The 143893-nt window shown below is 37.7% G+C and overlaps 1 protein-coding gene across 3 annotated transcripts; it reads right to left on the reverse strand.

The window, feature by feature from the left end:
• Positions 1 to 32553: 32553 nt before the first annotated feature.
• Positions 32554 to 88039, reverse strand: BMP5 (bone morphogenetic protein 5). Of its 3 annotated transcripts, XM_048299629.1 has the most exons (8): positions 87822 to 88039; positions 86844 to 87211; positions 62908 to 63100; positions 56981 to 57129; positions 46447 to 46644; positions 38451 to 38527; positions 36477 to 36587; positions 32554 to 32796 (listed from the first exon to the last, which is right to left on the reverse strand). In XM_048299629.1, exons 2-8 carry the CDS (start codon positions 87091 to 87093, stop codon positions 32647 to 32649), a joined length of 1128 nt encoding a protein of 375 aa, XP_048155586.1. In that variant the 5' UTR covers positions 87094 to 87211; positions 87822 to 88039; the 3' UTR covers positions 32554 to 32646. The 3 variants fall into 3 exon arrangements, with proteins under 3 accessions (XP_048155586.1, XP_048155584.1, XP_048155585.1); XM_048299627.1 differs by having other exon boundaries at positions 86844 to 88039; XM_048299628.1 differs by lacking the exon at positions 46447 to 46644 and having other exon boundaries at positions 86844 to 88039.
• Positions 88040 to 143893: the final 55854 nt, after the last annotated feature.

The following is a 143893-nucleotide window of genomic DNA, read 5'->3' on the forward strand; positions in this document are numbered from 1 at the left end:
CCAGAGAACTGTGGTTTTTAATGTGGGAAAAGTACTGCTTGTAAAGCAAAGCATTGGTGTCCTTAACTTTCAGAAAACTACTGAAGGGTCTGATAACTTCAAATAAATATGCACATGCCTCTTACCAACTTTTGATTCGGAGGTAGGCTCTTGACTTGAAATGTGTCAGACCGAATAGTTCAATTTCAGCAACTGGAAATTAGATTTTGTGGTGGAAACTGCCAGGCAACTTTAAATAAACAGAGCTGCCAGCCCTGCCGATAATAAAAAATTGCACATACACAAGTGCACACACATGCACTTCCTCAGAAACCTCATTTGTGCCCATGTGTCTGCTCCTGGATAGACTCAGCAGAGCCAGCCAGAGGAAGATGGGAAGAGAGTTACAAGAGCAGGAATAAACAATCTGGAGTCAGACAGAAAATGAGGCTCCCACCTCTGCAGATGTTGCTCATAGGTTGTGGTTGTGCAGCATGTGTGAGTGATAAACTTGAGAGCTATGAGTATTTAGAACGTCTTCCAGGTCATATGTGTGCAGACGTGGCCAAAGGGCAACAGCACAAGCTGGATGTCAGTTCTGCCTAATAATGAGGGTGGCACCATTCCTTTCTCATCAGCACTAAATAAACCCCTCTGTAATATTCCCTGACTGAATAAATAGCTGTCAAACAGGACAAGGTCCTCAAGAAGACAGGAGTAAAGAGACACACAGAGTATTTCATTGCACCCCTTGACATCATTCCCATTAGGCTAGCTGCCATCAGGAGTGGAGAGAAATGTGAACTGTACTTCTTGAAGGGTGGGTGGCCTATTTAATGCCTAGACTAGTGTGTGGTTATTAATGTAACCTCTCAAAACAGAGGAAAACCACTAAAGCTGCATGTTGAGGGAGTTTAGGGGAACTCCCATGGACTGACAGCTTCAGGGAATGCTCTCTAATAAACACAGGTCCCTAAGAAACAAACCAAATGGCAATGTATTATGAAAATTAAACCCACATTATTAAAAGAAGGACTTTATGAAAGTACTTGGACTATTTTTCAGGTTTCTTGGCTCACACTTTCCTCCCTGCTGTTCCAGACTTTCCCACAAGCATTGTCACAGCTATAGGATTCGACAGCCCTTTGTCTACTCTTGAGGTTCTTGCAACTTTTTTCACCCACTAAAAACTGCACATAGAGCTCTTTACTAGTGCCAGTTTTGTTTTCTTTTAATTTAAAAAAGTAGCTTATAATGGGAAAACTTCTTTCTTGAAATGAGCAGTAATAGTAAAAAAAAGCTTACATAGAAAGAGAAAATACCAAAAATATTCTTCTGTTTCTATTTTGCATGCTTTTTTTTCCTGGCTTGTATTTCTATTGCTTATTGCATTTCTCTTTTTACAGTGGTAGCCTCAACTTTCTCTCCATGATGGCTTTCAATCCCATCACTGATAGCTATGAGGGGGGAAAAAAAGAAAAAAAGGAAAATCAAATTTGAACAGTAGTCAGATCCATGGCTCAGAAAACAATTGTTCTCTGCATTGGGCAATGGGGGATTAAGAAGTAGATAAGTACTTGTTTGGGCTGGCAGAGGAATGTATGGGTTCTATATGTTGGAACCAATCATCCATTTACTAATACTTAACTTTTACTGTATCACATTTAATCTCCAAATACCTAAGCAACAAAGCGTGTGGGGATATAATTTTAAACTTGTTCTTATCATTTGTAAAGAGTGCAAGAGACTGTTCTAATACTGTTGTACTTTGATAAATAGGCAAAGAAAGGAAAAAGATTGTCATGTTATAAACAGTTAAGTCTGTTGCAATTGGTACTGCATTTAATACCAGAGGGCAGAGTCAAAAAGAGGTATTTGTATACGTTGTGTGTGCTCTAATTATAAAACAGGATATCCTTTTTTCTGGTTGTTTTTAATCTTCTAGGATCATGACACAGTTAACTTTTTTGTCCCTTTGTAAAATAAACTGTAGACAAGCAATGTTCCCTGGTCTCCTGATGACATTTAGAACATCATCAAACCTCTAAACAATACTTAGGACATTGTTCTCATAAGAGTAACAGCTGTTGTCAGGTCATATCTTTCCAGAAAAGAGTGAAAACATTATATTCACCGAGATCATGTCCAAACATGAAGTATAACTTTGTATACCTAAATGTGTTAACACTTTAACATAATTAAAAGTGCTAGAAGAACATCTTAGCAGTAGTTTACAGCGGTAAGAAGGCACATTTTTTTTCCCTTGAAAAATTCAGTTTCAGTCACCTAAAACTAAATATAAATCCTGATGAATCTATACAATAGCTTTGTTTGGTTTGCTTCGAGCCAAATTTTGCACAAAATATCTGGTGTGAAGAACCTTTCTCTGTTCTTTTTCAGTAGTTCAGGGGTTAAAGCACTAATCTAGGCAGTAGCTAATGAATTTTCTGGGTTAAAGGATTTTAACACTTATCTTTAAAGAAGGGCTTGAAAATTAGAAACCTTCTGGGAGCAGGTGGGTAGACTCAGCTTCTTCTGTTGAAGCATTGCTGTTTTATACACTAGATCAGGGACTGAAATCCAAGCAATGAACAGTTGTGTGAGTAACTCAACTAGAACCAGAATTTATATTACTGAGTCAGGAACATAAACCAGCCCTGTCCTATGCAGTACTGGGTGTGACTTCTTAGTCTCCTCCCTCTCGCAGACCAGTCGCAAGACCAATATTGATACTGTCCTGCAGAAACGAAGCTCATTAGTTGGGACTTGATTGCTCATTCACATTTGTTGTGATCATGCCTTGTCTCCCAATTTGGAAACCACTGGTCTAAGGTTTACAGCAGTCATCTGGAGGAGGATGACCAAAACTTAAAACTTCCCTGGTGGTAGAAGACAAGATAGCACGCTTCTTGAAGTTTAACACTATTCATTCATTCTTCCCAGATAAATCACATTTTCAAGACCTCTGCTCTCCTTTCTTATTTGAAATGCATCTTTTTTCCTGAAGTGTGAGGAATAAAACTGGGCACAGCAAGACTTGATCAGAATAGGATTATTTAATGAGCCCTTCAGTCTGTTAATCTCACATTAGAAAAGACCTTTATTTTAAATTCAGAGACTCCTGAAAAACTCTTGCTCTGTACATGAGTTGAGTACATCTTATAGAGGCTTCAGAGCCTTCTTTCTACTCCTGCTACAGCTCCCAGCAAACACTGAGGGGGTTAACGATTAATTAAACCCAGGTGGCTTTTCCCTACATCCGATAATTCATCCTATCTCAGCAACCATAGAATTAAAACGAAATAAAACAGTCATTAAGAACCTGGGTTTTCCTATGTACTGCTCACTAAGAAGTAAGCAGTCTTTAGGCCAGTAATTAATCCAGCCAGTTTTTAGACCTTCTCCTACCCAAAACACAGCATCGAATTTCTGTATTATGGAAATGTATCCAGGAAATCATCACCCAAATATTTAGGGTGTGAGTAGCAGGCTGTGCAAATAATTCCTTTTTCTATATGACCACAGAACCAGAATATACAATGCAATTCTTATTTCTTCTCTCACTAATCAAAGTAACATTAAATAATTGTTTCTTAGATATTTTAGGAGTTTAAACAGGAGTTCACCAAGAGTGCCAGTGAGAACTGTCACACTGCATTCAACTGGAAGAAGCTGGAAACACTTCAAAAGTGAAGATAGAGGGCTTGAGTAGGACATCTTTTAAGCAAATATCCAAGCTACCATGTTGCATCTTACCTATGGGTGCACTGACAGTGGCAAGAGAGTTATGAAGGGCACCTTAGACTTGCTATGAACAAAACCATAGGATTTAAAGCCTTTGGAAATTTCTCATTACCGAAATTTGTCTTTATTTTTCACTTGGCAGGAACAATTAAAAAAATGCAAGTCAAATTTGCAACTTTTTTATAAATGCCCTCAAATTGTATTTTAGAAAAGGAAATGAGGGGGTAAAGGTAATTGTTATGGGAAGAAGAAAAATCATCCAGCTTCAGTAGTTAGCATAAGCAGAATGCACATCTGAGCCTCTATTCAAAGCAAAACACTGGGAAAAAAGCCTACGAATTTATCATGACAGTATAATAAAAATTTAGACAATATAAACCACTTTAAACTGCTATAAATAGTAACTTAAACTCACATGCGGATGAATTTTTCTTAAAATGGAGGGCAAGAGATTAAAGATGTTCTGCCAAAAAAACAGGATTAAAAGATAGAGTTCAAATGTATATTTAGGGCTGGGAAAGATGAGGGATGGTAGTGATTATTTTAGAACTCCACCAAGCACCTTTGTCCAATTATCCAAATGCTTTCTTTTTCAGAATTATTTGGAGGAGTCCAGGGTTGCTGGCTGGCCTATGGAGCAGATGTAAGTACTGTTGCTGGAGATTGTTAATCTTATTGTCTTTAGATTTGGTATTCTGTAGAGTGAGAGAAAAATACTTCCACTTATTCCGAAAGGTTGAGTGCAGGTACAAGAGCTGCATAAACACAACAAGACTTTGCTTCATAAGAATTTTGAAAATGTATTCTTTCACTTCACATTTTTTCTTTCTGTCACCTAGACCCCAAGCTTGAGATTCCTCTTTCAGAAAAAAAGATTGGGCTGTCTCCCTAAGGGGCCCATTTCTCTGATTGTTTCAACATTCTCACCCTGATGTCTATTTTTCTTGAATTCCATAAAACCCTGCATGTGACAGTTTAAATGAACTAAAATATTTTGATTAATGTATGGGAATCTTAATAATGATTATTTCAGCAAATACTTTTAATAAAGCAAATCATCTTCAAATCAAAAATATTAGATGTGTAAGAAAACTCCATCTGAACATTGCTGATAACATCAGAAGGTTCTTATGGAAAAGATTTAAATTATTACTAAGACTGAAAAACAGTAATAACAATAATAGGGTTTCCCTCTCCTTTTCAGTAAAAACTACCAGAATAAAATGTGGGTAGGTCATGCTCTAACTTTCTCATTGCTAGAAGATGGTGGTTATTTGCATATCCAAGAACCTTCAGATAGCTCCAGAATCTTGCTGCATTTTTTTAATTACAGCAGCTTCAAAGTACAAAACCCACCCCAGGGGATTTCTCTTAAGCACTAGAATAATTAACACTGTGGTAGCTGTACCACTAGAGGAGTTATTATTGACATAATGAGTCAGCCCACTGCTTTTTTTGTTTGTTTGTTTGCTTTAACAAACAAAAGGGTTGGGTCAATACAAAATGATTAGCTAGGCTCTTTTATTTAACTCTTTTCACTTAGTTCAATCTTTAAATTAAAATCTTTTCAAATGCAGAAATAAGCTTTAGCTTTAAAAGTTCCAAAGCAAAAAGATTTTCCACTTTTGTCTCTATGCTCTGAATTCATTGACATTTGCTAGTGGTTTCAGTCCTCATGAAACTCCTGCTCTGGATGAGTTTACAAGGTCAAAACGTTTCAGCAGATGTACTTAAACACAGTGAGCAAGTCACCACTTTGTCTTCTTTTTGATAACCTAAGCAGATTGAGGGGGTTTAGACATTTTCTCCAGCTCTCAAATCATGTTGCAGCCCCTCCAGTTTCTCAACATCCTACGCAAAATGCAAACACCATAGATGTCTATGATGTTTTTTTAGTATCCATCTCATGGATGAAGTTGGAAGTTAAAAGTCTGCTCCCTAGTGTGTCAGGAGAACAGGATAGGAAAATAATATTGGGGAAAATTCAAAATATCAAGAGACACTGTAAACATAGTGGAACTACTCTTCCCTTTCAGCTGAGGATGAGTATAGATGGTAGGAAGATTACGGCTGTGTCTGTGGGCAGTGAAGCAAGTTTTCTGTGAACGAGTTCAGCACATCCTGCACATCTCTTTGGAAGAAGTATGAAGACTTGTACCTTTTAAACATCACTAGCACAGCACTGATTTCAGAAAGGTGCTGCCTCAGTTTCAGAAGCAAACTGATACTGAATGAGGAAGAAGCAGTTTCTCCAAGGATTGTGGTCTCCCTGAAGAATGAAGGTAAAGATACAGAAATGTGAAACTGCCCATTCTATTTGATCAAACATATCTACTTCAATCTCTACATCCCTGTGGATTTGACTGAACACAAAGCATGTGCTGCCTTGAGGGCTCAGTGTATGCTTACTGGTATTTAAGTAATGGAAATGAAGGAGATGGCCTGGAAATCAGCACATTCTGAAGCTACTTGCAGAGGAAGGGGGAAGGGTTTAGTCTTCAGGTACACACTCTTTTGACAAGCCTGCCGTTAGACCCATCTCCTGTGGCTCCTTTGGAGAACAGCTGTGTCACAGCCGTAAAAGAGAAAGCAAAGTCTACCACGAGAAACAGCCCAGCATTAACATTCCAAATTTTATGTCCCTGTAGCACCACTACATTGATCTTGCAGACAAACACCTTCCTTCTGCACAGGCAAGTGGACAAGATTCCTACCACTGTTGTCAGCCTTATCTTGATGATGATGACTATTCTTATTATTAGTAGTGGGCGTGGTTTCCTGCTAACTTTATTTCTACACCCTTTTCTTTTTGTTTTGCAGCATCCTCTTCCATTACAACTGCCCAGAACATCCCATTAAGTACACTGGAAAAGTCAACTTCCCGGCATGCCCTGGCAGATGTAAAAAAGGCTGTTAGAGGAATAAAAATGCAAATATAATTACAAATATATAGTTTCTTTATCATCACTCTTTTGGAGTCATATTGGAAATTGCACATTTGTTAAGAGTGGGGTCTTTAAATTCTCGGATCATGATCCCACTATGGTGTCAACTGCCCGTGTCAAAGCCAGTTAAATCACCCAAATTCCTGGCACTCCTGTTCACTGCAGCAGACCATCTGCGCCAGAAATGTCCACCAGAACACTTCCATTCCAGGAGGGGTAAAACATCTCAGGCAGGAATAAAAGGAGCAAATCAAAGAGCAGTGGCCACTAGCGTGGAAACCTAAACCCGTTAAAGCCCAAGAAGTATAGTGGGGCCAGGATTTCACCCCAGCCTCTTTTTTCCTGCTTTAAGTGTGTGATTTGGCAGGGAAAAAGTTCAATTGAAGGCACACAGTCAGGCTATACATACAACAGAAAGGCGGGGGGGGGCGGGGTGGAACAACACAAAGGATTACTTTAAAGTTAGACCTCAGCTCCTTTAGCTTTACACAATGAAGGAAAGCACATAGGTTTCAACAGGATAAAAGCAGACTTTATTTTGTAAAGAGATCTCAGGATGAAACAAAGGACTGTAATTGTACCTCCTATCTGCAAATCTGAGGTGGTGAAGGAAAAGAAGGTGGGTGGATGGTTAACAAGAATAGCTTGAAACCATGCTTTGTTAACAGAGTAAAATTAGCTTGCTGAGAACCTATATTTTCCACATAACTTTTAACAGGACCATTATTTAATATATGTCTGTGGTAGAGACCCCATTTACAAATTTGCAACAAGAACTCCACTGAACACTGAACTTCAGCTAATTTTTCTCTGTTTTCTGTTTCATCTGCTTAATTAATGACAATACTTCTGAGTTGGTTTCCTAGCACATCTATAGCTGAAAGTTTGTCAGCATTTCCATTCTGGGCATCTCAGGCTTTCACACTGGCTTAATTTCACCCTGTGAAATCAAATCTGGAAAAGGTTTAGAGGTAAAAGTATTGTTCATTTAAAAAAACCCCATCATTCATATAGCTCGGTTTGAAATGTTGCATGAACCAACTAAAATTAAAACAGCGGAGGAGTCAATTGGTATGTCCTTTTTGTTTGCTCATTTTTTAAAATATGAAAAGCCACAGATAGGTCAGACCAGATATTTGTCCAAGCTCAGCATCTGCCTGCTTAGAGAAAAGTGATCCCTCTGCCCCCTCCTGCCATGCCTCCCAGCTACTGTCATAGCATTGTCCCACATGTACACCATAGAAATGAGCTGAGATCTGTAATTTCTCTTTTTCTTCCTTTACAGTTGCATTTTAGCAGATGTATACTGTACTTGGCATCATAAAAGTACAGTTTTTTACCTGCTTCTAAGTACAGTTATATTACTGTCAATTCATTCTGCCATGTCTACAAAACATCTGTGGTGGGGCGTGTGGGAAAATACTTTTACTCTTGAACATTTCTGTTTGCCTGGTGCTTAACACCAAGGAAGTGGTGAGACCTGTCAGTGCTGCCATCCAAAACCAGAACTCACCGTCCTGTTTTAAAAATCTGGCAACTTGTCTCTTTTTCTTTTCTAACCCTTTCCACAATCTTGCAAATGCAAGATGCAGGCTATCCCTGTCATCCATTTCAAAACCTGATCGGTTTTTGGCTGGAAGTCCCCTCTACAACTCCACTTTCAAATTCAGAAATAGAGATTTTCCACTCATTTTTTAGGACTTTTCTACTTTGTGAAGTGAATTTCATTATGACTTATGTCATGGCAGGTGTTCATCTCCCCTCACCTTCTTAATGCAGGAAGCATATGGGGCATTACCCACAATAATAACCCCACTGAATGTGTCTACCAGTAATGATGACTGGAAAGCCAACTGGCCAGTCTGGAGTTCCCTTTCGTAAGGGAAATTCTGTGGGAGTTATGGGGCTTGCATAATAAAAGCCTTATTCTAGAATATTTTCCTATATGAACTTCATGTTCGGGTTATGGACTTGGGGAAATGTTTTTTTAAAGAAAGAAGTAAATGTTTCTGAATAGCAATTCAAGAACACATCAATTCAGATTTAATTTCAAATTGTCATGTTCTGAGGATTATAGATTCAGACTCTTGATCTTATCAGACTGTATTTTTCACACGTTTCATTCTTCTTTTAAGTGTTTTATTTCATTTAAATTTATTTAGCAGATCCCTCTTTGGAGGAGGAAATCCCAACATTATTAAATTTAAGGACTCAAAGAAAGGAAGGTAGAAAAAATATGTTACTTGGAAAAATCTGTTGATTAATACAGAAGGGCTCTCAAACCAATTTAAAATTAAGATTAATCTGAATCCATATAATATATGGAAAGTCATTCTAAAAGTGCAACTTGAGAAACTGTATTTTAATCTTGAAAAGTTTTATTTCTTCTGCTACACCAAAGCGAATGTGTATTTGCACTCTGAATTATACATGATTCATCCTCCAAATAATTTTTTGGAGTATTCATTAACTGTACAGTAATATTTTCCAAACATTTTGTACAAGCATTTTTTTGCAGTACAAGAGTTGCAATTTAAAAATGCAATACAAACCATATAATATAGATAAATTTTAGGGGGGTTACAGTGCTTCATTATTTCTTGAAATATTTCCAAAGAATTTTTTCCTTTCTAATTTCCCTTTCTAATTTAACACATCAGTCAATCTTTCTTTTCTTCTTCTGTGGTTTTAGCCGAACTGTGCTGCCCAGTTCAGAGTTGTTTATACTCTGCTCTCAGACTGGGACAAGGCAATCTGTTTCCCTGGTAGTGGGAAATACAGAATTTCCACTGCTCAGTGGAAGTGCTATTCTAAAGCAAGTTTCTTGCTGGGACAGACAATGCCTCTACACTACACAGCACAGGTTGAAAATTGACCCAAATGCATAGATTTCACAATGTTTCCATAAAATTTTGTGGCACACCCTGTCTACATATTCTCCTACACTCCTTCTAGCCAAGAAATATTGGCCAAGCAACCACTGAGATAATATGTGAAAAACAGATAATGAAAACCATTACTTGTTTTCTCTTTTCTCAAGCACAAAAAAAGATAAAAGTACAAAAAGGACAGAAAATAAAGGTGCATAAGAAGTAAATTATTAAATTTAAAATAAATATTATAGCTACTCAAAGATATTTATTAACACAGCTGAGGGAGACTGTGAGTTGGGGTAAATATGACTTCCTACTGCTACTATGCTCCTGTAACAGGGAATGGTGCACCACCAGACAATGCTCTGCTATGGGATTGAATTTATAGCAATAAACTTGTGCAGAGATTTACTTATATAATGCTGCATAAAAATCTTTCTAGTGCTAAATCCTGTGTTTTCAATCATGTATACTTTTCCAGTATATGTGCTCAGGTATTGTAAGAAAGATTTAAGTGCTATATTGGAGGAGGATTGAAAATACTTTTATTTTCTTAAATCTTTGGAAAATTCTCTTAAACCTCTGTAACATATACTGATCATTTGGAGACAAAACCCTTTAAAAATGGGACGTTTAAGGACCCTTGTATATGGGGAGGAAGAAGTTGAAAAAATGCAAGATAGGACCACTAACTGTGCTTCTGTATAATCCATACTCTGCCTAAGGCTGCAGGTAAGTAATGCCCTGATCTGGAGCAGAGCTTGGTTCTTTTGCCTTTTCCCGTTATGAAGAGTTCCCAACAACAATACTACAAGACCAGGACAGGAGAAGACTCTCAGTGCTAAATTTGAGTGTAGTGAATAGTTATAGCCACAAAGACCGAATGGTGCCTTGATGCTAAAACTTAGGCTTTTCTCAGATTTCAAATTTCACTTCTACAAATGGTTTAGCTGTTGTTTCATTATAAGAGTTCAGTAACACATGTAAAGTATTTTCAGAGAAAATGGAATAGAATTTTTTTTCATCTACTTTAAACACCAAATGGGTATAGATGCCATAAAGTAGTAACATTAGAGTGAACAGTAGATTTCAGAAAGCAGCATGAAAGCGTAACTATAAGGATTCCTCCTGACTGGCTCTGCTCTCACACAGATCAATACCTCTGTATGAATTGTCACTACATTGCATTTTAAATTAAGAGATCTTTATCCCCTGAACTTTGCTGGATCTAATTAATGCAACGTGAAGCAGAATATAAGTTCACCACGTGATTTCCACTATTTTTAACATTTGGTGGTCTTATTTCAGGCATGCAGAACAGACAAATCAGGTTATCATCAGGACAAAAGGTTTTGATACAATAAGGAGAAAAACCGAGATTGTTCACAGAAGCTAGAAACTAAGATGGTTTGCTAGTTAAACACCATAGCATTAAAACTAGTGTTAGGTCTCAAAAATGGTGGCATATGTACTTGATGGGAAGTGGTCACAGCACCAAGCATGTCAGAGCTCCAGGAGCATCTGGATGAGGTTCGTAGTCATACGGTTTAATTCTAGGTAGTCCTGCAAGGAGTCAGGAGATGGACTTGTTGATCCTTACAGGTCCCTTCTAACTTGAGATATTCTGTGACAATACCAATTTATTTTTGATGCAGACTGCTGCAGAAGTTTTTGGTAAGGCCCAAATTGTATTGTAAGCAGCTGTCAAATTATCACACTGTCAGTCACCTGACAAGATTGGTCCAACCACTGTTTCTAATCCAATTACAAATACTGGTGAAATAAATATGCAATGTCAGAAGATGGTCCTGCAAGTCACAGAATGACAGAATGGGTAAGGTTGGAAAGGAACACGAGTCCAACTTCCCTGCTCAAGAAGAGCCATCCTAGAGCACATTGCATAGAATTGCATCCAGATGGTTCTTGAGTATCTCCAATGAGGGAGACTCCTCAACATCTCTGGTCAATCTCTTCCCATATGTGATCACTTTTGGTAACTTTCTCAGATTCAGGTGGAATTTCCCATGCATCAGTTTCTGCCTGTTCCCTCTTGTCCTTTTGCTTGGCACCACCAAGAAGAGCCTGGAAACACCCTCTTGATACCCTCCCTTCAGATACTCATAGACATTGATGAGGTTCTACCTCAGATGTCTCTTCTTGAGGTGAACAGGCCCAGCTCCCTCAGGCTTTTTTCATAAGAATTGGTCCAGTCTCTCAATCATCTTCATAGCCCCCACTGGACACAATCCAGGAGCTCCATGTCTCTCTTGTACTGAGGATCCTGGAACTGGACACAGCACTCCAGATGTGGCCTCACCAGGGCTGAGCAAAAGGGCAGGATCAGCTCCCTCAACCTGCTGGCAGTGCTCTACATAATAGAGCACATTTGCTTTCTTAGCAACAAGGGCAAGCTCTGGCTCATGGACAGCTTGTAGTCCAACAGGATCCCAAGCTTATTTCCTGAAATATGTGATGTTTTATGTCCCCTAACATTCTCATCTGGATATTTGGGCTTTACTACTCTAATTCTTGAGGGTTAGAAATATACTGGTAGATATCCAGCCTCCCTCAGATCCAGTCTCAACGAAGTCTTGCAGCAATGAATTGCACCAGCTAACCATGACTGGTATGAAGAAACATTCCGATATGTCACTTTTCTTTGCAATTGCTGGCAGGAAATCACTGTTTTTCCTTCTTTATTTCAGCCAGTTGATCTTTCTACTGAACAAGGTGATCCACCCAGACCTAGCAGCTGTGACTGGCTGTGATTCACACGGAGAGGAATGTGGTGAAACATGGGATTTTGTACCGAGGCAGAAGCAGATCCATGGGTTTGGAGGCCTGATCTACAACATGCACCATGGCTTTCTTTGCAGACAGATTCTGTAATAACCTGTAGAACTAGTTTGTGGTTTGAAAGTAGATGAGTTAAGCGTCATTGAGGTATTTTTTTAAGTGCCACAGGTATTTTTAAAGTAATTGTCTGTATTCCTTTGAACTTTGCCTGAAGACTAACAAGTGTAAACATTCCTGCATAATAAGAGGCCTCATTAGCAGATCATCAGCGATTGTCTTGGAAAGAAAAAAAAATGTAAAATCTGCATGGCTTGAAGGAAGCAGTCTTTTTTTCTTTTGTTTTGTTTTTCTTTTTAAAATTTTTTTCTGGTGCACTGAATCTGATGATGTTTTGGTTGCTTTTTCAGTTTAAAACAGTATGTGTTTAACACACTTTCCCCAGTGACATTATGAAACAACTATGTTTTTGTGATACTAGGAAGCTATGCGGTTTGCAAGGCAAAATTTGGATGCTTATAATGACATATTTTTATTTTTTTTAAGATCAAATTGTCCTCTAAGGAGTTTATTCACATTCTACATATTTGTTGAAAGTTGTTGTGAAATCTGGCTTAGTCAGTAGCATGACCTGTTTCAGATGCTTTCCCCAACTTTCTGGCCAACTAACGGTATTAGTCTTTATTAAGTGACAAACAGTGTTATATTAACTTTTATGAGTTTCTACCACAAGATATGTAACATAGGTAAAATCATAGCGAATAGATTCATCCTGGAAAACACAACATACATGGAAAATGTTCACCCTGTACTTGAGAGGTTAATTATGCATACATTTATTCCACATGCTTTTTTTTTGCGTGTGTATAAAGTGTCCATTATGCGATCTCTTGAGAGCTGAAGGGTAGCAAATTTTTTCCAAAATATTTTTGAAGGTTTTGCCCTTTTGTCGTTATGGAACATTTGAAGGAGACAAGTGTGGAGTCTTTTTTTTTCTTCCGTGGAATAGACAGTGATACAAAACAATTTTTCTTCAGTCTTACTCAGGGAAATTTTAAAAATAGTGTTAACTGAGTAATAAGTGCAAAATCAAACAAATACATTAAAAAGACATACATGAAAACATTCTGAAAATTAAAAAGAAATACTTTAAAAAAGAACAGGAAGTTACAGAAAATACAAGACTTTTTAATAGGTTTTAAAAAATTAATAGTTGGTAGTTATGTAGACAAAACTTCTTCTATATCTCCTAATCAGTGGGAGCATGGATAACCTTTTCCCAAATTTTATTACGTTTATAATAGTTTTGGCATCGTACCACAACTGCTGTCAGCAAAGGCAGAAAGCACACATAGCTGTTTCACTCCCAGAGATACCACGGCAGCTACTCCACCTGATATGACCTGGCTTTGCTTGACAGGAATGATCTTTGCATGCCCACAAACTCTGCTATTGTTTTCACCACTCTCCTTTCCCAGTAATTTGACACTATGGATTGCTGGCACCATTGAAATCTTTCAACATGGAAGCACTTCATCACCAAGGTAAATAAGGAAGCCACAGTTTCAGTTGCTGAATTTTGTGGCATGTCAGCTTTAAATTACCTCAGTCCTGTACCGGCTGCTAATCTCCTCACCTTGAGCCTTACTGTACCTGCTGGTTTCTGCTCGGTGTATTTGAAAAAAGCCCAGTGTGGAGTCTCCTCTTCCAAGCCATACTGTTGCTGACTTTCCATTGTGGACCCATTGATCCACCCCTTCTTAATGGTTTAAATGCACAGAAATGCTGCATTTATCCACATTCTTGACATGCTAAAATATATGTTATATTTAGGACTTATATGGTAAACTAAGAGTAATCCATAGGAAGACTTGGTAGCTTGTCTTTCATTGGTTGGAGCCGGTTTTCCCTCAATGAATTCAAAGTTCATTTGCTATTTTAATGGAGCCCAGTAAGATTTTATTCTGTGGGAGGGCAGTACAGTGGGGAAACAGTGAAGTTTGGCTTGCAGCCAGAATTAGCTGGAGAATTTCTGGATTTTGGCTGCACTTGTTGTAATAGCAGATTAGTCTATGCTGAGAGACTTATCAGGGTCTGCACAAAATTAGAAAACCAAATCTGCTCATGGTGAAAACTTCTCTACCATGTCAAAGCCCGCTTAGGTATTCTCGGTGCAATCCACCACTACTTGTCTCCCTCAGACATCTGATGACTGAATAATAGCAAAGCCATCTGAGAAGTCATTTATTTTGATCCCTTGGATGAGCTTCTTGATTATATTCAAATGAAAACAAAGACAGAGAAAGAACAGAAAAAGTCTAGAACTTCATTCTCTTCACTGTTTCTCCATAGCCTAGCAATTATTCAAGAGATAAATGACTGAATTTTAATATACATGGCAAAACATGTTTTCATTAATATTTGTGAATGAGCTACAATTATGAAACTGTTTTGCTGTCTCTGATTCTTTTGCCAAGCCTCTTCCAGGCGGACTATTTTTTGTCATGGGAATTGGCCATAAACATTTTATGCTTAAGCATAAATTTAAGCTAATTTATGCTGGGTTTATATCAGTATATCTCATTTTAGTTCATGGCATTTTTCCTTATTTAAAACAGTACAAATCTCAGCAGTGTATAACTTAGTAAAGAGACGTATGGAGGTTCTATGAATAGTGAAAGTAATTTTTTTTCAAACGAAAAAGCTCTATGCCTATGTCAATACTATTGAAAAATGTTTTGTGTCACAATAGTTAGTGCATAAATATTCATTAAATCTTGGTTTGCTGTAAGGGATTTCAATCATTTCTGCAGCTTTTTTTTCCACTTTGCTCACACAATTTGTATATTTGTATTTTATTCTGAGTTACTTCTAGAAGAGTAAAGGTATTTGCATATATAAGTCAAATTTAGAAATTAGAAACATGAGAAAGCCATTTCATAGAAACAGCATCAGGAAATTGTGGAGAAATAAAAATTCTATCTCATCTCTGACCATGAGGTCATACTACACCCAGTTATGAAAAGTCATTTATATTTATAAGCTCCTACCTCTGTGGTTTTGAAGGAGGGGGAGGGTATTCTTAGTTTGCACGCTGCAAATCACAAAACCAAGGGATTTGCTCTTATGGGAAGAAATTTGTGAGTTATATCAGTCTAAAACTGGATACTGCTCTTAAAACCAGGGTTACATTATTAAAATACATAAATAAATAAATACATAAATAAACAGAAAGCCTCACAGGGACAGAAGGAACAAGTTATTTGCACTGCAGCAAGAAATCCTCAGATCAAGTAGCCTCTTTTCAAAGTGTGATTGTGGAATGTAGCAGCTGCTCAAGATTCTGCTAACTGTGGAAGATTCATGACCAGTAGATTAATTTACTTTTCACCAATTATAATTTATCTTACATCAGACTGTTTACAATTTCTCTGCCATCTACATGCATTAGCACCAGGTTAACATGCAAACCATGTACTAAATTATGTACTGGATAAATCTCTCCTGCTAAATACCACAGTCCTTGTCCCTACTTCCCAAGAATAACCTTTGATCTTCACATCAACAAAAAAAGTATAATTACTATCTTTGCCCAACCCAGGATAAGTAATTTCACTCCTAAATAACTGCACAGCTGGAGACAGATGTGTTCTTCTCTCTGGGCAGACCCTACAGGGTCTTCCAGAAGGCTTTATATCATACTTGTCATTCGTTTATCAGTATCCAAATGTTGTACACTGAAAATGTGTGTAAAACATTCTCAGAATTTCAAACAATAACAAATCAGAATGGGGGAGGGGGAGAAAAGGCTGCAGGAAAAAATAGAAATCTCCCAGCTGTGCAAACTTAAGTGGCTGGATTAGCAGAAAATGCACTCCAAAAGTTACATTTTTGCCATCTTCAGCAGAAGTTGATTAAAGGAATGCATTATTAAATTTTAAATCCAGTCCCAAACTAATGAAAAAAATTTTCAAATCTTCCTTTAGCATGCACAAAGACATCCAGACTATAGTATTCTGTTCAGAGAACTCTTGGAACTTTTTTTCCCCCAATGACCTGGTATTTTCTGATTAAGACAAAGAATTCTTAATATCTTCCATTTTTTCAGTTAAGGAAGATTTTTCTTTGACGCATATGTGTTAATGTTTGGTTCTGATTTTCTCTTCTATCATCATGTCTGTTTTAGGCACTCTGGGTACAATATTTTTATTGTAGAATATTGAAGAATTTAAAGGAGAACAAAAATAGAAAATATAAAGAAATATTTTTAACATTAACTTGTGAAATTCAGTATTACAATCAATATGATTATTACAATATATATATACTGTAATATTGTAGTATTGATATATATACTGATATATAATTTAGTAAAGATTAATGAAAATAGTTGTATATCCTAAGAGGAATATAAAATCCTTCTAAGCCAATTTAATGAGCCAGCTGATATTAAACAAAAATTTAAACAATGTTCTGAGATCAAATGTCATATGAATTCGATCCAATATGACATGTGCAACTCAAAATGAAAAAGAAACATGAAGTTAAGCAGTCTGGATAATTAGTATTTTAAATATTTTTTTTTCTTTTAATTCAGAAATCATTAGGATTCAATCAGAAAATGTCAATCATGTCTAAATGAGGGAAGAGTTGCCCAATTTCATTAATTTTTTTTCCTGTTCTTTTTAACTATCTACTTTGTTCTTCCCTGGTCTCTGCAGGAAGCATGGAGAGTCCTGGATTGCTGCTCCTTTGTTCATTATAACCTTTTCCACCTGACAGTGACACCTCTCCCAGCTCTCTTAAAACATCAGGGTGAAATCAAGTGGGAAAACAATCTGGAGGGAAAAAAGTGAAATGGCCTGTTATCAAATGGCCATGTTCAATTGGCTACTCTTTCTATACTCTGCTATTTGAGAAGTCTGGACATATCAGTCTTCTCTGTCTGAAAAAAAGGTCTCACCCTTGCTGAATGTTGTTTTTCATCCTGGAAGTGGGCTGTTGCCCTCTGTAGATCCATACTAATGAATAAAATCACTGAGGGCTCAAAGGACAAATGGTTTGGCAGGGTGATGTCCATAGAGACAAGTCCACTGTGTACTCGTCTCCTATGCAGGATGGCCTCATACATCCTGCCTGTTGGCAGCAGTCCTCTAGCACATACCATCCCTGAACTGAGCCTATGAGACAAGCCTAGCTAGTATGAGCCAAAACTGTGTCCAGAGAAAAACCTGCAATTATTAACCAGCATTTTGGAGATGGACAACAGAAGAACACAGAAACAAGCTGATCCCATGCCCCATCCGTGTTAACCTAGTGCAGACATAGTTACAGTGACTAAAATTGCCATTCTGCTTCATATTTCAAGATGAGGAAAATGGACAAAACTTTTGTGAGCATTTTCAGATCTAATGTTCATGGTCTTACACTTTTTTAGTTATAGGCAATTCTCAAACACCACAGTCACAAGGAAAACACAATTTTTACTGGCAACCACAGAATAGAACTAAAGCTAACAATGCAAAACAAGAAGAAAAAGCTCCCATACTTTTAAACTGCTTGCTGAAATACAGTCATGGAAGCAATTCCTTTATTTTCTGCAGTGAAATCTCCTAAAATAGGGAGCTGAACCTGATGAAAATTAGATCAGCTACTATGTGAGGGTCTCACATTACACTTGCCAGAGAAATGCAATAAGCTTTCTTGGTCTACATCTCTCTAACGTGTCTGTGAATGGGAGGCTTCACAGTGACCACAGGGTTCAGAGTCCAGATTACATATCCTGAAGCAACCAGGGAGTATCACATTCTGTATAAAACATTTTTCAGCTAATATGGCAGGCAATGATACTTTCAAAAGCTTCTAAGGGACTTAGAAGTTGTAAGCTCCCTTTCCAGCCAGGACCCCGGTCTCTATATAGGATATACTCACCAAAAAGCTAAGCGCCATAACCCCAAGGGTTTGCGTATCTCACTATCCCCAAGAGTAATCAGCAAGACTGAAGTTGCTGTCTCTGAGCAGAAACTGAGTGGAGAACTGACTAAGCTAATGAACAGGTACTGCTAAAGAAAGTTTTGAAGATTTGCCAGAAAAGAAGGCCCTGTGTAACTGGAATTCCTGCCATCAATTCCTTTGTGAACTAATATTTTTGCAGTCTTAGGCAAAAAAAAGTGTGGTATTGGTGGTAAAAAGTAGTCATGCCAGTGTTCGTTTTTATCCAAAACACAGTGTTAGAGAGCAAGATGCAGTAACGTGGGGTTCAGAGCAGCCTGAGGAGGTTACAGCCCACACATCCCATGTGAGTTCTTCAGCCATGAAGGCAATGACCTTCATAATCATAAACATATTTTCTCTGCTACACAAAGATTTAAGTATGCTACTGAAAGAAGAACAATTCTGTCAGACAATACGGAGACCATTTTATCCCAAAATATCCTTCAGAACAGAGAGTCAACTTGCAATACCTAGTTAAGGCCCATGTGGCTGAGAATGGCAAGAAGTGTGGCACATACCTGGGAAAGCAGAGAGGGCATGGAGGAGCTGCAGGAATAGTCCGTGGTTGGAAGATGACACTGGCTGCCCAGATTCCACAGGGTGGAGTAAGCTGGGCTGGATGCTCAGCTAGGTTCCATGAAGGTCTGGCAGTGTCTGCTTCAGTTCTCGAGTCACCTGCTACCACAGAAAAAATTTGGGATGCACAGTAGCTCATGTGACAGGGTCAGGTGATTTGGCCTCCAAATGAGAGCCTAACTTATACTGCTCATGAGCAAATAAAGACAGATGGAAAAATGAATGTGCAAATCTTCCATGGTTTAAGTGACTGGAAACAACCTTCACAACCACCAGGGTGAAGAAAACATCTTCATTCCTGCTTTTTCCATATGGTCTAATCCAGCATTTGCTGATGTTGGGTTCCCACAGCAGGCTGAGCCAGATGGTTCTGCCCACCCTTTGCTTCTACCCTTTCTACTACACTCACCTGAGCATTTGGTTGGTGTTGTGTTGATCCTGGTCAGCATGCTGAGGCAAGAAGTGCCTTTTTTCACATCCAACATTTTCTGTTGCATTTGCATGCTGAAATGATTCAGCACAGACAAGGCCAAACAAACTCTGAAAGGGAGAGGTTAGGACCCTGGCAAAGGGTGTGATCTTGGAAAAGCTAAGGCAGGTTATGCTTGCACACCAGCCCATTGAACCAGCAAGGAAACAGGTAGGGAATGCCTGCTGTAAGCATTGAGGCGTCAGGCTACTAAGCAAGTGTAGCCAGTACTAAAGCTCTCAAGGGGAGGTATTTAAGCATTTTATGGAACTTTGACAGAAGAAATTAGAGTTCAGGCAACTTAAGGGTTTAGTGATGCCTACACGAATGTTTATCTGAACTTATGTTTGGACGATGGTTTTTGCAGCATTTAAATAGCATTTGGTTTCCTATATCAGTCTGAGGTTTCTGACTCATGATATCAAAGGTACTTTTGAAAATGTTATGGAAGTCCTTAATTAGCCTGAGTATTTTTGAGAATTTTAGCCATTCTATTTCCAAGCCATTCAAGGCTAATTATAAAGGCTGTAATAATTTCTGTGTTGTACAAGAGACTCCTGATTCCAAGTGCCATATGTTACTAAGCACTATTTTATCTAATACTCAGCTAGAGCCTTTTTGAAAGACAGATTGTAATTGAGGGTGATAAGTTCTGTTTTCTGATAGCTATTATTACTACAGTGCCAGAATAAGTGGTTGAAAAATACATTTATATGAATCAATTTTGATTGTATAACTTACAGTGCTTACTTTATTAACTTAGTCTCATACAATCTTGTTTCCCAATTCTTAAGAAAGACATTTTAAAAAACACAACCCCTAATTTCCTATTCTTCATTAGGCACATTTATCCAAACCTTGATTAGATTTCTCTCACTTTCTGAGTGATGCTGCCCTATGGAGCATCCAGCAAGGCCAACAGTCTGCCATTCCCATACTTTTACTTATTCTTCAGACCTTCATGAAGAAATTTGAAATGCAATTATAGCAGTCATAGCAAAAAATATGTTAGCCAAAAGGACAATGGAGGATCATATCTTTATGCATTTTCATGCATTTTATTATTAATAATATCTTCCTGTGGATGTCTGATCTCTGAGAAGTGAGAAAAAAATCTGAATATCACGTACAAAAAAAATATAAGAGGAAGGCTAAATTCTCAAATTCTATTTCAAATTAAAACAGAAAAATTCATGGGAACCAAGAGGAAAAAGAGTCTATACTAGCATTCTATTCAGATTTCCATCACCTATTAAAATTGTTAACTTACAACATATGTAGCTTTTCATCAAAACAACAAGAGTAAGATTAGAAATAATCAAAATTAAAGAATTTTCAATTGCCAGTACAACCCATGGAATTAAAATCTGGGCTTTTTATATCTTTCCATTATTTGTCATTGAGATAAATGCTTGCTGTTGGATAAACTATGAACCCAGGTTTTCTTTCTGTGCACACAGCACTATATGACATAGGAAAGCTTCATTTTTCACTGCTGCAATGAAATGACAGTGTAAAATCTCTAGGGGATGCCAGTCAAACATAGTAGCACTGCTCCAAAATGTCCCAGCTGCAGATCTAGCCCAAGGACCAAAGCTTCGAGTCTTATGCATAATTAGCAAAGTAATAGAAAGTGGTAACAAAATAGAAGCCCAAGCACTACTGTTTTCTTGCAAAGGCGTTGATGCCTTTTGACAATGTGAATTTGAGCTGATACCTGTGGTCAACAGTCCCAAAATAACGGCAAAACTTGTTCAAAGGAGGACAGGGGAGCCCTAAAGCATGGGTTACATGCGCAGTCCTTCAGGGAGAAGTCTTGTTCTACTCTTGAACACACAGTGCTGCATACACTGTCTGGAGAACCCACAAATCAGCCAAGCACAGATCCATCACGCAGAGAGACATGGATTTTTCCATGTGATTTTTACCTATATTCCAGGGAATTCAGAAAGATGAAAGCAAAATGTAGAGCTTGGGATCTTCACATTGTGTTCTGACCTTTCCAGCAGTATACTGAGTCCATAAACTGATTCGTTTTGCTCAGTGGTTCTCTGGTTTTTTGAAATGGATGTAGTGAAAAAGGCTCCATCTATTTTTACATCCTTTCCAAAGACCAATCTGTATCCCAACAACAGATGTTTTCTTTATTTATACATGCAAATAAAGTACAGTAAAAATAAATATCACATGGAATGACACAGATATACAAGTGCTGAGAACATATGTTAACAAATAGACATCTAAAACCATTTTTCAATGATAATGTGTGAAGAGGAAAAGTGCTTAGATATCAAAGGGATGTGCATGGTAGAGTCAATAATGTATTGAATACGAATTCAATATGCATTACAGTTCACCAGTGTAAACAGGGTTAGAGCCATGAAAGTTAAGAAAAAAATTAAGAGAAATATGTTTTTTGGGGCATCTGTATTCTTCGCTATGGGCTTTTGGTCCCTAGGGGTGTTCTGACCCTACTTTTTGTTGTGCAGAAGATGAAACAAATATGTATAGCTAGAAACCAACATAAAAACTAAATCCATCTGGGGTATCATCTCACTAATATGTTAATTGAATACACAGTCTTCTTGCTCCAAGCTAAGATAGTTCTTTTTTTCTTGACCTTTTAGATGAGGTCTACAGTTACTTCTACATTTCTTTTTGTTCTGAAGATGCAAGAAATGGTAGCAGTGAGTATTCTGATCCAGCAAGTTCACCATGACTTTGGAGATAGGCTTCTGAAGTGAACAACTGTAGATGGCCCTGAGTGTGCACAAGCCCCAGACTATTTCATTTTTAGTGACACTCAATATCCTGATGGAGCTATACAGTAAAGGATATTACTATAACCAATGACATATATTTCCTTTTCATTTATTTACTTTTAGGTCATGAGGGGAATAAAGATCAACACAACTACAGTGTCTATTGAGGCATTTATTTCAGTTCTCTCTGCCCTGTACCTTGCATTAACGTGTGAGCCTCTGTGAAGACTGCTACAGTGCAATGAATCATCCCACTAAGTCACTAATTAGAGAAAACTCCTCTCAGATTCAGTGAGTCATCAGCTTTGCATATTATGTTTTTCAGACTTTTTCACAATATCTAGGATATTCTGAGAACAGGAAGAGTAACATTTCATAGACTGGAGAAAGTCACTTGAAGGGAATGAACAACAAAAATAGGTTGAGCAGATAATTTTTTCTGTTAATGACTAAAGGAGCTCTTTAGGATTAAAAAAAGTAATACCTTGAATTGAAGTGAGCAAATTAGAAAAAATAAACAATTTTCTAATGAAGGAATATTCCTCTAATTAAGATATCTATCAGATGGCATGTGTTTACGCACTTGCATTTGTATATGCAAATAACAAATATGCACAAACAGGACTATCTGTTACCTGAGCCCCTCGTTAATATTAAGGTATTTATGCTCTCAATTCTTCTTTGATACTTGCCGCTGTTGTGGCGGTCATGACACGCATGGACAGTGCCTTGGATTAAGTGCCAAAAGCCATTTATTTAACAAAGCAGCCTCTTTCATAAACATTCTGTATGTTGTCATTCGTGTTACAGATTCATTGGCTGCTAAACTACTACAATACTCCTACTGGCTGCTGTTAACTAAAACATACAGTCATTGGCTACCTATGGCATAAGCGTCCAAGCATTCAGAAAAATAACAGGTGCAGATATGTTGCTGTTTTCCTCCTGTTGTTTAACTTTTATGCTTCTGTTGATACTATATTCTCATGGATAAAAACTAACTGCTTTTCTTCTCATGGGCTTTTCTCATGAATAGAGGTTAACCATGTCCAAATTAAGGTCTGTGAAGACTTCAGACCTGCTGTCGGCCTCAACAGATACTGGTAAATGTTTTATTATTGTATTAAAAATGAGAACTGAAAGAGTCAAATATATCCTTGAAAATTTTGGTTTATCACAAAAAGAAGTGTATGGCAGATAAGAATTCAGAAAAAAACCAACAGCATCTAATGCCACAAATAGCACTATTTTTGCTCTGCTTAATGGATCTGAATGTCAAAATGTCTCACAAAGCCTAATTAATTTCACTTGCCCTTTATAAATGTGTGACAAATCCATGCAGATATGGAATATTTGTTTTCCAAAGTTTCATTGTGAATCAATGATTGAAGCACGGAAGCAATCCAGAACTTTTAAGGCTATCTCATTTTCTTGCACCAATTAAGCTTCTGACTCTGCTTTTATGCCCTTTAAACTGTATCTGAAGTTTTAATAATTTTTATGAAGTCAACTGGATAAGTGACTTCAAATATCAAAAATTAATTGACTAAATTGCTTTTATAGTCAGCTGACAGTCACTTCTGTCATTTCTTTACTGTCCAGATAGAAATGGGAAGAAAAGACCCATATGTATTAGAACATAGCCAAGAGTTAAAGTGAGTCTGATATGAAAATGATACTGTTTCCTCTTGGAAAATCTATCCAACAATTTCTAGTAATTTGAAGATCTACATCTTTGTGCATAAGCAAAGGTTAAATAAGGTTGAAACTTTACTAGCTGGGCTGTATTTATACTGTAGTAGACTCTTCAAAATATCCAGCATACAGTCTTGACCTTGGAAGAGACTGAAAATGCAAGTGCTGTCAGTGGTACTGACAGTAAAGTACTTATACAAAACTGAGTCAGCATCAAAAATGTCAGCAGAACATTTTCTGTTTTAAATTAATTCTCTCAACATTTTCATTGGAAATGTGTGTACATTTCAACATTAGGCTGCCAAAGTTAAGGAATTCTCAGCTCTGCACAGATGATTGTACTGTGTGGTTAACCACTTCACTGCATCTCTGGAGCACTGCATAAAGCAGGAGAGCAGTCACCTTCTTCACAGAAGTAGGACTCTCAGAGTTCCAATGAACCAAAGATAAAAATACTCAGAAGTACTCCTGACAGGATGTTAGTCAGAAGATGGTGCTATTATAACAGAACTTCTAAGGCAGCTGAGTGTCTACAGGAAAATGCAAAAGTAAACCCCAAGTGTAAATTAAAAGCTGATTTCACTGTGAGCTGATGCTCTGCCTGTCACTGAATACACCTCACAGAAATGCACTCACTAGGACACCCTTTAAGTCTACACCTTGGCTTGCTTGCATCAAAGGGGAAATGCACCAGAGAACACACTTTAAATTGCCATTCACAAACTTTTCCACACCCACTTGGATCTTAGCCCATTTTAGTGACCCTCAAATGATCAACAACATTTTTATGTATTTCTGTACCACATAGTGTATTTCCATGTCAATATATAGGTTCTGACTGAATTGCTGCTGGTATTGCAAACAACCTGGAAACAGGCAGTAATACAATTTTATGGCTTCTGGAGCATTATTAGCTCAAATATCTACATAGAACCACTGCTTTGTGTCATATAGAAATAGCTTTGAAAACACTTCCTTTTGTCTTCATAAGGGGAAAAAATGGAGGTTGCCCAAATCTTCATAAACAGAATACAAAATTTTCTGAAATGTGAAAAGATTGCATTTTGACTGTGAAGGAGAAAAAGCTGATGTTGGTGGGAAAATGAGGAAACAAACATATAATTACTAAAACATCTGGATGCAAGTAAATGAGCATGGTAATTACCTACACAACAAATGGGTGATTAGAAATGCATGAAATTAGACCAGCGCACAGGAAAGCTAATTATCATAATTGATATGATGAGTGATATGGATTCTGTAGTCTTTGGCCAATTGTGAAAACTAGATTATAGAGAAAAAGGCAGAACCACTAAGTAGAAAAGACCACAGATGCATTTTACTGTCTGACAGAGATCTCTTCCTTGCTAGAAAATTCATAGTGCTGTTCTTAATATCTAGAATATAATGAATGTACATGTACATAAAGAAGAACAAACTGGGGACAGGTGTTCTCATCATGATGCAAATATGTTAATGAAAGAGGTTACCACTCCTGGCTGCACTCTAGTGCCCCTCTGAAGAATGTCACTCTATTGACTAAGCTTTTAGTGGAACAATCTGTTAAAAAAATTGCAAAAATCATATCTGTGAGATGAAACAGCTTGATAGCCTGGTATTCCTTCAAAGTTCAAGCAGACTGCTCTCCTGGAAGGCTGATAGGCCTTAGTGTTCAGGGCAGTGCCATGAAACTAATGACTGCAAGGAGAATGATATAAAAGCTGTATATCATGTTTAGTTACATAATTAAAACAATTTAAATATGTACATTTCACCTGATTTCTGCCTTAACAATTATTATTTGGCTCATTTCTTACAGCTTTTTTCAACAGCAAAGGTCAGCTAAGGGAAAAGATTCAGAGGAATAAGCAGGAAACCTTGTAGGAAATATTTTGCAATTCGCTATTCTTAGCTATTATTAGTTACTTAGCTATTCTAGAGTAAATCCAGAGGAACACTGCTGCTTCTACTGCCGTGTGTGTTTACATCATGGGAAAAACTAAGGGAATGGGAAAAGAGACAGTCAGTGGAAATGGGGTGTAACGTGATTGAAGAGAAGGGTCAAATTCTTTCCTGCCAAAAATGAGCAAACCTCTGTGAAAATGTCAGTGAAGCTTCACTCAGAAATGCCAGGAGATATTTTAGCCAGAGTGGGAATTTCACAATGAATACGTTTCTGGTTTTGAAATAGAGCCATACTTTTAAGCACTTTTATGATTAAATGCAAGAATTTTCAGTGGGCTCTACTGTGCACCATTCTACGAGACACTTCTGTCTCCTCGCCGGACAGCCCCTGTGTCTGCACTGGGTTGGAGAAAGGAACCCTGCAGCTTCCCGGCTCCTTTCCATGAATGTGGGCTGCTGGCTCCTCACTGAGTATGTCAGTGCCCTGCAGCCACAGCCTCTGCCAGGCTGATGGGGCTCCTGCCAGGTGTCAACACAGTCCTGGCTTCTCTGCGTCAATGGCCACTTCTACGGCACTGGTGCGAGCTGTGCAGAACTCCAATAATCTTTTAAAAAACTTATTAATAACTGCTTTCATTATTGTTTTTAAAACTTCTAAATAAAGTTTGGGAACTTCCACATTCAGTTCAATTCTGAAGCGAGAAATTAATTTCCCATAATTTTAAGTTACTTTCAGCTGTATTTTGTTGTTGATAAGTGAGAAGAAAGAGTAAAAACATAAGGCCTTATTTATAAGGAGAGGAAATCTGAGTATTAAGGAGTTAATTGTATTCTGGCATGAATAACATTCTCATTACTTCACTGTCCAATATGGGTAAACAGAAAGAATAAGAAATACGTTTACGAATATTTCAAGGGCACTGTTAATTTTGATAGGTTTTGTATATACACCAATATATCCGAAAATATTGTTCTGGTCCTTGGATACATGTCCTGAGGTGCACAACGTAGGTCCTGCTAACGAGAAACTCTTACATTTTGATTAAATTTCAAAGCATGAAATATAATCAGGCTCAGTAGTGTGTTAAAAACTATTTGCTAAAAACTGTTTGCTTTACAGGGAATAGAAGTAGCTATATTAATTCCATTTCCAAAGAGGAAACTAAATAGGGAGCTTTTTTCTTGCTAAATGCACAAATCCTTTTCACAGACAGGCTTTGTGGAACCCTATGCACTTACCTACATATTTCTATCCACAAGAATTCATACCAAGACACCAAACCAAGAAAAATCCAAATGCATGCAAAAATGAAAGAAAAAGTAAGCAAAAAGTTTTCTCAAAGATTCACATCCCAGTTAAACAAGTAACTGACTTGGCAGGTCTTGTCTTTGTTCTGTCCCTGCAGCACAGTCTAGGAAAGAGCACTCCCAGTGGGAGCTGTTAGTCTTGAATAATAAAACAGATAATGTGTAGAGAAGGCTGAAAAGAGCCATTGCAGAGGTTAAGGGAGAAACACTAATTTTGGAAAGGAATCCCAGTGGTGGATGTAAAATTGGCCCGAATAAAAGGGAACACGTTCTTGTGGCAGAACAGCTCAGCAACCAAGAAAATAACCAGGCATGAAAAGCTTTATTTTCCAATTAGATCAGTTTAGGGAGTTTGATATATGCACTGTGTTTCTCTACCATGTCTTGTCCAACCTTTGGTGTCTCTGCAGTTGAGTAGCTCCAGGTTCAAGTCTGGACTTCTCCTTTGTCAAAGAATTTATGGGGGCAGAGATGCCAGAAAGATCCCCCACAAAGTTTCCTCCTTACAATGTAGTCAAAGACCTTTTTCATTTTCACAAGTGTTTCTGCTCATAAGTCAGCTGGAAACCCAGAAGAGACCAGGACAAGTTTTACAGAGATCTGCTCCCATATCTCTGCTTCAATATTATTCTCTGAGAGCTGTTCCCTAAAAAATATGTTGCTCTCACATCTCCAGCCAACATCTGGCCCGAGAACCCCTGCTACACAGATATGAATACAGTCCCAGTCTTAACACATTGCTGAACTTCCCACTGAGGAGGCGGAAAATGTAAGAAAAGAGAGGGATGTAACACCGCCTTCAAGTCTACTGGTACAGATTTATGACCCTGCTGAAAAGGTGCTCCAAGATCTGCTGCAAGATAATCTCTGTTGGCTCCCTAAAAGTAGCTTTTAAGTATAACCACTCCCACTTTGGAAAGGTGTGGTCTACATTCTGCAGAAAAATAACAATGGAAATAGAAAAATACTTTGTAAATGCAAAGTATAGGTCCAGGTAACCCCTAAGACCGCCTATCTTTCCTTAAGGTTATGAGCTGCATGGACAGAAGTGCCAGGTGTATGCATCACTGACCAAGAGTGTGCAACAGGGTTTAGAGCACTGGGACACTGCAGGTCTGGTTGTCTTCCCTATACTGCCTCTCATCTGCTCTTCTCTTTGCCAAGCCTGTCCACTTTTCTGTACACATAATGCTTAGCAATACTAATAACACATACTTCTTTAATAAAGCATTAACATCTGCTAAAGCAATGAAAATATTCATTCATATTAATAAGAATAATCAGTGGTGCCTATTGGAAGCAAAAATGGGAAAAGAACAGAAAGTATTTAGCTGGAAATATAGCAGTTGGGAGAAGTGTCTCTGTCATGTATTATAAATGTGGAAAACAGAATACAAAAGGCCCATTTAATTCACATGAGATTCATGACCCCTCATATACCATGTTTGGTGCTGATTTATTTGAATTAAGATGGCCAGAAAACCTCCTCTAACTGTTTTTTGTTGAATTATTTAGTTCAGTTTTCTTTTGTTTTTAATCAAGCTCTTGCTCAAGCCCTGTGAGTAAGAATTCAGTAACACATTGTAAATCACATTTTGCAAGTTCTGTGACTTCAGATGAGATAGTAAAAGATAATGCTGTATAATTCACATGTGGCTGGTTTGTCATTCAGGCACCACATGTCAGATTCTCTCTATACACAGCTGAATGTGTGAGCAAAAAAGCTGAGGAGACTGCAAATAACATAGTTTTAAGGTCCTGGTAAATAGAATGCTTTTGTTATTGCTGAAACAATTCAGAGTCTTATGAGTACAAGCCTAAACCATTTTTTTTTAACAATCCTTGACTCAAATTCAATTTATCGTGAAACTTTTCCAAAAGAGGAATTGACAAAAAAGCCCAAAAACCAACAACTAACCAAAACAAAACACAAGAAAAACACAGTCAGCAATTCAACCTTTCCCAAGTAAATGGTAGAGAAAATTATATTCCAAAACAGAAGTGTGACATCCCATCATGATAACAAAAGATTTCTCAAAGCTTCACATACAAAATAAACGTCTGAGTAAAACTTTTTCAACAATGTAATGTTATTTTTAAGGTGTCAGGGATTGTCACTGACTGCAGTTGCTCAAACAAGGTCTAAGCAGAGTCACTGTCCTAAAACTACTCTCTAGTCTTTGGAGAGAAATAGGTGAATTGCAATCCAAAAAAGCAACTTCTCTATATTGTCCCTAAAGAAAGTCTCAGTTAAGGTGTCTACAGCATAGATGTAACTCACACCACTCATGGATCTACCATTTACCAAAATGAGGCCCCAAATGGTCTGACAATTGATTCACGTAATCTAAAGACTAAGTACTCTTCTATAGTGTTATACGTCCCAGTATGCAAACCAAACAGCTGCGCTGTCATGTGCAGCTAAAAAGGACTGGTGTCTTACTCCTAGAGATACCCAGACTCCTCGTGTGGCTCCATTTTCACTCCCTACCTAATCTCTCACACAAATACATATTTACCTACACAGACCACTGCAGAAGGACGAGTCATGGCACTGTTAAGGGCGTATCAGTCCAAACAACCTTTCAGATAGATGCACCATGGAATGAAGTATGATCATCACTTTGTTTGAAGACATCCACACCAACGACTCTCCAAGATGTCTCTAGCTGGGCTTTGCACTAATCTGATACATTGCTATGTTGTCAGCTACCAGACAGCTTTGAAACACTGATTCTGTACTGGACTTCTACTGGGTGTTTTTGGCTTTCAGCCATTGAGGTTCCCACTGTTAAGGATGCCAAAAGCTTAAACAGCTTGAAAAAAAATAAAGCTCGTGTCCTAAATGATAACGGAATAGTCTTTATGACTAGAGGAATAGATGTATCTACAGATAAGGGTATATTTTCATATAATTATGTACCCATTGCATTAAATCCAAGTGTATATATATTGTGCATAAATATATATAAAATAACAGATATTTGATAGGACCAAGCAAAAGAACAAAAGGTCTTCTATTAGTAGGTGCTACTGAAGAATATCTTACCTGAACAAGTTTACAAGAAAACATGTATATATTTACTTCTCCAGAGCCTGCAGAATGTTTGCTGCCCCTATCCTTCATTTCAACCAGAGGAATGACCAGTTATGGATTTATAGGGAATTTTAAAAAACATTTCTCCTCTCTAGTGTATTTTGAGGAGAGTACTAGCACTTGGAGGTATGATTTGAAGGCATGATTTTTATTAGTAGTGTAGATGGTTCACCATCTGCTGTTTAAGAAACAACAAAATAAGAGTAATTTTGCAAAATGTTTGTACTAAAAATGAACTATAAAAAAAGCTGTCCATAACCATTGGTTATCTGCTTTTCCTTTTAAAAGGATACATCAAGTCAGTGTCATTTTGTCAAGTGTCTAAAAAGCAAAGCCACAGCAGAGGAAAATGTTATTACAGGTTTATTATGTCTCAAAATATAGAAATATATTCCGACAGCATATTTTAAAGAATAATATAACAATAATCTTCAGCTTCTTAGTCTCAAAATGGTACACCATTATTTAAAAATATATTACTTAATGTACCCAAAATTTAGGATCCATCAAATTCCATTTAGAATAAATTGAATTCAAAAAAAGCATAACCACCTACCCAATTTATACAAAAAAACAGTAATTTTTTTTTTAAAAAACAGAGGACTTTAACTTTTCTAAGAAGGTAATTCAGATGGAGACCTATTTTCCTATACACTCTTGTGCATGAACTGCAACTAAATGTAGATATGTAGGTAATGTCAGTATAAAATACAGATGGGAGTGTAAAATGGTACTGTTCTATTAAGGGGAAAGAGTTCCCAAGGCTGAAATCAGAACTGATAAATTTTTTTTAATTGAGTGTATGCATAGAAAGGATTTATGTTTTACTCCAATAGCAAGATAAAATAAATTAGTTTCTGCAAAAATGACAGCTGCCTATTCACATGCATACGCAGTCACACACACATGCTGATTTTATCAGTCTGTAATCATCTGAGTTTTCTGAGATATGTTTTAAATAACCAGAGAAGTCAGAGTTTACATGAATATACTAAGAAGAAACTTACAAATTCTATCCATTTTCAGCAACTATTTGAGAATTGTTTAAAGGAAGCATTTTTAATGAAGGCAATTCATGATAAAAGCATATGTTATAATTAGCCATGTAATAGAGAGAAAAACATTTCTATTTTCCCATTTTCATAACACTAAAATAAAGGGGTACCCAAAGACATTAAATGTAATTAACTCAAAATAAACATATGTGTAGTGGTGGTGGGAATGGTAATCTGAAATTGGTTGTGTAATTCACAGCCAAAGGATTTAACTTCGGGCCAAAATTTGGTGGGATTAAAAAGTTATTTATATGGATTTAAGAACTATCAAAGTTGCAATAATTAATGCTAAATAAAAGGAAAAAAATCCCATATTAAGTCTCATTATTTAAACCAATCCCCACCTGATAGAAAAGCAGATGGGACTGAAAGTAGGCTGCACCTTCTTATGAAAGATGTTTTTTATCTTTTCCTGAAAACAGCCACCACTGGGGATAAGATTTTTGATTAAACAAGTGACAGCTGCTGCACCCCATGTACCTTCCCTTGCACACTCATAAAACACATCCAGAAGTGGGAGCTAAATAAAGCAAAGCACTTCCATACCCTGTATTCTGTATACTTTGTGTGTATAGTAACTTGTGTATGTAATGGGAAGGCTTTTGTTTGATTTTGGCTTGGTTTACACTATTATAAAGATACCTGCCAGAGCAGTGTAGTAGATAACAAACTGATATGATTTGAGGTAAGAATGTTGTAGTTCAATTTTTAGCATTAACTTGGAAAGTCATAGATAGAGGCAAGTCTGTCTACACGGGATTTCTGAAGCCTGGAGCCATTTACAAACTCTTCATCACACAGGCCAAAAAGTAACATACTCCTCCAATTACACTCATCTTGTTAAAGAAAATAGTTATAACAATTATGTGCAATTTTTTCACTTCTATTTTTTACCTGCTATTTATTTACTTAAGCATGGTTCAACATTTCACTTTTTCTAATGGAGCAGAACTTCTAAAAGAAAAAATATGTTCAGCCAAGAAGTTTTGTTTAGTTTTTTTCCTCCTGTGTCTTTTTCTAAAGAAATATCTTGCCACAGTTTTCATTGGCACAATATGACCAAATGCATTTTAGTTCCTCTAACAATACAAAGCAGTTACAGGAGTTCTGGAGTTTCTAGTTTAAAAAAATTCTATACAAAAAGGCTTTACTTTACAATATTGGAATGGGATAAAGCAGATTTCAGCATGGTCAATTGAAAAATTAATTTGTGAACTTCTATTGCATAGTGAGGTGACCCATTAAATAAATGGTTCTGAAATTTTGCTCATACAAAAGAAACTATATACTTTTAAATAAATAAAAGCTACTATATACATTATACTGTACAATTAAATGAGAGATGACATGAAATGGAATAAATTTAGGCCTGCCTTTTCATCAGCAAGGCTCATATCTTGACTTTATTACAATTTTGAATAAAACCCTCTGCTTTAGATTATTTTTTTATTTTAGTGGCAGCCACATGAACGCACCACCATATTCCTGTATTTTTTTAAAATAACATTGGAACTGTCATCAAAGTAGAGCACGGAGATTGCGTTCAGTTTTGTTGGTGCACAGCATGGCTTTGGTACGTGATCAGGGAACATCAAGTGAACCTGAAAGACAGATGAATACATAGCTCATATATCAAACAGAGTGGTACAAGGACAATGTCAGTGCAAAACATGTCTTTGCAATTCAGCGAGGGCTGTGGTCACAAATTTTCCTCGGTTAGCAACTTTAAAGCACGGCTTACCTCCAGCACATTTCTCTGATTTCAATTGCGCGGGCAGAGTTATACAATAAAAGCAGATGCAGAGATAAATGAGGAGAAGCAGCCAAGACAGAAAGTTGGTTTTCAGATGAAATTTAGAGAAGAATTGGAGTTAGGCGGCTGCTCAGGAAAACATTTAAACATATTGTCTGTACCATCTTTGCTGAGGGCAGGGCATAATATGAAGCAAAGCTCAAGCCCCAGGTCTCACCAGGACCCCAGCATGTGCTAAAATGCTTTCCTGTCTTGGGGGCTGCGTGTGGAGGAAAATCTATTGCAGACAGCAAAGGCTGTGCAGGCAAAGCCTCATAAAGACACTGTTTTCAGCCTATGAAATGGTAAGATGTGGGGTCTCAGACAGTATGAGTGCATTTTAAGGTCTTAATCTAGGTACCAGTGGATCCAATTCTACTTCCACTGGATTAAAAATCGGTTTATAAGGTGGGTGCCAGCTGGACAGAATGTTTGGGGAGGGGCTGAAGCGGAGAAGTCTTCATGTTCACCAGGCTGAAATATATCAATGAAAGGTTAAAGAGAAAGAAAAGAGTTTTGAAAAGTGTCCCAGAACAAACAAGATCTAGTGGAAATAAAATGGGGAAAATACAAGTTCTTTGTACTTGAAAGAAGGTTGGATGTAATATTCTACACATGCTGTATTCTACACATTGGAAACTGGAGAGGCCAGAGAAGAGGGAGTTGTAATAGAGAGGGCAAGAGATTATTAAGGCATGGATGAAGACTTCAGCAGTAATAGGTTTCATTTGTATGTTAAGTCTTTGTAAATCTGTTAGAGCCATCTGTCTTGCAGTGATATAAAGCCAGAGCCTTTGCCAGACAACAGAGAACAGTCTATCAGGAAACGATAGACTGTTTTACATAACAGTTACCGTGAGAAGGTCTTTTGAAATGTGTAATAATAAATCCTGAAGCAGCAGTTTTGTAACAGTTTAGGCACACATTTAAAAACTATTTAACAAATGAATAGCAAAGCACTGGAGAAAAAAATGATTGTGCTTCACCTAGGCAGATGTTTGTCCTGCCACAAATCCTGGTCCCACCAGCCCCTGCCACCCCTGATGGAAGATCCGTGGCCCCACAATACCCCCATGGAAGTGATGTCCACAGCATTTTCAAGAGTTTACCCCAAATTCAGTGCAAGTCGACCTGATGATCCACTGCCTTGCATGACCAGGAAGTCAATGCTACCCCTGTGCCTGTTCTGAGGGTAATGGAAAGCAGGAGAGGAGAAGACAGTTTATAGAGCTCATTAAATGCACCCTATCTTTCATTTATATACATCTGTATTCTCTGTTTGCCTGAGTTCACTTGCAGAAAAACAAGAGAGAGAGAGTGAGGTACTGGCCCAGTTTCTCCTATTTTTTGTTACAAAAGAAAATAAAAAAGAAGCAGTAAAGTTTGGAGGGGTACCAAGGAACAATCACTTCCCAGCCCAAAGAGTAGGCTTTTTCAGAATGGTGTAATCAGTATGGCTGGGAGATGACTGCATTTGGATTAGGGTGGAGCGTATGAATAATTGCTTCCCAAGCCATCCCCATATGCACACCTTGTGTAAATCTGAATTTTGTATAATTTAAACCAGAAAGTATTCAACTACTGTTATCTCATCTAATTTATGTACAGCTAAAATTTAATTAGCCTCATGATTTTTTGGCTGCACAACTGAATGCATGTACAGTACATGCAGAGGGATACACACAATTCCAAAATGGCCATAAAAAGGGGGAAAATTAAGTATCCAATTTAAAAAATAGGACAAACTACACACATTTCTTAACAATGGGAAAATAACCACTTTTGGACAGGAAAGACACACGAGAAAGTAGCACTGGGCCAACTCTCATTTAACAGTCTGTAATTGCAAGAGGGAGCTCTAACCTGGGGATCTCAGCGATATTGGCAACTTTTCTGAACAATGTTTGCATAATGCTAAACTATCGCTTTGCTGACCTGCGTCTTTTCAGCTCAGGATTGCAGATATTCTGTTCTTCATTGACTTCTAAGCATATTGCTATATTCCTTGCCAGCTGGCATTTTCTGTTCCCTTTCACCTGAACCCCTTAACACACTTCTACGTATTTTCAGCCTCTGACATTTTCCCCTCTTTTTGTAAATCTTGCTGAGTTGAATTCTAGTATAGAGGAATAATGTTGCATTGGTAACTGGCCTTGGAGAAGGTAAATGAAAAGTTGAATGGAAGGGAAAAGGTCTCAGCACATGCTGAGTTTTTAAAAATGTCCCTCTCATGTAGAAATTCTTGGCAAATTTCACAAACAGAATTTGTTTTCGATCAGAAAGAAATCAAACTTCATTTTTGTTTGTTTGCTTGTTTGTTTTTGGGTTGGTTTTTGATGTGAGGTTTAAATTTGAGGGGGATGTTGGGGCCAGTATCCCAGGTAGTAACTCCACTCATTTCTCAAGGGGGAAAGGTTTTTCAGGTCCAGATTTTTAATGTGTAAATAAAAGAAAAAGATCACTATCCATGGACAGACTCATCAGCATAATCTGATGGTCAGGATACCTTACCATTATCAGTTTAAATCAAAGGGAACCTTAAATTCATGGTTCTCTAATCGAAGTTGAATGCCTTGGTCTTTCCAGAAACTAACTGGGGATGGCAACCCTTTCCTGTTCTCATTTCATGCTGTTGCTCCCTCCTTGTGTATAATCTCTCATTCCTCTACTTCTTAAAATCATTCTGCTAATACCAGTGCTATTCAGAGTCAGTTCTTCAGCTGGCACAGGGGAAAAATCAGTTTTTGACCAGACTGACCAGACTTTGACCTCACAACATTACATTTAGTCATAGTCTAAAGATCATGATTTCTGTAGCTGAATGCTGCTGGGGTAGAGGAGGCCTAGCCAGCTGCCTCAACTAAGATCATCTTTTTGGCTGCTCCAGCTGAGGCACAGGACTAACATAAGAATTAGCAGAGGCAGAAAGCTGGCTGCAAATCCCCTTTTACATGTACCAGGCAGAGCAACAGATCCAAACACACTTATTTTTAAATTGCATTTGTAAGCCAGGCATGACTGAACACAATTTCTTACATGCAAATGCATCTGTTTGCAAAGCTTCACATTAAATTACAGTGTAAGAATCTCTGCCAGCAGTTGACAACAGAGGTCCACAAAGTGGCCAAGTGTCATCATTTCTGGAAGGTATAACATGTAGATGTTAACACTGAGCTTCAATAAGCTGCAAAAACTCTTGGAAGTCAGACCAGGGGGCCCCTTTGCTTCCTGTCTACACAATTCTCCAGTAATATAACACAGTCTTCTCATGTGCTATTGCATGCATGAAATGGAGGTGAAGCCTACCACACAGGCCACTCTGAGCAGCTCATCCTCTCTCCAACAAAATCACTAAAGCAGGTTTTCAAAATGAGCTATGATTTACCCAGAAATAATCAAAATTCAGTAGTGGTAAACAGAAGAGTCAGACTCTAAGCAAAGACACAAACAACTGAAGCATAGGCAACTATAACACAGTCAGAGGCGTACCAGAGTCTGAACAATGGCATGGTTTGTTGCATTCATGTGGGCATTGAGGGGGAAAGAACACTCTCCATCACAGTAAAACGCAGCATAGCCCTCCGGTGCAATAATCCAATCCTAAAACAAGAACAAATAAATCCACTCATTATATTTTCTTGCTCAGGGAATTTATAACTATATCAAACTAAGACTTGCTCAATGAGAAAATGAACTTCAGAAGGTGGCATGTGAAATGAATGGGTTAATTAATCTTTTGAACAAACAATTTTTTTTTTAAAAAAAATACTTGCTTTGTTCATGAAAATTGAGATGAAAACTAAATTGAACTTAAAAATCTGTACCGAATACCAACTAATGAGGCTATAAGGGAGATTAAAAATGAAAAAATATTTGCAGAATACTTTCCCTTCCAGGCTAAAAATCTTGAGCACTTCTTGGTGCAACAAAAGTCATTAAAATGCATTCTCCTCCTTCCGCTTACTCAATACTGTTAACTGTATTATTGCGTGAGACTGAGGGTTGCTAGTGATTACCCGTTGGCATGTCAATGAATCATACATTTTCAGTATTTCAAGCAACACAGCATGGGCAAAAGACCACAAGAGGGAAAATATTTAAAAATGTTAATGAAAGCTCTGTGTTTAGTTTTCTGAATTCCTCCTTTGCCAGGTAATGGAGGTGCTGCAGGAAGGCCAGAGAGGATCAAGTAGCTACTTCTTGGGATTTGTATCTTTTTTTTTTTGTATCTTATTTCACTCCGGGTTTCACTGATCAGATATTGTACAGTGTAGCTCTGGCTTTCTAGCAGAAACTTTTAACTCTTCTGGTAGTTTTTGTGTTAAAAATAGATTTTCTTTTTTCTATGGCTACCTTGGGCACTATGGCCACTGATCTGAGAGCCTGGCACATCTTGGAGCATACCAGAATTTATTGTTTAAAAAAAAATTTAAAACTTTTGATAGCTGAAAAAAACCCCTGTAATCTAGAGACAATGGCTCACTTGTTCAGTGGCCTGAGTTCAATACCACAAGCCTGCTCTGTGGCCCTGGACAGAGTAATTATGCTTTGCAGGCTTGGGAAAACATCCTCTGCCTACTTCTTCAGGCTGCTGTGGGGATAAATATACTACAAAATATCAGACAGGATAATGAGGCCATATGAGAATCTGAGCTGGATACATAAAGGATGAGCTGTCACTAGGGAGGTAGCATACTTTTTCTCCTCATAGACTTGTTCTGCTCCTGGAGAGTTGTTTTAAAATAATTCAGAGAAATGTGAAATGCATAGACAGCCATCCCAGAGTTCTTACCTACATATGCAATACTTATAGGTTGCTGATGGCCTTCTTGTTGTTTCTTTACAGAGAGTTCCTTGCTTTCTGGAAAAAAACTCTAGATTGATCTCTATTTTCTTTTCCCATAATGCACTGCCTTTGACTTCATGACCTTTTACTGTAAGCACATTTTTTTTTTTGTTACTGTATGGCAGGATGAGTTTTCCTCAGAAATTATATAAAATTAGCTATGGTGTTGCAAAGATCACTGAGCAGTGATCCAAGATTTATTTCCCCAAGGACCCTACCCCAGCGAAGTCTCTATGGCCTGCAGTAGACAGCACTGAACCAGGGAGGTTTAAATCTGAACTAATGAAAATTTAAAACGTTTCATTACTTGTTGTGGGGATTTTGGTTTCATTTGGTTTCATTTGGTCTCTTGAGCAGTAGTTCAAATTTATCTTTATGTAAATGAATCCAAATTATAAAGCCGCTAATGTATGCAATATCTTTGAGAGAACAACTAAACAGGTAAAGTTATATTGATAGCAATGCTGATAAGGATTTGTTACAAAATGCATTTAAAGTATTTGTCTCTCATTATTGAAATACGAATTTCCATAAAGAAAACAGAGTGTAAATAATGGGAGACTTCAAAATAGATTGTCCCAGTTTGAACTGATGGGAAAGAGCATTTATCATCTTACCTGCCATCCTAAGTCTCGGAAACTCACATAAAGTTCATGTTTCTTACATGCTTGCTTTTGCTCGCTTGTGTTATAATCTACAGGAAGTAAATAACATTAATAAATTATTTGGAAGCATTGATAGAACTGACAAGTTTTATCTATTTTTGAGATCCTGACCAAGCTATATAAAGGAAAGGAAAACCATACTGTCATTTATATTCCTAGGGTTAGTTGTAAAGGCAACGTAAACCTGGAAATCCAGAATCAGCATAGTCAGACTGATACAATTTCTGTACACTGGCATACATTCTGTACAATGCATACAACATTAGGGGAAAGAGGTTTACAAGATGTCTATTTGCTGGCTAGCTGGGGAACACCTCTGATAATATCCACACAAGTAATCAAAGAGGACAAGTGAGAGCCTGATCCAAAATACGGGGAAGTCATCTGTAGGTTGGCATGTTTTTTATAGCCAGGTAAAGAAAGCAGCTCAATCCAAAAGATGAATTAACAACAATAAAAAATGTCCTGAAACAAGGGAATTTCCAAAAGTCTCTTAGTTAAACACGTAGTAGCACATTTTATACTTCTTAATTTTTACCATATTTTGTGGAAATATTCACCACTTGTTGATCTTCGGCTGGTAATACTAATGTAAACAACTAGACTAACAGGTGCTATTTAAAGGAGTGAAAGCTCACTGTCAGAGATGTGTCAGGACAGGAGGACACAGAGAACCTTTCATACATGCTTCTGCACAACAACCTTACTCCTGGAGAAATTCTAGCACTTGCTCCTTTCTGCTCCTAAGTAACAGGAAAGGAAGGGAACAGGGTCATGCCTTCCTCACATTAGTCCCCAAACTTGGTTTATAGAGCTATTCATGTGATGCCATATGTGAGGCATGTGACAGGGCAGGGAGTACAGGCTGTCTCCTCTGTTTCCAATTCAAGAATTCTTAAGGTACTTTTTTGAACCAAAATAACCATTCTGGGAAAAAAATTCACAAAACAATTCACAAAAACAACAACAAGAAAGAGCAAACAAACGAGCAAAACTCCACAAAACCCAAACAAGGAAGACATGGAAAAAGAAACAAATCCTTCAGTTTCAGGAAAAGAATTTTTTAAGGAACATTTCTTTTTAACATTGTAAGACTTGAGGCTGAAATGGGAAGGTCTCTGAAAAATTTCAGGATAATTAAGAGAGAAACTCCTTTTTCACATAAAATGAAAGGAACTTCTGCAGTATATGAACTAATCTGTGTAGTTCATCACTATTCTTACAGAAAACTCTTCTAAATATATGGTCTAGAGGAGTTTTTCTGCAAATTTTCCAAGTGCTTCTTGTCAGCCATCCTGACCTCTGCTACCATTGCTTCTCTGGGTTCTCTTCAGCTTCTCTGTGTCTTTCCGAAGACATGATGGTCACAACCAAACACAGTGTGAAATAAAGTAAAATAGTTGTTTCATATTATTTCAGGCTTATTTTCTAGTAGTATAACCCAGAATAGGAGTTTTGCAGCAAACCCACACTGTCAAGTGATCCGCTTCCAAACTTTTTTTTATATATTCCTGCCTTGTCAGCCTTAGGAGTCTTTTGTAGTTATATAAATCAATTAATAAAGAACAGATTGGGGATGAGGATGCTGATGAGAACTGTAGCATGATGAGGCTGCAGCAACCATGGTAGAGTTATGGTTCTGAGGGATGACGTCAACAACAGCGCTGCAACCCATTGCAAGTCTAGCAAGTATGGCACAAATCCCCTGTGGCTGACTAGGAAAATCTTGACTGAACTCAAATTCAAAAAGGAAGCAAAAGTAATGTGTAATTGGGACGAACTACACAGAAATAATATAAAAAAATTGCCTGGGTATGCAGGGATGGATGTTAGGAAAGTTGAAGCTGGACTTGAAACATGAGGGATGTGAAAGTCAACAAGAAGCACTTCTATAGGTACATTCACAGTAAAAAGAAAACATAAGAAAAATACAGCTTTGTTGTTCTGTAGAGCAAAGGACATAGTTACAAGGACTCAGAACAGGTTAACGTAGTCAATGACTTCTTTGTCTTGTTTTTTACTGGCAAGATTTGCCCTCAGGACTCCCAAGTCCCTGTTCCTAGTGGCTGAAGCTCTACCCACAGTAATAGAGCTAGGAATCAGTTAAGCAACTTGAAGATACATGAGTCCATGTGAGCAGAACGGATGAATTTCAGGGTGGGGATTGAGCTGACCAACACTGCAAAGTCACTTCCTGCCATTTTTGAGCATTCATACACTGAAAGACATTTCTGATGATTCAAAATGGAAAATATCACACCCATCTTCAAGGCGGCCAGTCAGCTTAACTTCAGTTTCTGAGAAGCCTTTGGAACAAATTCTCATGGAAACTGTCCAGGCACACAAAGAACAAAAAGGTGTTTTGGGAACAGTCAGCATGAATTTACTAGTTCAAACTGGGCCTAACCAATCTGACTGTTTTCTGTGATGATCCGACTAGCTTTGTGGGCTTTTGAAAAGCTCTGGGTGTTGTTCCTATTACTTTTAGGAAGGTTTTGGATATGGTCTCCCCTAGTATTCCTTGAGTCAAATTGATCAAACCAATGAATAACTTTGATAGGTAAGAATATAATGGATGGAAACTTAGCAAGACTGCTGGGCCCAAATAGCTGGGATCAGTGGTACAAAGTCCAGATGGCAGCTGGTGACTAGGGGGGTCCCTAAAGGATCAGTACTGGTATTAACATCTTTGTTAGTAACTTGGACAATAGAACAGAATGTGTTCTCTGGAAGTTCACAGAGGGTATGAGATCTGAGAGGAGTGCTCAGTCATCCAAGTTACCAATAAAAGGTCGGACTGAACCAGATGCAGAAGAGACTCAACAAGATGTCATTCAAAATACACAGACAAATTTTTATCTTATTGTTAACATGCTCTTTGAATTGGCTTTTTCTTTATTTTTTAAACAGGGTATGTACCTACTTTCTATTGAATACACATGAGCCCAATATGACTCTCAAAACTGTGGCAAAAGCTGTCCTCAAGTCAAGATATGTCCATTTGCAATACTAAATAAGCATCAGGGATGTTAAGTTAGGCTTTCTAAGCTATAACACCTCAAATCCTCATAATTTTAAAGACAAACACTACATTCTTTCCTGTGGTATTTTCCTAGCCCTTCAATGACAGTCATTAAAGGATCTCCACATATAGCTGGTTATGTGTTGCCATCTCAGATACTCTCAGTTGTCCCAGGGCATGCAGAGTCGAAATATACACCCACATCCCATGGGAGTTCTGTGTCTTTTTGGAGTAGCAACTGGAAGTGAGGCAGGATGCCCTAAGATATCACAAGTTTTCAAAAATCTATATGCCTTTATTACAACCAAAATCCCTAAGTCATACCTTGTGCTGAGTTGTCTGTAATAATCTAATGGGTTCTGAACACACTCTAGAAGTACAGTGAGGGTAGTTGAAAGTAAAGGAAATTAAAAAAATGGAACTGAGACTACTGGTCACTCTTCACAAGGATCTATACATTCATTTTCACTGACATCAGTGCTCATACGAGGTCAATATTGAGCTTTTCTGTCTCAGCTATTAGCAGGAATTTAAAACTCATACATATAGAATACAAGTCACTTTGCAAAAAAACTGTAACTGAAAAATGTGGAAAAGATGAACATGAGAAAGTCAGGAAAGTCACAATATGGTTTTAGATAGCACACAAGCAGGCAAACAAATGAAAGCTGAAGATTGTGGTTTTGCCAGTTTTCTCTGCAGTGCCATTTTTATATTCAAGAACATGTACAGAAGTTTTACTGCCAGGATGTAGCAGAAGTCCATACAGTTAAAGGAGAAAATCTGAATAATACGTATGTAAGTCATCGCACAGATGTCGCCATTGTTGTGATATTCTGAGCCATTTGAATATAGGTTCAAATGATGTGTGGTCACACCAGAACACCTGATAAAATGGCCTGTGTGTACAGAATGTAAGCCATCTAATCCATTCACCTACAAAGAAAGTGAGACTCAGGAAGGTCTCTATTCCTTCCTTGAACTCTATCTTTCATGAAAGACAAATGTTGTGTGTAATATAACATTTCATGTAAGTATCAAATGTGACATTTATAATAAGATCTGGTGCCAAGGATTCAATTTCACATACTGTAGCTTCAAGTCCCATATGCTTATTCTGTCAAGAATCAAAACCATAGGCTATTGTGATTGAGAAAGCATTGTTCCTCAGCTATTCAGGGACTGCAGTTGGAATCTAAACCCCTACATAGGAGAAATAGCTGTGGAAGGAGGGCAATAAAATATATGTATAAGAAATTTAATGAGATTTTTTTTTCCAGGGGAAATAAAGACATAAAAACATGCTTATACATACTATTACAATTATATATTATTATATACATACTATTTTGAATTAGTTAGTGTGACACCAATCAATAACATACACAAAATGCAGCCTTAAGTATTGTCTTCTGGTTTTATTTCACTCCATATAAACAAAAATTATGTGGCTTCATTTTTTATTTTCCTGGAGTAAGTCACTATTCAGTATTTAAATGTGGATATTCTCTAGTGCCAATTACACTGTAACTCTTTTTAGACAATGTTAAAAAAATTAAAGTTAAACCAGCTTTTTTTTAGAGGAGAGCTATGTTATGTACTTTGTAAACAACCTGTCTGTTTTGGTTTGGTTTTGGGGTTTTAATTATTTTTTCTTTTATCTACAGTTTGACAAAAATAAAACTGGGTAAACAATAGAGTTCCATCCTCTGTGCATAGCAGGCAGGCAGAGCCTGAATGCTAAGCTTAATTCTGTCTGTCTTTGCACTGCATTGATGTCATCTCGAAGTTCTTAGCAACACAGGGATGATGACCTGTGACCCCAATTTCCCAGGTGTTATAATAAGCAATACATAAGATTTTATTTTCTTCATATTGCAATTGTGTATATGACAGAATCATAGAATGTTAGTTGGAAGTGACCTTAAAGATCATCTAATTCCAACTCCCCTGCCAGGGACAGGGACTCCCCTGATTTTCCCCTATACCAGGTCTCTTCCACCCTAACCTATTCTGTGATTTTGTGAAAATTCATTAATAATTTTAAAAATGTCTTGTCCTTTGGAAGGGAAGAGCTGAGTTGCCCAGTGAGGCTTTCCTTTTTGACATGCTGAGAAGACAGTAAAGCTAATTGCTGAAATTGAAGAACTTAAAAAATAAGAAGGGAAAAAGAAGAAGGCAAAATACAAAAGGCAAGAGGCAAAAGAAAGATGACAAAAGGCAAGGGCAAAGGGAAACACGGAAAAAAAAGATAAAGAAAACAGAAAAGGGAAAAAAAGGAAGAGAAAATGAAGAAGAAAGAAGCAAGGAGAAAATGAAGACAAGATTGTGGTAAAGTTGAGACTGATGTATAGAGAAATATTCAAAGTCTGCCACATATGAATGACAACATACCTGTCTGGGTCTGGCTACACTACCTCTGGCTATGTAAGTGAGCGTTTTTCACTGTCAGTGTCTGTCTTAGATGCTATAGCTACAAGATTATGGAATAAGCTTAGAAATGAAAAGACCTACATCACAAAATTATCTTTGCCCATCACTCTGTCAAGTGTCTTGCATCAGGGAGTGAATGAGAATTGAATACAGTCTATTGACAGTCTTCCATGAGAAAGAGGATGGACACAATTCTTTGGTTTTTTCCCCAAAAACTTTTGTGTTTAAATATGAAGAGATGAATTATACTTTTGAAGTGCTGCTCATTACTGAAGCTGTAGAGAACTTGGACAATTAGCCTTCTCCCACAAACCTGAAAGGATGCAGTATGTCCCCCAGATCCTGGGACTGGTGAAGAGAAGAAAAAGAGCATAGCAGAGCATAGAGCCTCTGATAGCAGGCTCTCCACATGGAGGGACTATATTCTGAAAAGACTCAAAGATCAGAGAAATTAGAACATGTTCTCTTCTGTGTGTCGTTTTCGCACACTGGTAGCATCTGGATAGAATCCATAGCCTTCAGCATGCTCATCCACAGCAGTTGATGAGTATTGTTGCAATAGTTATTAAAAGTGTTCTGGACACCTATAATGTGAGAAGTTCAGTGAGCGATCATTAATGACACCCAAATAAAAGAAGTTTGTTATTTGTGACATGGGGGTTGTTGAGGCAAAATGCAAGGCAAGAACATGGAAGCTGATTTGCCACAGTGCAGGAGCTACACCTCCAAGCAGTTCTGCTGCAGAGGATGTTGCTGTGTGAAGCTGTGGTCACTCATCAACCTTCAGTTTTGCCGTCTTTTCCAGCCTGCCCATATCTTGCTGCTGCCCTCTCCAGGCAGTGGTCAATGACTCTGATGAAATTGCATGAGTAATTGCTTCTTAACGTGATCTTGTTTAAACAGTATGGTTTTCTTGAACTTCAATCTCTTTTGAAAGAGACCTGCCCATGGATCAACATATGTAGTGATTTACTCTGTGCTTATGTAGACCTTAAAGAGATTAGGATAAAATTTGTTTCATAATGCACATTTCACTAGAGATATTCTGATTTTTCTTGTTTTACAACAGGTCTGGAGCACAACTGAATTCACAGACAAGGTTGAAAAGTATTTTGAGACTTACAGACAACTCCCCCTGAGGTAATTCTTATGTCAATGCAACTTGCCAGCATTTGATAAGGTTGTGTTTTTCCCAGTTTAAACCAGGAAGGAGTTTGTGTTCAGCTTTCCAGCTACAATCAATGAGGACTAAGAAATCTGTTCAATTCTCATTTTTTCATGCTCTAGATACATAAGATTCAATATGAAAGTGCGATATTTATATTTAGGTATCTTGTGTGTACCATGTACTTAGATGATTTTCCCTTCACCCAAAATAATGCAATTCTCAAAGTTAACAGACTTTTTCCAGGGAATAGGAAAAATTATTTAAGTTATTTCTTTGACTTCTTTAGCAATGCAGTAGTAGTTTTTGGTTGTTATGGTAAAATTACCCTTCTGCAAAAGATCTGGGAAAGGTTTTTGCGTTGCATTAGAGTGGTCTCTAGCCTGCCTCTGTCAAGGTTCTGAGACAGATATAAATAAGGCATATTGCTCATAACACTTCTCCTCAAATAGATGAGCCGCACTCCCAGGCTAAATTCCTTCCACAAAATACTGATTTCCCTACTTGTAGACATCCATGAGGTTTAAGAACAGCACTTATATTAAGGTTTTGATATGCTGTTATTAAATCTGCCATGCTTCTAGAAAGATACACTTTCACACCCTTTTCCCTAAAAGTAGAAATGTTTGTTCAAAAGTGAGAATATTTAGAAAGTTACTTTGTGCCTTTAGCTGAAAGGACCATTTCAGGAAAAACTGGAGCAAAATTTATTCCAGGCTCTAAAGTGATTAAGAACATTTTCATGTGCATTATTGTCAGTACCTTTCAGGTAAGGGACTAAATTCACTCAATTGAGGGATATATTGTATATTTACAGCAGTACTTGTCAGCTGATCTGAACTCCTAAACAGCTTACAATTTTTCAGATAGGTTAAGCTTCCTCATTTCCAGTACTGAGATTTTTGTGTTACATCTTGTCGTCTTCAGCTGGGAGGCAGTTTAACAAGAGTCTAAACACCGTCCTTTGCTGAGGCTTCCTAGACAAGCAGTAGGGGTGCAATCCTTCTCTTTACCCTCTACTTTTTAGTTACACGTACCAAAGATATCATCCAGCTGAGTACTGCATAGGCCTAGTTTCAAGTTCAGACACAGCCTTTCTTAAACTACTTGGTCATTTCACCTTCCTGGGGCCCATGATGCATGTAACTGATCTGACTTACAGAAGGTAGATGGTGTCCAGGGCCAACATAACAAAAGAGGAGTGGGAACATGATTTCTGACAATTCATCCAGTGAGCAGCATCTTTTTGAGCTGTCGTGACTGCATTGCATTTGAGCAGGTGCCCATAATTCCTATGAAAAGACTAATAAATCATTGCTCCATCTTACCCCCAATGCTTGGCATCCTAGAGGACTCCTGTTGACTACTGGATTTGTTGCGGCTCTGGTTTTTCCTTTTATTGTTGGCTGCTCGGACAGAACGGAAAAGCACTTCACTTGCCTTGAAGAATGCAACCATGAATGGTTGCTTTGACTGAGGCCCATGTCTTCCAACCAGGCCAGCAGATTTAACATTGATACTTCGACCTGTAAAGCAATGGAAGTTGCAAGTTGAAAGGTGAACTGCCCTTCCCTAAGCCACAGCAGCAGTTCAATTGCTGACTGACTCATAGCAAGGAATTTGCTATAATCCTGAATTTACATGATTAGGAGTCCTATCTGTGTTTTGTTGAACAGAACTTAAAAAGACAAAAAGCTCAACCATTTGCAAAAGTTTCAACAGCTTTACAGGTACAATTTGTTATTGCATAAAATTGCAGTCTCTGTGTGCTATATACCTTATTCATTCCACAGCATTTTAATTCAGTCTCGTGCATACATCTATAGAACTGAAAAATAAATGAGCCCCATTAAAGTCTATTTTCTATAGAAGGGATAATGTAATGCAGTCTTCTAATTTTGAATCGTTTCAGTGTGACCTGGAACCTTATATCCCCAAAGCAAATCAGTAGCAAATAGAAGTGTAGATAATAAATATAATTCTCCTTTAAAAATAAATATTGTGCAGTGTTACTCAAACTGATGTTCATTCACCAGTAAAGGTGGGAAGCCATTCAGTCGTTCAAGAGAAGAGAGTTTGAAATATGTACATTATTGACTCTGGTTCTGTTCCCAGGGGATGTGCATATTTCTTTAAAATATTTGTTCAGTCAGGACTGTGTGGTAACCTCACTATATTATGTGATCTAAACCTCACTGAAAGAAAGGAAAGCAAAACAAGTCACTGAAACTGCATCAGTGACATTTTAGCAAATAAACCCTCGCTCTTAACAGAATTTATTTTGGCAGCATAAACACTTTTGTGCGTACGTGTATTATGCAGAGCCATTCAACCGTCAGAAAATGAGACAGTGTCATGTGAAGCTGTGCAGCTGTGCAGGGTGGGGGACACAGAGGTCCTTTAAGCAGGAAGGTATGGGCACTGGCACCGCGTGTGCTGGGCGGCATCGGGGTGCCTCAGGGCTCTTCTAAACCCACTGGAAATGTTTGTTATGTGGGCAATGAAGGAGCATCTGCCTCACAAACGTATAATGCTGTTAACTCAATCACCCTGAAAAAGAACTTGCAAACAAGCATAGGAGTAAACCTTATAGAAATAAGCATATAGGTTTCCTTTTCAAACACAAACTTACAGTGGCTGCATGCCAGAGTCTATATTTCTTAAAAAAACTCTATCACTGGCATAAATGAAAGAGGCAGTTTGATTTGTGGTTAAAGTAGTTTCCATTCTACTTCCACTGTAACAAATGTATTAATTCAGCTCAGACTTCCTCCTTCTGGCAGCCCTTTTGCAGTAAAAAGAGAAATTAGAAGTTCCAGCCAAATACCATACCTTGAACTGACCCACTTCAATACATAAACACTTTTACAACATGTTTATTCAGGTGTAGCACTTTAAATTGGTTTAAGATGTTTCCAGTGACAGAGAGCCCAGCAAAGGCAAGAGAAGAACTGAGAAAGTTAGCAGTTACGGAGCAGAGTAATTGGCAACATATTCTGAACAATTTTGATAATTATTTTTTTGACTGCAAGGGAAAAATATATTTGTTGAAGCTTCTGATTTCATTTAAAATGCCTTTTTAGTATTTTGTTCCTTTAATTCTTCTTTTCATGTGTTTGAGTTACTATTAAATAATTCAGTAACATTAATTTCTGTATGTTCCAATCTTCTGTTGCAAGCCAGATATGAAAAACTGTATACACTATTCTCTATTCATAACAACGTGGACAAGCTAGCTTCTTACCACAAAGTTCCATATTTCCCTTCATTTCTAGAGGGAATATTTTTACTATTTTTCTTTATTTTTCATTCCAATGACTTTCAGAATTTTAATTTAATCTGTAAAATATTAATGCTTTACTGGTGGACATTTTAAGAATACTATTATATTTATATATTGAGAACTGTAAAGGTGTGTGAAGCTTTTCTGAATTTAAATCTAGGTTCTCTGAATTTACAATGGTGGATATTGTGTGTGAAGCAAAATATCCTTCAAACCAATGTGAACTCCCTTTAAAATAACTTTTAATATTATTAAGTTTCCTCTGGGTTTCCTTCAGACTTCAGCAATGAGATGGCTATTACAATTCCACAAGTTAAGGCTTAGTTGGTTATCCAGGGTATAGGGATATAGTATAAAAAATTAATCCTGTAACCCACAGCCTTTTTACACACAGAAACAGCTTATGTGACTTTATTCCTCTATGTGCTTGATCTTCTAAGCAGCCAGCATAAGTTTTTAGGACCCATTTGTTTAATTCATAAAAGGTGTATGCACTGGATCTGCTTCTAGTGCAGAGGAAAGCTTTTATTGACTTCTGTGGGTTCATCGTTAAACTTTTCTCTCTCAGTTTATCATAGACCTTAGCTTAACTGCAACTTTCAGAAGACGAAGCAATCAAAATATACACTGCCCTTGAGACTCTATATTTCTTCTGAGGAGGACCTCTGAACTGTTTGGTTTGGAAATTCAAACTACATATGTTATCTCCATTTTTGGTTGCTTCTTTTCAGAAAAAGGTTGCATTTACAGAACTTCTATTATCCTTTATTTTAAAAAAAAAAGGAAAAAAGAAAAAAAAAGTGCATGTGGGATATTTTCCTTCAGTCTAAAAAGCATTGCCCCTTCTTGAACAGCAGGTTATTCAAAGTATTCTGCCCCTGAAAAGCATCAAGCTTTCTGCCACAGCAGTAGCTCCACTGTGTGTGCCATAGTCTTGTCAGCTAGCCCTTAACTTGTCTGTAGTGTCAATTTCACAATACATTAAGAAAAATTTTACTCTATCCTGAATTTCCCCTTGTAGCAAGAAGCATTCATGGGCTTCATTTTTGTAAGTAGTTTTAATCTATCTTTTCTTGTAAACATTTAGAAAACACTTAGCTTCAATGACGACTGAAAATCCACGTCTCTCAGGCGTGTAGTTGCTCCATACTGTGGCATTAAAGCAATACTTTCTAAAATCAGCTGAATGACTCAGGCTGACCTGCTTAACTACACTCGGAGCTTCAGCCACATGAAACTCGTAAAACCAAAACAGCAAAGTTTGTCTTTCTGCTTCTCTTGAGCATCTCTGAACAAGAATTGAACTCGGTCAAGCATTCCTGAAAATTGGTTTGGTTTTATCCTTTCATTATATTTTTAATTCTGACGATTTCAAAGATTTTCTTCAGATTTCAGAAGAAAATAAGAAAGTTCAAGTAACCAGCAGTCTGCTTGTGCCTGCTCCATTGAACTTAGCCACTGCAATTGCCCCTGCACCTAGGAAAAAACCCCAAAAACATAATAGATGGATTTACACTATGCGGTGACAGTCCAGAGCCTTTGTATTCTTCACGTACTGGCATGCATTTCTCAATACTGCTGTGACAATTAATTATCTCTTCTACATATTGGCAGGTATATTTGGAGACTAAAACTTATTTAAAGCATTATGTTCCAAATTTCCTGAACTCCTTAGTCCTTATTCATAGGATTCTGAGCCTTTGGCAAGATATATTTGTTTGACTTGGCATTTAAACCTTTTTTTGGCTTTCATACTATTTGATAGTAAAGCGCCCTTAGCAGTTTGCATAAAAGCTTGCATGGAAGTTCAGGTTTGACTGACTGAACTGAATGAATATTATTTGCCTTTTCACATTTCCTCAGCTAATAATAAAGGAATCGCTGCTGCAAAAATAACTCTGATGTTCAGCTTACAAAAAGGTCCTGTCTCAACAATCCTCACAATTTTGTGCCTTTTGGTTTTTTACCCAGAAATTAGGACTAGCACTCAAGGTGATAAATGCAGAGCTATTTGCTGTGTCACTATGTCACATGCAGTCATATCATACAAATCTTTTCATGAACTGATCAAGTTCTATCTTAAAAGTTCATTTCCCCCCCAGCTGCTCCAAATGGAAATGCAAAAGCCCTTCAAGCATTCAGTAACAATCTGTCTCGCAGTCTTGACTGGGAGACATATCCTTGTTTTCCATAACATTCAGAAAGCTGACTTTTTCTGAGATTGCCAGTGTGGATGCCAATGACGGTGGTAAGATTTGTGCCTTGGCTTTATCTCCTCAGACAGCATATATTTTAAGCAAAATATTGATCAGACACTAATTTTGCAAGAGCTTTCAGTCATTATGCATCCCAGCCAGATTTACACTGGCAACACAGCACAATGAGTAATTCCAAAATCCATTCTTTTGTCCTGAGTCATCAGACTGTAGCAAACCTCTCATTTTGTTATGAAAAACAAGAACTTATTTACTTTCAAAAGTGTTTGAGAAGCCACAAAACACATTTTACAGATTAACCACCACTGCTAGGTCACAGTAGTTATTTTGGTAATAATTTTTCATATTTGTACTTAGAAATAAAAAATTTAGTGATTCTCAGAACTCATTTCAACATGGTTGGCTGAAAAAAAAATTAAAATTCCAATGCCACACCTATGGTTTGCTTCTTTTGGGGAGTGACACCTGAAATGAGGATTGGGAAAGGCCTTTTGAAGAAATATCCTGGGCACCCAAGGTCCAAAAACGTCTAATATTTGAGAAAAAAACTGCCCATAGGCTCTGAATCTGAAAGAACACAGTAGTTTTCAAAATTAGATAGAAACTTTTGTGGTTTCTCACGCCCAAAGAGAACTCTTGAGAGCAATGGGACTTGAAACAAAAGAACTGAGGTAGACTTTGGCTACCTAAGTTTATTTTTAAAAAAGAGTAGAGAAAAGCTAATAACACCAATGTGATGGTCCATATATAAGACATCCTCAACACTCCAACTCCAAAGTACTTTTTACTGTCTCTGTTGTATCATCTACATAAACTGCTATGCAAACTTTTCCTTTGGTGAACACGTTTATCTGTAACAACATAAAATATGCTTTTGACACAAGCTTTATGTGTTTCATTAACTCTTTTTCCCCCTGGAGGCTTTAAGGAATTCTGACAAATGGGTGGTCTTGGATGCTCTGCTCTGCCTTTCTTAGGCTTCACAGCTATAATCACTACTAGATTTATCTTTTGTTTGTCAAATCTTACATTTAGTTATTTTTACTCAGTTCATTTTGTGTATCTTTTTGTGTTAATTTTGATATTCGTAAAGTTCTTGAAGAAAGTGCTTGGGAACATGCAAGGAGCCCTGATATGCTGTATAATATGGCAGTACCATATATGCTTACACAAAAAATCAGATATAATTAGACACAAAAATGCTGTGGAAGTATTTGATTTATCCTTTCAAGTTAATGCACTTAAACTATGAGTGGCTTGTGGGAGTCCTGGGGCTTTTCTGCACCATTAAAAAATGTGTTTAGGAAGACAATAAAACAAGGAGAGATTAGATTAATTGGTCATCCACCAAAGAATAAAATGGATAAAAGCCTTCTGAATGGAATGGAACACAAATGCCATTATCTCTAAACTAATGGTGTTGAGAAGCAGAGGTATCCTTCATCTGTCTGGGGAGCAGGGTGCGGGGGGATTTGCACAGCTGTACAGCCAGGACCAGTGTGCACCAGTGGTGGTAGGAGAAGAGGCGGGAGCCCATTTCACTCCCCTCCTTGGCCCTTCTGCTTAAAGCGAGTGTGCCCTTACTAACAAAGGATGTGTTCACTTGCTCGAAGCTGACACAATGAGGACCATATTTGTGACTCAGCTGGAAACAAAGGTTTCACCTATCTGAACAAATTAAAGAGTGCTGGAAGTGGATCATCCGCTCTGCTCTGGTTGGGAGTGTGCTCCTGGTGCATTTACATCCTGTGCCAGCTCCACTGCAGAGTCAACAGAACCTCAAGGCAGCACTGCATGGGACCTTTCTCATGGGGACAGCTGTCATGGGATCACCCTGTTTTGGAGACTGAGAGAGTCATCCCTCCAGCTTGTTTCACACCACAGTATTCCTGAGCATGTTTAATTTACTAGTGCAATTTTGGCCAAAGTCAGCTCTGAACCAGAAATGAATGTAGCTGTACTCAGGCAGTGCTTGAGCCCAAGCTAATAAAACCTGCTGAGGGGCAGGATGTATTAGCTCGGGTTCAGTGCTGTGCTAACATGCCTATATGGCTTCCAGATGGCTCCGAATTTAGTCAGAGCTATTGCCTGCCAAAGTCCATATACATATCAATATAAATACATATATCCCAAGTTCCCCCACTACAAGGACAGTAATGAAGGCGAAATTGCTCCTCATACTTTGCCTTGTAGATACCAGATCCATCAAGTGATTTAAAGGTAACGACCCAGCTGCACCCTCCGGAGTGCTTGATAGCTACTGTGGTCATGTAAGCGAGGTGTCACAGTTGTCTGGGGGCAGCTGTGGGATAAACTGATGACATTTCATGTGGTAATGGTGAAGCCAAAACAATGTCAAATATGCAGCCAAGTACATGAAGAGGCCAGGGTGCTTCCACAGGTTGTCATGGCTTGAAAGCAAACCAGCCACTCCATGCGGCACCAAGAACATGGTTGTGCTGCCTTTCTGAAGGCTTAGTTAGTGAAAGGGACCTTGAAAGATCCAGGCTAAAAGGAAGAGAGGCTAAAAAAGAGGGAGTGTGTTTTTTGGTTTCTTCCCCAACATCTCTGGAGAAGAACTTCACCAATCCTTCATGCCTCATGTAGGGTTAAGATCCAAACCCCCTTCCAGGGACACAGATCAGAGTGTACCCAAATACATGATGGAGTGAGAATTGGCCTTCCACAGAGTTCACTTGGATCAAGGAACCTATTTTTTTCAAGTTTCCCTTTGCTCTGAGGAAAAAAAATATTTAAAGTAAGACTCAGAGTCAGGGAGCTGAGGGTTCCTGCTGCCTGCCCACCTCAAACAGCAGGAAAGACCAAAGAAACCTTCTATGGGACTATGTGGCAACAGAAATCACCTTAATCTGCTTTGGCTTTTCAAAGTCACCACCAGTTTCTTCTGCTCTGATGTGCGGGTAGATGGAAAATAACTGAGAGCTGCAGAAATCTAATAAAAGGCACAGAACTACACGACTGTGGGGCTACAGGATGTTGTACTGACAGCTGTGTATTTGGAATCCATTTTATTCTGTGGATCACCAACAGTCATCATTTCATGTTATCTCCCTCTCCCATTTTCTGTAAAAAACTCTAGGTTCTCCTCAGCAATGACAGAAACAGAAAAAGGATTATTCTTGTAGCTGTTTATACCCCTTCAGCAAACTTGATGTTCAGACCACTGCTAACGTCCACTTATAAAAATGCTAAATGTTAATATAAAGATGCTGATTCACTGGAACATGTTTTAAGCCTTAGGAGACATATGGTATATATATGGGAAAAGCATTGCATGGAGCTTTTCAAACTGTTTGTGCATCTGCATTGATTTCACGCTGCAATTCCTCCAACACCCATGCATCCATCAGCATGAAAAAGATCACCTCTCGTTTGAATCATAACAGAGTTTTGGTGTCAAAAGGAGGGAATCAGCCAAAAGGGGATGCTGCTGAATGTTGAGGATACATTAAAAAAGAGAATCAAAAAAACCTGATCCTTAATTTACCATGGCCTCAGGGAAACAGTGCATTATATGTTGACAGCTTCCATATGTGTCATGCAAACCTTTATTCTTACTGTTCAAAATAAAATGTCCCATTAAGAGAAAAAGTCTACATTTCATGCTAAAATGAGACGTATGATACCAAATACTGTCCTAAAGAAAAAAGAGAACACATTCCAATGTCATGTGGCTTTTGTAGTTTTTCAGGGTTTTCAAAGGGGGAAAAATATGAATTGCAGCAACCAGACATTTTTCCAAAGTTTTTTTTTTCACACTGTTATGTTAAATAGTTACAAAATTTTTTTATTCCTTATGTAGACATTATTATTATTTATGTGCCATCTTCAGGGATCCAAAGAAATATATCTACACAAGTAATTGCCTAAAATGTCTCTGATAGATAACTGTAAGAAAGATTACTTTTAATGGTAATGATAACAAAGTAGTCGTACCCTGGAGTCTCAGCCACTATTGGCATCCCCTATTGGCTGTATGAGTAAATTGGAAAATTAGTATGCATTTACAGACTTGATTATCCGCAGTGTAGCACCTGAATAACTCAATCAGGGATTCTCTTGCTTAATAGAATTCCATTTAGTTTAATGATTTGTTGCAATAGAAAGGTTAATGGATCAGGTCTTATCATAAATATCTCTCCAGTTATGGGGGCAGAAGTCCTATACCTCCTGTAAACTCAGCTGACAGCTGGAGGCATGAAGAAATGTGCTTCAGACCTGCCCGGCCTGAAGTTCACTTGAGCCAAGGGAAGGTTTTTCAGTTGATTTGAACCAGTCCCTGAGCTCTCACAGAGAACCGGTTGGAGGGAGGGTGGGTGGGGTTCTCTGGGTTACGAACCGAGTCTGCTACATACTGAGTCGTATAAAAATTCATGTTCCATCTGTACACAAATGTGTCATTTAACTGCTGGTGTTTCTAATAGCTTCCAGAAGTAACAGCAACCCAATAAAAATAATCAAAGCCTTAAGAGCAAAATTGTAAGAGCATGAAAGGATGATTTTGCTTGTGCTAAGCTGAAGTTGTGTAGCACAGGTCTATCCTATAGTTTTGAAAACTTTAGTCCACAGAACTGGACTCCTTGGACGAATAAACTGAAAAAGGGAACAGAAAGTGAGGGAAAAGGCAAATTCCTTCTTCAGTGAAGCAGCTATATTAAGTCAAAGAGGTAAGATGCAAAAGGTAAAGCTGCTTGTGGCTTTGGAACTTAAAATAGAAAATTATCTATCACCTTTCTGATCTTAGGAGTAGGACAGGGGAAATATTTGCCTGAGCTATTATTTTACAATTTCTTCAGTGTATTAACCTGAAGGTTTCCTTTTACCCATACAAACTTCCCTGTAGTTTACCGAACGGATGTAATTTTGAGGCTAGAACCAAAAAATTGCTGGTGGCAGGGTTTCTTAATGAATGCCTTTCATGGATATTTAATTTTCAACAATTTCTCTGTTCAAATCTCCTGGAAAAAAAAAAAAAAAAAGCAAGGATGGAGTTTATTCTGGAGCAGGAAAGCTGGCCAGAAGCCAGCCCACCTAATTTGGATTCCTGACGGAGGTGTCCCCAGAATTGTAAGAGCTTTAAAATGGCCTCACTAAACCAGGCTGCCTAAGAGATGTACTCCCTATGCAGCCCAGGCTCAGGAGTGGTGCCTTTAAAGGCTGGTTGAAGGCAGCAACAATGTGGTCTACTTTGTACTGGTGCCTCTCTTGTCCACTGACTGTACTCTGACCGTAAAGGTAACATCAGATGAAATGGCCATGTGCTTTGGTGCAAGCCTGCCAGCTCCCTTATTAAGCATCGTGCCTAAAGGACAGTTTTTGCATAACTCTCCGGCAACCGGGGCACTTGCTGAAAAAGTATGAGATGCTTTGTTCACAGCCCAGCTGAGCCTGAGGGAGAATTTAGATCAAAACCAATGAGAAAATGTAGCCAGAACAAAGAAAAAAACACTAATCCTTACACCAGGGTTTCTTCTGCTACTCATTAACATTATGTCAGCTAAGGTTTAGATTAACTGGCATCATAGATCCCTTGACCTCTGACATAAAAAGCTTTTTGACAAAAAGAGTTAAATCTGAGTTTGCTTGTAAAGTGGTATGGATTAAGTGAACCATCACAGAAAAAACAGTATATAAGTCTCTTTTTATTAGTTTCTAAAAAGTCTAAGTAAAGAACATTTCTTCTAAAAATATTGTTTTGCATTGAGATGCATTTTCAAATTTAATGAAGAGCATAACTATGAATAACACAGTAGCCCAGTAAATTTGTACTAAAACCTCGCACAGCTTGGACTTCAGTTTTGATAGTGGTTTTTCTAATTTTCAGCTAACTAAAATTTTCAAGATTTCAAATTTCTAACCCATTTCAAGATAAAAAAGAATATCTTTTTAAATTAAAGAAAAACAGTTCCCACATTTCCCTATTGTTAACCTTTCTCCAACATCAATATCAACAGATGCTATGCCTTCTGAACAGCTCTGAGGTTATTTTTTAACTTTCTCCATGCTTCCACCCAGAAAGTTCTGCAAATTTGTCTGAGTTTCATGAGTGTAGTCATCAGTGGTAGAACATTAAAATGGAACTGAATTTCATGTGTAGGAGCACTTCTCCTGAACCCAATTTCACTTGATTCAGTTAGTTTTATAATTGACATCTTCTACAGAATTAAAAGTAATAGAAAGCTTTCAGACCACAGCAACAGCAGGATAAGATTTGTGTTGTTTGCTTATAAACTCTCAGTGAATTATCACCCGGTCAAGTCAAAAAACACCCATCCAGAAAAGAGTCCCAGCAAGGTATGACAAGAGCATACATGGCATTATGATCTGTGGCTTCAATCTTACCGTCCCCAGTTTCAGCACAGAGTTGCAAGCCCAGGTTGTTCTGTGGATTAATGACCCAGTGATTGCTGGTTGCAGTAATGTCAAAGACAAACCAGCCCACGTCAGAAGCTTGAGCCTTTCTTGTGTCTAACAGGAACAAGTCTGCATCCCTAAGTTAAAGAAAATAGAGTTAAGGCATTCAAATGTTATTATTTTTGTCCTGAATTTCCTTGCTGACAATAACTTCTTGGAGTCCAAATTAATAATCATTTAACATATCCGCAATATGACACAGTACAGCATGTGCTGTAGCTAACAAGTAGTTGTTAAGTATAATAGAAGTATTTCCCCTAAGAGGCCTTTCTGAAATAAGTTTCAGCATGTAAAAACCTACAGCTCTGGAAAATCTGAAAAACACAGTTTCCTGATATAACTACACGAAATACATAATTGAGGCTGTGTATAAAAAATTCATCTTTCAACATCAGAAAGTCTCAGGAAAATTAACTTTTATAAACCTTTCAGCGTAAAAGACAAAAAATGTCAAAATCACATTCCAATTTCAACTAAAACTCAGAGGCATAGCATTGCTAAAAAGATCTGTTGTTAATAACATATCACAGCAGCTGTATCCTATGACAAAACTAGAATAGATGGCAGTTCAGACCGTTTCCTATTACTACAGATGTTTAGAAAATAAGGCTCTATATCAAAGCAGAAATTACATATATATTCAATAATATAATTATTACATTTTAACCCTCAGTTCCCTGGTATATTTTCAAATTTGTTCCCGTGAAATCTTCCAGTAATTCAGAAGGGCTGCTCAGGGGAGTTAGTGTAATTGTGTTACTAAATTTTTTGCATGGGTCATTTATTTTTTCTGTTTTCACATATCTCCTGACACAATTGGTTCCAGATCATCGTCTCTATTACAAATAGTTTACTACAATGACCAGACTAAACCCAAGATATTTAACTCTCATCAGTTTCATTTTACATGCTTCTACAAAGCAGTGTGCATTATTAAAAGCTGTTTTCACCATTTAACCTTTTAAACCTAAATCTATAGTTACAGAAATCTATGTCTTTTATGCCATAAATAGTAGTCAAAACAGTAAGATACAAGAAAAAATGTTTTATTCTATTTTTTTACTGTACAAGTCAGCTGAACTCAGACTTGGCTGACATAGACCTGGGAATCGTACCATTGCCTTACAGACAGAATGAATATGTGCTTTAAAAGGAAAGACAGACAGAAAGAATAGAATAGAATTTTTGTGTAAAAAGTGGATTTAAAATTTCTAGTGTTCTTGTCACTGTATTCTTACAGTGCTTAATCGCAATGACACCTTAGTTCCTGTCTTATCTAAACACAGTAAATGCACCTAGAAGGTCTGATACTGAAAAAAATTTCAAGTGCACCTTTTGAAACTGTGGTTGCTAAATACTGAGGAAAATAAGACCAAATTAACTATAACAAGCATATGTTTACTTACATGTGAGATATATCTGCAAAACAGGTTAAAGAGTTCAGAAATTATAAAAGAAGATTATTAAAAGAAAAAAAAAAGGAATTGAAAGGGCTTTTATTCAAGTCACCTTTTTTATTCCTTCTGTTAAAGGACAATCTTTTGCTGGGCTCTTATCACTTCCATTCTAGTAGAACTGTGCTAATGACCACACAAGGAGAAAACATACATTCCCCCTCTGGAGCTAACATGAAGAAAATCTTACCATTCAAAAGAGCCTGACCTGCTCTGCTAGCACTGAACAAATTAACAATGTACCACAAGCTCATAAATAGTACTCTCTGGACTCTTAAATGCCAACTTTTTTCTCTAATAAGTAGTTTTATCAGAACTTTAAACCTGCAAAGTTTAATTCTGACTGTAGTAGTCTTTGAGATGTTTATTTAGAAATACTTTTGCATCACTCAGTATATTTAATAGAAAACTGTAAAATTGTTTGGAATAGAAAATACTACAATATCACAGTGATATAATTCCACACTTGTCTTTTCTCCTCCTAGAATACATAATGCTTTCCCATATACAGTCTTTCCATTCCAAATCCAGGATTGATACTAAATGTTCTCAAAAGTCAGGATGCACAATGTTTCCCATGCCAAATAAGGCACTACAAATGGTACAGTCCAGAAATTCCTATGAAGGACAAATTTTTCCTCAATGTGACTTTATTACTTTGTATTGTAGTAGAAACTCCAACTAAAGTGTCTTTGGTATTGATATGTCAATTTTCTTGTTTGTCCTCCTGCAAGGATAGTGATCTGGCTAAGGTAATAGACTTTAAATAGAGACAGATTGCTCTTACTCATTAACTCGCAAATGAAAAAAAAGTGAGTTGGGGATACCTAGAGAAAACCAGAACTGATTCTTGAGAGCACATAGGAGAACAGAGAAAATGTATCTGGACCAATACTAATGATTTAGCCCACATAACAGCATGCTACTACAGAAATTCAAAGTATTTGTTAGGGAAAAACCAACTTCTTTCCCAATTGATACAAACATAGGGTGAAAACATGACCACTGAAAAGGCAGCAGGAGTTCTGGGATCAGGGTTCCCCCATTAGCTCGTGTCATTCATTCAAACTACTCATCACATTTTGTGACATTTTTAATTTTAAAATTCTCCTTTATTCTGCGAAAAGAAAAAAACAGTCACACTTGAAATGAAAAACAGCTGCAAATTTTGGCTGTAATTTAAAAAAATATTTCTATTTAAAAAATAGCCCACAACACGTAATAAAAAACTAAGGCATTGTGTCGTAAATAGCCTGAAATGTTACAGTGAATATATTCAGGCAGAATACAGCTGATTGGCTTTACCTTTACGGAGGCTGTTTAAGTTTAGTGATTTCAGTCTGGTCCCCAATGACCAGCTGTCTCCAGGAGAAATGCTACCACAGTCAAGAATTTCAGCAAAGAGGCTGCAGGCAGAATGTCTAAGTAGCTCCACATCTCCTGGGTCACTTAAGGAAGTAAAGGTGGAACAAACCATCTGTATGTTCCTTGAAACCCAGAACAGTTCTTGATCAGATCACATAATCATTACAGTGTAATAGGCCATCCCAATAACGCTGTTTTACTTCTCGCCTCATTCCAGAAACCTGCTTTTGTATCTTACTGCCACTTGAGGATTCCCTAATGCGGGAAGAGCCCGCAGGGTTTACTTAAATTAGTGGCTAGCTGCCACCAAAACATGAACAAAGATTTGGCATGCTGGAGTATACTTTTGTCATGAGAAAAGATCTGGGTAGGAGAACATTGGCAAGGCTCCATAGGAAATCAGCCTGCCATGGGCTGTGCTGCACATGCTTCCTTAGACCAAATAGAAAACTTCAATCCCAGAGAGTGGAACTTCAGCAAACTCCAATGGAATTAAGCACACCCATTTCAGTAGCCGTGCTGCCATAGAGACAGAAAAATGCCTGAGACTACAGCACAATCCTTAGTATGCAACTTGGAAGACGTGAACCCTGATCACTCCTTGCCTGAAAATATTAGAGGACTGTGTTTGGGATTGCAGAGTCCTGTCAGACACCCATGTTTCCTGTTCAAAGCAAAGAAGGGGGGAGGAGCAGTTTTGCTGTGCAATGTCACTAATAAGGACTGTGGGACATTATAGAATCACAGAATCACAGAATGGTTTGGGTTGGAACGGACCTTAAAGATCATCAAGTCCCAACCCCCCTGCCATGGGCAGGGACACCTTACACTAGGACATGTGGCTCAAAACCCCATCCAACCGGCCTTGAAAGCTTCCAGGAATGTGGTATTCACAGCTTTCATGGGCAACATGTTCCAGTGCTTCCCCATCTTCACAGTTCTCTCACTCTCCCATTCTGTAGTTGCAGCTTCTGAAAATGTACATATGTAGGACAAACCTGAGGTGACAAAGTCAAGAAAAGAAGGAGTGAAGTCTGGGCCCAAAAACAAAAGGTGTGGCTTTGTTGGAAAAAAAATTCTTGGGAGCTCATCTTGGGGTCTCTTCTGTCTGGAAACAGTAAGGGGCTTGTGGAAAAGTTTTCTTGTTTCTAATTTGAACTGTGAAGAGCTTGAGATCTTCTCCCATCCTGTTCCACTGGGGCAGTTGCCTATATCTCTATATATGAGTAGAAACTGTCAAAATCAACAATAGGAGAGAAACACTTATTCTACATCAAAGTTTCTGTAGTTACACTGATGAAATCAAGTGCATGGCATATCATTCCCTGCTCCTCCTTTCAGCATCATGCTTCCATTAAAGGACAGGGGACTTTTATGATTATAAATGCAAATATAAAGCATTTATAAATTTCTGGTTATGCCTTGAAAGAAATCAAAAGCCTTGTTTAATGGCTTCACAGAGACAGTTGTCATTTGAACAAGTCAGATAATATTAACTGTGATTTTCATCAGAGTGGTAAACAGTTTTGCTTTCTCTGAAATAGAATACAAACCACCTACTGTGAAAATATTAAAAAACTAAAAAAGAAAACATCAAAAGTTTTAGAAAAGATAACTTTTCCTACTAGTTCAATAAAAAAATCTGAGTGTTCCAGTGAAGAGCTTTCATCACCTCAGCCTTGACCTGTATGCTTCAAAAAGATGTGTTTTGTTCCTTCCTGCTTTATTCCTTCCTCCAAGAAGTTTCTTTTAGAACCTATGTCAAAAGAACTTTTGGGAAGCTGAAGATAGAGGTAAAAAAAAAATAAAACCCACACTGTTTTCTTCATCCCCAAATTTACTAGGTATTCTGGAAGGATGAGTGCTTTCCCTCCTGTTGTTTCCATTGGTATAAAATGAATCCCTGTTTATAGCCATAAATATTTTATAACTTGATGTTCAGAGATCTCTGGAGGGTACAAGCTCAAGGTTCTTTGGGCAGAAAAGACATTTGAATTCTGGCCCAGCCTTCAAGCTAACTGGTGATGGGGCTTTTATTTCCTCCAGGATATTCTGCAAGTTTAAGCTGACATTTTCTTTGGTTTTGCCAAACCTTCCTGGGATAGAAATGTTTTATCAGTTCCAAGATGAAGGCGAGTTTTTGTTTATCGTAAAACAGAACTTTTTTCCCCCACTTTTCTGAGAAAAGACATAAACTAATTTAATTTCAATCCCCCCATTTTGGGTCTATGTAGCTTTTTAAGAATCATCTTGGAATTGATACTAGTTTTCAATCATAATTTTCAGGCTACTTTGCCTGGTGAAATCCGCTAATTTACTGAGATCTTGTAGAGTCTTGGAAGCATGTCATACACAGAGCTCTGCAAACTCAAATTCAGGGATTTGCTCATGTGCAACATCATATGTGGCACCTAGGGATGTGGTTTAATGGCAGATTTGGCAGTGTTAGGTTTATGGTTGGACTCAATCTCAAAGATATTTTGCAACCTAGATGATTCTATGATTTTCAGTTATGGTGAAAGTTATGTGTCAAGTATGCACATGTCATCGTAAAGTTAGTGCATGAGTTTATCTTTTAATTACATTCTGCAGAACTGTAAAACACAAGCAAAAAAGCCATGCTTCTTCAAAAGTAAACAAAGTTACACAGTCTTTCTGCCTCTAAGGAGCTAAGTGGATCTTGGCTTGTAGTACCTCAGTGTCAGCAAATGGTGCTTTTCCCAAATCCAGACACTTAGATTGTGCACAGGACACCACCATTTGCTCACTGAGAACATTAACCCTCACCTGCTCTGTGCATGGGCAGATTATCTGGTGAACTGAACTTGGACATAAAGCTGGAATAAATCACATTTAAGATAAGTGTTATTCTTGTTCAGTGTTTACTGTTGTTGCCTAACAATCAATACTGCACAAGCCACAGTGGTAACAACGATGCCTTGTCAGGTGTACGCTTACGATTGATTATTGCTTCCCACTTAAGACAGGCAAATGGGATAGTATTCAACATGTGATGAGTTCATGCCAAGAGGGTACCTGTTGGGATACTCCTTGATGATCTGATATATGCTAATCTGAATGGTTTCATTCTCAAAGCGGCTGTTGCTCCGATCTTTGTATATCCGGAATTCGGCTGCCGTCACTGCCTCTCCGTGAGGGATCTGAGTAAGGTCAAAGCGAAATTCTTTGTAGTGCCTTCGGTGGTGGGAGAAATCCTTGTCCCTTTCAACTGTGAGAAAGAGAATTCAGTGTAAATTAAAGATGTGAAACAAATGCCTATTTCCCATGATTAATTCAGCATTCCCTCTGTTTGGGGGTAAACAAACATGACAATATAAAACTGTGCAAATAATAAAACCACAAGCCCAGACATACTTCCAGTTAAAGGAAATTCCAGCAGCCCAGTGTCTTCAGTTCAAAAGGAAAAAACCTCTGTGGCTTTTACATAAATTCCAGAAGCTGGAGTGGAAAGAATATCAAGAAAAGCTGAAAGGGGGCATGTTGTAAAGTAGCTAGAAATATGGACAAACTGAAAGCTGTGACAGGATTTAGGACTTCAGTGTAGCCATAAGCACAGCAATAGCAATGTCAGAACTATAGATGACTTTGGAAAACACTAATTGCCACTAATAACCAGGCTGATGAGAGGAATGCAGCTCATTTCCGTTTAACATAATAAAAGTGGTACTAAAGTGCACTGCAACAACTTTATACTTAAGAAGCAGTTAAGTCGTATAAATTAACACAAGTTGTACTCTAATGGCATGCACATCAGCTTTCCAGTGGTCAGAAGAAGGAACTGAGGGTCAGGGCCAAGTGGTTCTGGCATCCCAGCAGCACAGGAAGTAAAATTCTGGCTTGAGAAGTCCCCTCAAACCTGTTCTGGGTGGGCAGGTGCAGCTCCTACTGCTTCTGACACTGCCACTTTTTAAAATAAAAAAGTAAATCTCATTATTGCCTAACTGAGGTTTCTACAGAATTTTAAGAGGAACAAACCAGAGGATTTTAATTTACAATTGGTTTGGGTCTAATTCCATTGTCTGCTGCAGTTCTGACTCTGAGTTAGGAGCAACTTTTGCAATGGAATATATGTTTTGATGTGGCAACGGACACTACAGGCCATAGTACTGGCTAATGATCACCTTATGGGATTAATACTTCAGATTTTAAGGATGTGGAAAGGATAATGATCCATGGTTTCCACTTCCACGGAGTACAATGTATCATTGACCTATGAATAAACTGTGCTCTGTGGGATGACAGAATTTCTCTCTTCTGGAAAAGTTCTACCTGCCTCATGACATAGGTGCATTGTTTTACTGATGGTGGACAAAGTCTAAAACTCAGAGTTGGAATTTGGTTTAGACAACCAACTAAGCATTTATGGCTGCACCCAGCTTCACTAAACACTCCCTTCTGTAACCCCAGCTCTTTTATTGCATTGTAGTCCTCAGATCTGAGGGAGGAACAATGTCAATTCTGAAAAAGCACACATTTGGATTACTAAATGCTACATGTATAAATAATGTGTAAATTATTACGATATTTATATTTACATGGTCATATATACATCTCTTCCAAACAATTTTTTCTACATACATAATGTGTATGTGTTCGCATGTATATACATATGATTATATAATTTTTTATATAAACCTGCATATCTGTATTATTATAATGTATATGTTGTCTTTCAAAATAGAAATGCACTAAAAGGAAAAAAAAATGATTTTGTACATACAAGTGTACAGTTATGGACATATTAAAGTGAGAGCTATTGAAGAAAAAGGATTTAACATTATTTTCAGAGCAGTAGTTGCGAGTTAAATCACCTGTGGTCACGTAGCTAGTCCTTTACAGTGTAATTCCCTGTCACCTTTCCAAAAATGTAAACTCTCCTTGTTTTCATTAGGTTGTTTTTATGTACAAGTATGTGTTACCTTAAGAACCACCAAAAATAAAATATATAGGCAATAAGAACACTTTATCTTCAGTGAAAATGAACTTTCTCCTGGCTGACAAAAGGAAAATTGTCTGCTAAGTGTGAGGTTCACTTGGCTCAAGCGCATATTTAGCTTACATGGGTTTGCCATCGAACACTATGTAGAAAAAGTAAAGCAGAAAAGCAGCAGAAGCATGTAAACTGGCTGCTCTGTACCTGAAGATGAATGGGCTGCTGCTGAGGAGAAACAGGATACAGTCTATTTAGCAGCTCCACTGCCCGATTCTAAACTGTGAGATATATACAGAGATCTGACTTGAGGTTTGGGAGTTGTTTGCTTTTTTTTTTAAATACCCATGTAAAGCCTTTCATTTCAGAGGAACTTGGCAGAGATTAGCATATGCAAAAGCACTGAGCCGAGAGGGTTTTTTCTAATACAAAGAGTCTGCTGCAAGTTTCTGAGGTTATAACTGAGCGTTTCAAAACTGTCATGGAACAGATATGTCAGTAACCTTCAAATGAGAACTATGTAAGACAGACTTAGTGTAGCAACCCTTTCTGCTGTCTCTGGATAGTATTTATTCAAAAAGTATTTACCAGTGTGCATGGGTAACTAAGCACTACTCACTACAAGTAAACACTGAATAATTAGACACTGAATAAAAGGTTTAAATGCCACTGCTCCTGGACTGATTGATTTTTATTTGGGTTTGAAGCTTCTTTTTGTCTAGTTTCTACCAAGTACTTTCTAATTAGTAACATCAGTTTGGAAACAGTAGTTGTCTCCCTATATGTTATAGTTTGGACAGAAATCTCCATAATACCCCTAATAGCATCAGTGGGGTCCTCTCAGGACCACTCACAACTGCTGAAAGAATACTGATAGCCACTTTCTGATGGGCCTCAAAGTAATAGTTACAACTCACACATGTAGTACTAGTCTGTGTTTCCATGTATATACCTAAGGAAGATGCAGCACTGTCATCTGAAATGGATATGAGTTCAACATTTCTTTGGTTCAAGACAACATTCACAGGCAGGCCAGGACTTCAGAGTAGCAACAGTCTACAGAAGTGAAGTGTTGTAGGAAACAGGCACTGAACAGCACTGCAAAAACCCTTGAGTTCAAGGAGGTCCCACTCCCCACAATGAAGCCAGAATCTCTAACTGCAAATTTATGTCAGCCAATGTACAAAGAAAAAAAAAATTGTGTACAAATGTAGACAAGTTAAAATCTTGCATTACATAGCAGACTGAAAAAGATGGTGATGATGATGTTGCAATAATGATCAATGGTTAGAATGGTAGCCAAGCTAAAAAAGTAAAATATTATTTAATGATACTGAATATTTTAATACTGAAAATACTACACAAATCTTGATCCCTTCTGCATCTAATAAATGCCTAGTTAGGCAAGACTGTGAATGCTTAGTAGGGTATCTCTCAGGTCCTTTGTCCTGCTGAAAAGGCATGAAGTGCAGGGAGGCATCATGTCTCAAATACTTTTATTTCACAGGCGAGAGCTTTTCAGCACTGGCAGCCTGAAAAACACAGGTTAAGATTTTCAAGTATTCAATCCTTTCAGAATATTCTCATGTCATTCCAGCCCTGCTCAGTACATCTGCGTTTCTGTGGGACAAATCACAGCATCTAAAAACCAGTTGACCAGAAAATCAGTAAGTATTCTTTTAATCATTGGAGGAATATAATTTTTCTAAGTAAAAAGTATGTTGAATATTAGGGTAAATGCTGATTACAAAAAAATTATTCCTTTGCTCTCATTGGTGAGGATTCTTCACATTGACTTTTAAATTATTTTTATACCACCTGAAACTAATATATGCAGCACTATGGTTACATCAGACAAATCATGGCTCAGGGGAATATCACAAACACCTGCGTGTAAGATGGGAAAGAATGATATTTTCCACCCATGTGGCAAACTGATGAAACATTCACACTGTATTAACACTAAGTCCAACTCTGACAAGAAAAAAGTCAAATTTACATGAAAAAGGTATTTTGGAAAAAGGGTCTTCTTTTACACCAAGAGAAAATATCATGCAGTGATTTTCGTTAAGAAAACTATTTATCTTATGGGGGGAAAAAAAAAACAACAACTAAAAAATATCCAAAGTACTCATATGGATAGACTGTATAACTAGTAATCAGTATTTTAGAAATTCAGCTATAAGTATCTGATTATGTTAACTGAACTTAAAAATATAAAAACTGCTAGCAAAGAGTTTAGGTCATAGTGCATGAGGGACTATTAGATGTGCTCTTTCATTAGTGCTTAGCTCCACACTGATATGTGCTTCACTTTTTCTGAAGATGTTGGTGTGTGGCTGTGACACATAGGTGAAGTGAAAGCTGCTTTGGCAAATGGGTAACAAACCAAAGATATGCTGAAAGATATGTTATAATAAGCTGATTTTACAATATAAGATCCCAGGGTCCCAAGGAGGTTCACAAACAGTGAAGCCTCACTAATCAAATTAATGTCACTTTTTAACTACTAAATGTACCAAGGCAAAATGGAGGGTTTTACAGACCTGTGTAACTATAAAGGGTCATTTACACTCATCTCACTGGATTTCACTGTTTGACTCGAAATTCTTTGTATAAGTACTAAGTAAACCAGTCAGTTTTAATCACTCCAAGGTGAAAAAGTTTACAGTAAGCTGATACACTACAAACGACACTCATTTACATCTTGAATATAATGAAATGATAGTTTATCTACAGTGAACATTTGTGGTTATCTGACCAAAACAGGTCAAAGGTTCCAGGCATTTTCTCCTGAAATTACTCAGTGCTGCCTCTAATGACTGATAATTGAAAGCAGAGACTGGAAATATCAAATGTGGTAGGTGACAGATAAGCAACAGATTAATGCAAGTACTCTGTTACAGGACACTGAAAGGTCAGAGGCCCTAGGAATTAGCTATTGTGCTACTGTGAAAAGACAGACATCAAATAGCTGTTTGCCTCATTCTTGTTCTTCTCTCATTCAAATTCCAGTATCATAGATGGGACTGTTTAAAGCGACTCACCTTTTATAAATTAGGGCAACAAATGTTTTATAGGGTGTGGGGAAAGGAGAAAAGGGATTCTAGAAAAGCATATAGTGTTTAAAAAATCTGCCAAAATAAAACAGCTATGCTAGGTGTAAACATTTTATTGAAGTGCATCTGAGAGAAGGACATTCATTAGAATGTCATTCTCAGTTGGAGAGACACCAGGTTACAGATTCTAAAAGATGTATTTTTATATTTTTAATCTTTGTCACTTTTTTGGCTTGTAGAGAATTAATATCAACTTTAGAAAATCAGCTTATCCCAGCAGGCATCCCTTTCATCTTTTCACCCTGGAAGTCCTAAAAATGTAAAATCTAGTTAATATTGAAGTCAGTAGCAGCTGTTTCATTCTGCTCATTGGTCATTGAATGAGCAATACAGTCTTCTAAAAAAGATTTTAAATCAAGTGGATTTTAAAGTCCAAGAATGAAGAAAAATAACTTCCCGAACTGGTGATTAAAAGACAAAAAAGTAGCAGACTATAATTCTACTTCTCTAAGCACTACTGCTTTACGACATTTAATTTGTGTTTTAGAATGGTAAGATTCCTGATCTGAACTCAGGAAATCTGTTTTGAGCTAGACATTGGAACTGATAAAATAGTCACCTGTCCTTAAAGCATTGCTTTGGACACCAGAGATACCTGCCTGATACAGTCAGTGGAGAGAAAATTCTGTTTGTTAAGGGTCAGCTGTCTTGCACCAGCCAGTAAACAGAACAAAGCAGTTTATCTACATTTCCCCTTTAGTGTGCTGCAGCTCCAGAGAATCAGAGTAAGAGATAGTCTTTGCTCAGTAAAAGGACATTTCAATCCTTATCAGCTGATTTCAATGACTGGATCCTAACTGCCATGATGCTGAGTAGCCCAGCAGTGGGACATCCTCAGCCATTGCACAGAAGAAATGCAGGGGTTGAGGGCCAAAATGAGAATAAAATAAGTTTTTTTTCCCACACTTGACTTTTTCTTTATTATTTGACATTTGATATTTACCATTTACATTACCATAATCATTCAGGTGAGGGTTTTAACTACAAAACTTCAGTCATGCACCCCATTGTGTGTCTTCCTTTTAGTATGAAGTAGTTGTCAGCTCAGAAACATGGTGGGATGGCTCTCACAACTGAAGTGCTGTAAAAGATGGCTATAAACTCTTGAGAAGGGATAAGGAAGGAGAGGCAGTGAGGTAGCCCTCTCTATTAGGGAATGTTTTCATTGCCTAGATCTTAATTATGGTGACAGCAGGATTGAGTGTTTATAGGTAAGAATCAGAAGGAAGGTAAATGGCAGATATCTTGGTAGAAGTCTCTTAGATACAATCTAGCCAGGATGAAGAGGCAGATGAAATGTTCTACTGGCAGCTGGGAGAAGTCTCCCAATCACCAGCCCTTGTTCCCGTGGGGGACTTCAACTTACCAGATGTCTGCTGGAAATACAACACAGCAGAGACAAAACAGTCTATGAGGTTCCTGGAATGTGTGAAAGAGAAATCCCTGACACAGATGGTGAGGGATTCAGCTAAGGAAAGTGTCCTGCTGGACATGCTGCTAGTGAACAGAAAATGACTAGTGGGTGATGTGATAGTTGGAGGCCTCTTGGGCACAGCAAACACAAAATTATGGAGCTTTAATGGAGTTTTTAATTCTTGAAGAAATAAAGCAGGGGATCAGCAGAACTGCTCCTTTGGACTTCCTGAGATCAGACTTTGGCCTGTTTAGCAGGCTGGTTGGCAGAGTCCCTTGGGAGGCAGACCTGAAGGGTAAAGGAGTCCAGGAAGGATGGACATCCTTCAAGAGAGAAATCTTAAAGACCTGTGTGCTGAAAGACCAGCCAGTGGGGAAGAGGAGCAGCCTGCCTGATGAAAGAGCTTTGGCTGGAAATCAGAAAATAAAGGGGAGTTTATGCACCTTGGAAGAAGGGGCAGGAAATGAGGAGGACTACAAGAATGTCATGAGATTATGCAGAGAGAAAATTAGAAGGGCCAAAGCCCAACTATAATGTAATCTGGACACTGCCTTAAAACATAGTAAAAAGGTTACTGTAAATACATCAGCAACAAATGAAACGCTAAGGAGAAACTCCATTCTATTTGATGTGGGAAAAAACAGAGTGACAAAGGATGAGGAAAAGGCTGAGGTACTTAATGTCGTCTTTGCCTCACCCTTTAATAGAGCTGGACCAGTTGTCCTCTGAGTGCAAGCTACCTGAGATGGAAGACAGGTACAGGGAGCAAAACGAAGCCCTCAAAGTGGTGGACTTGTTGGTGAATGTTTAATTCTTGTAGTCAATGATCTTAAAGGCCTTTCCCAATAGAAATGATTCTATGATTCTGTGATATCTCACATGAAATATGTAGGCAGAGGTTGAAAATAGGTGTCCCCAAAATTACATTCCACACATACCCTATCTTGGACACAAAAGTCATCGTCAGAAACTTAACCTACATTTGGATCCCCCTCAAACTGAAGAAAAGCTGTTTCCATTATCCGTGGGGATTTTGCTTAATTAGAAAGGGCAAGTCTGGAGATTTTTTTTTTTTAATTGCAACAGTTCTGTTTCTTAAAAACTGTTTTATTGCAGTAGTTTATATTTGAGTTTCTCTGCATTTATTATTATTGTATTGGTTGTAATTAAAGTAATTACATATTTAGAGTTGTGGTTTTGAAATAATGATGTAAATTACTTTCACATGAAATATACTTTCTTTTCAAAACAAAAAGAATAACGTTTGGTCAGTTATATGCTGCAGCTAGATCTATTGCTGTAAATTTAGAGTTATTTCACTAAATTCTGTATTTTCAGGTCAGCTACTGACATCAATGACCAACATTTTCCTATTTTGTTTACCAAAATTAGAGGCAGTATGAAAATTGTTTGATGAAATACTGTGCAGCTAGTGACAGTTTTAATAAATGAAATACTGTTTATCAAATCCAAATTTTTTACGGTAGAACATCCCTTCCATAATTGAACAGAATTACTGAACTCTTTGAATTGCAAAGGAATTCAAATCAAAATAAAGTCAATGAATAAAACCTTCAACAATGGCAACAGAATCTAGAGCAAGAATGAAAAGAGAAAGCAAATTAAAAAATCAAACCAACAAAAATCCCATTGCCGTTTTTCAAAGCAAATATTTCACTTATTGGTTTTCTTTCTTTAACCCTCAAAAAATGCATTTCAATATCCCATTCTTTATAAAAAACGAAGAAGTTCGACTATATTAATGTATTTTAACCAAGCACTTAGTATTACACCTTTTGAGAGTGCTGTTCTGTTACTAAAATGTTCATTTCTTCATTTTGTTATTGTAGTCAATAAGATCTCATAGATCCTTACCAATTAACACACATTTGAAAAACTCAAAATAGTGGAAAGACTAAAATATTATTAAGGTGTACTTTGAGATAATGTGATTTCTACTTTCTAATCCCCTCAAAATGCACATGCAATATTCTCATGTTAGTAAGTGATAGAAAGTAAATGATAAAAGTTACACACCCAGGTAAATAATGAAAGTCACACCCATACTAGAATATAAGTGAATATATAAAAGGATAAGTTTCTTTTTTTTTCAAGGTTTATTTTAAGAATTAGAACTCAGTTAATAGTTAAAAGCTTCCAGCTTTTCCAGAAAGAAAGAGATCCCAGAAATCATATAACAGTGCCTGCCAGCAACTTTTATAAGCAGATACATAAAGAAATGCCTCAATCAAAGAGGCATAACTGGGCTTGGCTTTCTCACATGTAATCTTCCAGGTGATCTGGATACTGTGAGATTACCCATGATACCTTCTTGTTACTTTACATTAAATTATGCAATGAAATAGAAGTTTTAATGAAATTGCTGGTCTGCATTCAATAGCCAATGTTTTGTTAAAAATTTCATTGCTAAACATGTGTTATTCACTCAATTTACCCTTCTTCGAAGTCAAATGCACTTGCTCAACAAGTCAAAACAAGTGCTGCACTGCAGCTGGTCCAATAATAATTAAATGCTGGAAGGCTTTCAGTTGTTGATGCAAAATAAGTGGGAAAGCAACACCCTGCTTTTCTTATGCTGCCTTGAACCCAGCCAATACAAGGAGGAGTAAGTAACCAGACAAAGAGATTGAGTTTTGGAAGTGAACAGAACTTTGAGGGTCTAAGTTTGGGTATTATCACAATCCTAACATAAAAGATAGCTGGTGAAGCAATTCCTCAAAATCCTCTTTTTCTGATCGTTTTGACAGTATGATGCACTGTATCTTTCAACCTCACAAATGCAAATTATGCACTCCAGTTGTTCAGCTGTAGCACAAATCACAACAAAAGATACAACTGCGCATATGTGCTATTTAATCTTTAACAAGTAAGGACCCCGTGGTTTCTTTATTAAGTCACACTGTATTACAAAGGCAGTCCAGTCACAAATACATATGTTAATCTAAATCTACTAAATTTCTGATTGCATTCAGTTTCATCAGTGATAAATAAATCTTTACCTGGAAAAATAGAACCAATCAGAGATCCCTCTATTACATAGTTCTGAGCTAATGGATAGGTAAATTAGCTAATGCTTACACCACCATGCCTCAGGTTGCTAATTTTATCTTCTGTTTTCAATTATGTCTATTTTGCCTCACCTTTGGCAAAGCCAGTAAATTTTGATACCATCTGTAAATAGACTTCCTTTTTTTTCTCACATTTAATTTTGTTTTTCTATAATCACAGATCATCACAAAGAAAACTAACAATTATTGCCAGGTTTCTGACTGTGTGTGAAAGTCAGGATGTCAGATCAACACAACCTCAAGGTTAGCAAAAGACAGAAAAAAAGATCCCTCTTGGGTTCAGCTGCAACTGAATAGAAACAAAAGTTATACCTCTGGGATCCAATGGTCAGCAAATAGGTGTAAGTTATAACTGTTTTGACACTGTAAAAGTATACAGATGGAACATAACTTCTGAGGAGGGTGAAAGGGCATATATCATCATAGGGCAACTGGCAGGGGAGGAAAAGCTAAACATTAAAGTGCACTCTATCTTCTCACATCTCCTTAGTTTCTGCTCATGTTAACCCTCTGCTCACTTCCACCCAGAGGTGGCAAGTCACTCTACCATTTACCATTCACTCATATTGTCTCATAGACTCCATCTATTTTCTGCTGTGGAATTTGTTGGAAATGCTTCCATGGAAGTTGTGTCTGCACACTAAACTGGATACGACTGGATAGGCAATATTTTCTGCTCACTATGTGCTCACATCTGAGTATTTTAGTATTACCCATACCCATTTACACTGACCAAACATCTCATAAAAACAGTCCAGCCATAACAAGGATAAGGAAGGAAGCCCTCAAGAACGTCTCATTTAGAGAGCAGAAGGAGGCTTCATTACATAGAACAAATCAAAACATTTTTTCAGACTATATTATAGATAGGATGTTAAATACAATTGCAAAAAATAGCTGCTCGCAGGCCATGTACATAGTTACTATGTCAGCTTGGCTCATATAAATTCAGAGGTCCTCTGATTTATACTTTCGTTGCACAAATATATACAGGGCTAATCACTATACTGAGTCATCACCTTAAAATTAAAAATGTAGGGAGACCAAACTTCATCTTTTATAATCTGTTGGCCCTTGTTTTGAAGGTTTGTCCTGAACAGTCTTGCTGTTGGCCAACACCAAGAAACCACCTAAGAGAGCCTAAGCAGCGGAGCTGAGAAACAGCAATGGGGACAGAAGCACAGCAGGGACAGGCCCTCCCAGACACAACACTGGAGGCAAACAGGAGGAAGATGAGGAGGAAGAGCAGACAGAAGACTGGCCAGGTGTGGTGAGGAATGGCACTTTCAGACAGCAGGTTTTAACAGCCAGTTTGGGATCTGGCTGTGGTTTTAACAGCTTGTTAATACTGATACAAAATCCTCTCCTCTGCAGCTCTGCCGGTCTAATCTGACCATGATTTACTCCCACAGAGATTATTTCACCCCCATATGGAGTAAGTCCCCTCAACAAGAAGGAAAAAAACATTTGGGTTGGGTTTTTTTCTGAAAGAAGTTTAAAACTTACCAAAGTTAATGATCATTTCGACCCTCTTTCTGGGCAGAAACTCACTGACCATTAGTGAATAAAATACGTCTGTAATGCCATCCAGCATTACACCTGCACTGCCAAAGGAAAGGGAAAATAATCTTCATGAACAATGTTTGTGCCATGAAAGAGCTCAGATTAGCTCCAGGTAACACAACAGTAGGTCGTGATCCCTCACGGCAGGTTCTTTTGGACAGACTTGGGCAGAGAGACACAGGAGTCTCAAAATTACATAAAAAGCAAGAAAACAATTTCCAAACTAGAAAGAGAAAGTATGGCATTTTGCACACACAGTACTGTTCATCCAACAATTGTCTGATGCAAGATCATCACTCCTCTCCAAAAAAAACCAATGGTTGATGTTAATACATATGAGACAAGAGTAAGGTCCCCCTTCTTTGTAGTTACTCTGTCACAGAGTCACAGAGAGGCTGCAGTTGGAATGAATTTGAGGAGGTCATCTGCTCCTGGCTCAGTCACGGCCACCTAGAGCTGGTTGCCCAGGACTGTGGATATTCTTCTCACATTTCTGCATTTTCACTGTTACTCCACCTGAGACTGCATTTCTCGTATTCCTCACACAGTTACTTACAAACACAACACCCAATCCAATTCTAGAGGTATCTTTAGGTGTAATACTTCTCTGGAACAGCAAAGATTGCCTCCTGAAGCTTGAACTGTCTGGTGAGCTGATGTGCCCCAGACAAAGCTTGTGTGTGTTTCTGAGCAGAAGGTAAGAATGAGCAGGGAGTGGGAACCTGACCTGCAATCTTTTTGGTACAACACCACTAAGAATATTTCACATTCTTTTTGCAGCAGCTGATCAACCTTTGCCTTTGCACGTTTGCGCTAAATCTGTGTTTCCACTAGGGTTGGAAGTGACAACTGCTCTAATCTTTGGGGATAGACAGCTCCATTTGTCCATCCCCAAAACTGGGAGTATCACAGTCTCTCCTTTTGGAGACATGTTTTTATTCCCATTTTAATGAAAACACACTGCCTACCTGCAGACAAGGAGAAACAGCGTGATTTAATGGAGTTTGTGGTAAATCTCACTCATATAATGATGTAAAGTTAGTGATATAGTGGTATGTTAATAAAAGAAGCTTAATTACTGTGCAGCAGCAGATGGTAATGTAAACACAGGATGAACATCTCATAACTTGTTTGGGAGCTGTGCCCATGGAGCCAAGATTTCAGTTCATGAGTGTGCCTGTGTACCAGTTCCAGCTGAGTGATGAACCCCTTTTATATGAGGTCTCCCTGTACACACACATATGCTAATAAGCACATCTTTTGTATTTTGCATTTATAAGGAATACATACAATATGGAGGGAGCAGAATACAGCTGCTGGGCAATGAAAATGGTGGCAATACACTGTGAATCTTAATGACATTACTCTCTTCCTTCTGACCCAATGAATTGCAGCATGAACTTGAACCACTTGACCTCAAGATTAGCTCAGTTGGTCAGAGCATGGTACTAACATGACCAGGGTTGGGGATTCAATTCCCATATGAACCCTTCACTTAAGAGTTGCACTTGATCCTTGTGAGTCCCTTTCAGCTCTGAATATTCTGTGATCTCTGTATTAGAATTCACTCCACAGCATCAATCGCCTCTGGATTTTGCATTAACACATAGCTGTATTTCTATAGAAAAATATATATGTACATATATTTTCTAAAATTATAAATATATTTAAGATATGCTTACTTTAAAAATTGATATATCTAAAAATGCTTGTCTTTGTAAATGTGATGTCATTATTGTACACAGCCTCATTAAACATGATTATTAATTCAATAGTTTAAGAAATTCTGGGAAAAAAATTACCTTTTGAAGAACCACAGTTGATAGCTATAGAATATAATATAGGAGATAACCAAAGAATTAAAGAGAAGAAAAAACTTTGTTCTGAAATAAGTAATTTTAAATTCCTGTGATGCACAATACTATATAGTGTCACATTATACTACCTCTCAAAATTCTGAAAAATAAACCAACCCTTCCTGAAGGTCATCATATTTAATAGTATGTTTTCAGGTATACTTTCTATTGCTTAATATCAAAGAGAACTTAAAAATTATGATCATTTGAATACCTTATTATGACATCCAGCAAATTCTGTGTTTTATTTTTAATCATATAAGCTTGTGATTTAAATCAATACATCAAAACCATTTCACTATGTAAAAAAAATTGTGTCTAGTTGAACCATAGGTTTAACCTTTGCTACATGAAATACAGTACAGACTTTTAGCGTTCACAGTAGTGTTCAGTTCACGGTGACAACCATGGGCAGTACTGCATCAGCCTAAGGGCTCACAGCATTGCCCTAAGTAATTTGTCTTTTTTATCTATATTTTGACTCATGCTGGATGATAAACCATTGCAATAATGCCATAATTATGTGCAGTTAACCACTAAAACCAATTAATTCTTTATGGCACTTCATTCTGCAATAAGTCTATTATATCGCTGTTATAATAAAACAAAATGGAAGGTGTATTCTTTTGCCTTGTGCTCCTTAAAGTTTTGGGACTAGACTTTCACTTGGTAATGATAATTTTGTAGCTTTTATTCCCTTTTTTCTTCATTCATGTTAGGAAATCAAGTTTACTAAAAATTTGTGGAAAGTAAGCTATGGAACAATAACAGTAAAAGAAGCATATATATATATCTATATAGATGTATATATATCTCATCACTAGTGAGAAGAAAAGTGATATGGTCAATGCCAAGTGTTTCAAAAGCCACTGACTACATGAAAAGCATTGTAAAAAGTGCTTGAAGTTGCTTTCTGAACCTTTAGAGTGACCATTTTCAAGAACTGCGGCTCTTTCTGAATGTTGATTTGTTTTCATTTTTGTTTTTCTGCAGCTACAGGGGATAATTGCTGCTCTGTAATGAAACCTTAGATGTGCTCATAAATCATCAATGCACAGAAAATCTCGTAGCGAATATTATACAAGTCTCAAAAAACTCGTGGCAACTGGCAAGTCTATGCAAGCGTAAGAAACTCTGAAGTTTTGGAAAACCACCCAAGATATCACTTGTGGAAATAGAGGCTTGTGTCTTATATATCACCAGATGTGAACTTCAGCCCTTGCAGTACTGTTGATATCTCCCTCCTTTCTTGATCTCTTTGGAGAAATATCCAAGCTGTTAGTCAGAGAGGAGAAGCCCTTCACAGAGCAAAAAAAAAAAAAGTGTGATTTTATTCACAGAAGTACCAATGGTCCTAAATGGGAAAGGACTGGTTTAAGGAACTAATTTTGCCATCAACTGGACGAGCCACAGCTCTCATTACCCTCACTACAAGATTACTCAGCACCTCATACCACTGACTTCAGCTGCCATTTTAGTCTTCAGGTCTTTGGAGCAGATCCATAAACTCTCCTCCTTATTTCAAAATGTTACAACAGGATGTAATTAAGTACAATTAACAAGGAGGTCAAATGGTCATCTGATAAACACCGGTCCAAACAGGCAGCTTGAAAGGTCAGGGCTGCTAAAGCCACATAGTATTGATGGGAAAGAATATTATGATTTAAGGGGGAAAAAATTCCAATGACTAAAACTGAAGAGATTTACATGCTTTCTATATTACATACACAAAGCCATGCACACAGCCTGATATGCATGCACACATGATTCAGGGAGACACAAACCTATATTCTAAGAACAACAGCTAAGCTAGCCACACTTCCTCTCTCCATTACAACAGAAGACAAATCTGTTTTGGTGCTTAAATTCCCGTGTCTCTTTTTCATTTTCAGTATTTTGTAAACTGTCTGTTCTAAGAACAGCAAACTTGTTGCCCTTATAGGAAAGCCTTTTTTAGCCCTTTCTAAAATAACACTTGAGATCACCATGATGAAATGCAAGGTGGTGTGAGACTTTTAGAAGCAAAGTATTTTACGGAGCACACAGCCAGAGTAAAAAGCAGCTTCACAAGAAGAAAGCTATACCAGTACTCTGCAGCTTCAAAGAATGACATCACACAGAAGAGAAAATGAACACAGGAGTATTTGCCCATCCTCATTTTATGGACTGGAAAACAGAGGCACACTGTTTTCATTCTCTATCTGAGGCTCTTCAGGATTCTCGTGTTAGGTTGTTCTGACATTTCACTCTCTGACTTTCAGGTTTTGACTTGGCTGGGGGTGGGACTGACTCACTGCAAAACCTTTGCACACATTTCCTTCGCATGTATGAGGCAGCAGGGTAACCTGGTCAGGAGCAGCAGATTAACCTTTGGGATCACTAACATGTTATGACTTGTAGTTTTTGACAAATATTCCAGCTGAGCTAACCTTGGGAACAACCTTCCCAGAGCTATGTTCCTGCTGGATCTCCACCATCATAAATCACCCCAAAGACTACAGCTGTTATGGGGTTGTACACTGGGCTTGGACTTGCTCCCATAGCAATATCATCCACACTACTGTTCTCCCACTCTTTCAATTTCTCAGCTAGTATTTTTGAAAACTGTGCCACCAGAATCCCACAGCTCTAGGCACCAGATGCCATCAGATACCATCTGCCCCCTGCTCCAAAATCAGAGTCCCTGCTCATTCAGTGTCTCTGCTCCTTCTTTTTCTATGGTCGAGAACAAAACAGAACACCTTTTTTTTTTTTCCAGAATTTTGTTCTTTGTCAGAACAGAATTTAATACCTCTACCTCCAAAAATTATGCCATTCACCATTGAACAAGTCCAATACAATAAATTTTTGAAATTATTTTGCAGTTTCTTATAGCTCATACCCCACAGGTATTTCTCCTCCATTTTAAAAAAATAATTGTTTTAATGGATATGCCTATTCAAATTGCTCTTAATTTACAATAATTACTCTGGAATAGGGGTACAGCTTTACCAGATCATATGAATTTAACTTCATTAACTTGACTACAATCAAATACCTGTGAATTAAAACAACAATAATTTCATTTAGTTGACCCAGTCTACAAAGGGATATAATTACAGAATCATTGAAGCTGGAAAAGAACTTAAGATTCTCATGGAGTCTGCATAGGTAATATTGTTAAGCCAGAAAAAGATAAACCTTACAGAAATTTCAGTTGTTCAAATTTCTTCCTCATCCTGATTCTCCTTGAAAAAGAATTATGTGGAATTTTGCTTCTGCAAAGTCACTGGTTATTAGCTAGAGAGACACATCATGAACCAGCACTATCTGTCCTGGTGAGTTTTCTGGGTTCTTACTCATTACTAATTTTTGCCTCAGTTTGCCTTGAATTACAGTGGGAAAAAAAGTAGAACCACATTTTGGTGAGGTACCACATGGGATTAAGTTGTATAGCAGTGGTTGATAAAGCCAGGTTCTTGATCTATTGCACCAGAATAATCACCCAAAAAGAGCTGGGAAATACACACTTGAATTCACCTCTTGTAGCATCTCTCAATAACTGGGAAATTTCTGAGTGGAGAGCGGAGCTATAAAATCTCTCTTTTTCTGCTTATATTACAGTCATGTTTTGAATAGAAACAAATTCATAATTCAGTACAAAACACAAACCAGCTCTTGCTAGGTGTACCCCACCCACAAACTTAAATAATGTAGTTGTCAGGGTTGACAAGTTCTGCCTGCTGTAGCATTTCTGTGTTTTATAGGAAATTTTAACCAGGGGTGTTATTTTAAGAGATGAGCAAATGGGGAAACCCCATGGCCTAGCCAATAAATATGAACTTTAGGTGCAATGGAGCACTCATAAATATGACTCAGAACAAGGGGATTCATTGTTTCTCTCGACCCCTCTTAGCTGCTCCTCTGATCTCAACCTCTGTGTGCGTCATGGCAGCCCTCATCCTTTAACCTGCGGTTTTTAAAAGCAGCTTCTAAGTTATTTATGGCTGCAAATGTTAGTAGCCCGTCTGTGTACTCCCGGCACACGCATACCGAAGGGTGGGGGAAGCTGCATTTTGTTTTGCAAGGATGAAAAGTTTTGTCCAGGAAGCCAAGTGCCTCAGAAGGCTGAGGTAGCTGCTCTGCCACAAGGGATTCAGAAGAAAAGTGCTCCCTTTGCCTTCAAGACTTACTCAGAGAGGAAACCCATACTGGCATTAATTTTGCCTTTAATTTGTACATTATCTGTCTTTATCATGCTCTTTGCTCTTTCTCCGTCTTCATTCACCTTCTCCCTATCATGATGAACTTCCATTTTTGGAATTCTATTGGCATGGGAAATGATCTCAGTGCTGTTACATCACACTCCATGTGAGGCACAGAGGAGTAGGACTAAATATTCCAGCAATACCAGCTCCTGCAGAGGCTGTTTCTCTGTTGTGAGCCTTTCCCATGCCCAGCAGGTCTGTATCCAGCCCTGTACATTGGCTGTTGCCTACTGAGAAGAGGGATGTCCTCCTTCTGAAGCCCAGCCTGTGCTTTGCTGTTTTTCTCTCATGCCTGCTCTCATTCCTTCTCTCTCCACCTCCCGCACTGTCGCCTGGTCTCACCATTTCTCGGCCTTTAATCCTTTCTACAGGCAAATGCCACTGACATAAAACTAAAGTTCAGTGACCCTGCCTAGACAGCAGGGGTTAGAGACAAGGGAAAGGATAAGGAGGAGAGGATAGGGAAAAGTGTGGGAAATAATTATAAAGTCTGGTAGCAGCCAGAGCTCTCCTGAAGCCCTGGGGAGCCTTTCTTTAGCTGGAGGCTGCAATTGGCACTTCATAAACTGTTCATTCTCAGCTATGTGGAAACACCAGACGACACCTAGAATGATCAGACTGCAATCAATCAATTTTTTCCAAATTCTATTAGTCTGTGGGCCTATGAAAGCAAGCTGAAAGGAACTGCCATGGCTAAAAAGAAAAGAAAAAGGAACTGCTCCTGTCATAATTACCACCATAACTCAGGCAGTAAGTAGGCAGGTAGCCATGGTAAAATTCTTTGCATAATTTAACATCCAGAGAAAATAACAACAGGACCAATGAGTGTGGGAGATGACAGAGATGCCAAAGTTGTCCAGTTAACTAAGAAAACAACCCAGAGTTTGGGGAGAGAACCAAAAGACTCTCCATCCAATCCATGGCAGGATTCCTCCCCTAATAATTTCCACACAGAGATGTCTCCACAAGCCTGCTTCTTTCTCTTTCATGGTTAGCCAGAGTCACTGCCAGATTGTGTTTTCCTGGGAAAATATGCACTGTACAATACATACAATCCCCAAAACCCCACCCAAAGTCTGTGTTTAGTCTGGAAAGGAACACTTTCTAAAGAAGAAGCGGAACTGGGTCAGCCATTCTTCCCAATGGGAAAAATATTAATAATAATATATATTTATATATATCCATACATATATATAGCTTTTCACCATGCACGTCTAACCATCTGCTAAATCAGTTTCTCTTCAGTTATCTGCAATTTCTTTCAAACCTGTCGGCAAGGAGAGTCAGACAGTTTTATACCCCAGTTAATGGAGAGCTTGACATTTTTTTGGCTGGGTAGATACAATAATTTACTCGGATTTAAAGTGTTAACTTTGGCAAAAAAATTAATTGACAGTTATAAAAACATTATTTTGTTAGATGATATTTATGGATCACACAAACCTATTTTGAGGTAGAGCTATGTAGTTCTTAAGATTCATGTAACTTGAGAGATTTCAAAGGAAATATAAAATATTTCAATATAAAACAACAAATGTAGTGTAATTCAAAAAAAGAATATGTGGAATATTTCTTGCTAAAAATTAAAAGTAATCTCTAAAAACCTGCTCTGTCGTTGCACAAAAATGGGTTAAAATTCTAATGAATTTATAAGTATTAGACGAGAATTTTTATGTCATCCTGTGAGTAAAGTCCTTTTGTTCTGAAAACAAATAAAATTCTTTTGCAGAGAGTTGTCTTAATATTTAACTGGATCATAGAAAATTATTTCATAATTCATAGTTATTTCTAATGCCTGACTGCAATAGGTCACAAGAAATTCATTGTGTTCACTGACTGGGTGACAAAACTTTAATAAAGGGGAAAAAAACATCTTAGGATTTCCAGATGCCAACTGATGTCTATTTCTGATGAAAATTAAGTGAGACCTGCTTGATCCAATTTGCTCTAAATTTAATGTAAAAGAGTGAAAAATGATGCCTTATTGATTTGGGGTTGCCATCAAATAAAAGCTTCACAAACGTTTTCTCATTTTTTTCTCAGTATTGATCCAAATCCTCAATTAAAGACATGGGGTCTATTTGTTATTTAACAAGTTTTATCTCTGTAATAGCACCCCTCTGTTCAAGGCAAGATAATAGCACTATTTCCATCACTTCAGCTAAGGCTGTGTCAATATTTTCATTAGAAGCCTGCATTTATATACTAAAACTGTACCACAGCCAAGGAAATTCACGTACGGTTAAAATTAAGACAGCTACATCTGAAATCCTGTGGAAAAGAAAGAAAGTGTGCTCATTCCTAAGCTTTAGGACAGAAGTTAATGATCCTGAGGCCTTTTTGCGTCTATCCTTCAAACCCCTTCCTCAGCTCCTGGCATTTTATAGCTTAGCACTCCATATCCCTCGCTGATGATATGTTAGCTGTGAGTGGAAGGTTGTAGAAACTGAATTAGTTTAATTTAAGAAACGAGCTACTATGTATGCTCAAGGTCTGATTGCAGTAAGGAATCCTTTCTTTTTTGTGTGTAACAAAAATATATTTGTACAGGTATTTGGTGTGGATTGATGGACTATAGGTTTCTCAAAGTAGCTGTAAAAAGTTGTTCTATGCCATGTTAGTGTTCTCCAGTGAACACAATGGACTATAAATCTTTCAAATTTACGTATTTGCTCAATGATTCAGGTTTTAAAAAAGAATATAATCTGTAAAACAGTGTTCAAACTTGGGATAGAAAAGTTGGAGAAATATGAACAGTCTTCCGTGCCTCAGACAAAATTTCCATTGATTTCAGTGTCCGGTTTAAGAACTGAATACAGCACGAGCAGTTTTAAAATTATTCTAAGATTGTGGAATCAGTCACATTGTGTGTGAAGAAGAAAAAATGTCTTTCTAGGGCATACTGGTTACTTTAAAAATCTCAGTAATATTGTATACTTCTTAGCATGTGTACATCAGGGTCACAAATTTTATTGTGATCTTCACATTCAAGTTTTTGAAATTAACTTTATATGCTAAAAAAGAAAACATAACAGAAAACCACAAACCCAGATATATATCTCCCATTTTATGAAAGGTTCATATCAATTAGCAGGAAAACATGAAGAAAGCAAACAGACTTGCTTAGCAAATGAAACAATCTGTTAGGAGAAAAACTAACAGAGGTGTTATTAAAAAAATGAAAATACAGACCATTTGAATTGCATGAGAAGGAACACTTAAGTATAGCAGATTTAATGATCACTTTGATGATAATGGAAAAATCAGTATTTGAAATGTTTAAATGCAGTTTACAAAAGTGCTGTTTCTGCAAGCCTCATCCATGTAGATCTATTTTATTCAATCCCCCTCTTTCTGTAGGAGGTGAAGTGGGAACACTAACATTTATCTTTAAAAAGTCCTTCCCTGACTAAATTTTGAGTGCGCAAAAAGCGATAGGAGTGCATAAGTATTATTTGCCTGTTCTCTGGGGAACAGGGTATCCTATATATGTCATTTTGGGAGACCAGCCACAAAGAAGATGCCAGAACTCTTAGGAGTCAGGGCTTTGCAATAATATAATAAAATATAATAATAGGATAAAAAAACACCCAGTTAGGAAAACAAAGTTCTGAATTTGTAGGTGATATAATCAGATCTTTGAAAATCCCAGTGTGTTTAGTGGAGGATTTATTTTTTGACTGCTGGACCAAACCCAGTTAACTCCTCTGTTACACTCATCAATATTTATGGAGAGTTGCCAACACACACAGTCTTACACAAAACACAGGACAAGACAAAGTCTCTGTCTTGTTGTATCTTTCAAGAGAAAAAGAGATGGAAATTCTGATATAAATTCCAGTAGAAAGAGCAGGTGTTTACAATTTTAACTTCAGGAGAAATAAATGCATTCTTATTTTTCTCCCTGGTTGGTTGACAGAATTATGATTGCAGTTCCCTTGATGACTATTTTCTAAATTTGTTTTTGAAAGTGAGGCATTTGCAGCTCTGACAGGTTGTGGGTTTAATCAAAATTAGCATAGAAGTTCCAATTTTTATTCTTTAATATAAAATTATTTGGTCTTGTCTATTTTTTCTTTACTTTTTAATCATGTTCAGTCTTTTCCATTCTTATGCTTAATAATTTCTATCCAACATCTCAGCCACATATTTCTTGTTTCAATAGATATGTCTTAAATTGTTATAATTGGTACAATTATGTACAAAATTTCAATTTAAAATATCATGATGATTAATAGAGTTTTATTATTCCGCATTTTGTAATTAATGCTGTGCAAGTATGAACATGGTGAATATTATTTTCAGAGCAGATTTATTTGATGCAAGTTGTCTGAGGCTTCAATTCTAAATCCATTTATTACTGTGCTTCATCAGCATTTATTGATTTTAAGGTACAGCATTAGCATTCACTTATCACTGCATATTTTTCCCCATTCTCCATTAAAAGAGCTTGCCCTCATCTGTCACAATCTCATACTGCATAAATCATATAAAATGGTTACTTGTTTCCATGATTTATTTCATTCTTATGTTAATTATACTGAAACATAGGATTGTTTAATAAAAATGTTGAAGCTAATCTATATTGGTCATCAATATTTTTTACGCATGTTACACGGTGGAATGTGTGATATACCACAATATCCAACTTGTATGGAAGGGCATTTAAAGTGAATTAGGATTTAAATTAACTTAGAGCTGAGACACATTTTAATTTTACAGATGCCAAATCAAACCCGATATTTACACAGTATTTTGTTATAAGTTAATGGTGTGTATTAATATTTACCTCTAGAAAAATACAGCATCTCACCCCCAGTTTTCACAGTCTCGAAACATAAGATGGGCTTTAGCTTCTCAGAATTACTTTCTTAAGGCAACAGTGGCTTCCCAACAAAATAAGACAAATATTAGAAATTTCCCACCCAAGGTAAGACACTCAGTGGAAACTTGAGTTCTTCCAGAGAAGGTTTTTGTCTGAGGAAGCACAGTAGGATCAGCCTAGGACATATCTGACACTAAAACTTCAAAGACTTCTACTTGTTCATTGCAAGAAGTCCTATTGTAATCAAAGAAATCAAAGGCTAGGTCCCATGTAAATAGTCCTCAGGGATGCTGATGGAATGGTCCCTGACATATTTACAGATGGTACTTCTCAGGACACACAAGGAAAATTTTTGCAGGATCTGTGCCTTTACTACTGCTGAGGATAAGAGCATTTCCTATTTTTCTGTATAACTTTTCCATTTTAAATTCAGCCGACTCCAGTTACTCTGGGTAAATAGAGGCATGCAATGTTAATTTAAAAGTAATACATGGGCAATATATAGCTGTTTCTTAATGATAAGGAAAACATATTCAAAAAATGGATTCCATTTTTTTCCTAACCTGTTATTTCCAGAGCAAAAACAACAAGCAAATGTATTTAGAGGTGTGGACATGTGTTACTCTTAAGGTAAAGGATCTCAGACTTGAACACCTCCTTATCAGCCAAATAATTAATGAAAAGTGATTTTATTATTACAGCAAATAAACTCTAGAGTGTTACTTTCCTTGAATTTTAGTACTTGGAGTATTTAGTATTTACTAAAAACCTGGTAGACATAAAAAGTACAGAATGTGTGTGATAAACTGAAGGTATTTTGGAACATATGCTGCTGTTAAAAAGTTTCTACAGAAAGTATTATCCTGGAAAACAAGAGTTCATCAGAATTTGTACCAGCTTATTGTGAAACTTCCAGTTTTCAATTAAATCTCTTGCTATTCAAGGTCGAATGAGAAGGGGTTTTTTTAGCCAAATTTATGAGTCCTGCAGCATTTAAAATACTTATAAAAATACTAAATGAATTTCATTAATTATTTGCATCTTTCTAGATGAGACTTAAGTTGCCTTTTAGTAAAGAAATCTGTAACCACTTTTTTTTACCTACAATGTAACTGGCAAGCATGTTTATTACACTCAGAAGCCAATATAATTTAGTTTTATCAGGTTTTGTATCTGAATTGATAAAATTTTCAAAAGCAGTCTTTGCTTGCATTTTTCTGGTGTTTAATACTCCACTTGTCATTTAACATATTTATGACAGATAAAATAAGAACCATTGTAGATTCTGAGCACCATAACAGTATAATAAAACACAGCCTGTTGTTATTACATAGAAATAACAAAGGAACAGCAACAGATTATTTCAAATACAGTCATCCAGCTGAAAAGATAGTAAAACTCTGACTCTTAACAACAGAAAAAACCCCACTAAATAACCTAAGAATGGGGTTTTTTTAATGGTTTCACTTTTCCCTTTTCATACCTTTCCAGGCTTTAAAATATTAACAACTGATGTTTGTTCATGTGTGAGCTTTAAGGAAAACACTGAGGGAAATAACTGAGCAATAGGCATAAGTGTTTGATTTTTAGAGATTTAAAAAAAAAGGAGTTAGCTGGCCTAAGGCTAGAATTTTCATTACATCAATGAAAGAAAGAAAACAGAAGCCAGCAGAGGGAAGTTATAGAAACTGACTTTATATAAACAGTGAGAAAAATCTTTTTCCATGGCCACCTACAATGTAGCTACTTTACCATCCGTTATGATTTTTCTTTTACCAGTGGCACAGCAGCCCGGGCCCAATCCTGCTGTTTTAGAACAGGTTACAGTTCGGCCGAGAGGTTTGCCCTTTACAAGATCAGGCTAACAGTTTGTCAAAGAGAGCAAAAACAAAAAATATTTCCACATACCTAAATTGACAAAGCTCATGACCATGTCAGCATCATTCAGAAAGTTGGTGTCGTGCACGCTGGCTAAGGGAGGATTCTGTGTGGTCAGGGGGGTCATGCGAGACAATTGTATTCTCCGCGAATATCCATTTGGAGAGGCAGGGTATCCTTTTCGTATCCCTCTGCTCTCCCCTGCCATTGATCCCTTTAGTGAATACTCCAGCTCCTCAGAATCCTCTTCATTTGTCATGGCATTATACAGGTCCAGCATGAAGAGGGGTGCAGAAGAAGCCTGCTTTCCTGGTGAAAATGGTCTGGGTCTGTGAGGTAAACCCAGGATAGAGAGAATCTCTCTCTGAATCTCCCTTCTCTCATGGTTCCGCAGCCTCCTGTAAATAAAACTTGAATGGACATGATTGTCTCCTAAACCTCCCTGTGCGTGACCCACCAGAACCCAGCAATTCCAGAGCAAGCCCACGAAAGTTTTGAGCGCAGTTAGGTTCATCTTTGAAAAGAAAAAGAACAAGGAAAAAAAAAACCGACAACTTTGCTCCTACTTGTTCTGAGTTCCTATGAGGTCTGCTTTCCCAGTAGTTGAAAAACAAAATTTACCTATTTTTCATGTCAATGTCATCTCTAAACATAACATCGTAACATCTTTGGTGATTCCTCTCCCCCCACCCTGTTTAAATATTATGGAATGTGTCAGGTTGCAGTTATTTCTAAGAAAGCTGAAATTCAGACTTCCAATTTTCCACTGTTGTTATCGTTTTTTCTGCATTTATGGAGCAGAAGACCAGTATTTTGTCAGCTGACCTAGGCATTCCTATATAAACCTTAGATAACCAGGTCTTTGGTGGGGAGCTGTATTAGCAAGAGATGTTCTTCTGACACATTGTAGTTCCCAGAGTTATCTTCCCTCGTTATTCTGAGTTCTTCGTACACCTTGCGCTCTTCCCAAGATAAAATCCTGAGTCACAGATTTGTCTTGATCTGTACCTTGGTGGTGTAACACATATTTGTCCAGCAGCCTGGTGATAACTTTAACATCTTTTGAATCGCTTGAGTGTAAAGTAATTCTAAAGCATTTACTAATCAAATTAATGTGTTGCCATGAATTTACTTGCAAAAAATAACCTTCTGTAAATCCATTCAACCCTTTTCAGCTTCTGAACTGTTATTTCCAACTGTAGCAGGCACAAATATAACAGCTCTCTTCAAGAGAGATCTAAAGACTAATGTAAGCACAACCCTGCTGGGAAAGAAGAGGCTTCTCATTGTAATTTGAAACGGGTATAGCAAAAAAGTCCTTAACCCTTCTCTTGCCAGATAGAGCTTTAAACCTCTCCCCCATCTCTCCAATCTACAGTAATATACCTCATTTTGGCTATCGGCTGTTTTTTGGTAACAGCTTGCACAATCAATTTTAATTTTAACAATTTTAGGATATATAGATGGTGTAATATGGAAGCTCTTGTGAGTCTCCTTATGGGTCTATGGTTTAGTAAATCTGAGTAGGAAACTCGCATAACATACTAAAATAGCATCTCACTAATTCAAGAAAAGTTTATGTTTTAGGTAAATTTAGCAAACAAAGGTGACCTTTTTAATAAACTCTGTAGGAAATTTCATCAGTGAGGTTTGATTTACTCTTTTTAAAAAATGTTGGGAATGCAATCTGAATGAAAACAAATTTATCCAGCAAGCAAGATTTCAAATTGTGCACAGCCAATGTTGTAATTATGGTTATAGTCACAACTTTCATAAACTGTAATTTGCAATGATAATTTATTCAAAGTACATTTTTACTCATAAATTGCTATACTACTTTTCCCAGTAAATATGAAAAGCTAAGATTTAATCCCACAGCCTGTTCTTAACTGAAGAAGGAAACAGCTTAACTGAAGAAATAAGAATATTAAATAGATTTTAAAGCTGCTGCCCATGAAGTTAAAGTTCAGTGTAGAATTTTTTGACAGCCAGTAACTGGTGTTTTCCTCTCACTAAAACAAAATTACTGTGTTAAATTTCATATTGCTCAGATTATTAGTGGTCATTTTCCTTGCTGCTAAATTTTGTCTTTAACCTTGAGGAGACTTTCCTTTGAAAAAGGGACAAAAAAGGTTTTATGTCAAGATGAAATTAGGGGGAAAAACCAGGTATATAAAATCCATCCCTCTGGGCATTCCTTTACATGACACCTACTCAGCAAATCACACAGTCCTTGAGTAAACTTGGGAGTGTGACAGCAAGTATAGTCACACCCTAGGAGGCCAGGAACAATTTATCTAGTATATTAAGCACAAACAAGCTTTACAGTCTAGTCCAGCCATCACCAAAATACAGCTGATTCTCTGTCATAAATCAGCACATGTAATGAAAAATGCTTGTCCCAAGAAAGGATTTATCTTATGCTAGGCCTGCTGAATTGGCACTAAAATTAAGAAGATATTTAGCAAAAGTCTTGTTTTTCTTAGCAGAAGAACAATCATAATCAGAATACATTTTTTTTCCCTCACTAAGGTGTTCCCTCAAAATCTATTCATTATAAGAAAAGTACTATTTCCTGTTTTTTCTTCTTTTCACTTGTTCTGCTCGGTCAGTTGCAATGATACATGAGACTCTACCATATGTCTTTTTTGAATTTGGCCATCGCATATCCTGCAACAAGATTTCTTCTTCTTTTCCAGCTATACATTTCCTTTTTTCCCTAAGCATTCATAAAAGCCAGTGGATTGATTTCTCCCAGGATTTAAGTCCTCAGCCCCTCAGTTCTGCCCAGTTACAAACTGAACCCGCTACAGTCCGGCAAGAGAAATTTCCTATATTATCCCACTAGAGCGTCTGAAGTTCCACATTAGTTATTTTTTTTTCATTAAAGAAGCCAAAAATGCCCTCGAATTTGAGGATGCTTTTATGTAGCAAACATCTTTCCAAACAGAAACTAAGTAAGAACACATCTAAAGTAGTAATCATATGTTTGATGAAAACAGCTCCTGTTATTTTTTGATGGAGCCATAACCAAACAAGTAACGTAAATACAAAGCATTTATTTTACATTAACTTGCACTACAGTGAGGCACCAAATGTCCCACACTAGAATACAAAAATAAAAAATAATTTTTTATTACTATAAACACAATGCCCTTTTGCATAATCGTATATTCCATCAACAGTCATTAGCATGGGTATTTCATACAGGGGAGAGACAGCTCTAAAACTGAAAGTCTTTGTTAGTGAAGTGAAAGGTGTCTGTAATAGCTGGTAGACCCCATTTTGCACTTCCAATGTGAAACAATGAACTTCGAAAGAAAAAATACCATGCACAATTTCAGCATGTCAAGATATACATAGACAGTCTTCTTTCTTCCCCAGATGTTAAACCTGGTAGCAACATAAGAAATCGCCTGACCAGCCCTTACCCAGCCCTTTAGAAAAAAAAAGGAAGACTAAAATGACTCCAGAAGTGAGTTCCCCTTAGGGACAGATATCTGACAGAGGAGCATAACCAGTGGTGCACCTGGAGAGCAGGGACTCAGAGGCAGGAAAGCAGCAGAGCACCGTGCAGGCACCCCTGGCAGTACGAGATAGGAAGCAGCTGCATGAATTTCTTAAACAATGTGGCATGTATGTACATGATGAGTGAATTCAGAGTTCATTACGTTTGTACTAATCTAAACAATGTTAGAGAAAATATCATAAGGGAAGTAATGAAACCTGGGAATCCAGATCTTGCCAATCTTGCATTCCAATGGATCACCATTCGCTATAATGGTGAAAAAAATTATAGCTACCCAGCAGATCACCGTAATCATCAAAGGTACAAGTGTTTTTGTGGGCAATGCCTACTACTCAAAAATATGCAAAAATCAGTGGATAGCTACTCCATGCAGGATCCTTCTGGTTCTCAATATCACATCAACAGAGGGTGATTCCCCACCACAATGGTTCTCTGCAACTATTTGACAAATTAGGCTAAAATGCAGACCCTCTTCAGGAAATTTGCAGTCTAAATCTGAAACCTATGCGTGCACACAGTGTTTCTGATGGCTCTTTCCCGCCTTAATAACCAGCTAAATTTGACATTCAGATCAATTTTATGCATAAACAGATGACCCAGCATTAAAAATACTTAAATCTGTTCTTATCTCTCTGCAAGGCTATTGCTGCAAAAGGTACATGGAGAAAGACTCCTATAAGAAGGTTTCATGAGAGCTGGAGAATAATTAGTTGTTAAAGCTACAGATTCCCCAGCAAAAAGAAAGCAAGTAGTCTGGACTTCTCCTGGGGCAGAAACATGACACTGACACTATAATTTGGCAAACCTGTTACACTGCCTGTATCCAAGAAAGATTTACAGCGGTATGGACTGCATAAGGTGTGCATTTGAGCCTTTGGACATAAGTATGCATATGTCCAAATGTTCCAAATGTCCAATCAAAAAAACATGTATGATGGCTTTCACTCAGTTTTTTATTTTATTGAGTTAGATGTTGCATGACAGATGTATTCTTACCCTACTAACATAAGAATGAAGCACAAATAGATTGTTCTGCATCATTGAAAGATACGTCATACAAAGAGAAATCCATTTGTAATGGGCACAGTTTGAAAACTGGTAGAATTAACTGCAGAAATTGGCAGCTGAGACATAAATTAAGTATGATGTTTGTAAACTCCTTTTTTTCAGAGTATTATTTATTTATAGAGTACTTTCATTTTATGCTACTGCAAGAGGAATGCATTGCAAAGTAACACTTACTATGTGGAAGTGTTCAATACTTAGATTATAGTGTTATTTATTCAGTTACCAACCAGTTTTCTGTAGCAAAAGAGTTTTTCATCCAGGCGCTCAAAAGCACAGGCAAAATCACAAATCAGCCTAGGAGGTAAGTCATCAAGCATTTTATAGATGGCATTTAATAGAGCACTTTGTTTAAAATTTACAGGAAGGGCTCCAGCTTTAAGTGCAATAATTTGTGGAGTTTGTTCTATTCACAGTACATACATGATGCTGTAAAACTATCAGCACAGAATACTCTGAAGCATTAAAATTATACTTTTCTTTAACATTAAGAAAATTGAGAAAAATAATTTTGCAGTCTGCCTGAGGACTATTTTTGAAACTTATTGTACTCAAGGACTGGGAAATAAAAATTCTTGTTTCACACATACACTTCAGAAATGAGAACCACAAAATATACAATTAATAATATGATTCAACATCACATCACTGTCATTTGCATAATTTAAAAACCCAAAGAGCTCCCAGAAATCCCCTTCGGTTTACAATAAGCCTCTAATTATCTTAAAGAAAAAAAAAAGGAACTGCACTGAAGCAAATACAAAGCACTTGGACAAGAGCAACAACATTTGCAAGTAGTAAAGCACTTTTAAAGAAGATTGTTCTTGGCTCAGCTTGTAGAAGGGTTTTATTGTGCCCCAGCTGCAGACTGGTACCTGCTGGTCTCCTTGTTCTCTGGCTGCAGCACGGCCAGAAGTGTCTTGTGCTGTTCCTGGGCTGGCTGCAGTGCTTTTCCAGGGAACCTCTTCTGCCTCTTGCTGGAGTTCTTTTTGTTTTCAACTACAGATTCATACAGAAATTAATTTCTAAACAGATGCCTTCTAGGAAGCTGCACTGCATTATTGTTCATATCGTGAAATACTCTACCTATCTAAATATAGGAATTATTTCTTCCCTTGAGCATTTTGCTACTCTATTCCATAGCTGTGGCTTTAGCACCTCTACTGGCAATGGGATGGTGCAGCAGCCTTTTAATCTCTAAATTATATTGGGGGTTTTATACCTTTTTCCTGTGCTTCATATTATACACACTCTCCCTCTCTTCCCAATGCTTTCTCCTATTACGTCTCTCTACATTTAGTGTGCCACTTGAATGCGCTGCCTCTGATCCCACATGGACTTTCTTTTCAGCTTTTTAAACTTTAAATCTTTTTCTCCCACCATCTCCATTTTCACATTTCTTCATTCCCTCCCCACATATCTGTAGACAGATGTTATTTTCTTCTTTTAAAATTACTTCCTTTGTTTAGCAAAGTTTCCCCTTTTGTAAGAGATCAGCTGGCCTCTCAGGCAGTAAAAAAAGAGCTGCTGCTCCAGTACTTTCAATTGAAAGTGATCACTACCATGAATCACACAGTCCTTGAGAGACTAGTAATCTCCTGCTGTTGGAGGAGGATTGTGAAAGAAAAAGATGTGCATGGGACAACTGCTAGTCTACATACACCCTAAAATCTTTGGTATGTGCTAACTGATCTTCCTACATAGAATCATCGAATAATTTAGGTTGGAAAAGACCTCTAAGATGATCAAGTCCAACCATTAATGAAGCACTGCCAAGTCCACCACTAAACCGTATCCTGAAGTGCCACATCTACATCTTTTAAATACCTCTGGGGATGGTGTCTCAGCCATTTCCCTGGGACAGCCTATTTCACTGACTGACAGTCCTTTCTGCGAAAAATTTTTTTGTCTAAACTTCCCCTGGTGCAACTTGAGATCACTTCCCATTGTCCTGTCGCTTGTTACTTGGGAGAAGAGATAGACCCCCACTTCGCTAACCCCTCCTTTCAGGCAGTTGTAGAGAGCAATAAGGTCTCCCCTGAGCCTCCTCCAGGCTAAACACCCCCAGATGCCTCAGATGCTCCTCATAAGACTTGTGCTCCAGGCCTTTCACGAGCTCCATTGCCCTTCTCTGGACTCGCTCCAGTTTGGCCACAAGATTCAAGGTGTGGCCTCACCAGTACTGAGTACAGTGGGAAAATCACTGCCCTAGTCCTTAGTGGCCACATTATTGCTGATACAAGCCAGGATGCCACTGGCCTTCTTGGCCACCTGGGCACATGTTGGCTCATGTTCAGCCAAATGTAAACCACAACCCCCAGGTTTCCCACTGGGCAGCTTTCCAGCCACTCTGTCCCCAGCCTGTAGTTCTGCACGGGGTTGTTGTAATGCAAGTGTAGGACTCGACACTTGGCCTTGTTGAACCACATACAATTGTCTTTGACCCATTGATCAAGCCTGTCCAAACTCCTTCTTACAATCCAGCAGATCAACACACCTGCCCAACTTGGTGTCATCCACAGACTGACTGAGATGCACTAGATACTCTAATCCAGATCATTGATAAAGATATTAAACAGGGCTGGTCCAAATACTGATCCCTGAGGAATCCCACTAGTGACTAGTTATCAAGTGGATTCAGCACTACTCTCTGGGCCCAACCATCCCGTTTTTAATCCAGAAAAAAATGCAACTGTTCAAGCTGTGGGCTGCCAGTTTCTCCAGGAGAATATCATGGGAGAAAGTATCAAAGACTTTACTGATGTCCAGATGGACAACATCGACAGACTCTCCCTCATCCAATAGGGGCATCACCTGGTCAGTAGAAGGACATACGGTCCTTCAAGCAGGACCTATCTTTCATGAACTTGTGCTGGTTGGGCCTGATCCCCTGGTTGCCCTGTAGGTGCTGTGTGTTTCTGTGAAGGTGTCCTGTTCCATGACCTTGCCTGGCACTGAAGTCAGGCTGACAGGCCTGTAGTTCTCCAAATCCTACTTCTGACCCTTCTTGAAGATGGACATCACATTTGCTAATCTCCAGCGAGCTGGGACCTCCCTGGTTAGCCAAGACTGTGGTAAATAATGGAAAGTGGCTCTGTGAGCACTTCTGCCAGTTCCTCCTTTCCCTTGGGTGGCTCCATCTGGCTCCATCTGGCTCCACGGACTTTTGTGTGTCTAAGCTGTGTAGCAGGTGCTAAATCCTTGGATTATGACGGTTTCATTCTACTTCCCATCACTGTTTTCCAGCTCAGGAGGCTGGTACCCAGAGTACAACTTGTCTTGTTATTAAAACCTGAGGTAGAGAAGATATTAAGTAAATGTAAAGTAAACTCAGCCTTTTTCTCATCCTTTGTCATCACTATGTTTCCCCTCACATCCAGTCAAGGATGGAGACTCTTCTTAGCCCTCCTTTTTTTGCTAATATATTTATAGAACTGTTCTTGTTGTCTGTTATAGCAGGGTCCACATTAAGTTATAGCTGGGCTTTGGCCCTTCTAATTTTCTCCCTGCACAGCCTCATGACATCCTCGTAGTCTTCCTGAGGTGCCTGCCCCTTCTTTCAAAGGGAATAAACTCTCCTCTTTTAAGTTTTTTCCCTGAGTTCCAGGCAAAGGTGTCTGTTCAGGCAGGCCAGTCTTCTTTCCCACCGTTTCATCTTTCTACACATGGGGACAGCCTATTCCTGCACCTTTACAATTTCCTTTTTGACCTATACCCAGCCTTTCTGGCCTCCTTTGCCCTTCAAGACAGCTTCCCAAGGGACTCTGCAAACCAGTCTGCTAAACAGGCCAAAGTCTGCCATCTGGGCGTCCAAGGGAGCAGTTCTGCTGATTCCCATGACACAGACTCTTTCAGGTATGGGGATCCATCAGGGAAGCAGGCCAGACCCAGCCGAGGAATTGGCAACAACCCAGCTACAAAATGTTGTAAGCTTTTCACCACAATGGCATTTTTAGAAAAAGAGAAAAGACAACATTGCAATCAGCTAAGTATCGACAATACGATACAGAGATTTTATTAACTGTTTAGTAATATTAGTAAGTGGTGTTCTGCTGGCACCATTTCCACATTAGCTCAGACAGAACAAATATTATCAATGTGTTTGTAGTAAATTATCATCATAAGAACCCTAAAGACTGTGGCAACCAAGCAGCATTGAGACAGGCAGATATGTAAATATGTCATGGAAACTGTTTGAAGTTTCCAGTGTGGGGTCTATTTAATAAGCCAACATGTGGTAGCACTGTGGTGGCAATGGTCAAAGCACAGATCAAGAAAAGTCTTTAAAATAAAATACTGTTTTCCTGGATTTCTCTCATTCAACTATTACTCTCTTCTAGCATTTAATGCCTTGATCTTGCAAAATTATTTATCAGCAACAGCTGAGGAAATTTATTTAATGGGTAACCATTGCCAGTATTTACTACAGCAGTCTGTTCAAACCAGAATTTGATAAACTGGCAAAGCAAAGGAATAAAGTGGAAAACCAGTTCATGCTGCTGGTCTAGAAAATCCATTTTTTTCTCTCAGACATTTGTTGTGGTGGTTGAGAAAAACTGAAATACTGGAGAAAGTACATACCTAAAATCTGCAGTAAATTTGCACTAAAATCTTTACATTGAAGTTGAAAGATTATTGTAGCTGCTAAACTTTCCTTTATGTAGCCAGAGGTCTGAAAACATGACCTGCATGATATTAAATAGAGTAATCCAAGCCTCTTGTAAAGCAGGCTTAGGCAAGAGGAACATGATTTACATTGCAACCCTCGCATCTGAAACTGCATTTTAATCTAAACATGGAAGAAACACACGAGCAGTCCTTCATTTCTGCTTTTTTAGCTTTACTACTTTCAGTTCTTGTTTCTTAATATTTAGACATTTAAATTGGAAAAAATGGTATTTCCTGAAGGAATTCTAGCTAAGCCATGCAAATTTTAAAACAGCTACAGATGCTGAGACTGCAGAACAGTCTTTTCCTTTGGGAAGTGGATTCCCAATGATACTTTCATAGGTTTTGCTATCTGTTGTTAGCACTAATCATCAAAAAATATACCTGCCTCTCTATAAACAAGCACTGAATCATAAAAAATAGAGTCTTGTTCATGAATAGCTTAGATTAGCATGATACACGTGATAAACTTACTTCTGCATAGCCCGAGCACATGGGTGTACCTTCCCACCATGATTTCTCACAGCAGATGCCCAATATATTCTGTGCTCATTTTCTCCTCTTTATCACTTTTTGGTGATGAAGTATACACTGGGACAAATCAATGAGAATTTCCTATGACCTTCAGGGATTTTGGATATTTTCTTTATGCTCTTGTGAGCACTGCTCGGAGAAGCAGATGCAATGGCCTGCCAGGAAAGCTTCCACCTTTGAGACATTGTTGCCTCCTAGCTCTGACATCCTTCTTTGGCATGGTGATGGAAAGGAAAGGTCAGTCTCATGGCAGAAGCACTTTGCAATGATGTGTTCTTAGGCCCAAGGTTAACTGAGTTCTCATTTCTTCATTGTAATTCAAAGCTACTCAGTCTTCATTATTTCTGTAAAGAATCGTGAAGTTTGTTTTCCTGTATTTATGGATGTGTAAAGAACTAAAACTCTCTGCTTTCAAGCAATGACTGATCCTGCTAACGCAGATGAAAAAAAATAAAATATGTTTATACTACAGAATGGCCAGAGACCTTCAAAGCCATAAAATTTCTGGCTTGTTTAGTGCTCTCCTAAAAAGCATAAAGATGATCAAACAGATTATTTGTATTTAAAAAAAAAAAAAACCAAAACTTTTCAGTCTAAGAATTTATTTTCCAAGTTCAATCTAAAATTATGTTTTATGGCTACATTATAAATTGCTTAAAAATGGGGTTTATTATGGAAATGGTGACAAACTTAACTATGGCAAGCACTAGCAGGCGCCAGCATAATTACAGTCTTCTCAAGACATAACTTATTACAGGCTACACAGCAGAGCCAGTATTTTGTATTTTAATTAAGAAACCTGGATTTTGTTTGTAATAATTGACTGTTATGCTGCCCCTCTTGCCAGGACACTCTTTTACAAGAGACTCTTGCCTCTAGTAGTCTTTCTTTGTTAAATATTTTAAATACATTTTATAATTTTGACTAGAAGATTGCATGCATTTTATAGGTCATTATTGACTGTCTTGATGACTTCAGTTGTTCTATTTTTTTTTAATGGAGATTTTTGTTCCTCTCATCTGTGACCAGAAAAGGTTTACAGTTTAGGTCTCTGAGAGGTATAATACTATAATATCTGTGTTATCTGCCTCAATCTGTACCATGCAGGCCTTCCATAAGAAAGCATGTTCTTTGGCAATGCTCTCCTAATGCCCTAGGCAGGTACTACAGACCCTGTTACCCAGAGATACCAAAACACTTAAAGTGTCTCCATGCTGTCCCAGCAAGAGCATTGCGTCAGCTCCCACCATGTGGCATCTCTTCTGAGATGCCACAGAGAAGTTCAATTCCTGGCACTGAGGCATATTTCCTACTCATTACAAGCTCCTTGTACATTGCTGAAATAAAAAATTGCTTATTGCTCTGATAAACATCAGCTGTTTGTCAGTGTTGAGGGGAGACAGCCAGGCAGGGGGGCAATGCCACATGGGCTGCTGCCAGTACCTCAGACCTTCAGTGGCCTCTGCTGGCCACGCTTCCCCTGCCTTGCCCTCACCCTTGCTCTTTACCTCTGCAGCAGTTGCTGCTACAAACATACTCCCTCAGTTTTTCAGCTTTGCCTTTGTTTCCTGATTTCTTCAGTTGTTCATGTTGCAGGAGTGTGTGTCCTCCACAAACAGCAACTGCTCCGTACATGCCTGGTCCACAAGCACTAGGTGTCTAATTTTGACAGGAGGTAATTAGATGTTCAGAGAAGGACCTTGATATGCACAAAATTAAGCAGGTCACACCAGCACATGTGCATTTTTATATGCTGTAGTTTCACAGGCACATGTACAAATGAGATCTATAGAAACATTCAGCATTTTTAACTGGAAACAACATATGAATTAAAGCAGTTCCGAACAAATAGAATATTTTTCTCAAATTATTAATTTTTTTCTATGCCTGACTGGCACTGAGTACAGCAGACTCAGCTAAAAGCATTGTTCACAGTCCTTTTCCCTCTCTCTGTTTGGCCTCAGAACAATGCTGTTCTAACTAACACTATTCAGTCATTTTCCCCCAGGACTGTCTACCAACCAGAGAGATTATCAAAGTTAATTATGTCACTTCCTTTCTTTTCTCCAACACACTTGCACACTAAGAAAAGAGACAAAGGAGTCAGCCTTACCAGCAGATCTCTCTCTGCTTCCACCTACAGAAGTTTGCCTCCTGCCAAGAGGACCTTTCCACAAGACTTTGCTGATTTTGGATCTTCCAAGTGGAGCACAGGAAGAAGAGCATAGGATATAATTTACCACTACATGGTACGGGAGGGGAAAAAAAATCTAGAAAACAGTGCATTGTTTTGTGATTTTCTTTTGGATTCTGAAGCAGTTATCAGTATTACATTACCAAAGATTTATAATTTTGGCCAAACATATGAGTAAAAATGCAAAAAAAAATTTTATTTATATTTTGTGTCCTTGGAGAACAAATCCAAAGTGAAGGTAAGTGAAGGAAGAAATAGCAAAAAAATTCATAGAAAACACAGAAATTATATCACAGGCCTTTCTCAAATATCTATATTTGAGAAATCAAATATCTTAAATATCACTCTCCACCAGCTATTTATTAGGTGACATTGATTTCAACTGTGTGAGGGCAAAAAAGCTGGAAAATATACCTCAGTGATAATGTTCAGTCAGAAGAACTGATGAGCAAGCAATAATCTATGGGATGACTCGAGAGGCTGGAGTCTGAGCCTAGAAAGCCCACATCTAGTCAAAGCCTAGTGGGGTCCCTAGGAAAAGGAAAGTCTATTTGATGTACTGGTGGGTCATTTTCTGGATGACATGCACGCTGCTTTTAATCATGAGAAAGAGGGAAGGTTGTAAGGTGAGATGTCAAGCAAGTTCCAGTCAGCTGATGCTACACAAGGGAAGTAACAACTTTTTCCAGGCAAGTTGTCCAGTGAGAGAGGCACCCAGCATCTTTCAAGCAGTGTTATGGAGCTGAGAGCAAAGAATCAGGGTGGGGTATGACCACCAGACCTTACAAAAGCCAGTAGATTTGAGGACTGCTAATGAAGTATTATTGCAGAAAGTGCTAATGTAGGTTCAGTACCATAATTTTTTCTCTGCTTGGTCATATGTAAAAAGACCTTTTCAATCTGATTCTCCAAATACAGCTCGAGCAATATTTCATCATGCAGGAAATGAGAGAGACCAACAAACAGGCTGGATGTGACAATGAAAAAGAAAAAGCCCAGCCCCATCATCTGACTCCTTTATCCTAACTGAATAGATTGATTGCCTTGACATCACGTTTATCAATTCCACATGTTTTACGGGGAAACTTTTTCTAATTCCCAGAAAAGGATACCTACAAAGGTGAAAGTAGAAACAAGTAGAATCCATTTCCTTGGAGTATGTGACTGCAGCACTTTGTTATTTTGTTCAAAGGGAAGTTCATAAGCCCTTTTAAAAGCAACAAAAATTTTTGAAAAACCCCATGTATTTTAGAAACAAAACTTACAGAAAAAGAGGTGTGTGAGAAAAAGCAAATAGAGTATAATTGTCTCTTCTGTGATCAAGAGGAAGACAGTTAGACAAAGAAGTCCCTGAAAACCAACAGCGTTTCCTCTTGAAGCATCTTGCAATGTGAACCTGAGTTGTTGTAAAGATTTAGGCTACTCAAGAAGAAAAGAGAGATAATTAAAAATACTATTAGGAGTGATGGCTAGAAAACAAGAATTAGATATCAGTCTCCCAAGAATTATATACAAATAGAAAACTGATGAACCTAAATGTCTGCCACCAGATATCAAAACCAGGAAAAATATAGTAAGTAGAATAAAAGACTAAGGGTTTTTATTGGAAATATAATACTATTTTTACAGGATTTGTCAAAACATAGTTTCCTATACAAAATGTACAAGAGGTAAGAGCAAAAGTTTCGTTTTGTTTACCTGGCAGGAAACCTTTTCTATCTCATGTCATGTGCAAATAGAAGGATCATTACACCTGAGAGTTCAACAGGAGCTGAGCAACAAGATTATGTGCTCTCATTATCAGTTGTGAATCCGTTTTCAGGTTCTACAGTCATCTTCCATTTGTTCTCCGAATGTAGTGTGGAGCATGACTCCTTCTCAGCTGGAATTGTTCTGGCAACTTCCGTCATAACGTTGGAATGATAGGAAATGTTGGCCAAATCATGCAGGCTTTAGTCAGGCAGTGCACCTAATTAAGTCAGTGAGAAATTTTCCCTTCATTTGAGCTGTGGAAATGGGCCTGTTGCCTTTATTCACCCAGAGATCATGATTCTTACCTTTTGTTTGTTTGTTTTTGTGCAGCACTGAAGGATTATATGAACACTGTCTGGCTGTTTAATGCAATAACAACCCTGTCCACAATGCACCAACTCCATCCTTCGCAGGGGTGCTGTTGGATAGAAAGGTGTGTGCTACAGCACATGCTCAAACTCATTCTAATCAGCAGCAAAATGTACTCTGGCCCCATTCCAGCAGAGCACTCAATCATGTGCTTATCGGTTGAAAGGATAACTCAAATACTCCAAATTATGAACATGCTTTCATGCCTTGTTCCATCACACCCAGAATGTTTGCACCATTAGCTTGGATTAATATTAACCAGAGACTGAAAAAGATGAAATGGGGGAGAGAGGTTTAGAGCAAACTGACATTCCAACCACTGCAACACACAACTGCGATATTTTAATCCGACTAATACTTTTCAAATGGTTTTGTACAACCACCTGCTTAACAGATGAGATCTCTGATTTGAAACTTAAGTCTCTGGTCTTGAGGAGTACCAATTTTTTTTAAGAAATAACCTCATTTTTAAGTCATCCCAAACCATTCTGCATTTAAGTTGGTGTCATCAGTATTTCAGTTTCCTGGGCTGAATACTGAAAATGTCCTAAGGTCTTTACTTTTCCTAAAATTATTTCTCCTATCTGCTGTAGATGACACAATATCCATAAAATCAGGACCTCTTGCAGGTGGCCCCAGCTGTCTGTGGGTGATGTCTGAGTGAGGCTAGCAATAGTGTTACTGATCAGATTCCAGGCTGGCACAGCTTCTTTTCCACAGCCACACAAACCTTTCACTTCCTGAACCATGGGCACACCCTACTTTTACCCATTGATTTATTTGTAATGAAATAATATTCAAAGTCAGAGAAATATTTATATGATAAAGTAGTAAAGAAATGAATGCCCTGTATGGATGACAAAAAATAATATTATTTTTAATTACTGTGCTATTTGATAACAGGTGATAAAATAAATGCATCAAACCAAAAAACTTCAGTCATTAAGACTTAGAATTCAGTGGCTACAGACAGTTAGAGATGAACAAATGCATAGACAAACAAGAATTAATGGTAGACTTGGAAAATACTTAGAATAGGAGAGAACCAAAAGTCTGTTAAAAGCAAAAGTAGGAGAGCAAAAAAAAGGGGAGGGGTTCCAAGGACACCTGAACAAGATACACAGAAATTGTTCAGTGTAAGTTTCTAAGGAAAAAAATGAAAATCAGAGTTGATGTTATGAACCAAAGCTTTGTGGTTACCGTCATGCTTCAAATATGGCACCTTCAGGTTACAAACCAATATTTTTGTACACCTTTGAAAAAAAAAACTAGCAGGTCTCCACCATCACATTTAATGGTAGTATGAGGCTGATACCAATGGGAGTGGTTCACTCCCATGCTCACTAGGCATATTTAACAAAAGAATCAAGAGTAAAAGCACAGATATCCACATACATTTAATTCAATAAATGAGAAGTTAAAACATAACAGTTCACATTTACATGACATTTATACTTGTGAGTGAAATTTGCACAGACACTATCATTTATGCTTCTTATTTCACCTCCAATCTACAGCAGTGTGAACTACCTGCCATTTTATTTAGATTATTACTACCTGAATAAAACAATCTACAAATTGTCCATTGCTTACATCTCCCCTTATTTCCCTTAAGGTGGCTTGAACAACTGGAAATTGGTCTCTGTTATTTTTCATCTTAGCTTCACCGTTCCAGTGCCCAACTTGGTTTGAGAGAAACAGCCTAGTTCCCTGTTGGTGACCATTAGGGAACTCTGTAGGACAGAGAGCCATTTGTCATTGGGCCACCATCTCTCTGGAGGTGGCTGGGACTTACATCCATCCCGCCCAATGGCAAGCATAAGGCTGGGCTCTTCACAGTCAAAAGAGAGGAATGGGTCTAGCCAGGATGCACTTCATTCCTCAGGCATCCTCATTCCTTCTCAAGAAATTACAAGCCAGTAGAATTCTGAAGTCTGTAATTCTTCTCAAAGGACAGTGCTGCTCCCCCAACACTCCAGTTTTTCTGTTTAACAGGAGCTAGGTGTGTGAATGATTCAGTAAAGATAGTTGTGCATGGTTTTTTCTATGCTAGGATTTTTACATAAATATAGAGAAAAGAGAATTGATGAAATATACCATGTCAATAATCTGCAGTGGTAGAAGGCATTTATCTGACTTTATCCAATACATGTAGAGGTCATTTTCAACACATGCATGCCATTTATATATCACTGTGGAAGTACCAATGCAGTGCTCCTCACTTAAAAAATGTGATACACTTACAAACTCTGTATGTCTAGAAGACAGAATAATACTGAAAATTAACAATGTCTCATAAAAGTCACTGACATTTTGATTAAGTTAATTGCGGAAACTATTTACTAAATATCTCAGTGAATTATTAAACCCAATACATCAAATATCTAAAATGTATAAATAATGAATTTTAAATCTGTCAGAGTATGGGTTAAATATATTATATGATAAATATTATTCATCACCACTAATAAATTTTCTTAAACAATCTTAATCCTGTTTGCTGGTTTATGCTAAAGTAATATATGGCAAGCACTGGGGTTTAACTTAGAGCTTCATTTTTTATCATAAGAGAGCTCACGTTTTTGGAGAAACACAGATTTATAATCAAGGAGACAGCTATATGACAATCTTTATAGAGAAGCTGGTCATACTGTGGGCATATTTAATAAAGAAATAAATCAAACATTAAAATAATTCTCTGAGGAAACTTACTTCATTTGACGGGAGAAATAAAGGTTCACCAGTAACCATAGTGAGTTCATATTATTGCCTTTGTTTTTATAAGTTGTTGCCATGACTTTTTTGACTTTTGGGCTAGATTGGACTTAAAACACAACAGATGGCTACAATTATGTGTCTGTAACTCTCTTTTAGAATAACTAAACAGAGCACAATAAAATAAACAGGCTTATATTCCAAAGAGACTCACACAGTTTAAGAGAGCTACACATGGTTATTAAAAAAAATCCAAAACATTCTAGACTCTGTATACAATAGGAATAAAACATAAATGAGAAGTTAGTTTCCCAATGTGCTGTATTCCATAGGCACATGATTCATACCTATAATCTAATTCCTTTGACTAGCAATTTCAGGAATAAAATGAAATCACATTATAATTTTGTGATTATTTGGGGTCCAAGTGTGCATTCCTTTCAACAGCACAGCTTTATTAAATTTTGTCTCAATGAGAAGTGCTATCTTGGGCTTTTTGTAGGGTAGCTTTTAAGTAAGTACAGCTTAATTTTAATATTTTTTATCTAGGATGAGTCTTTGGAATAATTGTGCCCTAAAAATAAATTTATTTAATTACCTCATGGTACCTCAATTTGTGTACCGGCAGACTTAGCAAAGGGCAAAAATAGACTTTAATAAGGGAACTGAAGAAGTCATGGAAATTTTTTGTAACTAAAGACCCCACTGAATCAACAACACAACATCATTGTACCTTTGAGGCTGTGTTGTGTAACATAGATTAACACAAGCTATTTTGAAAAGCAAAACTCGGGGTATATTTTAATGGAATATCAGCTTAACCTTTGAACTTTCTGACATTGTTCTTTATTTTTTAAATGAGGCTGTTAATTATTTTTCTTCTCTATAACTGTTCAAGTTATTAAGGCATTTATAATCATAGATTTTAGACACGTGTAGGTTACTCGGCGTATGACTAGCAGTGTCCTGGTCATGGTCTGCCTGGGCTAGCCAGCAAAGAAACATTCATGGCCCCAGAATGAGCCTTTCTGCTCCTGTCACACTCTAGGCTGCTAAGTCCAACCCATACAGCACATTCACACGTTCTTTTTCCCATCTGTGACTGAAGCAGAAACTTGTTTTTTTCAGAAATCACTGGTATGTTCAGTGACTACATGACCATACCTGCAAGACTTACGTCAAGCTGAAGTTTTGCAAGTTAAAGTCAACAGCTTTGCCCTCATCAACAGCACAGTCTACCTAAACTGTAGACAAATGCAGAGCAACGGTGACTTGAATAGGTCAGTCTCAAGCACCCATTCATGTAATCTTCTATTTCTCCTATGAAAAGTAACCATAACTTGCCCAAGAAGAATACTGGGGGGGGGGGGGGGGGGGGGTGGATCCATTAATGGTGCAATGTCTTCATTTCTGCAGGCTTCTGTTACTCTAGCCTCATCCCTGACCACATTTAGCGTATTTTCAAAGACATACAAAAAGCTTTGAATGGACCACACTGAAGAGTTTTTGACATGATGGTGGCAGCACACTGAAGGATCAAGACATTTTAGTAAAATGCCTCCTTATCTCAGAAGATAGGAAAGCAGTTTCTTGATTTCAGTCCTGCTGACTCAACAGTTCTCATTGATCTTCTCGTCTTTTGTTTCTCATCCCTGCTGTACACAGCTTCCATGGGATGCCTTTTGCTTTGAAAAGTGACATTTTTCACTACTTATCACGAGCAAAGTGAATTTTTAAAGTAGGAAATTATCTAAGCTGTGAAAGCAAAGGTGACAAGCATGAGAAACTTAGACATCATAATAAAGGCATGATAAATCATAAGATACAACCAAGATATCTAGCTCAGCAAAGCCCTCCAGCATATGCTAACCTTTAAACACATGCAAAAATCCACTGAGGCCAATTCCTCTTAAGCACTTTATTGGATCCAAGACAAGTTGTAGAACACAGTAAGCAACAAAAAATGACAACAGATATGTCATATGTTTCAAGATTTATTTATACACATTTACTAAAACTCTGTATACAAAACAAAGTAATTTTGCCTTCATGGTGTCCACAACTAATTACTATGATGATATCACTCCAGCATTTGCTGTATTGTCCTAATTCTAGTCAGAGTAAAATATCTGGTATATCTAAACACAGAAAATTTATTCAGTCTGGCTGTATATATATTCAAAAATGCCAAGGAAAATGGGAAAACCAAATTTGTCAGTACCACTGACACTTGATCCGGAAGTGTCATGGAAAAATGGAAAAATGCAAAAGGTGAGAGGCAATAGTACTGTTTAAGGTGGGGTAGACCAAGACTGACTGATTAAGTGTAATCACCAATACACATTTTAAATTTATAATTTTACCGTCACACTGTCAGTATGGTTCATAGAAAAGGCTTTGTTGATGGATATTCACATATACTGTATGTACAGAGTCATTTTCTGTAATTGTTATTCCTTGAATTATGAAGAAGTATAGCTTTTCCTTAGTTTGGTTGATTTTTCAGTTTAATTCTGATTTCTAATGAATCAAACATGTTTTGCTCCTTACTTCAACAGCTCCTTTAAAGTCATCTCTTCACTTTAACTCTGGCTAGTTAAATGTTTCCTAAGAATCTTTATAAGCAGTTGAGGTCTAAATGAAAAAACACCGAGGATGCCACATGAATAGGAAAACTCTACTTCAGTTCCCTCAAACCAAATTCCACCAGCTTCTGTTGAAATCGTGTACTCACCACTTTCTTTATGAAAGCTGACACTTGCGAACCCCAACACTCCCCAGAAGCTTCATTTTATAAGCTCTGATGAAGGATGAAACAGCAAGGTCTCTAGATTTGTTTAATAGCTGAAGAGATAAGACCACACCAAAGTGTAAATGGGAATTGCTAGGTTGCTGCAAAGAGTTTTTCAGTCTTGCAGCACTATTTATATGAGACTTCTTTCTCCTACAAGAAAACTGATGGGGGAGTTTTCTACAACTTGCTCAAACACTTCATGGAAAGGAGATTAGTTTGGCTTTAATTTAGCCAGCTAAATTGAGTGTTATTACTGGAAACAGCTCTAAGCTTTTCAATTCCCCTAATGAGGTCCAAACTTCTATGGATGCTATCACCTGAGACTACTGTAATATTTTATTTGGATTTAAATCTTTAACTTGGCAGCACTGCTGTGTCTCCATGGACACCTCTCATTTTAGTTTTATATTCTCCCAGGTGGTTGATTACTTATCCCCGTAACAAGATTCCTTTTCATATTGAGGAAGCTCTGACCTCCATTCCAGCACCGTACTGAAATTTTAGCAGACACGGGATGTTGTTTTTGTTTGTTTTGTTTCGCTATCAAGACCAAACAACCCATTATATTGGATTTATTTGACAGATATTTCAAGGCACCTCAATTTGCCGAGTTTCTTTGATTATTAATGTTGTTTGGAACTAATCTCTTCTGCTAACATGAAAGCAAACTAAGAGCCAAGATTTTTATGGGAGACAGGAAACGTATATTTAAAGTAGTGCTGTGTTATCTTTTACAACAACAACAAAGAGAATATAGACCCAAATATACCCCCAAGTGACATAGTTGATTTTTTTAACTGGTTTTAAGGGTAAGTATTTCTGGAATATTTATATGGTATCAGCAAGAGCATTAAAATCTGCTTAGAGCCACAACCCCAATGTAGCATTACTGTCTGCTCAGAACTGTAATGGATACCCAATCAGTTGGAAATGTTATTTCACAGAAGGAATTTCCCTTTGATGAACACTTGCCCTCTGTTTTATGTTTACAAATAGAAAACTAGAAAAAAACCCAAACCACCTAGACAATCTTTTCAATAAAATTATTTATATATATTAAAACATTTTCTCATACCCAAGAAAGGCTATTTCTAGACATGGATACCATTCTGTGTTACAGACCTCACTGAAAAAGTTCCCTAAAGCAATGTAGAGAGAAATAGCATTATACTATCCAGAGAATCTTCTTCAACCTAGGAATAAAATATGTTTATTTAGCCTAATTGGTCTCTATGAGGTGTTGAAGTCTACAGTGCTGTTAAGATATCTATACAAGAGTTGTTTCTTGAGATGCATGCTTTGTGAAATAGTAAATCTGAAAATGGTAGCAGAGAAAGCAAGGTTGAGCTCAATTAAGAAAATGGTTGGCAGCACAATGATTCTACAAGAGACATGAGTTAAGGGAAACAAGTTTGAAAATGTTTATGTTTTCTGCCTGATAAAAGGATTAAGAAACAACAGCATAAAACCAAAATCCAAAATAAAGGGCAATTTCCAAAAGCTACAAAATAATTTTCTTGTATCAGGATATCATTTCAGTAGTTAAAAGTTATACAGTGGACATCCTCAAACTACACAATGGGGGAAGGGCATCCTTTGAAAAAACGTTTGTGTTTTGCTATTTCATATGCAATGCAAGAATTTAGAATTTTCAGGGTAGTGTGAGGGTACTGACATCATTCTGCATGAGACAGTTCTTGCAAGAACACAGTCTCCTTCTAAGGCTCAAAACAAGCTAGAGAGAAAACAGCATAGTTAAATTCCAGCAGCATATCACTGTCTTGTCTTTTGGCAACTGTTTCCTTTCATTTAAATGAATCTTTAAACCTTTATTTTAAAAGAGTAAGAGATTTTCCATTCTTAAAGAGATGTGGTAGTTTAGGAGTTCTTAAGGCACGATGGACCAGCATACTCCAAGCAGCCTGCCCTTCTCAGACCAGAGGAGAGGATTGTCACTAAACCGCAGGAGCTACATCTGCCTGATGCCAAAAGTACCAAGGTGCCTTCAGGTATTGTCGAGATGTCTCCTTTGCCTAGAAAAACATTGCACCTGAAACCAATTTATGCTGAGAACACGCATTCTTTTATGCTCAGTCAGCCCAATTTTCCTTCTGCAGAACTGCATATCCAGTTCTCTCACTGGAGTCATCAGATCAGATTCATCCAGATCAGAAATATATATATATCTGAGCTGAGTTACCCCACCCACTGGCAGCAGACTTGAAAAGACAGGACATGTATTGTGCCTAAGAAAGCCTATGCAGGGAGCAGCACACAGTGGCTGACATGGATGCACTAAATGGGGAGTGATGAATCCATCCTGATCCTTTCCTATCTCTGACCACAGTCCCATGGACGGAGGGCAGGGTGCTCAATCCTGCTGTGGGGGTGCTGTGTGCCCTCCTGCCAGGCCTGGGATGCATAAATATGTTTCCTGGACACATTCACCCAGAAAAACCACGGAGATTATACAACCTATGTGCAAGAAAGGTTTTGCAGAGGCCTGTGTAACAGACTTCCCCTTGAGTAGCAAAGACTACATTCTGACTCCAAAATGCCTTTCCTTAACAATTCCTCTTCACTAGAATTTCAAATCCCTTACTCCAGAGCACCAGACAGCAAGAATCATTCAAAGAAAAGATCCCAGATTTTATTTTTAAAAAACATGAAACAAATAATTCACCTTCCCTAGACCTTATTAAAAATGACTGAACCTTCTCAGTCAAAAATTTTCAGGAATTTCAGCCCAAGGCACAGGATATAAAATAGTACCCTGAAAAAGTGTTACATTTTAGGAAATCATAAGGAGATGAAAAATGGGGGTTAGAACTGGCAATATTAAAAGCATGGGTGACTCAACTACTCTGAATAATAAATAATTTACATAATATCTAGGATATTTTTTAAGTCACAGAGACAGGTTAACTAACTATCAGTTAATTAAATCAAACTGACCTCCAAGTATTTTTCTGTTTGGAAACTTTCTACTGACACTCAGCAGTCCATCTGTTCCATAGATATAAAACAATAAAATAATTCTAGCTGGAGTTAAGGTCTTTGACATGCTTTTGCTTTCCACTGACCTTTTCAGAAAACAGTCTATCACCTTCAGCCTGAGAGGTAGCTGGGTTTTTCAGTGTTTCCAGCCTGCAGACGATATTGAAGCCAAACTTGTAAGAAAAACTTTCACAGTAAAACATTGCATTATCAACGGTGGAGTTTGTCTGATGCTGAGAGAAACGCTTAGGGAAAAATAAGTCAAAGCACAGATCCATATTTACATAAATGCATGTATGCAAGACAGAGGGAGATTTCTATATCTATGTATATGTGCAGTGCACATTTGCTGCATTATGCAATGAAGATTCCAGCTGCTGGAGCTGCAAATGCTCTAGGAAGAGCTGGCAAAACAAGAATTGCTGTCTTGTCACAGTGCTGTACCTAAACCACGTTAAACTGAATATCCATGCACAAGTTAGTGAAAACTATTACAAGGTAAAAAGCTTATCGATTCAGTATGCTACCTAATACAAAGCACTTAAAATAAAAATATTGTATTATATGTATATATATGTCTCAAAACATGGTACATATTATAATGGAAACATTGTAACAATAGTATTTGCATCCATTTCTTTGCAGCTTCTTTTAGATAAGCATTCTATAAGCATTTCTGATTTCAATGCCACATAAGTAACAAGAGATTTTTGCAACTAAACTTTTGCAACTTAATTTTACTTATTTACTTACTTTTCTACTTATTAATTTATTTATTTATTACTTTATTTGTAGAAAGAGAGTGGGGCTGTATACTCAAAGGCATTTGGATAATGTATAACCAAATAAATTTTTAATAAATAAAATCCCTGTACTTGTGGGCAAAACATAGTATATAAGTCCAGTAATTCTTTATGTTGTTCAAGTTGTTAAACATTCTGGTCCAAAGTATCTTCTGCCATCTAGTGGGAAAAGCTCCTCACAGGCTGCCTTCAGGTGCACTGCTTCCCTGCTGCTCGGAAAAGTCGCAGATAAATACTTGCACTGACTGGAAAAGCTTTAGCAGAAAAACAGCCTCACTTCAGAAATCTTCTTTGAGATAAGTATCTACCCAGAAAATTTGTCATTAATACTGGATTCTATAAAGGCAAAATTTAAACATGGGATATGTTTACTACCATAGTTTTATCTCTTGAAATACTTCAGAGCATAATTCAAGTTAAGGATATCAAGTATGTACCAAGGACCAAAACATCATAATAGCAGGAAATCTGAAGGAAGAATCCAAAATAATAGCTTCAGTTTCAACTAAAAGCCTGAGATGGTTTGCTGTTAAAATGCAAAGGATTAAACATTAGTGTACCTATATACTGGTTAGAACCTCTTCCAAATAATGGTACAGTGTTTTCAAAAATCCTCCCAGTTTCTTGGAGATGATTACATACAATATATTCCACCTAAAAAAAGAAATACTCTAGTATATAATGAGATGAGAATTTTACATTTAGTCCAAAGCTAGAAGACATCATAATTGTAGCACAGCTAAGAATTAGTTTTCCTCTTAGCTGGTTTTCACAGAATCACAGAATCAATTAGGTTGGAAGACCTCTGAGACCATCAAGTCCAACCTATGACTGAACACCACCTTGTCAACTAGACCATGGCACTAAGTGTCATGTCCAGTCTTTTCTTAAACATTTCCAGGGACGGTGACTCCAACAGCCTCTCTGGGCAGCCCATTCCGATGTCTAACCACCCTTTCCATGAAGAAATTCTTCCTAATGTCCAACTTAAACCTCCTCCGGCACAGTTTAAGACTGTGTCCTCTGGTCCTATCACTGGTTCCTTGGGAGAGAAGGCCAAACCCCATTTGGCTACAACCTCCTTTCCAGTAGTTGTAGATCCCTTCCAAGGGATTGAATATCTCAGATACACAAATCAGAACTGTCAGTCCTAAGAGGCAATAGGTTCTGGTATTTACATACACAGTGTAGCCTGGAAAGCTGTGCTGGGGACTTTTGTTGGAGAAAAGTGACAGGAACCCAATAGACTTCCTGCAACATTCCTCCACATTCCCAGTCAAGCAATAAAGGAAATTACAGCTTATATCCATAAAGACTGTCCACAGAGAAAGGCCAATGCTAGATTCAGGAGCTCTGAACTCAGCAGAGAAAGGGTTGTTCCAATTCACATCCAACTATGAAGAACCGCAATTCAGGCCTATCCAAACCGGAGATTTTATCCTCATTGTGCCACTGACTAGAGAGGTGTTATTTCTCTGAACACTGAGAGCTGTTATTTCTCACTGACACCAGAGCTGGGCCGAATTCTGTCCACAAGGATGCACCTGCAGGATGAAGGTGTAAGAGACCCTGGTGTCACAGCAACAGCCATTGAGAAAGGGTTCGTATGGTGGGATGGCCCCAGCCCTCACACACGCTTGCATGCTTATTCCCTTGAGCCAGGGGGACCAGGGACAGAAAATGACAAACTGAAGAGAGAAAGCACATGGATTGAGATGAAGACAGGGAGATCAATTACCAAGCACTGTCCTGGGCAAAACAGATTCAACCAGGGGGATTTAATGTCAATTAAAATAAACATTTAATAACTGATCCAGAGAATGGGGGGAAAAGGCAAAAATAAAAAAAGGAAAAAAAAACACCCCTCATCCTCTCCCACGCTCAGGTCCTCTTCAGGCACCTCTCCTCCCCTCAGCTGGTCCCCATGTCACTTCTTCCCTCCAGTCCTTTCTCCTCTCTCCTTGTTCTTGCCGCAGGTCCATTCAGTCCCTGTAGTGGAGGTGATGGGGTGGTACAGGGGATGGGGGTCAGTTCACAGTGGCTCCTCTTTGCCAATCCTTCCTTCTCTCAGTTTGCCTGTGCAAACTCCCGTGACATGTCCCCTCCATGGCTCCATGGGCTGGAGTCCCTCTGGGATGTGCCTGTTCCGCCATAATGTTCCTCCTACTCCTCTGATCGCATGTTCCCTCGATTGTCCTTTTCTCAGTCCCCTCCTCCTCCTCCTCTCTCTCCATCTCCCTATCTCCCTGGATGTCCCTCAGTGTTTTATTCCTTCTTGCATACATTTCCCCGAGGTGCCCCTGCCCCGGCCGTGGGCTCAGCTGCGCCCTGCGGTGGGTGGTTGGATCCGGCTGGAACCGGCTGTGTCTGGCTGGGGCAGCCCGGCCTCCCCTCATGGAGCCCCCACTGGGAGCCTTGGGGTCTAGAGGAGCTGACTAATATCAATCTAGATTGTAAATAGCTATCTTTTATAATATTGAAAGCAGCAGTAAAGGAAATCATACATCCTACATGGGAAGGTTATTACAGTAGAAATAAAATTAATCCTAGTGTAAAGCTAACCATACATGTGTAGGTTGCATTATTTGTTTTTCCTCCATGGGGTCCCTAGTAACTAAAAGCATCAGGGAAATATTTGTTTACTGTTCCTATCTGGCTCAAACCCACAGTTTTTTAAGCGACACAATGGTCTAAGCATTTACTCTAAATCTTGCAAACAAATGTAAAAACAGAAACAAAATTTTCAAGTATACTGGCTGAATTATTTTCTTCTGGATGATAAAACATCTTTGCCTTGGGTATGACAGCAGAATCCAGTTCTCTTCTCTGTGGCCATCTTGACAATTCTCTAATTCTGAAACAGGCTCAAGAAAAACACCTGAAGATCCCTTTTCTGAACTTAAGTCTTTAAGTCCCTATATACTCCACAGGAACAATTCTCTTTCAAGTGGCCGTGTAGAGATGGGGGCAAGCAGATTCAGTGGAGGCATACCAGAACATGACTTAAAATCAAACATTCAGATGAGGATTACCCGACTGCCCTGCCTGCCAAGAGGAAAGAAGAGATGAAACAAACTGCTCTATTTTGACATCTGAACTTCACGTCACATATTTCTTCTAATGGGAGATGATCCAAAGAAAAAGGAAGGGACAGCCAAAGTTGCATTAGCTTATGTCTCAAAGCTGCCATCCTCTCAAGTCATGCAGAAAGGTGCGCTTTCCACTAAGAAGCTTCTCAAGCAATTTACAATTACTGTCATTTACAGATGTAACATTATAGAAAACACCCGATTTGTTAGTGGACCTTAAACCTATGGACTTGTTCAGAGCACACTAAGAGCCAAAGGTCAACACAAAAATATTTGGGAAATTCATCTGGCGTGTGAATACCTGCTACAGATGTTACAGCTCACACTTGATTTAGAGCAGAGACTCAACTGCCCATCTCCCACATCCACAGTGAGCACTTATTACTATTTGCTGTTTTTCACTGGCAAAAAATCCTAGACATAAGCTACCTGTGCAGCTGGCCTGAATTAGGATTTTAACTCCAGAAGAAGAAATATAGATGAGGAGAGATCTAGATCTGGCACTGGCAGAGCAGATTAGGAACAGCACTATAATATTAAAGTTACTTAAAGATATAGATCAAGATGAATTTACAGCTAAAACTGCTAGCAAAACACAAAAGGGAATAAAATTTCATCATAGAGTCTGTAGAAAAAATACTATTATTTTAAATATTTTCAGATCCATTAAGACTTTTATTTCATTAAACATCCAAACATAACTGAACTGAACTAGCTTGCCATTCAAGGCGAATTACAAATCTTTGACAGAGAAGTACAAATACTTACTATTCTCAAATAACATAATGACCGGCGTAGGCTAAAATCATTTTTTTCCCATGAAAACTAAGTAGAAACAAAATAATAATAACCAAACAAAACAAAACAAACAAACAAACAAACAAATAAAAGGCCTGGAAATAATAGGAGAAACTAGTTTATTCCATGACCTGGAAGTTCTTTCAATTTATGCAACATGTTTCTAGATGAACATGTCACTTTAATTTTCTGTTCCCCTGTTAAATGTAAGTGCTGCAACCGTGTCTGATATGTTGCAAAGCTTCATGAGGTAAGACTTTTTAAATGTATTAAAATTGACCAAGAAGAATAGTGTGGAAACAGAAATCAAGACTTCATGGCTTCCTTCCAACCTTAGCTTCTGCCCCACATGAAAAGGCAGTCAAGTGAGAAAATAAAATGCTTCAGTTTATGTCTTGATTAACTTGGTATGATTGCATGGGTATATTGGAAAAAAAGAGATTGCTGTCTCATTTATAAATTACAATGTGATCATAGAATTAGAAATAATGTTGCAAATCATTCTGAGGGAGCAGAAATAAAGGTCTATACTTGATCTTAAAACTGATTTTTTTCTTGATTCTTTTGCCTGATCAAACAGCTTTAATTTTTCTTATTTACATTTATAATTAAACAACTCTAATTTGTACTAAGCTTTCCTCCTTATTTTTCCTGACTCACCAGCAATCAGGTTCAAAGCATAGTTTAATGGGGATAAGATAAAGATGTCATAGTGAGATGGGGATCTAGGAAGTCTTCCTTCTTACATCAGAAAGTGCAAACCATACTTGTGCAACCATATCTTTATATTCTCATACAGAGCCAGGACTAGATTTCCTTGAAGTATTAATTATCCTGATGCCGTGAAGATTTTTTGCCTTTTCTTTTATATCCCTGTTATACCTTTTTACAACTTCTGTATTCTTAGTGCTTTTGCCTACATTCTTGGACTTGTTTGTTCAGCTAGGAGACTAAACATTTTAGAAGCTTCGTAGGTAGGGGTTAGTGTGCCCCAGACCCCAAGGTCCTCTCCAGAACACATTCTGTAAACTAAGATAGAACCATCCAGGGGAAGGTTCCTTGGGGAGGGGGGCTCACTTGAGCCTCTCATTGGGGAATCTTTGATAGATATGCTAATTAGTAAGACCTATAATGTTATACCAGATCTTTTGGGGGTGTGCATTTTGGTGCATATGACCTGGACGTAGTGCACCTCGGGATCCTTAATTAAATACCAAGGTAAAATCCCTTTTTCCCTTCTAACCGTGTTTGACTCTTGATTTTAAGACCAGGAAAAGGCATCAATCCCAAAAGAGAACATAGAAAAATCAAGGCAACTCTAGCTTTCTGCAGCCTGTGCCAAAGCATTTCTCTGTGTAGAAAACTGCTATCTTTTTAAGGGTCAGATTTATACCATGAGTTCCAATTTGACTGCAGCAAACAATTTCAGGATAAATATGAGGTAGAATTTTAAAATGCAATCCACTAGAAGTTTACTTTAAACAATTATTTTTTCTAAAGGGATTGCAATAAGTATTTTGTAGTTTTTCATTTATGCAGTGCTTACTCTAGCATACGCATAATAAATAGTAATAACCACTAAAAGCAAGAGCATAAACTGACCTCTAAGCTCCACAAAAGTCATACTGAACAAGAGCTGGTCATAACCGTATTTTTAATTGGATTCACTTTTTAATTACCTTTTAATCAAACAAATGTCTTTTATTATGCTGCCCACATCCTCTTAAGCAATCAGTGAAATTTTTTTTATATACAACCTTACCAAAAGGTCACAACAAAAGTAAGCCATTAAGTTATCACAGATAAGTCTGGAAGTAATTATGTAAAGCCAAACAAATCCTGACAGATGAATTAAACAAATCAAAGTTCATTGTTAGAAGAACTAGAGCCTGACCCAGTAACCTCATGTGTTTGTTCCTCAGATTCCATGAGAAGAGAAAAAGAGGTCCTCAGAAACCCAAGATAAGAAAGATTAGTACTAAACATGTTTATTAGCATGGCAGTCTTTCATGACCAAAGAGAGCTGGACCCCATTGTAGTAGATAGACATTGTAGAGGCACAGAGCAGAATGGGTAGTGCCATTATTAGAAAGTCACTCAGCCAGTTTACCTTAAATTTATCCAAACTAGAAATCAACTGTTAAAAAAAAGAGCAACTTTTGAAAACTTCATTCGAATAATTTTAAAAATTCTTTACATGGAAATTCAGAAACAATCCTAAAATTATCCTTCTGGGTCTCTTCCAACTCAGAATATTCTGTGATTCTGCAACTGCTCCATTTCTCATCAGACTGAATGCAATTAGGGGGTTGAGGGCTGTGAGTTTTTGCTTGCTTTTAAGAGAATTTAGAATCTTATTTACACTTCAGAAAACTGTATATATTTAAGCAAGCCATCTTTTTATTATTATTATTGATAATATTTTTAACAGGAAAGTCATTTTATGATGCCTACCATGTGACAAACATAATATTTCAGGAGCCAGTTTTACTAGCTTTCATAATACCATGATCAACCTTGGTCAATGCTTATGGAAGATCCAAAGACATATACTAAAAAGCTGATACAAACTCAGAGTTGTTTATTGTGACACCAAATGAAAATACCTACTCAAAATCTGCTGTTTAATCAAACTAGAAATTAGGAATCAAACCTTTTCTTAATTTAAATCAGTGAAACATCCCCTAAAATCTGTCTGGGATGAAGATCTGCTTTTTGTATTTTTAAACTTCCTTTTGCACAAGGTACAAGCAGTAAGGATGCTGCACCCCACTGCAGTGCCTGTCTTACTAATATAAGCATGATTTTTTTTTTGTAGGATTGTGTTTGATTTCCTCTCTTAGCTTAGATATAAACCAAGATAGATATTTCAGCCACAGGGAACCAAAGCTGCTACATGTAAGTAGTCTCTGTAGCAATTTAAATGTACTATTTCCATAGTGTGAATTCACAAATGTTCAGAAAACCTTTACAAAATGATTGCATTGGAAAGTACAGTAGATTCAAGATCATTGAGGCCAATAGGTTGATTTCAGAAAGTTAGAATCAAACTATGGAAGATTTTCTGCCCAAGAACATTAGATTTTAAATAAACTGATAAAGAAATTTGAAATTTTGTACACCAGATGGCAATGTATTCTTAAAAATGTCTAAATGAACTGTTTCATGGAGATTGTTAGATCATTGCTGCTTATTACTCCATACTTAACCTGAAAATAAGACCAACTCAGAAGACATTGATTGAACTGCTCCAATGCACAGATTTCACCTGACTCTCCACCTGAAACTCTCAGCAGAGATGTTATTTCTAAAGGGTGGAATTTCCGTTTCCTATTTTAAAGGGTAATTTTTGGTATTATATACTCCAATTACTCCAAGTTGAGATTTCAGTTTTATATGAACGCTTGCATTGTAGGCACTTTTTTTTGGAGAATTTCTAAAATGAAAATATCTCATGAAAAAGGATACTCAGAACAAAATGCTGTAGCAAAGGAGTGTTAATGTTAGTGACAGCAGCAAGCCAGCAAATCTACAAGGGTTCATCTGACAACATTCAGCCTTGTACTAAACCTTGTAATCTCTAAAAAGTTGTCGAAGAAGGGTGCCTAGCAATATGCAGCAGAAGAGGTCAAGGCATATGTGAAAACCTAAAAATCTCCTTCTATGTGAAAATTTTTTAAAAATCTAGAAAGTATTTCTTAGTTTTTTCTTCCCAGAGTAACACAGCTAACAGCTAAACCATACAGCTTTGCGTGGTGACTGTGCATTTTACAATCCTGGAAAGAGAGGCTTAATCCTAAAAATCAAATCAAGTATTTAGCAGACTGTCATAATAATTAAAACTGTTTCCCAAAGAAATTCCCTTGATCTCCATGCAGTGACTTTTTTTAGCATTGTTCTTCCTGTGGAGAAGAAAACCGAAATAAATTCTTCAGACGTGGGGATGAGAATTACACCATTCCCCACTAAGGGTAATCCAAACAAATGTTTGTTCCAGCAAACTGTAGTTTCACCATCTCCAGCCACAAACATTTCCTTTACAGTTCGTGTGATCTTTGTCTCTCAGTAGCAGGGACTTATGTGTCATCAGACAGTCAGTGTGGATCTAAGCTTTTTTCTCCAGATTCTTAATCAGATCTTATTTTTCTACAGCTGTGGCTGGGAAACCCCCTGATGGCCTCTTTTAAGGGCCCTGTCTTAGTCACGCAGCTGGAAGTCAGTATTAATCCTGCTTATCTCAACTGCCCTGTTTCATTGAAATTACAGGTTCCTATCTTTCACTTTTTACCAGCTTCACCCAGCTAGACCATAACTCTGCTTGCCACAGATTTCTGTCCCGTATCAGAATTTCATTCTGGGAAAAAGCAGAAGTCCTGCTTTTTTCTTAGGGGATCAGAGCTCAAAGCTTCTTGCATCTCAGGTGTTATCTTGATTCACAGCACATTTCAGACTTTCACTGAAGAACTGCAGGTCTCATTTTCTTCCTAATTTATACCACAAATATCGGCTTTACTGCTACTTCAGCTTCCTAAGGTATGCATTGCTTTATGGCTACTTCAGGTCCACTCAAATTATACCTTTTCTGCAAAAAAAGGCTTTTCAGGGTAATATGTCCAAAAATTCTTCATCCGCTTAAGAATACAATGGAAAATTGTGGGCCACATTTGTTTGTCTTAACTTTTGAAACCAAAATCATGGGTGTGTGCATGAAGTTAGGAGCAAAACACCTCTTTGGGTTCTTTGGAACAAGATAAGAAAGACCTTCTTAGGCTCTGAAAAATTTTAGATGATATTAATTTCCTTCTAAAACAGTTTTACTAGTAATCAGTATCTGCATATCTAACAGTTTAAATTTACCTCTTTTCCAAAGTCCCTGAAGAGCAGGTATAACCTGAAGGCAAATAGTCATGGCTGTGGAGACAAAAAGATGCAGTGGCTAAATCCATTGCAGAGAATTGTGAACCTTCCATTCACTTAGAAGATCATACAACGAACAAACTTCCCCCCAGCAAAAACTAAAAAAATTCCAGGAGTAATATACCAGGAACCATTGTTAATGCCATGATGTACCTCTCTCAAGTCGTGGCATATATGTAGAAGGAACAGCTTAGACGAAAAACCAACCAACCAAACAACCACATACCTTTAAAATGTAAAGCTATTCACAAAGATATCCCCTATTTAAAATTTTTAAAGCCCCAAACAAACAAACAAAAAAACACCCCACAAACACCCAAACCCTAATCCCCAAGCAAAATCACACATCTTCAAAAGCAGGTTCATTTTCCTCTACTTTTAGCATATATTAACAAACATAGTATTTTTGTCTTACTGTTTCTTTCTCAAAATATCACTCTCAGTTATTAAAAATTTGGGCTCAGAAACTGAGCCGCTGGGATGCCATCTAAGTTTTGCTAGCACAAGTGCTGATTCCTCTTGCTTACTTGGTCAATACAGAAATAACTGATATGAAGAATTATGTCCTACAATTATTGGCATAAAAATGCTTTTACAAAATAAATTTTATCTTCCTGGACAGTGGAAACTACATATTGGTTTCAGCTAATGTATACATATGTTGACCATATGGCTACATGTTTTAAGCCTGTCCTGAACACTCACAAGTATTTTCCAATAAATCCTCTGTGTTATTTCACCCTCTCTGCTCTTGCTAATACAAGGATTTCTTGATTTTATTTAAAAACTAGGTATTTGTAGAGTGTCAGTTATAAATATTTGAAGACTATACTGTACCCCACTGTGAACTGCAGTTCATCTATCCTGACCACTGTATCTTAAAGATGATTTGTAAGCACAGCTCAAAAGCCCCCGTGCAAGCCAGGCTGTAAACAACTGTCTTATTACTGAATATTTTGCCAAGAAGAAAATTGCTAGTTTTCTTTGAAAGGAAAGAAGAAAACTTTTCACAGAAATGCATGTGAAATGTAAGTTGAATGGTACTGACTGAAATTATTTCACTCTGACTTCCTAAGTTTGCATTAATCAGTGGGTTCAAATGTTTGCAAATATCTAGAAGGAAGTGAAAACCCTCATTAACTAAATCCCACAGTCCATGTGAATGCTGTAATTTCCCTCTATTTAATTTCTACACTATTCTGAGTTCCCTTAACACCTGCAAAAGAGTTCACAATACTTGCCCGAAGTGAGACCTGCAAGGAGGAAATTCACATCACCAAACTTCAAGCTAATAGGGAGACACATGCACTTCCAAAGGGCAATTCTGAATAGGAGCAATGGATAACCTCCTGTAGTAGTGTCTCTTTTCAGCACAGGAGTTGAATTTAAGTGTTTCTCTTTGAAGATCTTCTTTTCTTTTAGGATTTTCTATATAAGGGAAGACAGAGAGACTATTGTCTGTCTAGGGAGCTGCCTAAAATTTGACAACAGAGAATATGCAGTATGTCTCCCCTCAAAATATATTCTGTAGATTATATTGCATTTTCATGGCTTCAGCTGAAGACACTTTCACTGCTTAGCAATATTATGACAGTCTGTCATCTGAGCATAAAACAGTATCTCATTTTCCTTTGCAAGTAGAGTAAGTATTTCTTTAGCCACCTTTTGTTTCTATTGCATGTTAAATAGGTGTTCCATTTAATGAAAAATTAAAGAGAACACATTATTGTGCAACCAGGTATGTTCTCAAAGGAATTTAATTCTAATCTTCAAAACCCATGTGAAAAGAGTGACTGTCGTCTACAGTAATATCAGTTCTTGAATCTTCCTCTTAAAAATGTGGGATTGCACTTCAAATGCAAGTTCAAAGAGTAAACATCTTTATATAATCCCAAATTAACTCACAAAAGAACTATTTTTGTCCTAATCTTTTCGGTCATTGCTGACATGAATAAGAGGATTTGGCTGCACAAAATTTTTCCTACCTTTCAGGCACTGGTTTCTTTAGTAATATTGGGTTAGAGTATTATTATTATATCCTTATTATGCTGCGTAGGTAAAAAGCATAAGTTCTAAACAATTAGTAATTTCACTTAGCTGGGAAAACATTTACTAACAAATAAAACTTTGTTAGAAATAAACATTGTATTGATGCTGCTACTTGGGGGCTTAGTTGGACAATGACATCCCTCAATGCAGCTGCTATTTCTGAGCTTTTGGCCAGAAAAAAAGTGACCCTGACACAGTAAGTATATCATGTGGATTAGACAACTACATTATCTGTGTTGCAAACACAAGTGTTTAGTGCATAATATATTAACTGTACACTGTTAAACACAGGGCAATGGAAACTTGCATCTAACCATGTATGGTCAATTGGAGTTTATATTTCAGTTCATTTGCAAAGTACGGGAAGAGGAAGAGCCTACAGTAAACACTTGTCCACTTTGTTAAACATCATCAATAAATGACCCAGCAGTGCAATTCCTGTTTAAGGGCATAATGTTCTTATGTACAGTCTCATGACAGAACAAAGTCAAATAAACCAGGGGCCTCTAGGCAATTCTCTTGTCTCCTGTCACTCTTCTCACTGATGTCCACATACAGCCACATTGGCCTACTGCTGGGAACACCTATTGTCCAGGGTGTGATTGCTTCCAAGTGCAGTAAAGAAAACAGTGTTATCACTCAGCAGAGAATGCACTTTGCCCATAACAAGTATTTAAGAATCAACAAGAGGAAGTACTTTTTCACACAACACATAATTACATTTTGGAACTCATTGCCACAGGATGTTGTTAAGGCCAAAGCATAAATGGAGTTAAAGAAGAGATTAGACAAGTTGATGGAGAAAAGGTCCACCAGTGGCTATTAAAATATGATGGTCCAGATGCTGCATCTAATTCAGGAAATCCCTAAGCCAATGATTGCCAAAAGCTGAGGAGAGAGTAAGGGACATATAACAGCAGACAATGTTCAGTACTGGTGTGTTATTCTCGTATGGATACTCAGTAAAAAATATTAAAAATAAAATAAGAAATATACCATACTATCAATCCTATCCGGCCCACAAACTTCTGGTCTCAAGGTAACCAAAATTTAAGCAAATTTGACAAAGAGCTCATGAAGTTGGTGGAAATAGGCAGATCAACAGAAGAGAGACTCTTTTAATGCCTCAAAGCCGCAGCATCAGCTCAGCTTTTATTAAATATCTACCCAAGAAAAATACGTAGAAGGTCCAAAAGCACTGAAACTCTGTTCACAGAGCTGTGTGCTATTATAATACATAAATACTGCATAGCCTATCAAAATAGTTGCAACTGAATGAAAGCTGTAGTGAACTATATTCATATTTAACTCTCAACACAGGCTTGTGGTCACATAAAAAACTCTAATTCAGAACCCAGAGTCAACCCAGCTGCTGAATGCAATCAATACATGCCACAAAATAAAACAAGGAGAAAAAACAACCCTAGAAACAATAAGAAACAAATTTGTTTACATTTGATAAAGAAAATGTACATTTTACATTGCCACTCATTTGCAGTCATATACCATAAAGTCACATCTGCACCAAATGTTCTACTCCCTCCCTTTGAACTCCTTTGAAATATTTCCTTGGTCTTTTTAAAGGAATGTAAAAATGGCTTCAGACAACTAATTCAAAATCTGTTTTGCTTCTTATCAAGATTTCCTTCCAGATTATTAAGAGGGCCTCAAAATTCAGCTAAACAAAATAATCATGTTGGAAAAAAACTAATGATTCACTCGAAAAAAACATGCTTCTTGGCAAAAAGGAAAGAAAATTAATAGAAGACAAAGGCAATAACTGAAGTACTTCCTTATAGAAACAAGCCTGCATGAATGTCAACACTGATTCCTTATAGTCAGCACACATGATATGAATTGTATTAACTCTTTGTGTGTTATACAGTATATATGGTAGAATATTTCAGACCAATCCATTTCACAAAGTCAATGCTGGTTCATGACTTAACCTTTTATCCAGCAAAACATCTTCCTGGCATTCCTGAGAGAGCTACAGGGTCTATAAAAGGCAGAAATTAAAATCTGTCTTGTTAGAAGTTATTGCCCTTTGGGGAAATCCTAAATATGAATGCAAAGCATCAGTATAGGAAGACTACAATGCTTGGCCAGGAAACAGGCATGCCTATGGGATTGCTTTTTGGATTGACTCTGACTTCAGTATATTTATTTCTGAATCTCAAAATTTCTAGCCAATAATAGTCCAAACCCACAATTTCATCTTTTAATATTACATCAGAAGTGTTTTATATACTGCCCAGCTTACAGTACCTTGCAAATGGAAGTAAATCAATAAGAGCACCCTGAAGACCAAACTTACTGCAAATGGCTCAATCCTAAAGCTTTTGCTTGTAGCCTTACTGAGTTCACTAAGGCAGTTGAGTATTTTTAAGTGTGGAGGCTCAGAACACTCTGGGGAAAATGAAGAGTGGATAATTGTTTCTAACATATCATTTAAATGTTGTGAGCTGTTCCCAATTGTCCACAGAGAAGTCACTAATTCATGCCTTCTCCTTACACAGAGGTAAGGAGCCTGGATAATAACATGACATTCAGGGAATAGAGAATGCTAAGACTTGCTTGAGATAGTAAATTTTCAAATTTTTTTACAAATTCATGAAAATTACATCTGCAATTGTCTATGTCAGACAATTAATTTGTCAGTAGAAAGGAAACTCCTTTAGTGGGAATTGAATACTGAAGCTATTTTAGGGAAATAACCGTTCCAGTGCCTTGAGGGCTCTGTGAGTGCCTCACTGCCTAAGGATGCAGACGGCTGTGGTGTCGTGCCAATACGAGTGCCCTTGCAGTTCCATGCTGCAAAGCTTCCATCCCTGTCCAGACAGTGGGAAGGAAATATTTGATTAAATGTCAAGTTCATTCACTCCTTAATATTCAGAAATGGCAGTACCTAGGGGAAACCAAGAATATATCACAACAACAGATGAATATCTGTTAATATACTCCCATATCACTTTACACTGATTTCAAAAGAATTTCTAGCTAAAGTAAAAGCCCATCAATTTCCAGTTCTCCATAAGTCATATAATTGTGTGATGTAAGCCCATTGGAGTCTACTGGCGTCTTTCCAACTGCTTTAATATGTCTGGGGATGAAACACGTCAGTTGAACTGACTAGGTAGTAACACTGGGGCAGATTGCCTAGGACTCCAGATGAGCTTCCTGTCAGTTCCCACAGCTCTTCACCCAAACAGCTCTGATTAGGAAACAGCAATAGCCATACTCCGCTGACTTTGGATAGGCAGTAAGGCTGTGACTACTGTGTATATGCTGTGAGTTGGAGGCTTCCTTCTGATAAGTGTTTGAAGGATAGAAGCTAATTATTTTCCAGGAGCTTAGGTTAAGATTATAGATGAAACCATAGGAATAAAACATTTAAGTCAAAAAGTAAATGTAATTTACATGATCCTCTCAAATAAGACATCTTTCTAAAAGAAAGGAAAACCTTTTGTAGGAACCCAGAGTGCAGAGAATATTTCTCTGCCTGTTTTTAAGGGTTCTTACTCCCCTGAACAACACTGTTTTGACCTTTGTCCATGGTAAAAATTGCCAACTATCAGACAAGAGCTAGAAAATACAGTGGTGTGAATTAGGTGATAGACTACTATGTAAGATTGTCACAGGGTGAAAAATTTAGAGGTTTTGGGCTTCTCTTTGTAGTAAATCGATAAGAGCAAAAAACATCAAAATGGAGGATTGTTGTTGTTCTCCAAACCTTCTTCTTCTTCTTTTACTACTCCATATTCTGCAGTAAAAGTAGTTTGGAATGATTGGATAGAGAATTCCACAGTTCCTGGCTGTGTTACTGAATAATTGGTAGGAAAGTGAAAATAATGTACATTTTTAGTAACCATTGGTTAAATTATCTTTAAAAGGCTGTGTAAATCTTGATAATTAGGCTTTCTCCTGCATTCTCTGCTCTGTGCTGTGTCTGGGTCATGCTAGTGACTGTTCCTCTGATAAGACTTAATAAACAACTATCTAGCAGCAGCAAAGGCTGAAAGTCTCCGTTTGTCTCTCAAACTAACTCCTGGCAAGGACTTTAAAAACTCTCTCCCATCAGGAGAGATTTGATTACGGCACAATCAGTGTCACCTTTTTATTCTTTTTCACTAGTATGAATGATTCAATTCACTTGTCCTCACACAGGCATCCAATGCCATTTGGGATACGCAGAAGTCATTGTGTGGTCTTGGAAGCAGACGAGTATTCTTCCTTTTCAAATAAATAATGCATTTAAGATAATTTTATCCTGAACTACAAAAAACAAATGTCAGAGTAAAGTTTAACTAACACTATCATAAATAGGTAATCTCATCACAAGTAACATTAATTTAATAGAGATACTCCTGAGATACATGCTGGAGAAATACTGAGTCTCTACTTTTCAGAATAATAATGCGAAAGAGAATTTCAGCTGATGTGACTTCTCTTGTTGCTGGGCTGACCTGGCCAAGTATTAGATTTTACCCAAGTAGTCTCTGTGTTCGTATAAAACAGCAGATCAGGTAATGACTTCAACAACTACAATACAGTTTAATTGCACCCTCAAGAAATCTTCAGTTGATTACTGAAGGCTCAATTGAGGCAAAGTCATCTAATATACAGGTCAGGTGTGAATATGTGAATAACAAGTAAAGTCTTCTGGAAAAAAATGTCAATTATGAAATTTTTCCACCTGATAGGCTTCATACAAATATTCAAGCCTGTATGTATACCCCTATCTGCCTCTGTAAACCTCTTTCAAAATTTGTCCAAATAAGAGTAAATGCTATTGAATTTTAGGCTGCAAAAAGCTTAGGACCATTTTGTAAGGAAATGGTTATTTCTAAATATTTTAATAGTTCATGTCAACTGTGCTTGCATTCATTTTTTTCAGTTGACATCCCAAAGATTGACTTTAAAGAAATATTATAGAACATGATTGAAAGCATTTATAATTACAATCCCAAAGCCTTGAAATACAGTTATATAAGACATTAGGTTATTAGGGAGCATTCAAAGGAGGCCCAGGAAGATGGTGAAGGGCCTTTAGGGGAAGTCATATGAGTGGCTGAGGTCACTTGGTCTGTTCTGCCTGGAGAAGAGGAGACTGAGGGGAGACCTTAATGCAGTTACAACTTCCTGTGAGAGGAGGAGGAGACACAGGCACTGAACTCTTCTCTGTGGTGAACAGTGACAGGACCCAAGGAAACGACATGGAGCTGAGTCAGGGAAGGTTTATGTTGGATATCAGGAAAAGGTTTTTCACCCAGAGGGTGGTTGGGCACTGGAACAGGCTCCCCAGGGAAGTGGTCACAGCACCAAGCCTGACAGAATTCAAGAAGTGTTTGGACAATAATTTCAAGCACATGGTGTGACTCTTGGGGTGTCCTGTGCAGGGCCAGAAGTTGGGCTCCACGATCTCGATGGGTCCCTTCCAACTCAGCATATTCTATGATTCTATGATATTTTCAAAGAAACAGACCTGTCATCCTCTTAACTTAAACTGAAGAGCTGTTAGAATCACAAGCTGAAATAAATCTTGCAAAAGTTACTGATCAACATTAATTTTACAAAATTACTAAATGAATATGCAATCTACATTTGAGAAAATTGTTTTTTGCAGGCATCTTACAGAGTAAAATGAGATATAAAGTTTGCATCTAAAAGATTCTTGAGAAATTCCCATTGTCTTAAGTCTGTTTCTGAATTAAATTATGCAAAGTCAAAGAGGCCTGATCTTGCAAACTGACTTAAGCTGGCAGACAAGAATTAATTTTACCTATGTCTACGTTACTGCCTTCAGGATTCTTTATGTGTCTTTGGGACCAGCTGGTCTCTTCCTTCTACACTAGCAGCACCCCCTAGTGTGTACCGGCCCCAGCTACACCAGTTGTGCCTGTTTATATCCAAACCTCTCCACCTCATACTGGACACACCATGGACTTTTGCACAGACTACATTTTAGACTTCTGGGGTTTGTTTGCTATTCTAGGAACTGTTTTGAGGCTGAGCTGAAAACCTCCAGTGAGGTCATCCACTAACATACACACAGGTGACAATATTGTGGGCTTCTGCAACTGCACCCCCTCCCTCAGAAGTAGAACTTGAGTCAAACTGCCTTTTGCGGGTCTATGTGACCTCTCTGTGAGTGAGAAACATTTTAACTTGCAAGAAGTGAACCATTACAAATGCTGTGTGTGAGAGAAAATGTTTGAAAAGAATCTCAGACGTCTTCTAGCATATGAGCTATGTTATTTCTAGGTGGGCGTACAATACATGGTACGGTGGCCCCAGAACAGTTTAAGATCACAGTGTGATCCTATTATCACAGTTTGCCAGAAAACTATTATATTGCAATGGATCGTTGAACCTTGTTAATTGTACAATGTAGAATGGTAGACGATTACTCATCTCACTCCTTGCTTCATGGAAATGGGCAAAAACAGCTAGTACTTTTAGTTAAAGTAAGCTTTTTTTCTCTTGTTCTTCTTCCATATGTATTCATCAGCTTCAGATTCCAGTTACATAGATCCATTCATACAGGATATAGAACTAGAAATAAAACTCCTATGGATACACTGAATTTTGACTGAATGAAAGTAAGTTTTATATAAATATTTTCCCAAACTATGAGTTATTTTAAGGTTTGAACCAAGTCCAGTTTCCAGAATACTTAAAGCTTGGCCCCAGCTTGCTGGAATATGACCAAGAATCACCAAAAGATTGGCAAAACCTAGGGAACCCAGCCTGAGAACATAACAAGATCCAAAGGCCAAGGAGTTTCACGTTGACAAAGTGTCAGTGCATTTTAATGTCACTGAGACAGTGACTGCTCCCCCCTTGCCCCCTGTACTTGCTTTCTTTTACAGATTATAACTTGTATACACCTGAAAAATATTAATGGCAAAAGATTGCTGAATACTGTAATAAAATAAAATGTTTAATCAAAAGAGGGTAAAAGCATTCATGTGACAAAAATAGAGTTTATTGCAGTTTTGATTATTTTGGATACAAACAAAAGTGCCACGTTTGGAAATACAAGAAAACACAGCACATCTGGGATCTCAGTTACTTCTCTGTACATGGCACTTTTAATAGAAGTTCAGGTTCCATTGGTCCCCACAACTCCTTCTGCACACAGCTCTGGTTGTCAGCACTGCTGCCCTGCTGCAAACCAGGTCAATTGCATGTCTTTGCTGCATGACACAAAGCAGCTGGACAGAGAAACCTCATTTTCTGTAGGTGTGAATTCTGTCAATGGATTAAGTACTTGCATTACTAACCGATTAATATGTAAACAGGTCATGAAAACATAGTGTAGCTTTAGTAGTCACTGGGTCAGACATTGTCTAGAATATCTAGCAAATAAATGCCAATTTTTAATTATTAGATTAGAAAAAAAACCATTGATAAGTATACTGATTTGGGGCTAAAAAGAGGAAAGCAAAGGTGACAGAGTACTTCCAGAGTGTAAATTTAACCAGAATATCTGAAGCTATACGCTAGTCTTGAAAATTGTCTTTTTAGGGATAGATTGAGAAAAGTATGCATATAAGCAGAGACTCACTTTAAAACAGCCCAGTAGTCAGAAGGACTGTCTGGCCAAAAGTCCATCTAATTTGGAAAAGGAATGGAGTCACAGTCATTTTACTGTGAGTTGTTGTCATAGAGAGCATCATCACCTTCACTGTTCCATCATTACGTATCCTTGCATATCTTTGAAAAAAGATATGGAGTCATTTTAATGCAAGAAGACATGACATAGTCTCTCAGTTTGGACAGAGATAACAAAAGGGAGACGTGATGTAGGTCTATAAAACCATGAAATATGTGGAGAAATTGAATAGAGAAGCACTAGTCACTGTTTTTCTTAGTATAATACTCAGGGAGTACCCAATTTTTACCAGGCAGAAAGTTTAAAACAAACATAGGAAGTAATTTTTCACACATAATTAGATCTCATTCAAAATTAAGCTGTGGAACTCATTATCACAGGATGTTGGGGAGGTCAAAAGTCCAAAAGGGTCCAAAAGGCATTAAAAATTTCTCATGGAGAATAGATCCATCAGAGGCTACATAGCAGGACAGTCCAGATGAGACACACAGTTCAGGGAATGTTTACAACCACTGATTGTCATAAATGAGGAACTCACTCCAGGGAAGTGAGCAGGTGTAGCTTACTCTATCTATATTAAATTTATATTAAGTGCCTGCTACTGGTCATTGCAAAGTGCAAAATAAAAGTCATGATGGACAGATAATCTAAATCAATATGGCATTGATTCTTTTCCACAAATTTGTTATTTATTTGAATGAAAAGTAAATGTGGAGTGATTGCCATTTTGACATAGTAGAGTTTTAAATCAAATTGATTAAAAGAAAATGCAAGGTGCACAGTAACAATCAGGTGTTCCCTGGAACACCATGAGTAGAAGAGTGCAGAGTTCCAGTTTTCCTCTTGGTTAAGAATTCAAGAATAAAAACTGTGTTCTTTCTAAGCTCCTCAAAAGAAGCATATTTTGAAAGACATGTATTTCTCTGCCTAATTCCACATAATCAGCTTCCAAATGTACTGTATGTCTTATTCACTCCTGCAGTAAGGAATTGACAAGTTTCCTATATCCTTATTGATTTCATCATTGAAATAATTTTCTTTAAAAGCATGTTTTCTTCAATAATCCAGATGACATTTATGAAATACTGATACACTTTGGAAAGGAAAAACAAATTGAAGAAACAGACACTGCTGCATATTACTATTTGTTCAGGGAGTGTTTCAACTGGAAAGCAGTATATTTGTAATTAAATGTTTTTAAAAGACAATATACTTGAACTTAGAGCACATCGTGTTAAATACAGGCCAAGGCTATGATAACGTGTCTTAGTAAGGAAATTTACAGTTCTCCTTAGTATGTTTACAGAAAGAAGTGCTACATTTTAACATCAGGCAGGAAAGCAAGTTTGCATAGGCAATGGCCTACAACAAGTAACAAGATGCATTTTGGTAGCCAACACATGTGGTAGTTCTATTAGCTTAGAGATTTCAAGCAATACTCTTCCAAATCCAGCTGCACACAGGAGCTGCTTAATTTTGTGTCAGCCACATGTACTTTTTTCCAACTCAACAAACTGTGCAAATAATTTGGCTAAGGATTAGATGGTTCCTGGCAATTTTAAGTGCTTCAAAGAACATATGCTAAATAAATTTCTAGTTTGTTTTGCCCTCAGTGTATTCGAACAACTGAGTAAAAAGAAGAAAGAGGAAAAATAGCTCATAACCAATTCTGATAAGTAATGTTATTTACAAGTTCTGAGGGCTTGGATGGCTGCAACTATGTTCTGAGATCACCTTTTGATTTTGACAAGCTTATGGCATTGTCTTGTTCCTTCATGGTAAATTTTGAATATTCAATGATGGAACTACACTACAATGTAAATTCTTGCAGATTGGGTAGGATTCACTTTGGGTAATAATTAGAGATATCAAAAGAAAACCAAAGCTTTTTGCTGCTATGTCACTAGAAAATAGTTCTACTATTAGGATACTAGCTATTGGTCTGGACAACAGTAGCTATTAGTTTCAGAAGTAGATCTGAGTATCCACTGTATTTTCATTTGATATCCTGATCTGGCAACAGACAAGCTAAAGCAGAAGGGAACCATATTGTTACAGAATTAAGTGCAACCAAAAGCATTATTGTTTCAAGGAGCATCAAATATGACAATGCATTAATTGAGTTTGTACAAGCCCACAAAATACAAATATTTGAAGCAGATCACATATCCCAAATTTGTTTTGAAGCACATTTTGTACAGGAATGTGTGGTGTGTATGGAACCCTTCCAGTATGCGTATTACTTGCCCATGGCAAGGTTCAGACTAGCCCTTCTTATTTTCCTCTTCTTGCCCCTCCCTTAAGAATACCACAGCTAGAAAATTATATTTGTGATGGAACTGTGCTCTCCAATGATGCAAAAGGTCAATAAAAGGATGCTTTTCCAATCTATTGTCTCTCTTACTCTGCCTTGATTGGTGCACTGGTGATAAGTAGTTTATAACATTAACTCACTTTTTCTGTTCCTGCCCTTGTCTGTTGCTCCTGGGCATCTTTTCTGCTTTGGTTTGTGGTCCAGTCTACATCATGTCTTTAATATACCCAGTATTGTAGTCTCTTCGTCAAATGAAAGGAATCTACATCTATAAAAATAAGCATTTTGGGTACAGAAAAACAGTATAAAATAAAAGCTTCTGCTATCACATGAAATGTGAGCATTGCCCATAACTAAGGGGCCCTAAAAAATGCTGATTTTATGGATCAGCAACTTGATCTAACTTCAAGGTTGGCTTTAATTTCCAAGTTGGCCCTTCTCTGAGCAGAAACACCAGCTTACTTCCAGAAAACCTTTCTAATCCAAATTATTCAATGTTTCTCTGCCCTGCAAGTTTATCCTGCCTACTAACATCTACTTGGCTTCCCAAATGACATATCTATTATAATAACCACTTATTTGTATCCATTTTTGTAATCACTATCTTGTAGGAACATACTCTAGGCTTTAATGATTAATTACAAAAAATGCTTTCTGTAACCACCTAAAGAAAACCAGGGAAAAAAAGGAAAATGAAGAGGTAGTGCAAATATGTTTCCTGTCAGAGTTACAGAATGCAAAAACGAAGATCATAATAATATGCAAGGACAAAAATTATGGGCCTTCAGTGGAGGAGGGCTCCTTCATAATGGGCCTTCATTGGAGGCATCTCCTTGGCAGATCTTCCACTGCTTCTGAAAAAAGCTGTGTTCAAACAGGGGTGCCAATAAATATAAGCATCTACTCATACAGACTTTTTAAAGACTGGGTTTTACATCCACTTCCTGAAAGTCAGGAAGTCAAAACAAAAAAATCCATCAAAAAACTTGTTCTTAGTAGGTCCTCTCAAGAACAGCAGGAGAGCTTGACAAGGAACTGGGCTGACTGAAATATAAGAAATATGTATTTGCCTGAAGCAGAAGAAGACCTGGAAGTGTGAAGGCTCTAGGTTATCTAGGGAATCTGAAGCAATTCTGACAGGAGAGAAGGAATGTGGCTGCTCCTCAGGCAGGAAATGCTGCTTGCTTAGCCTCAGCAGCCAAGGCCAACAACTGATTTCTGTCTTGGTGACCTGCAAGGAATCTACCCTACTGATTTAAAAAATATGCCCTAAGGCCTCTGCTTCTTCTTTATAGTGGTGCTTATACATTTCAAAGAGCAGTGCTTCTGGGACTCAGTGCTGAGGAAGCTGAAAGAATGATCTGCTGACTTGTGAAGTATCAGAAAGTGCCACTGCAAAGGGCCTGGAGTCCACTTAGAGAAAAGCTGCCAGGGCTCATCTGAATCACAGACTATTCCACCACATTGCTAACCCACATAAGGATTGATGGTTCCTCTGGGACTAAAAGTGAGCAATTAGAAATCACTAGAGCCAGAGGCTCATGTTATATTCTCCTCAACTCTCCTCAATGTACGAAAAGGCTAGACAATGACTGACCTCTTTTGGATAATATGAGATACACACATGCCTTCAGGGACAGAAGGACAAAATAAAAGCAGTTAGTAGAAGGAAGAGAAAATATGCTGTGTTTATGTGCATACCTATTCTGGTAGCACTTTGGCTTCCTTCTTTATGCTACAAAGACACTGCTGCATAGACATTCTGCAGCACTCAAAAAGAAAGGAAGGAAACTTCTTGGATAGAGTTATCTGAAACTCTTGAAGAAATTTCAGTCATTGAGGATAATTGATTAAACTGGCATGAGAGTCAGAAAAAAAGTAAGGTAATTTGTCATGTTGCTGAATACCTTATATCCTAAACTTCAACCAGAAGTAGAGAACCCTAGCAAAATCTGGAAGCCTTCATATCTTCAAAATGATTAGCTGATTAGAACAATAGAGATTTCTTGGATATAGCATTAACAAAGATTTCACTTGTTCAGAAATAAAATACAGTAGGAAGATGGTTTAGGTGTTACCTGGAAATATATGCACGTAGGATTTGGGGTAAACAGCAACCACACTCACGATAAGAACAGTGATTGTCCATAGATACTTGAAACAGTACCAAGTGGACAAAAGTTTTGTGGGGGCAACCAGTGTAAACATCCAAAGTACAAGAGCTGGTAGCAACAGGAGCTCTGAAATAGGACAGGGACATTAACACTCCTGTACTAGTTAGCTAATGATTTATTAATTCTCCCAGGCAGATGAGTAAGGAACTTCCCCAGACAACAAGGTCAGCTGGGATGGACTTGGCAATGTTTAATCTGATGAACTGTCTTGGTATCTAAAACACGGTATTTATATGTGCCTACATGCACATGTCTTAGTGAGAAGGTCTCTGAAAAGTTTTCACTTCTGAACTGAACCTGGCAGTTATTTGGGAGAACATCAGTCATCATGCCAGGGAGTTTTCCAGCTATTCACTGACAAAAAAAACATTCATTGGCAGCATTTCACTTCCTAGTACAGATTCAGCCAGAGAGAAGGATGAATCTTGCCTGTTTTTAATATAACTCCAGTCTAGATGCTACTCCTAACATAGTAATCCTTAGTACTCAGTAAATGAGAACAGGCACTTTTAGAAAGGATTTAATCTAGCCTAGTTTGGACATTTACATTAAAATGAGAAAAAATCACATTCTATTTCTCTCTCCTGACTATAGATTATGAGTTCAGGTACAAATGTCTGCAATGTTTATCTCTACACATGGTCAGATGTATTTCACACAGAGGAGAAATGACCAAAGTGCAATTCTCGAATACAAGACAGAATGGCTATTATATTATTTTCCTAAAACAGGCAGAAGTGGCTCAAGGATGAGAAGCTAGAAAGCAATTCTTGTCAGGATGACCATGAAATTACCAAATCATCACTCACTGTATTGATTTCACACTCTTCCTGCAATTTAGCGATGCCATTTCAAATTGCAATCATGTTTTCTTTAAACTTATCAGTTGATGTCTTGCTGTTTTTCTACAGTGCCAAGTACATGCCACACATGAAAATTTACACAGGCACTAGCCCCAGGGGGAGCTGATTTCATGTCACTAATGTGCCACCTTAAGAGCCAGCTACCAGAAAGACTTTTTTGACTGAGGGCGTCCGTAGAGTTTTGTATCTACCTCACACCTCTTAATTTCTTCATGACAGTCCCATGTGGGGCAAACCAAAAGCCTACATAAGACCAGTTGTATCATAAATGATGTTTCCCTTTGTCCACTGTACTATTTATTCTATCAAGGAAGTATATTAAATTTGTCTTCTATTTACTATTATATTTATTGACAAGCAATTATTTGAATTTTTATCAATTTAATATTTCCCCACTTAAACCTGCTTTTCCTACTATGTAAAATGCAATTTCTTTGCCTTTTACCAGTTCCCAAAGATTCTTTGGCCCTCCATGAGTTCCCCAAGAAGAGCACAATGAATTGCTTCATCTTGTTCCCAAAGTAAACTCTATAGTCTCATATCATAATATGCTATCTAAATATTCACTAACTGACCTTTCTCTTTTTGTGTCCCGTATTCTTAATAATATTAATCATAATAAGAGTTTTAATAAAACATTTCGTTTTAGCCTGTTTAGCCTGTTTTAATTTTTGTCTCTTGAGAATTTGAAGTCTATTTGAATCTTCTATTTCTGATCTTACACCCGTGTACATATGCCTCACAGTTTTCCCCACTTTTAGACCACAGGAATAGGCCTTTTTCTGCTTTCAGTGGGATTTCTTCAATTTTCCAGTCATTGAAGAATACTTTATATTTCTTCTATCTTACTGTATTTCCCCTTTTCCTCTACATCAATATGTTATCAGACATTCTCAAAGCACAGAGAATACTCCTTATATTTAGAGATAAAATTATCTTGTGTTAAGTATATATTTTAAGGTATTTTATGCTCCATAATGAAATGCAGAAGAAATATGAAGGGTTTATTGTTCAAGGAAATTATCTGAGACACTCATAATGCATTTAACTTGGATGACAACATTAACATTTTGTAGTATATATGGACCGTGTAACACAGAAGTCTCAAAATATTCCATGGAGAAAACCTTTTTTACTATTTTCATGCTTTCAACAAATGTATATAACAAAGTATGGTTTGGGGGAGAAAATCGAAAAAAAAGTGTGAAATTTCAAGCAAAACAAGAAATGTCTATGTGACTGCCAACATCTAGGCAAAAAAATCCATGAAAAGTAGCCAGGGAGTTTCCTGAGTAATTAATAGGACAAAAATCAAAATAAAATCACAGAAAAAACAAGCCGAGTGTAAATTCAGTACCCTTGGAGCAGGGAAAAATTCCTCTCCATTCCCTCCAGATCTCCTTCGCCTTTAACTTGATTGAGAACAATTGAACAGGATTAATTAAAAAATAAAATAAATGGCTAAAAAGGTTATCAGGCATGATAGAGAGCTTTTGAACAAGAAGTTAGGATATAAGCAAAAAAATGGAAAAAATAAGTATAGATAAATAGGAGAAAAGTAGAAAATAAAAATATTTCGGTTAAGAAAACAGTTTAAATAACTAAATCAACATTTAACTAGAGGGTGAAAGGTAACCAGAGCAAGAAAACAAAATTAATAAGAATGTAGCTAAGGATGATCACTGGAATGGAGTATGCCTGATTCTTCAAAGCTTCTCAGCAAGACCCCTTGCTAAGCTAAAAGAAACTATCATGCACTAGGAGTAAAAATCTTCCAGGAGATTAGTAATTGGTTAAAAGACACAATGCTAGGCAAAAAAAAATTAGACTGAGATGGCAGGAATCTGCTCTCAGGTCTTTTTTGCTGCTCCATACTTTCAGAAGTTATAGGAAATATGGAACAAATAATGAGTTCACAACTGTTGCAAAGTTCGCAGATGGCAGAGATGTACACAGGATCATAAAATCTGAGAGTGGCTGAAAAGGGCAATAAACAGTTTTCACTAGAAAGAGTTACCAAGCAATTAAGTAGCCTGAAGATGAAAACCATTATTCAGTAAGGGAAAGCCTATGGACGTAGGGGAAAAAGAATTCCTAAGTACAGATACAGAAAGATGTGTCTGAATTTCTTATTGCATTTCAAAGGTTTCAGAGTTGCTTCGAGAATAGTTGTGAAAACATTAATTTAAAGTTCAGCCACAGTTAAAAATCAAATCTTATTTGGAATTACTACAGTAAAGGAAGAAAACGTCAAAAAACAGTAAAAACAATACAGAAAACAAAAAAACCACTGCATCATGCCATGGCATTATGATTTTCAGGACATCATACTGATGCCATGAAGATTTTTTGCCTTTTCTTTTATACCCTTGTTATACCTTTTTACAAATTCTGTATTCCTAGTGCTTTTGCCTACATTCTTGGACTTGTTTGTCAAGCTAAGAGACTAAACATTTTAGAAGCTTCGTAGCTAGGGATCAGTGTGCCCCAGACCCCAAGGTCCTCTCCAGAACACATTCTGCAAACCAAGATAGAACCATCCAGGGGAAGGTTCCTTGGGGAGGGGGGCTCACTTGAGCCTCTCATTGGGGTATCTTTGATAGATATGCTAATTAGTAAAACCTATAATGTTACACCAGATCTTTTGGGGGTGCATTGTGGTGTGCATTTCGGTGCATTCGACCTGGACATGTGCACCAAAGGATCCTTAAAATAAATACCAAGGTAAAATCCCTTTTTCCCTTCTAACAATGTTTGATTCTTGATTTTAAGACCAGGAAAAGGCATCAATACAACTAGGAAAAGCGCAGAAAAAGAGACAATAAGGATGACACAGACTCCTATACAAAAGTAGATTAAGAACTGAAAAGAGGTATTTGAGGAAGAATGTGGGAGTGATCTACAAAATCCTTCAGAGTATGAAAAAACTGAGCAGTTTAACTCACAGATTTCAGAAAAACATAGTTTCAGTGAGGAATCCATACCCAGTTTAGAGGAAATTTGGAGTAAGAATGAGGAAATTAAGCATTTCAGTGAGAAATGGAACGTAAGTAAAATAGTCTTTGCTTTTTTTGTCACAAAAATGTGTTTCATTGTCCTACATATCTTGCTTTGCCAAAAAAAAAGGAGAACATAAAAAAGAGATTGAAGAAATTAGCAACCTCCTCCAACTACTAAACCCTACTGGTTTCCATTTCATGTAGATTCTGTCTCACAATTAAATAATAAGTAATTATGTGTTTATGTATGGAATTTCTCAGCTAGTTTTTTGCTATGTTCTTTAACGGAAGTTTGGGCTCAAGCAGAGAATAAGGCTTTGAGTCTCCTGACTGCCTTTTTTAATATGTCCCATTTGTATATATATACACATCTTATTTGTTTGATTGTAATGGATTTATTTGCCTTGTGGGCTTCTTCCCCCTACCCCCTTATTTCCCTTCTTTTGTGTCTTTTTACTTCAAAATTTTTTTGATTTTCCAGGAATGGAAAAATATACAAAGTTGTGAAACAAAGGAAACATAACAATTTAATATTCTTTCAGGATGGAATAGCATGAGGAATTTTATAAGAGGGCAATTATAAACCTTGGTATGGAGATTTTTGTCCTTTATGTGTGTAGTAATTTTGGATATTCATTTGGGCCCATGCACAGGATTGGAACTGACCCAACCCACAAAAAAACTAATTGAATGTTTCAGTCAAAAGCTGTGATCCTAAAATCCCCCTTAGTGTGCCACTGCTGGATGCAGAGAGCAGCCCAGCTTCAGTGTTGCCACACCTTCTCCTTTGAAGTTCCCCAAGTATTTAGACAGCAGCAAAACTGCTTCTAAAAAACAGATGTGAAGCTGATCTGGTGCCCGAATTCAAGCCCTATCTCCACCGTCCACATGAAACCAAGAAGGTTTTGGCACAGAACGTCTTCTCTGGCCCTTTGACAGGGTCTGTGCCCAGCCCAGCTACCTCCAACTATTCCAGGTGCCCCTTGAGGGTACTATGCTCTCAGAGCTTCCCACTCTACCCCAGTAGAGGGGCAGAAACTCCCCCCCTCCACTGCATGTGGTATCAGGTCAAATTCTGGTTGTGTGAGAGGGGGTATGAAGGCAGCAGTTTCAGCCCAAAGGACTCAGTGGGCTCCAGGATGCAGCAGAGGATGTGCCAGGAGCCCTCTGACACCAGCAAACTGGAGAAACTTGGCACATGGCTTATTTCTTATTCAGAATGCCTGGTCTGGGTTGTTCCCGGCAGAAATCCTGCCATGACCCTTGTTCCAGGTTCTCTGCTGCAGCCAGGTCTGCCACTTAAAACCTCCTTCAAAGCATGGTAGCCCATCTGCAAGAAGACACACCCAGGCACTAGGGGAAACATCCAGGAATCAGGGAGGAGTTTCAGACCTCTTGGCTTGAGGTACTCAAGCTCCCAGCCGAAACACCGACTTAAAGATTACCCAGGAGTGCTTTCACTCCTTCTTTAACTCAGGCTGCCCTGTGAACTTTTCCACCAGAGTGGGAGCGCAACATAGTGGTCTGACTTTTAAGAAACTTAACTGCAAGTAGTGCAGTTGGTTCCCTTCAAAACCTCTTTCTGTAGGCAATGGGCATTCAGACGTGTGAACTTCTCTGGAGGCAGCAGTAGCATTCCCACTTCCCACACAACTTCCAGGCAGGTGCCCCACAGCTGCCCTGCAGTTCTCTCCCTCCTGCTCCTGTCAGCCAAACTGAACCCTTCAGTCTCAAGCACAAATCAAAGGTTCTCATCTATATTTTGGATGAGTGTTTTCAAACATAGACCACTTTATAGGAAAGGGAAATTTTAATCATACTCATGCATATCAGGAGAAAACTTCAAAAGCCTTAATTCCAATGTGGCTAATGGGATGGATGCTTTGCTCTCTTCCCCAGCACTGAGGGAGGTGCCTCCAGTGCAGAATCCAAGTCTGATCCTTCCCTAAATCTTTCCCTCTCAGCTCACTCTCAGCAGCTATTCAAAGAACTTTGCATCTCCTTCACATAACTAAGTCACTAATGACACTCTTGTTCATCCATACTGTATTTTTTTTTACTATGACTTGCAACATTAAGCCCGAGGCAAAGTGAAAAAGAAAATGAGATGGCATTAAAATATACTACTAATAGCTGCATTGGGATTTTCCATTTGTTTTAGAAATGTTGTAGTAAAGCAAATTCCCTCCTTTCATTTCAAGTAATTTGTCTAAGTCAGATGCCAGGAATTTACCAATAAAATTCTTCAAAAAACACCCAAATCAGTGCTTTCAGGCAGACAACATCTAACCCCGTGTTTCTAACCTGATGCTTAGTTTTCTTTAAAAATTAGTACCAAAATATGGTACGAAGCAAAAGCTTGTTAAAGGTGCAGTAATTCCTAAAATTAATTGTTTCTTTTATATTCTTCAGTTTCAACATTTGTTTCAGAAACCTTGTCTGGAGCCCACCAAAGTCTGGTGAATGTGTGGCTCTGTTTTTCATCCTGAAATCCTGTTACTGAGCATCATGTGGTTTAGTTCACTAGGAATATGACAGTAACTGCTCATTCCTCAGAAGAGTGTGAACAACTTCATACTAGTTGTTCTTTCAAAGCAAAACAAAATAAAATAAAATAAAATAATAATAAAAAAAATAAAATCGAGAAAGACAACAGAAATTATTTAACATACAAGTATATGAAATCAGCTCCTCATGCTCTAGGACACAATTATTATTTCTGTAAAAGCTGGAAGCATTTGGAAATGTTTCTTTGAGTACCAGAACTATTTATTGTTGTGTTAGTGATCTGAGTAATCTCTACATTGACCAGGCATTTAGCTTTGTTGTTTTATTTGGGGGGAAGTTGAGGGGGGGGATGGGTATTTGTGTTGTTGGGTTGGTTGGGTTGTTGTTTTTTTTCCATTGGAAAAAGACCTGTGACCTAGCTGCATAGTCTAAATTGATATTTGAAGGAAAATTATCTTTTCAGGTAAAATTTGATCCCTCAGCTATACCTGTAATTAAACATTTTCACATTATAAAAGCCCTATTCATCAATAGAACATAATTTGTTAGTGAAGACCATATGGTAATTTTATCCCAGCACAGAAGTGCTGGGATAAAGTAAGTTTAACAAAGTTGTTATTAAACACTTCTTCACATGTACAGCAATATATATATATCACTATTTAGAAGGCCACAAACAAGTAAAGCACTTACACATGTCTAGTTTGAAGCCTACAAGTACTTCCAGGTCTAATAGCCCCAAGCAGTTTACTCATCTACTTACGGTACACAACTGGTTCACCAGTTCAGTGATCCAATGGATAAGCAATAACAAAAGTAAGAAAAGGAAGTAATTTCTGAAGGCTCACATGTCTGGTAACTTAGTGACAGCCTCTCACACAAGCTGCACACAGGGATCCAGAAGCCAACCATACACCACACACATTTAAACATTGTATGCAGGTGAATTGAGCCTCAGGTGGGTTGACTATAAGTCTTTCTGAACCTAAATGGATGTGAAAGACCTCCTGGATATCAAGCTGGGCAGTCCGCAAACACAAGAATTGCAAAACAGGAGTTAAGACTGACAGAGGAAAGTTCAACTGGCCCCACTTGTAATGCAGATGTAAAGTATAGAAATCCCTGTCACTTAACTTGGAATTTCTCCCACAGTCTTAAGGCAAGTGACTCCAGAAAGACACTGAAGAACTGTGGCAGGACGAAGAGGAGAAAATATCCCCCTTTCTACTACATGTACAAGGAAAACAAGCAGATGAGGTTGTCTGAAAACAATGTGCCAAAGTGTAAAGTCATGTGTCTTCCTTCTGATCATCCAGCATGGAAAACATGGTCGCTTACCATCAAGGATATGCTGGAACACCTCCTGTAACCACAAAAGAATTCCCATAAGTACACTTGCTCTAAAAATTAATTTCCATTTGTCAACACCTAGTGCCCATTGCTCTCAGGGCATTTTAACAGACGACAACTTGTTTAAGTTTTTGATTTAAGCATGAGGAACATTTTGTTATGTATCTATAAAGCTCCACATGATCCAAGTACTTTTACTGGAAATTGAAATGTCAGTTTTTCCAAATGTTATTTCTTTACTTGGCATATGGGCACAAAGACAGAGTAAATGTGAGAAATCACTGTAACACTGAGAAAAGGTGGTTCTCAATGTTGAGGAGTTTCAAAATGATGTTAAAATTTGCCTCCTTGACTTCCTTGAAGTCAATGGTATGTAATACCATTAATGCACATATTGCATAATCTTGCAAGGAATAAATGTTCATATTGTATGCACTGATGTGAAACAGCACTCTCCAACAACCTGGTCTAGTGAAAGGTGTCCTGCCCAAGGCTCACAGCCCCTCCAACCTGGCCTTGAACAATTCCAGGGATGAGGCATCCACAGCTTTCCAGGCAACCTGTTCCAGCACCTTGCCACTTATATCGCATATTTACGTCGTGATTATATTAAACTATCTTATACTGCACGATATAACTTATATTGCAAAATTATATTGCAATCTACTAGATTGCATCTAATTATATCTCTAGCCAACTCTTAACTTGTTTAATAAAAGAAATATTCAGCCTCAATTTGTAAGCAGCGAAGAAAGGGATACATGGTGAAGGGTTTGAGATGTATTTGCTGTTTGGACAATGCAGGAAACCAGGCTCAAACAGGCAAGAAGTTTAGTCCTGAGAGAAACTATTTTTACTACCAGGTCCTTCCAGCTCTGGTAAGACACAAGGTAGAAAGAAGCAGTCAATATCTCAGAGCTCCTTCCCACCACACAAAGATTCCTTACAACATTGGCTCTGTGAGTCCTGTTCGCAGATCTGTTCAGCAGCTGCCCCCTCCTCTGAGCAGTCTTTTCTCTCTCACACAACTTTGCAACCAGAGGGAACAACCCCATGGTGCTAATGGAATATGCACATAACTCTCAACGGGCTGCACCTCTGCCAGTAACTCACTTTATTCCTCAAGATCCAAGGAAATACTTGCCTTTTGCACTTCCTATATACAGGAGCATTGCTAGCACAGCAGGAAAGACTGAAGTAGAAGGAAGATGTGGATAAAGACACATACAGACCATGCCATGCCACTTAACAAAAGCAGAAATGTAGTCAAAAAGAGAGAAAAATAAGAAAATGAAACTGAAATTAAAGAAAAGAAAGTCCTTTGCAGATAGAGGGGGGAAAAAAAAGAACAAAGGAAGTATCAAAGCATCACATGAAAGGAATGCAAGAATGTAATGTAGGGTCCCTGTAAATGGAAAAGTTACAAATGGGTGCCAAAGTAGATAGGCCATGGCTGTGAGGGAAGGGAGGAGAACAGTAGGAAAGAGAGAAAATTAAAAATCATGAAACTTCTATGTATTACACTTTGCAGAAGATCACTATACAGATATAATCCGGCCTTCAAATCATAAAAATAAAATATCCCAACACAAAATGAAAACTGTGCCTCTAGTTTCTTAGATTTCACACTGTAACAGTATTAACTCTATAAAATGTATCATTTCACTGGAATTTGACTCTCTCATTTTAACCAATATTGTTCTTACTATCATTTAAAAAATATTGTGCCTTCTACTCTGTTTAAAAGCTGAGACTTAATTTCCAAAACAGATGATCCAATCAGCAGTTCTTTTCTATGACATCCATGCTTCTCTAGTCGTACCCCTATGCCACATGTAACAAGGAGAGGAGACAAGGAGGCTTCAGTTATTTTCTCTCCAGTTTACTCTGGTCAGCAGGACATATATTTCTATGCCAGGTTCCTGGCTAGATGGCTGCAGAGCACTCCCACAGATGTAGAGCCTACACTGTTCCAGCTACATATATAAATAAAATACTCAGACCACAGAAAGACAGCCACCACTAGCTGTTAACCCTTTTTTCAATTGGTCTAGAAGGTCAGCTAGTTTGCTAACAACTCAGGTGAAAACCAACTCTTCCACAAAGGGGACACTTGTTGAAGACAAACCTGCCATAAGTCAAATATGCATCAAAATTCTCCACATGTAGTCTTGTCACAGAGCCATTCTTTGTTGCCAAAAACATTTAACATCCCAAAGTGCTTAATTCTGACATCTGTTTTCCAGTTTACTGCTTTCTTCATTTTTCTGTTATAGCTGGGAACTTATTTGAGCTGCTTTACATTCAGCAACAACACCCTCAGCCTGCTGCAAATTAATCAATTCATCTCTTGTGATTTTTATCATATGCAGGCACAATAAGGGCTCCAGCTTGTGACAGACAGGAGCTGGAGTCTCCCTAGTAGGAGACACTACAATGTTCACAGATGTTATCCCACTCCCAGCTCCAAGTTACTTCTTGTCAGCTGATCACCAAGCATACATTAAATATTAGCTTACTCACCCTTCATGCAATTTTTAATAAAAAATGTTGCAGTGTTCAGGGTTATGCTTTCAACTTCTCAACCAGTAAAACTTACAAAGATTCACTAATGAGTTACTATCAAAATATTACTGCAAGGTTTCTCACGCTTTTCCCACTATGCATGTAATACAAAGACATCCTTTAGGCAGTGATGTCATTGCAAGGAAAATTGATATTAACCTACTTCTATTTTGAGCTATATAAAATTTGCTTCCTTATGACAGATCCTGCCTGAGTTTATCCACTGAAAAAGTAAGTTTTCCTATTTATTATCTACTAAATCTACCTGTTAAAAGAACGTTGATAGTAACTTTTAATAGCTGTTTGCTTTTGCCAGCTGGTATTTTGTGGGTACCACCAGTAGCTGCTTTTGTATGAGCTCAGTGGTATATACACCTGTTGGCATGTGGTAAGAACCTCTAACAAACACCAGTGTG

The sequence above is a fragment of the Corvus hawaiiensis genome, chromosome 3, assembly GCF_020740725.1.
Source record: "Corvus hawaiiensis isolate bCorHaw1 chromosome 3, bCorHaw1.pri.cur, whole genome shotgun sequence".
Classification (NCBI taxonomy): domain Eukaryota; kingdom Metazoa; phylum Chordata; class Aves; order Passeriformes; family Corvidae; genus Corvus; species Corvus hawaiiensis.

What these genes read in the sequence shown, in the direction of transcription:
- BMP5 (XM_048299627.1), bottom strand. Translation starts at nt 87,327, where the DNA reads ATGAACCTAACTGCGCTCAAAACTTTCGTGGGCTTGCTCTGGAATTGC. An exon ending in CATGAGCTTTGTCAATTTAG is followed by an intron (nt 63,101 to 86,843) that starts GTATGTGGAAAT and finishes TCTTTCTCACAG; the next exon opens with TTGAAAGGGACAAGGATTTC. An exon ending in TCCGAGACTTAGGATGGCAG is followed by an intron (nt 36,588 to 38,450) that starts GTAAGATGATAA and finishes TTCTTGTTTTAG; the next exon opens with GATTGGATTATTGCACCGGA.